At 45.4% G+C, this 144,179-nt stretch overlaps 3 protein-coding genes across 8 annotated transcripts; 2 read left to right on the forward strand and 1 right to left on the reverse strand.

Moving 5' to 3' along the window:
• The first annotated feature begins 18,546 nt into the window (after positions 1-18,546).
• PCF11 (PCF11 cleavage and polyadenylation factor subunit) lies at positions 18,547-54,993 on the forward strand. The gene is made up of 16 exons (XM_030558445.1): positions 18,547-19,016; positions 23,633-23,758; positions 26,268-26,456; positions 26,928-27,122; positions 28,094-29,202; positions 29,490-29,679; positions 35,728-36,367; positions 36,446-38,031; positions 40,092-40,194; positions 47,308-47,430; positions 48,081-48,195; positions 49,061-49,244; positions 49,795-49,950; positions 50,848-50,940; positions 52,913-52,948; positions 53,874-54,993. The coding sequence occupies exons 1-16, from the start codon at positions 18,828-18,830 to the stop codon at positions 54,087-54,089; spliced, it is 5,250 nt and encodes a 1,749-aa protein (XP_030414305.1). The 5' UTR covers positions 18,547-18,827; the 3' UTR covers positions 54,090-54,993.
• Positions 54,994-79,408: 24,415 nt separating this feature from the next.
• On the forward strand, positions 79,409-119,688 carry ANKRD42 (ankyrin repeat domain 42). 5 transcript variants are annotated; one of them, XM_030558449.1, is made up of 12 exons: positions 79,409-79,719; positions 85,506-85,669; positions 89,573-89,680; positions 90,667-90,786; positions 91,496-91,631; positions 94,563-94,763; positions 95,828-95,953; positions 104,660-104,765; positions 105,686-105,855; positions 106,447-106,573; positions 111,797-111,959; positions 116,638-119,688. In XM_030558449.1, exons 2-12 carry the CDS (start codon positions 85,580-85,582, stop codon positions 116,731-116,733), a joined length of 1,443 nt encoding a protein of 480 aa, XP_030414309.1. In that variant the 5' UTR covers positions 79,409-79,719; positions 85,506-85,579; the 3' UTR covers positions 116,734-119,688. The 5 variants fall into 5 exon arrangements, with proteins under 5 accessions (XP_030414309.1, XP_030414310.1, XP_030414307.1 ...); XM_030558447.1 differs by lacking the exon at positions 79,409-79,719 and adding an exon at positions 82,478-82,610; XM_030558448.1 differs by lacking the exon at positions 79,409-79,719 and adding an exon at positions 82,478-82,610 and having other exon boundaries at positions 85,506-85,582.
• Positions 119,689-120,221: 533 nt separating this feature from the next.
• Positions 120,222-137,540, reverse strand: CCDC90B (coiled-coil domain containing 90B). Of its 2 annotated transcripts, none has more exons than XM_030558452.1 (9): positions 137,421-137,540; positions 131,265-131,384; positions 129,427-129,530; positions 126,760-126,861; positions 125,957-125,998; positions 125,799-125,870; positions 125,649-125,702; positions 123,488-123,602; positions 120,222-121,611 (listed from the first exon to the last, which is right to left on the reverse strand). In XM_030558452.1, the coding sequence occupies exons 1-9, from the start codon at positions 137,503-137,505 to the stop codon at positions 121,556-121,558; spliced, it is 750 nt and encodes a 249-aa protein (XP_030414312.1). In that variant the 5' UTR covers positions 137,506-137,540; the 3' UTR covers positions 120,222-121,555. The 2 variants fall into 2 exon arrangements, with proteins under 2 accessions (XP_030414312.1, XP_030414313.1); XM_030558453.1 differs by lacking the exon at positions 137,421-137,540 and adding an exon at positions 137,147-137,380.
• Positions 137,541-144,179: the final 6,639 nt, after the last annotated feature.

Consider the following 144,179-nt stretch of genomic DNA (forward strand, 5'->3'; position numbering starts at 1 on the left):
GATTGAAAAAAGGAAAAGCTATCAATTCAGAAAATGTATGTGTGATCAAGGAAAAAGAAGAATATTGGCAACAAATATTAGAGCATCTTATTTCTTTAGTGAGAGTTCTTGGTGGGCAAAATTTAGTATTCTGCGGCCGCTGTAGAAATGAAAAATTATATACTCCAGGTAATGGAAACTTTTTAAAATTTGTTGAATACGTCGCTTTGTTTGATCCAGTCATGAAAGAGCATCTATGTAAAATAATTGACGATGAAACACGGGTTCATTGCTTAGGAAAAAATATGCAGAATGAACTGATTCAAATTCTAGCAAATGCCATTAAAATGAAAATTGTAGAAGCTGCCCATCTGCAAAATACTTTTCAATAATAATGGACTGAACACCAGATATGGAGTTATGTTGAACAAATGACGATCATTTCTTTTGTGGATATGAAAAGTTTGCAGACAAAGATAATGTTGAAGTGCTCATAAAGGAACATTTTTTGGGTTTTGTACAACTGAAGGAGCATTTATGACTGAAACTATTTACAAGAGCTTGAAACAATGTCATTATATTTTGAAAACGTACATGGCCAAGGCTATGATAACAGGAGTAATATGAAGGATAAAGACAATGATGTGCAAGGACCTTTTTCGTTCCTTGCAGAGTGCATTCTCTGAATTTGGTTGTCAATGATGCTGCTAGATGCTGTTTGGAGGCAAGCAGTTTCTTTGACCTGGTGCAACATTTTTATGTGTTTTTCTCAGGCTCAACATGCTTTTGGGAGATTCTGATTCATCATGTGAATTCTCTAATTGTGAAACCACTTAGTCAGACAAGATGGGAGAGTTGCATTGATGCTTTGAAGCCTTTTCGCTATGAACTTGGAAACATTTATGATGCCTTAATTGAAATTTCTGATGATACTACCTTTACTGGATCATCTGGTAATACAGCACGTTCAGATGCAGAAGCTCTTGCAAATGGCCTTTCCAAGTTCAAATCTGTGACTTCACTCATTTTGTGGTATAATATCCATTTTGAGATTAACCTCACTAGTAAGCAGCTTCAGGAAAAGAACTTGAACATACATTCTGCTATTCAAAAACTGCAGCAAACTAAAAATATTCTGGACGAATTCCGAAGTGATGAAGGGTTCAAAAGAACACTGGTACATTCTCTTGGGCTTGCTGAAGAAATAGACTTTCCGACAGAATTTGAACCAGAGCCAGTTTGCATTCGGCAAAAGAAACATTAGTTTTCATATGAAAGATGAGAGACACTCATTCAGAACCCAAAACAAAGGTTCAGGGTGAAGTTCTACTTCACGATCCTTGATACTGCTATTCACTTGGTTGACAAAAGATTTCAACATAGGTTGAAGCTAGAGTCAGTATTTGGCTTTCTATATGATATCCATAGCTTGCAAAAGAAAACAGCAAAACAGATAAGATAATTTTGTATAAAACTGGAGTCAGCATTGACTCATGAAAATTCAAAAGACTTGAGGCTACAGATATGTGAAGTGAGCTTCAGGCTTTTTCAAGATGACTTAGGAAACATTCCACTCCTAAAGAAGTGCTGAAGTTTGTTTGTGAAAATAAACACAGATTTCCAAACATTTTTATATCTCTATGCATTCTTTTAACTTTGCCAGTTTCCGTAGCTAGTGGGGAATGTAGCTTCTCAAAGTTAAAATTGATAAAAACATCTGCATTCAACAATGGTGCAAGGGAGGCTTGTTGGACTTGCCACAATGTCATGAAAAGCTGGAAAATGGGATCTAAAAGAACTAGGGACTGAATTTTCAAAATTTAAAGCAAGAAAAGTCATGTTTTAAGAGCACAGAGTGTTTTGTATTCAGAGTGTTTTGTAAATACAGGTTAAAGTTCATTGAAGAGTTTTCTTATTTCTTTCTAAATGTGGTGGTAATGGCAGTTAAAGCAGTATAGCATAATGGATGATTTTGGATTTGTAATAAAAAAATTAAAATGTTAATGCATTTTTATTTGAAATCGGACTAAAATATCATCTAGCGGTCGTGTACAAACCTATTCTGAAAATTTTGTGTCTGTTTTATCTGATCTCAGAAACATTGGTTGAAGAGATAGATGGACGGACAAAGCAAATAATTAAGCCTCTGTTTAAACAAAAATGCTTAAAAAACATTAAAAGGAAAAAAGGGGCAAAATGTTTCCCAGTTTACCAAAAACCTCAGGCTAGATCTATCCTTGGCGTTTGGGGGTGGGGGGCGCTGATTGCATGGTTTGCCTCAGGCGCCAGTTGCTGGCAGCTAGTCTAGGGCCGCCCCTGGTATTTACCAATGTATTTGTACCTCACTTGTGCCTGTTCCACATAGTGTGGGTGGACCAAATATCTACAGTTGCTTACCTCTGTATGGCAGCATCAAAATAGAAACAGGTGAAAATAAAAAGTATAAAAAGGAGAATCAAGAGTTTCTGTAAACCAAAAGGAAGAGCCAGCTATAGACAACATGAAGGGATTAAATTTTAACAGTATAGTAATGTGACTGCTTTGCCGATGTGTTCCACTGCAGTTCCTGTTCTGCAACACAAGAAAACATTTTTTAAAGCACCAGAAATCCTCCAAAAGCTCTCCAGTAGCAATGTGCACGTGGTATCAATGGGGCCGGGGTAGATTTTGCTCCATGGACTGCTCCTAGTAAGTTTCACAGCACTGAAGTGGTACACTAGAGACTGGATGGAATTCCCATTTCATCCTTTACTCAAGTACATTAAAAGTTATCCCAAACTACCCAGATAAAATATGGTCAAGTATAAACCCTACCGACTCAAAGTAACAAATAGTCAGGATCCGGCTAGCAATGTATCTGGATCCCATCTCATTTAGAATGTATCCATACTATGATTATAATAATGTATTCAGATTTATCCACTGAGACTCATGTAATTAAAGCAATTCTATAATTCATCATACTAGGGATTATTAACAGTCAGGTGCATACTTCATAGCTTCTGCAGGCTGCTGAATTTACTGAAAACGCCCAGGGCTACTTGCATTCCTCCATTCCACCCCACCAGCTCCCTGTGTGCAATGTTCCCATTGCCCTCTATTTCAGAGGCTCCCTGGAACGCTCCTCAAGCTCCACTCCCTACCAGGGGTTCTGTATGCCCCCAATCTCCACTTCCAGGGTCCTCAGTTCCCACCACCACCAGAGGTGCCTCACATGCCTCTCTTTCATAGACTCATAGACTCTAGGACTGGAAGGGACCTCGAGAGGTCATCGAGTCCAGTCCCCTGCCCTCATGGCAGGACCAAATACTGTCTAGACCATCCCTGATAGACATTTATCTAACCTACTCTTAAATATCTCCAGCGATGGAGATTCCACAACTTCCCTAGGCAATCTATTCCAGTGTTTAACTACCCTGACAGTTAGGAACTTTTTCCTAATGTCCAACCTAAATCTCCCTTGCTGCAGTTTAAGCCCATTGCTTCTTGTTCTATCATTGGAGGCTAAGGTGAACAAGTTTTCTCCCTCCCCTGATGACACCCTTTTAGATACCTGAAAACTGCTATCATGTCCCCTCTCAGTCTTCTCTTTTCCAAACTAAACAAACCCAATTCCTTCAGCCTTCCTTCATAGGTCATGTTCTCAAGACCTTTAATCATTCTTGTTGCCCTTCTCTGGACCCTCTCCAATTTCTCCACATCTTTCTTGAAATGCAGTGCCCAGAACTGGACACAATACTCCAGTTGAGGCCTAACCAGCGCAGAGTAAAGCGGAAGAATGACTTCTCGTGTCTTGTTTACAACACACCTGTTAATGCATCCCAGAATCATGTTTGCTTTTTTTGCAACAGTATCACACTGTTGACTCATATTAAGCTTGTGGTCCACTATGACCCCTAGATCTCTTTCTGGCATACTCCTTCCTAGACAGTCTCTTCCCATTCTGTATGTGTGAAACTGATTGCTCCTTCCTAAGTGGAGCACTTTGCATTTATCTTTACTGAACTTCATCCTGTTTACCTCAGACCATTTCTCCAACTTGTCCAGATCATTTTGAATTTTGACCCTGTCCTCCAAAGCAGTTGCAATCCCTCCCAGTTTGGTATCGTCCGCAAACTTAATAAGCGTACTTTCTATGCCAATATCTAAATCGTTGATGAAGATATTGAACAGAACCGGTCCCAAAACAGACCCCTGCGGAACCCCACTTGTTATACCTTTCCAGCAGGATTGGGAGCCATTAACAACTACTCTCTGAGTACGGTTATCCAGCCAGTTATGCACCCACCTTATAGTAGCCCCATCTAAATTGTACTTTCGTAGTTTATCTATAAGAATATCATGCGAGACTGTGTCAAATGCCTTACTAAAGTCTAGGTATATCACATCCACCGCTTCTCCCTTATCCACAAGGCTCGTTATCCTATCAAAGAACGCTATCAGATTAGTTTGACACGATTTGTTCTTTACAAATCCATGCTGGCTATTCCCTATCACCTTACCACCTTCCAAGTGTTTGCAGATGATTTCTTTGATTACCTGCTCCATTATCTTCCCTGGCACAGAAGTTAAACTAACTGGTCTGTAGTTTCCTGGGTTGTTTTTATTTCCCTTTTTATAGATGGGCACTATATATGCCCCCTTCCAGTCTTCTGGAATCTCCCCCATCTCCCATGATTTCCCAAAGATAATAGCTAGAGGCTCAGATACCTCTTCCATTAACTCCTTGAGTATTCTAGGATGCATTTCATCAGGCCCTGGTGACTTGCAGGCATCTAACTTTTCTAAGTGATTTTTTACTTGCTCTTTCCTTATTTTCTCTTCTAAACCTACCCTCTTCCCGTAAGCATTCACTATACTAGACATTCCTTCAGACTTCTCAGTGAAGACCAAAACAAAGTCATTAAGCATCTCTGCCATTTCCAAGTCTCCCGTTACTGTTACCCCCTCCTCATTGAGCAGCGGGCCTACCCTGTCCTTAGTCTTCCTCTTGCTTCTAATGTATTGATAAAAAGTCTTCTTGTTTCCCTTTATTCCCATAGCTAGTTTGAGTTCATTTTGTGCCTTTGCTTTTCTAATCTTGCCTCTGCATTCCTGTGTTATTTGCCTATATTCATCCATCGTGATCTGACCTAGTTTCCATTTTTTATATGACGCCTTTTTATTTTGTAGGTCACGCAAGATCTCAAGGGTAAGCCAAGGTGGTCTTTTGCCACATTTTCTATTTTTCCTAACCATCGGAATAACTTGCTTTTGGGCCCTTAATAGCGTCCCTTTGAAAAAGTGCCAACTTTCCTCAGTTGTTTTTCCCCCTCAGTCTTAATTCCCATGGGACCTTGCCTATCAGCTCTCTGAGCTTACCAAAATCCGCCTTCCTGAAATCCATTGTCTCTGTTCTGCTGTACTCCCTTCTACCTTTCCTTAGAATTGCAAATTCTATGATTTCATGATCACTTTCACCCAAGCTTCCTTCTACTTTCAAATTCTCAACAAGTTCCTCCCTATTGGTTAAAATCAAGTCTAGAACAGCTTCCCCCCTAGTAGCTTTTTCAACTTTCTGAAATAAAAAGTTGTCTGCAATGCAGTCCAGGAACTTATTGGATAGTCTGTGCCCCGCGGTGTTATTTTCCCAACATATATCTGGATAGTTGAAGTCCCCCATCACCACCAAATCTTGGGCTTCGGATGATTTTGTTAGTTGTTTGAAAAAAGCCTCATCCACCTCTTCCGCCTGATTAGGTGGCCTGTAGTAGACTCCCAGCACGACATCACCTGTGTTTTTTACCCCTTTTAGCCTAACCGAGAGACTCTCCACCCTTCCGTCTCCTATGTCCATCTCCACCTCAGTCCAAGTGTGTACATTTTTAATATATAAGGCAACACCTCCTCCCTTTTTCCCCTGTCTATCCTTCCTGAGCAAACTATACCCATCCACACCAACATTCCAGTCGTGTGTATTATCCCACCAAGTTTCAGTAATGCCAATAATGTCATAGTTGTATTTATTTATTAGCACTTCCAGTTCTTCCTGCTTATTACCCATACTTCTTGCATTTGTATAAAGGCATCTAAGATACTGGTTTGATCTTGCCTCCCAGCTTTGCCCTGACCCTCCTTCCTCTCTGCCATTATAGCACGTGCTCCCTCCTGTTTCCAACCCATCTCCCAGGTCTTGTTCCCCACTTACCTGTGGGCTTTGCTCACCTGTGCCCGTCGAACCTAGTTTAAAGCCCTCCTTACTAGGTTAGCCAGTCTGTGCGCAAATAAGGCCTTTCCCCGCTTCGAAAGGTGAACGCCATCTGTTCCTAGCAGTCCTTCCTCAAATGGCATCCCGTGGTCGAGGAAGCCAAAGCCCTCCTGGCGACACCATCTTCGCAGCCAGGCATTCACCTCCACGATGCATCTGTTTCTGCCCGGACCCCTACCTTCAACAGGAAGGATCGAAGAGTATACCACCTGCGCTCCAAACTCCTTAACCCGTACTCCCAGAGCCCTGTAGTCACTCTTGATCTGCTCAGCGTCACACCTCGCAGTATCATTTGTGCCCACATGGATGAGTAGCATGGGATAGTAGTCAGAAGGCCGGATAATCCTCGACAAAGCCTCTGTAACATCTCGGATACGGGCCCTTGGCAGGCAGCATACCTCCCGGGATGAACGGTCAGGGCGACAGATGGGTGTCTCCGTCCCCCTCAGCAGAGAGTCTCCAACCACCACTACCCTACGTTTCTTATCAGTGGTGGCAGCAGACCTCCCAGCCTTAGGGATACGAGGCTTCACCCCCTTAACTGTTGGGAGTGATTTCTTCTCTCCTGTATCAAGAAGAGCATAATGGTTATCTTTTACCACAACAGGAGGGTTCGCAGCAGCGGTGGAGCACTGCCTGCTGCTAGAAGTAACCAGCTGGCTGTGTCCACCCTGAGCCTCCTCCTCCACTGGAGTGTCAGTAGTCCTGTCAACTGGGAACAGGCACCGTCAGCTGTCTCCACATGGATACTGTCCAGGAATTGCTCATGGACATTGATGTTCCTCAGCCTGGCCACCTCCTCCTGTAGCTCTCCCACCTGCTGCCTGAGAGATTCCACCAGTAGGCACCTTTCACATTGGATGCCACCCCCAGCCTGGATATCAGTAGTGGAAATTGCAAATTACAGTCTTTGCAAGCCCACACCAGAATCTGGGTAAAAGCATCCATGCTTTGGTGCTCTGTCTGGCTACAGGCGCAGGTGGAGGAGACAGAAGCATTGCTGGCACATGTGTTGCGGGTCCTCCTCACCATTGTAAGCCTCCCTCTGTCAAACTCTCTCAAATTCCCGTCTACAGCTCCCTGTCCGCTCCTCTCTGCTGTAAACAGAAAGGTTTTCGATGTGGCTCAGGTTATGGGTTCAGGGGACCAATGGGTCACAGATGAGACCGACAAGGGACCCCCCCTCCCTTCCTACTCCCCTTCCAAACTCCCTTGCAAAACTCCGTTAGCAGCTCCTGTTCGCTAAGCTCCCTGGTCGCTTGTGCGCAGCTTTATAAAGCCCTGGCCTGAGTGAATGCCCCACCCACTGGTTAAGGTTCAGCCAATTACCAGAGGCTTCTAGCTTTCAAACCTTCCTAGTAGCTCCACCTCCAACTGCCAGCTACAGCACATGGAGCTTCAAACAAACAAACAAACCAACCAGACAGACTGACAAACACAAGCTCAGCACACAGCAAGTAACCCCCAAACACACACACAAACCCAAACACTGCAGACAGTCACTTACCCCACAGATGCTGTCGTGCTCCTCCTTCACCTGGAGAACTCCCTTGCAAAACTCCCTATTAGCAGCTCCTGTTCGCTAAGTCCCCTTGTGACGTTATTGATCTAAACTGGACCATATAGAACATGGGTTGCAACCAGGTCCTGTAGTGGCACCAGATCTTATGTAAAGGGGGTCATATAAGGAGTCCAAGACCAGGTTACGGGTTACTGATTATAATTATGCTGTCTGTATGTCTGTATAATTTTGTAGTCGAAGTTATAAGTATTGTTGTATACTGTCTATATTTCAAACTTATGCTGTGTTACTGGGAAAAATCCCAGACAAGTGAGTGTTTAGCTCTGCTTAACCTGCTTGATGGCCCATTAAGGACCATCAGCTACACAACTGACCCATTAAGAGGAGGCAGATACGCCTTGTGACTCAGCAGGGTGTGCAGAAACTGGCCCATGTGACTGCAGACTCCATTTGCTGTAATTTTCCACAGTAAGAAACAAAGAAGTGTTCTTACACCTGAAAGTGCCTATATAAGGCTGATGCCTCATCTCCATCTTGTCTGCTTCTTACCTCTGGAGGTACTTTGATACAAACTAAAGATCTACACAAGGACTGATGACCCGTCGCAGCGGGGAATGTTCTCCAGAGACTTGATTTGAACCTGCAGTTTACCTCCATCACTGCTACAAGCCTGAACTAAGAACTTTGGCCATTACTGTATGTATTGATTCCATTTAACCAATTATAGCTCTCATTTCTACCTTTTCCCCTTTACGAATAAACCTTTAGATTTTAGATTCTAAAGGATTGGCAACAGCGTAATTTGTGGGTAAGATCTGATGTGTATATTGACCTGGGTCTGGGGGTTGGTCCTTTGGGATTGAGAGAACCTTTTTATTTTATTGGGATGTTGTTTTCATAACCATTCACCCCAGGACGAGTGGAACTGGTGGTGATACTAGGAGACTGGAGTGTCTAAGAAAATTGCTTGTTTGACTTGTGGTTAGCCAGTGGGGTAAAACCGAAGTCATTTTTGTCTGGCTGGTTCGGTTTGCCTTAGAGGTGGAAAAACCCCAGCCTAGGGCTGTAACTGCCCTGTTTAAGCAATTGGTCCTGAATTGGCACTCTCAGTTGGGTCCCGCCAGAACCGCATCGTCACACCCCTATACTAGGGTCCCTCAACCCACACTGCCAGTTTTAGATGCCCTTCTCCCTGCATGTCAGGATCCTATTTTCTACTCATCATGCCAAGGGCTCTGTTCCTCACACTTCCCTCCTCTCTTTACAGCAGGGTCCCCCATTCTCCATGTCATGCCAGAGGCATTGTTCCTCTCACATTTTTCTCTTCCCCACACATTAGTGTCCCCAGTTCCCCACGGCATGCCAAAGGTGGTGTACATTCTTCCTCCACCCTCCACCAAAACACTTTTCTTCTCCCCACATTGGAAAGGATGGGTGGCTGGTGCACTCTCTTCCCCAGTTAGAGCAGGCTTTAAGAAAACAGGATGTTAGGAAAGAAGAAGCAATACATGAAGCTTCTCTCTATTCTCCCTCCGGCTGCTCCTGCTAGTAATTGCTCCAAGGCTTCCATTAGGGAGAGCAATTATTTTTCTTGGGTCATTCAGAGTGTCAACCTGTTACATTCTATTGGGAGGATGAGCAGGGGTATTGTTATGCTGCAAGGTGTGAATGGGTGCCATCAACAGATGATAGTGGCTCCAGGTGGCTCCCCATTTTACCTCTGTCAATGTTCCAACTGTCTCCCAAAATCAATAGGGTTCTGGCCATTGGTGCCTACAACATTCCCTGAAATTTTGGAACAGCAAGGAAAAGTTATTGCATTACACACAGACAGACAGACAGACAGACAGACAGAAATGCCATTGAATTGAGGGTAAGCCCTTGTAAGCTTGGCCAGTTATCATTACTTGATGTTTCTACTTTCTGTGATTCTATGAAGACTAAGGCCATGTCTACACTTACAGTTTTGCAGCGCTGGTAGTTACAGCTGTGTTCATACAGCTGTGTAGGGCCAGCGCTGCAGTGTGGCCACACTGACAGCTACCAGCGCTGCAGTGTGGCCACATTTGCAGCACTTGCAGCGCTGTTGGGAGTGGTGCATTGTGGGCAGCTATCCCAGCATTCAAGTGGCTGCAACGTGCTTTTCAAAAGAGGGGGGTGGGGTGCAATGTGACAGGGAGCGTGGAGGAGACAGACAGAATGGATTTTTGGAGTTGACACTGTTCTCAGCTCCCTGCCTTGCAAGTTCTAAGGACTGGAAGACACACAGTGCCTACCTTCAATCATTTTAAAAGTTCTAACTCCCTTCCCCCACTGCTCTCTCATTCACTAAATGCAAATTATGTACTTTTAAATACCCGTCAGACCAGATAAGCAACTGCTCAACATGGACTTCCCCCTCCCCCTCTGCTGTGTGAGCGTGCTGTTTCTCTCTTCAAGCAAACAGCTGTGAACATTCCAAAGTAATTCCCCTGCCTGCCTCAGCTCGCTCAGCAAACAGGAGCTGTGTTGTTTTTTAAATAGCAGTTTGGCTGAACTCCGAGCTCTCTCTTTCTTCTGGTTTGTTGTGAACAGGAATTCTGGGATACCTCCTTATACCCCGGAGGTCAATAAAAGCGCTGGTGGGCGTCCACACTTGCTGACCAGCGCTGGATCACCAGCGCTGGAATCCCTACACCCGAGGCTCGACCGGGTGTACAGCCAGCGCTGCAACCAGGGAGTTGCAGCGCTGGCCGTGCTTTGCAAGTGTGGCCACATCCTAAGTTGCAGCGCTGTAACCCCCTCACCAGCGCTGCAACTCTCTAGTGTAGCCATGGCTTTAGTTATACACCACAAGCCTATTAGTAAAAAGGTCACAGATTATTTCACCATTTCAGGTAAAGTCCAGCTCCTTTCTCTTTGACTTTTTAAATCTTCTTAAAAGATCCAAAATAGACTTGAGTGAAAAATGTTTTTTAGTATAGTGATTTTTTTGTAATATGCCGTGTGTCAACCAGGACCTGGACTAAGACCATTGGTTCCATGAAACATTTCCTGTTTCATCTGGAAAAAATATGTCTCTGCATCCATGATAGCTGATTGCAATCATAGCAATAGGAAGAGTTAAACTGTGCTTAAATCCTTCAGCACAGGCAGTGTAACAGGAAAATCTTGTTTTGAAGAATGAGTAAGTAAATATCCCATCCTGGAAAACAAGGGGAGGGACAGCACAGAGAAATTCTGCCTTCAGTTACACCTGTGCCTTTAGTAGGGTGACCCACATGTAAATAACAGCAGAATTTGGATCATCATGAGTCTTGTCAGAGAAGTAGGCTCAATAAGGGATCAGGTTTCTTAGAAGCTGTCACACTACTGAGATAATAAACAGTTTGCTTAATGCCTATACAGACACAGGCTTCTACAAAAATAACCGTGTTTCAACAGTGTCATAACCCATGGTTATGGCCCAAGCATGTGTTTTTCTTGTCTGTGTGGACAGGAGAGAAGGCGTGTTATAACCATGTGAGGTAAATGAGAGTTAAAATACAGTCCTCTACCATGCTTACAACAGATTCTGTTCTAACAGGGTTAAAAGTTCTTAGAATATAGCACACTCACAAACGTGTTTCACCATCTCTTATAGATATGGTTATTTCAGTGGTGTAGACTGGACCCTGAAATTAGCTCTCCCAGGAGTACATGCACTGAGGGGAAGAATGTCTAACCAAGAGCCATAGTGTACTTCTCACAGAAATGTCCATGCGGGAATATCAGGTTCTCCTCATAGTTCCATTCAAAACTAACAGTTCAGCATATTCATAAATGAACTGAGAAAGAGGGTTAACAGTGAGGTGGCAAAATTTGCAGACAATACAAAGATACCCAAAATAGTGAAGTCCAAAGCTGACTGCAAAGATTTACAAAGAGATCTTACAAAACTGGGTGAGTGGGCCACAAAATGGCAGATGAATATCAATGCTGATAAGTGCAAAGTAATGCACATTGGAAAAAAATAATCTCAACTACACATACAGAATGATGGGGTCTAAATTAATTCTTACGATTCAAGAAGGAGATTTGGGAGACATCATAGACAGGTTTCTGAAAACATCCACTCAATGTGCAGGGACAATCAAAAAAGCTAACAGACTTTTAGGAACCATTCAGAAAGGGACAGATAATAAAACAGAAAATATCATAATGCCACTATATAAATCCATAGTATGCCCATGCCTGGAATAATAGATGCAGTTCTGGTTGCCACATCTCAAAAAAGATACATTAGAATTGGAAAAGGTGTGGAGAAAGGCAACAGAAATGATATGGGGTAGGGAACAGCTTCCATATGAGGAGAAATTAAAAAGAATGGGACTTCTTCAGCTTAGAAAAGAGATGACTAAGGGGCTATATGATAGAGGTCTATACAATCATGAATATTATGGAGAAAGTAAAGTGAATAGGGAAGTGTTATTTACCCTTTCACATAACCAGCGATCACCTGATTAAATTAATAGGCATACCTTAAAGGGCTAGCCAGCCTATGATAGATAGAAATAAGAAAAAGGTAATGACTAGAGAGATGATCAGAAAATGGAATTTCTGTTCCATGGGAAAGTTGAAATGTCAAAATTTCTAATTAAAGATTTTGTTCAGTGTCAAAATCTTTTCATTTCAATAATGTAAAAATATTATGTTCATTAATGTTGAAATGTTGCAATGTAAAATATTACATATAATGTATTATATAAAATAAGCATAATGTATTTAATATATTTTAATATGGTGTAAAAGTAGAAATGAAAATGATCTAAAAGAATTAAGCTGAAACAACATATTTTACCTTATCCACACTAATGTTTCAACATTATAAAAATGAAACCTTTTGACTATTTCCCTGCAACATTTTTACAAACTTGATGCCTTTCAATTTTGACTCAGTAGCATACTCAACATTCAAAGGTCCCCAAAGCATAAATTCAAAATGGGGTTCCATCCATGTAACTTTTAGACGTTTCCAGTGTGGCCCTTTTTTCAATCCACTCAAATATTTATTCATTCCTAACCCACCGTCACCCTCTCCACTCCTGATGGCCCTTCCTCACATCTTGGAGGACACCTCTTCCCCTTGCAACAGAAATAGCTCATTCAAGGTCCCTGGATTCTTGTGTCCCAAAGCACTGTTTTGAAGTTTGCAGTCTCACAGTTAGAAACTGAACTATAAAAGCATCTTCCATAAATACAGGATAGACTACTGTGTTGCCTATCTGTTCTGTCCTGTGCCCATCTAACCACTGGTGTTTTCCTCTAAGCCTTTAACCCCAATGTGAAGAGAAGAGCTGCCCAGGGAAAATGTGAATTACTTATGCCTTCTTGCTGAAACCATGAGTGGTGTTAGTAGAGCCTCATTTGATCGAATGGATTTGTACAGACAGTTTCTGTAGCAACACAGATTCTTGCCCAGGAAAATGTCAGCTGACTGGTCATAGGTAATGCAGAAAAAGCCAAAAATATTTACATGCCAGCTGGGAGTTCCATAAAGTCCCAAGGGGAAAAGTATGTTGGCTTGACCCCCTCCCCATCCCCTCAGAGCCAAAAAAAATTTATCAAAGATGAATGATGGGCTGCTTTTGATTCAAGAAGGAAGCTATTCAGTGAGATATCACAGAGATCACTCTCAGACCATATTTTATTAAATATTTCTGTTAACAATCTGGATGACAATGCAAATAGCACAGTAATTAAACAAACAGATGGTGCTAAATTGAGAGATATAACTCATAGCAGTGAAGACAGAAATAATAAGATGGAATGTTAAGTGTTCTGAGATTGGAGAAAATAAAATACTGACAATTCTGGACTGACAAGAGCATGGGACAAATGAATCCAAGAGGTCTTTTCCCATCTGGGATTTTGTTAGCCTTCAGCCTTGGGTCATGGTTGTTGGCAATCAGTCTTGTAAAGACAATCATTCATAATCAGAAATCAGCAATTTCTTTGCAGTCTGAAGATTTAGTTTTGGTATCTCTGACGTTCCTACAGAATGTTAATTTCTTTTTAAAAATAAATGTCTATACAGTAGCTGAAAAGCTGAACTTCAGACTGTGAAGGAACCAGTGCAGCACTCTCACAGAACACCCGATTTTGGATCAGTTTGCTACTTCCTAGCGTTGACACACTTGCTTGTCTACACTACATAGGGCAGTCAGGAAAATTAATACAAACTAATTTTTAAATTGATTAGTTAAACTACAGGAAGCTTCTATGTGGATTCTGTTATTCAGAGCCCCTTTAGGCCTTAATTGGATTTAACAATGAATTAAGAGAAATCAAATTAAGGTCACTTTAATTCTGAATAATAGCATTCACACGGGGTTTAATTAGGTTTAATTAATCCACTTTAAATTCACACACACACACACACACACACACACGTGCAGATCCTGCTGTTGAGTACTATAAGGTTTCCTAGGTTATGGCTACACTGGAGTGTTTACAACACCACAGCTGCACTGATGCAAACTCTCCAGTGTAGCCCCTCTAAGCTGATGGGAGAGAGCTCTGCTGGTTGACTTAATTAATCCACCCCCAATGAGTGCAGTAGCTATGTTGGCAGGAGAAGCTGAATAGTGCTGTACACACAGCGCTTAGGTCAGTGTACCTTATTTCACTCAGAGGATGGCTTATTTACACCTCTGAGCAACTTAAGTTATACCGACATAAGTGGTAAAACAGATATAGCCTCAGGTGAACTTTAATGTAATACTGTCCTGGTCAACACTAGAAAATTAGGTTGGTTTAACTATGTTGCCCGGTGAAAAATCCATAGAAAAATCCCACCCCTGAGCGCTGTAGTTAAGATAACCTATTCATGTAGAATTCTTCCAATGACCTAGCTACCACCTCTTGAGGAGGTGCATTACCTATGCCAATGAGAGAAACCCTCCCCTCACCGTAGGTAGTGTCTACACAGTACTTAAGCACTACAGCCAAGGGTGGCAAGCCTGCCCAAAAATGTGTGGGGTGGCAGACCCCCTCACCCCTCCTCTTCTGCCCAAGGCCCCGCCCCCGGCCAAGTCAGAAGCCAGAGCAGGCTGGGAGCCATGGTCCCTCCACCTGCTTGGGCTGTGGGGTCAAGAGCAGCCCCTGGCCTGTGTTCCCACCCCCCGCAGTCCCCCTGCCCATGGCATGTGGAGGGTCCACGACTCCTCACAGCTACCTGCATGCCTTACTATGGCCGGTTGTGGCCCCCTAACTGGAGCTGGGTCCAGGTAAGAGCCATGTGTGGCACGTGGTGTGTGGGCAGCTGTGGGGAGCCGCAGACTCCCATGCCCTGGCTGGGGGGAAGGGCCCCTGGGCCGGGAGCTGCTCTTGATCCCTGCACCCCAGGCAAGTGGAGGGTCCACGGCAAGTGCCCCACAGCTGCCCGGACTCCCCAGTCAGGCTACAGCTGCCAGCCTGGCTGGGGGAAGTGGGGTCTTGGGGGAAAGAAGAAGGGGGGGCACGGCCCCTGCTGAAAATTGGATAGGTCAGGCCCGTTCACTTTCAAAAAGTGGGAGGGCCATGGTTCCTTGGCCCCTCTATTCCGGTGCCACTGACTGGCACTGCTTTAGCGATTTAAGTGTAACAAGCCCATTGTTTCAAACAGCACAGCGGCATGGCTACTACAAGGACAAATTAATGTACAACACATTAGTGTATTTTCGAAAACACCCCCCCTTAGAGCGCATTACCCCCCCGTGTAGATAAGCCCTTTCATTAATTCAGGTTAATTTTCCTTAGTGTCCCAGGTACTTGTTTACAATTATATATTGGTTGAGCTTCCACTGATCTATCAAAATTAGTAAGGGTTTGCACTGATGTAATTAAATTGATTTAAAACAGTTCTGGAGACAAGTCCTTACTAACTTTGCAGACAATCGGAGGGTGTGAACTACCTTATCCATCTCAATGAACATCCTATTCATTATGTCAATTAAATGTCTTTTATATAAAAGTAAACATTCAGCTAATGGATGGTCTATTCACAGTGGATGTTCCATTCACTTGAAAGGCCATTGCACTAAAATAAGACTGCAAATTACAAAAAGTGTAGACCTGTCACGGAGCTGGGGTCAGTGTTTATATGGGATCTTCCAGCTACTAAAACCTCAGGTCTCAGGAGAAGCCCACAAATCAAACTCCACTCAAAATGCTGGAACACTAGTATTCACCCACAAATTCACAAGCACTTCTACCAAAAAGCTCCTATATTCCCCAGAACATGCCTCCCACCCACACTAATCTTGCCTCCAAAGTTACATTTCCTCAGCAGTCCTGGAAAACTGGATGGGATTCCCCTCAGCTCTGCTTTTCACTTGGCTACAAGTTACTTCAAAGGACCATAAGATACTTTTCCCTCAAAACTGATTAGATTGCCTCACAGTGCTCCTAGGTCCTGGTGACCTGATGGAGTCACAGACCAGGTCAAGAAGCAAAACCCATGTTTCTTGCTTAGCAGTGCAAGGCACTAACTATAGTGCCGTGCACCGTACCATTAGTCAGGCTTTTGAGTATTGAAATAACTTACATTGTCAACTCCAAATACAAACAGCTGTGATTATGAAAACAATATTTACTCACTGCATACTCACTGTATGAATTTCATCCAGATTAAATCAGGCGCCTAGATCTAGAAGTAAGATAAATTAGTTATACGAGTTTGTTGTTGCTTTTATTTAATGTAATCAGTTTCAAACATATAGGGCCAGGTCAAGGGTCATCAGAGGCAGTGCTTTGAAGTGCAAGTGTGGTCGCAGCGCCAGCATTGGGAGAGAGCTCTGCCAGCACTGCAGGTGCTCCACCTCCCCGTGGGGATTAGCTGGGGCACTGTTTACACTGGCACTTTACAGCGCTGTAACTTGCTGCGCTCAGGGGTATATTTTTTCACACCCCTGAGCGAGAAAGTTGCAGCTCTGTAAAGCGCCAGTGTAGCCAAGGCCTCAATGTGAAGGAAGATGCAAAGTGGCCTTGCAGACAGGGGATATAGTCAGGCCACTAAGGAATGTGAGGCTTCAATAGAGTCTTGATATGAGTTTAAAGCTTCCCTCCTCTTGGTAGGAACTGCAAGGGAAAGCAGTGGGGGAAACACTATCTGCCTCTCTCAGGGAAAATTCCACTCCAGAGCCGGGGGCTTAACTGGCATAGGGAGAGAGGTAATGAGCACCTCTCTGAACCATTTTTAAAAAAATCTAGTCCATGCAGTAAAGTTTTGTTACTTCTACATCACACTTCTTCAAATATGTCAAACCATTATTTATCATCAATAATGTTTTAACACTTAACCAGTTAAGAGTTACCTGACTGAAAAACAAGAACAGGATTATTTCTGAATGCATACGGATCACCATTTATTCATTTGCCTATGTCCAAAACAGACCAAAATAATTTTGCTAAACGTTCCAAGAAAATTAAACTCAGGCATAAAAGGTGAGAAATTTCAACTACAGTATGTAAACATTCAGAAGCATCTAAGGGCAGTCTACATGACAGCCAGGATCACACTCTGAGGTTGATCCACCGGCGGTTGATTTAGCAGTCTAGTGAACACCTGCCAATCGAAAGCAGATCGCTCTCCAGTTGACCCCTGTACTCTACCCTTGACAAGAAGAGTAAGGTAAGTCAAAGGGAGAGTTTCTCCCATCAACCCCCCACAGTGTAGACCCCACGGTAACTCGACCTAAGGTACATCGACTATGTGAATAATGTAGCTGGAGTTGCGTAGCATAGGTCGACTTACCGCGGCAGTGTAGGTGTAGCCTAAGATCAGGGACTTCTCCTCCATAAGCATAGTAGTATTGCATGTGTGGTGCTGTAACACCTGTACCACCCATCAACACTTCTTTAGCTATTCAAGTTTTGGTGTATTCTCTGACCTGGTATACACTGCAAAGCTAGGTTGACATAAACGGTATTCCATTGTCCTAGGTATACATGTGTTTATACTTAAATTTGTTTCCCACCAACGCACGCACCCTGTTGTATGAGAATTAATTCCCTTATGGGCTGTTCTCGCAGTTTCTTTACAATCATTTACAGTGCTGTTATTACGGTAAAAGGCGATCTGGAAAAGAGAGATTGTTCGACTGAAACAGGGACAATTGCAGGGTGTGTGCAGCACCTCTGGCCAGCCTGAGGCGCTGTTGGGATGGAGTTGTGATTAGTGCCCCATGGAAGCAGTGTAGGCGCTATTCCAACCTGCTTGGGCTATGAAAGAACAATAGGACAGAGCAGGCTGTATAGTCTGTGTCTCCCTCATCCCTGGTGACTGACACCACACAGGAGGTTGTTAGGATAACAGCACATCTAACACACACTTGGCTGTCTTTATTGGTGTTGTGTGCAGGCCACCAGCTTGAGGGTGGTTAAACAGGCCTCAGACCACCCGAGTTGCTATGCCAACAGCTGAGCGAATGGACAAGGCCAATAAGAAACTAGGACTCGGATCGTACACAGCGCTTGACGAGGCAGTTGAAAGAAACTAGGGTGTAGGCGGTGGAGTTACCGTGGGAAGGAGGGCAATCATAATTTAGAACTTCGGTGAAAGGCGGGCTTACAAAGGAGAGCCAATCAAAAGAAAACCAGTAAAGAGAGGCGGGGTTAAAAACCTCAACGATCGAAAGGGGACCGGGTTTTACTGCGAGGACCATCAGGAGAAGGAAAAGCCAATAACAAACAGAAAGGCGATTAGGGAACCAATCAGAAAAAGCGAGGACTAAGAGTGAGCCAACCAGAACACAGTAAGGGAACAAAAGGGGCTTCCCAAGCGCCCGCCCCCCCTCCCCTTAGAACAATTTCACATGACGCAACGGTTGGAGGAAGAAGAAGTCCGGGACTCGGAGCCGCCGCCATTTTGTGTGTGTGAGACTGAGACGGCGGCGGCTGGGGAGGCGGCAGCAGTACCAGCGGCGGCGGCACCACCAGCAGCGGGAGCCCCGGCCCGGAGGATGCGGTAGAAGATCTCGAAAGCATCGAGGAGGGGCGGCGGCAGCAGCGGCGGTGAATCGCGGGAGGGGGCTTTCGGTCGGTGGGTCGGGTCCTGGCGCGGGCCCCGGTCCGAGGAGCATGTCGGGCCCGGAGAGCAGCGCTGGCGGCGCCGAGGCCCGGGAGGACGCCTGCCGCGATTACCAGTCTTCGCTGGAGGACCTGACGTTCAACAGCAAGCCGCACATCAACATGCTGACCATCCTGGCCGAGGAGAACGTGCCCTTCGCCAAGGACATCGTCTCCCTGATCGAGGCGCAAATCGCCAAGGTTTTTATATTCCACCGACTACTACTCCTACCTATACTGCTGGGGGGACAGGCCGGGCAGGGGCGAGCCGGCTGGGGGTAGCGTGTGTGTGCGTGCGTGGAGGGGAGACAGGGAGACCCGGGGCGGGGGCTGGGGGAGGCGGGGATAGCAGGAGTGGGGGGTGGGGGCGACAGACAGGTGAGTGCCCCTGGGGGGGGTGGGGGGGCAGGACAGGACAGGAGGGGGACCGGGGATGTGAGGAAGGGACGGATCGAGCAAACAGGAGTGCAGGAGGGGCGTGGGGCGGGCGGCTTCGGGGAGTCCGGGCAGGGGGTTCCGGGGCCAGCAGCAGGGGAGTTCGGGGCCGCAGACGGGGAGCCGCAGTGCCAAACGCGGACAGGGAGCGAGGCTCATTCTCACACCGGAGGCCCTTCCAGGCAGGCGGAGCAGCAGGGGGGTGATTGTGACAGGGAGTCTGATGTCCGGGAGGGGTTGGGAATCGTCCCCCGCAGCCGCTCCGAGCAGAGCCTGGATGTTGGGAATGAAGGTCCGTGTAAATCCGAGACACAACATGGCGGCCCGGCAGCGACTGGGCGGTAGGACCACCTCGCCCTGCAGCCGGCGTCCCCTGGCCCTGGGGATGATCCTCAGTGTCTCTGGTTTTGACGCTTAAACCCATCAGTTCAGTCATTTGTAGTGTAATTATAACGACGTCCTGGGGCGGGTGGACCGGGGGGACAAAAAATGTAGCTTTTTTTCTGGGTAATTTAATAAAAATAGATCGGAACTGAGATTTCCAGTTTCTTAGATACTAAATGCAGCTCCCTCGTACTTTTAAACACAGGGCGATTCCCCCTTTTTCTTTTTGAGGCATCCGGGTGGGGGAGGGAATCTGCCCTAAGGTAGGGAAGTTTATTTAGGCAGAGCAAGGGGCGAACATCTGGTCTGGTTAGAGAAGCGTGTGGGGGGGTGATGGGGTTGTTTCCTTAGAGAAGTTTATTTGGTATGGGGAGGCTGTTTAGGCTATACACTCTCTGCTCTGACTAAAGCTTAGTGTGGTGGGGGTGTGTATCTAACTTGGTTAGAGAAGCTTATTGGTCAGGGCAGGGGACAAGAAGTGCAGCTCGTAGGATCCTAACATGGCGCCTGAGAGCACATGACACATGGAGTAGAAGGGATGCTCTCTCAAAGCCCAACCCAGGCAGTTGCTGACATCAGTCACCATGGGCACATGGGGGTTTTCATTTTTTTTAGCAGAGGATTTTAACTAGCCCTGAATTTAATTCCAGTAAAATAGCTCCTTTTCATCCCCACCCGAATCAACACAACACCCTCTTTCTCCCCTGTTCCTTCCACTGTTAGGTGGTCTAGGGCTTTTGTATTTAGCTTTAAATTGAGGTTTATCATAGAGAAAATTGTACAATTTATATGGAGGAGGGAAAGGTTTCTAAAGTTATTTATGTTTAATCTGTCTTTCAGTCAGAGCAGGATGGCTTCCTTCAGTGGGTTCTCCAGATCCTTGTCCAGACTAGTTCTAAATGTCTTCAGGGGCTGGGCTTTGCCTTTTCTTTGGGGAGGTGATTTCACAATCTAATGGATTTCATCATTATATCTAATGCGGGGCAATGGATGTGCATATTAAATAATTTGTCATAAATACCAATGCTGTGAATTTTTTCATTTTTGGGTGGTTTTAGAGCCTCCCTGTTTTTTTAAAGATGTTTTAAATCCTGTATCTTTTTGGTTAGTTTTGCCTAGTTACTGTTAGTGACTCTGGTTATATAAGGCAAGTTTTTAGTTCTTCTTGGGAAATTGACCTCCTTTACTAAGCCACTTTAAAAAAAAAAAAAAAGTGTTGCCTGGAGACAGTTTCTGTTCAGTGTAAAACTGAGTGGTTTGCTTTATATTTTAATAAATGGTTTTGAACTGTGTGACTGGTATTATAAAATTTGTAAATAAAATGTATGAAATATGTATTTGTCTTTTTATTTACCATTGTTTAGTGCAGAATCTGTTTCCAAAATCATTATTATTTACATGGTATTTGTTAAGTGTTTAAAAGTGACGTCTGGGGTTCAGATATCAAAATGAGTTTAAGGTTCATATCCTTCAGAAAACTAATTCCCCCTCTCCTCCCTTCCCCCCATGCACATCTTCAGCAACAAATTTCATACATAAATTGAAAGAGAACAGCAAGCATTCTGTAATGAAGGCCAAACTCCTCTATGCATACTTAGTATCCTTCAATATTCTCCTTATTATGCTGAGCTCCCTGGGCTTTTGGATAGTGTCTTGTGGTATCATTCAGCTATAGAGTTCTGTGCTGTATTCTAACTGTATTGGCATCTGAAAACCAAAGTACATTCCAAACTAGGATTCACTTTTGTGGTTAATGGAGTACTTGATAGCTGTATTGACCTAATAAACACTTCCGGAAATGAAGACTTAAAAATTCCAGACTTATCTAAGCACTGGTTTTTAAAATGTAATACCTGAATGACTGAAGTATTCAGCGTTGGGTTTGCTATATAACTCCTCTAAATTACATGAGTCAATGCTAAAACAGGCTGACTTCCTTACCAGATTGAAGTACTTCCACATGCGATTACTTCACAACCTGGTGTGTAATGCAAGTGATCGTTATAACACTTTTTAAAATGACTTTACTACTAGTTTAAATGGATCCAGAAGATCTCAGACTTAAGCGTAGCTGAGTATATTGAGCCTGTGTGCAAACACACTCACCGATGAAATGGAAAAATATATAGCTCCTGCTGTATAAGTAGCTCTTGGGGAATAAGGGCTGGTCAGACAGCTGTGTGTGTTTCACTGAAATCTGACTTCGATTAAATCTTCCTGTTTTCTTTTTAAACAAGGCATTCAGAATTAAAAACTTTTTTAATAAGCTACCTTAAGAAGAAACCAAAACCATCCCATCCATTTGAATATCAAGCAGCATTGGACACTTAGTCTTGGCTTACTAAGGCCAGAGGTGTATCTGTTTCACACAATATTGTATTAGCTCATATTTAAAGTTCAGATAGTGTTAAAGTGTGCACACTTTCAATACCCTGATTAGAGAGTGTACTGATGATGTAAGCCATATTGTGCATTTACCACAGTTTTTATGTTTTAACTGCACCTTCCTAATACATATTAAGACATGCCATCTACTAATTTAATTTTTCACTATGTATACAAGTTAGCATAGGCCGCTACCATATTGAATATTTACCTATGTTTAATATGAAATTACCCCTTATTGCCTCTTCGAGCACGCTTCAGGTCATGGTAGTGGAATGGTTTGAAAATGTAAATAAAAATACATTTAAGAGTAAAAACACAACATATTTTGGCTCTGATTTGCCCATATACAAGACTTGTAGACTCAAAATGACTATTAATTTTGTCTGCAGTTTTTTTAAGCCACTCTAACGGGAAAGGTACTAAATATAAAACTGTAAAGCAAGAGCACTTCCACATGCTTGTCTGGACAATGGGTTTTGTGAAGCGAGGTGTCATTAATGATTTATGGACCCATTGGACAACCCAGTCTAAACTTAAATATGAGTAAATATACTGACTTTTATACCTGGACTTGTGGGATGGCAGATGGGAAAAGTTTTGTCAATGGATGTTCCTGTGGAAGAGGAGCACAGTTAACACAACATGTGTCTTTACGTTGTCCTTTCAACAAGTCTGTGTACCTGCTGATGCTTTCTGGAAGTTGCTGTGCCTTCTGCTTGTGAAAGCCAATGGGAGACATTTAAAATTAATTTTTGGGGGTTAGGCCAACAAGGCTTCATTTGCTTTGGAAGCTGCTGTACCAATCTCACCACCACCACACTAGTCCTAGTGCACAAAGTCCGTACCAATCTTGTGTATGAACTTAAAAATAAAATTTGTGCTCTTTTGACAATGGAGAGTCCAGAGTTTGAAGACTACCTTCCGTGAAAATCTTGGTTTCCAGAGAAGCTCGTCCGTACTCCCATGACCAACCTCATAGCTGAATTTTGTTTGGGTTTAGAACTTTTGCATACATCTCGAAAAGCCGACTGAATAACTACAACTGCTGTAGGAGGCTGAGACTCCTCACGTTCGTTTGGATTGCAGTGGAGTAACTTTAGTCTATTCCAAATGTAGGTTACAAAAAGACTGTCGTATTCAACATATAATCTACATCTACGGAGTTAAATTTTGGGGGCCTTTCTGCTAGAAATCTGAATTCTGTTAATGTGAAATCTAGATAAACAGCTTTAAGTTGATACAAGTCACAATTATTAGAAGTTCCAGCACTAGCTAATAGTGGTTTCATGTTAATTTATAAACTATCAAATGTACCTGAAACAGTTACATTCAAAACACTTAATAGTAACACTCGTGTGCTAATTTTTTTTGCCCAAGTCATTTCATACACAAAGTTAAATAACTGAATGGTTTGGGTTTTTGTTTGGTAGACACACAGCATGGTACTTGATGATGATAAACTTTCCAAGTTCAGTGTGTACAAAATAATCCGTTGATTTGTAGTGTCAGCCAAAAATAGAGACCTGTATTTTTGGGATTGGTTATCCTTTAATCTTAAAAATGTTCAAATGTGTTATACTAAACTTCTCAGTTTCTTCTTATTACTTCAGGCTCCTTCTACAGAGAAGCTCCCTGTTATGTACCTTATGGATTCCATTGTCAAGAACGTTGGAAGAGAGTATCTTACTGCATTTACTAAAAACCTAGTTGCAACATTTATTTGTGTATTTGAAAAGGTACATATGCTTTCAGAAAAGTTCTGTAGTCTAATCAAAGTTGTCTCCTGTATAAATAAATATTTGCCTTTCAGTGTTGGGTTTTCTTGCATGGTGAGGTATAACAATGAATGTTTTTTTAATTTGTCTTTTACTACACTGTTATGTATCAAAAAAAGAAAAGCTGTTAGAAGTACCTAGATAGAGGTTATCAACTCATGGTAATTATCAAGTGAAGTTTTGCTAAATTAACATACTTTGGGGGTGAAAACCTTTAAGTCATCTCACTAGAGAAGTTCATATTAGCATTTTTTAATGTCATGTAATATAACACTTATCTGGTAAGATCTATTGCTGTAGTACAAGTTAATCTATCTTAAATGGTGGTTTTGTTTTTTTTTAAAGCTAGTGAATGCCCTTTCTGCAAAGAAAGTACTTGGATGTTCTCAATTTTTTTTTAATAAGAGGGCAATTATTTTTGCCTTTTGTAGCTGAAGTTGACTTTATTGTTCATTTTAACATTTTTGCACCTGAGTCGCAAAAATGAATGCTTAACTATGAGGCATGCAAGTCGTTGACACATTCACATTCTTGTAGTGGCCTATGGTGAAAGGCTTTCTAAGAAAGTAAAGCTACTATGTTACAAATGAGGGTTTTGTTACAGTCAGCGTTGTACCCAAGTTATGGGTTCAGTGCTGCAAACTTTGTTCATGTTTGTCATCCTTAATCACAAGAAATAATTGGGATTATGCTCCCAAGGAAGAAAGGCAAACCTGAGTAAAGTTTTTGAAGAACTGAGTCTTAATGGATATAAATCAAACTGGAAATTAGGTGGTTATCTTATGTAATTTTTGGCATATCAAGATAAAATAGCATCCCATGAATTTAGCAGATAAAATTAAATAAACATTTTGGTGGATATTTAGCATTTTCTGTTCAGGTTTTACATCCCATTGAGGATCTCAGTGTTTCTTTTAACTCTTCAATTCATATGTATTTTTTAAGTGTTAATTTTTACTTTGTGTGTGAATAGTTGAATAGATTGCATTGGTGAATGTAGACTATTTAAAGGAACATTTCCAAGTTCTGTAAAGTCTTGTGAGTTAAACCATGATGATATGTCACCAGTAAAAGCTCTGTCTATGCTTTTCCAGTGCAACAGAACCTAGATCTGTGGATTATAATTGACATTTCTGAGTTTCATAGGTTTATCATCCCTTACTTTGAACCACTCCCAATTATATTATGTTTTAATGCTTATTTAATACCTACATACTAAATGGATATCTCATTTAATAGTTAAATTGGCATTAAAATGGATAGAAGCCAGTTGATAACTGTCTTGGAGTCCAGTGTTAACATTGTTATAAATCTTGCTTATTAGTAAGATGGTCACTAGCAAGAGAAGTCAGATGTTCAGTTCTGTCCTTGCAGCTATTTTTGCTGTGAATTTCAAACTACTGTATTGAAGGAAAAAATAGATCTTTCCTTTAAGGATTACAGAGTACACTATTGATGGGAATTCTTTGGAATGCTTCAATTTAGTTTGAAACTTAAAACAACCTTCCAAATTATAGTATGTCTTGTATTAATTTTTCTTGAAAAATTTAGCACCGCACTAAAAATTGTCTAAAAAGCAAAAATATATTGGCTTAAATAACGGGGACAGCTTTTGAGGTACATTGAGTTAAGGGTCTTCATATTATAAAAATGTATTAATTAAGCAAATAATTTACTAGTTGAATATTTTTAATACAAATTTCTAATTCACCTCGTAGGATATTTGAAACTATTGAAAGAGCTTATAAAAATATAGATACACTAGAGATTTATCACTCTATAGATCCATGTCCTTATACAATTAAACAAAAACTTTAATTGACTTCTAGGTAATTTTTATTTTTGCTACATTTATTCAAAAATAGTTTCCCAATGATATGTTGTTGAGCAAAAACAGTGTCAAAACATTGTGATAGAAGCCCAATGTCTAAATAATGACTTGAAAGCTCAGTAAATCAGAATATTTAGAAAGCTGTTCTCTGATTTGCTAGCAGTTTCCACTTTGTAAATATCTTTAGATTTATATATTGTATAGTTTTTTTGGCTGTCAGTATTTAAAATTTTTTTTTTTACAGAAATTGGGCAAAATTAAGAAATTTTAGCACCTTGATATACAAAATGAAAAGCCTGTTAAGGAGGATGGTGATATGCTATGAAACCCTCAAATGCCTTTCAAGCAGCAAATCCACATACACATTTTTGCTACTTTAAGGTTTTCATAGAATAATTGACATATGCTCTTCAGTTAAAACCTACCTTGGACAGGTGCTGTTGGTATATTTGTATGTTTCTTAGAAAAATTGCTTAGTTCTAAATAGTCAGCTGTGTTCATTAAAGATTTAACGAAAGGATAAAGTTTCCAGGCTAGTGCAGGTACAGAATAAACTCTGAAATTATAATTTTTTTATACGTGTGCTAAAGTTGTTTTATATTAACTTAACAAGCCATAGAATTGTTCTGTTGTTTTTAGGTGGATGAAAATACTAGGAAAAGTTTATTTAAATTACGCTCCACATGGGATGAAATTTTCCCTTTGAAGAAACTGTATGCCCTTGATGTCAGAGTCAACTCATTAGATCCTGCTTGGCCAATTAAACCTCTACCCCCAAATGTGAATACTTCTAGCATCCATGTGAATCCTAAGTTTTTAAATAAATCGGTAAGTTTTAATAGGATTTCTGCATGAGCAGATGTGGTGCACAGTTTTATTATTTACGTGTCCCATTTTGCTGACACTTTAAGCCATTATTAAAGAATTTTGAAGTAGATGCTCTATATAGGCAGACAGGTAAGACAAAGTTCTCAATTATTTAAAGATTAATTGGGTTTATCTTTCATGTGTCAAAATTGGAGTTTAACTAAAACGCTGAATATTCATTGCCTATAAATTGTATTAAATTATATTTTTTAAGCAATCACTTTGAAAATTTGAATTGCGCAATATTTTTAAATGTTCTAATTAATTTTTTCATGAAATTTAAAAACTAATTTATAGTTGGTAAATTGTAATACAAATGAAATAAAGTATCCATTCAGCAGTTAAATGCAATTCGGTTACAATTTTGAATCTCTCCCACTTGTTTCTCCCTCCAAGAGTTGTAATGCCCTTAAAATTATTTTTTCTTTGTAGCCTGAGGAACCTCCTGCACCTATTTGTACAGTCAGTTCATCTGGTACCTCAACTCCTCCAGCTGTTCCTGAAATACAAAAGAATTTGACCCAAGAGCAAATAATAAGACAACAACTGCTAGCAAAGCAAAAACAATTGTTGGAACTTCAACAGAAAAAACTAGAGCTGGAGCTAGAGCAGACTAAAGCACAGTTGGTGAGTAGGGAGTTACAGAGTTTTGCCATACATGGAGGATTTTATTTTGAACAAGACAAATGGATTTTTTTTTGTTTTTTTGAATTATTTATAAAACAGTATCTTGGCTGCACTGTTCGCTATATATGTAGTGGAACATGGCAGTTTTCTCCCTTTTGGGAAAGTCAACTTGTCTCAGAATAAGGCCCTGCTCCTGCAGTGGTATTTTCCAAAGAGGAGCTAACTGTAAAATTAGGGGCTTTAGGATTCAATATGTATTACTTCAAAATATCTTAGTGTGTTTTTATTCAAAACTAGAGTGATGGAAGGCTCTTTAATGCAACTTTACTTTTTATTACAATTTTCAACTTCTGTTGTTTTTGCTTTCCCAAAGTGATGTATATCTGGCAACACAGCGCTAACCCTCTCATCTTTTGTAGTAGTCACTGTGCTATATATATGCTAAAAGCACATAAACCATGCATTTTCAGCAATCTTTATTCCAGTCATTCTTTGAAAACAAAACATTTGTTTCTAACCTAGTGAGACTGGAGCAGGAAGCCTATATAAATACTTTTAAGTCAAGTCAGGTTTGTCTCCCAAAACCCAAATGTGTCAGTCTCACTATGCCTATCATGTGTTCGTATCCTGAATTTCTGCTTTTTCTTGATTTCTTGGGATCAGATGGAAAAACCCTGAAATACAATAATGAAAATCTTCATGTTTTGAAAGATTATAATAGTTTTTTTTTAACTAGTCTTTTATATAGCATGGATATTGCATTGTTTTTCCACTTGATCTTCATTTCTGTTTTCTGTAATGCTACTGCATTTCAGAACAAGTGCTTAGAGGACTGGTCCTGTGAATTCAAAATAATCGTTAACTTTCAAAGCTTTTTCTTCTGTAGTTGATTTTCAGGATGCAGTGCAGCTGAGTAACACTGGTGTAGAGCTTATATTTTACATGCTAACTCTTTTCCCTTCCCATTTTAGGCAGTTTCTCTTAGTGTTCAACAAGGGGCAACCACCATGGGTTCAGTTCAAGCACCTTCATCCAAACAACATGTTTCACAGACTCCTCATATGACAGTCAAAGCTCCTCACCAAGCTTCCGTGCAAACTGAAAAAAACAGACCATCTCCATCTTCTCAGTTTCATGATGTCAAAGTAGTAAACAGAGATCCTCGTCTTAATAGGATGGCTCAACATTCTTCTCATGCTAAAGATCAAAGTCATAGGAAAGAATTTCTATCTTCCACAAGTCTATCTGATATCAAGGCAAACAAAACAGTGCAGGCTGAAAAACAAAATTTGTCAAAGCAAGAAAAGTTAAAATCAAGTGAGAAAACACAGAAGAAAGAACTTGATCAATTAGATGCAAAATCTAAATCACCATCCCCTTTGAAAAGCAAGTTATCCCATACTAAAGATGCTAAAAGCCAAGAATGTGAAAGTATGAAACTATCTGAAATTAGTAAAAGAGATCCAAGATTAAAAAAGCATCTTCAGGAGAAGCCAGATGGTAAAGATGATGATACAAAAGAAAAGAGAAAAAGTATGGAGAGAAAAGAAAAAGAGGAACATAAGACATCTGATCACAGACCTGTTGGCAGCAGAAATAAAGTAATTAATGGCATTGTTCAAAAACAGGACTGTATTACAGAAGAGTCAGAAAAACAAAGTGGAAAACTTGGGAGGTCAAGTAATAGGAAAAGGTCCCGATCACGCTCTCCTAAGTCTCGATCTCCATCTACCCATTCACCAAAGAGAAGAGAGAGAAGATCACCCAAAAGAAGACTGAGGAGTTTGTCTCCTACTTCCTCAACTCCTAAAATTGGAAAGCTCCGTCAGTCAGGGCCTAAGCAATCTCATGTTGAAGAGTTTACACTAACTACAAGGGAAGAAAGAAATTCTAATAAGAGGAACCTTAAACAGGATGCACGAGATCCAAGGAGATTGAAAAAAACTCAAGAAGACAGACCACAGGAAACTGCCAGTCAGCATTCTATAAAGTCCACTTCAGAACCAAAGGAGAATGTGGAAAATTGGCAAGGTTCCAAATCAAGCAAAAGATGGAAATCTGGTTGGGAGGAAAGTAAAAAGTAAGTTACTGATTTTGAGCTTGATCCTGCTGATGAAATCAGTGGGAGTTTTGCTATTGACTGTAGTAGGAGCAGATTTGGTGTGCAGTATTCAGATATCAAAGCAGCGGGATTGTCCTTTAAACGTTTTGACTGGCAATATAGTGTAATCATTGATGCTCAGTTTCCATTGTGGCTGCAGCACATCAGATCTAAATGGAATCAGTTCTAATGTGAATGTAGTAAATAATGTTTCTTGTATAAAGAAACAATGTATATTATAACTAACTTGATTTTATTATTTTCAGTCCACAACAGAATGACGAACATCAAGGACCTAGTAAATCTCCTCATCAGAGGCACAGGGAGATCTGGGCGGCCAGTAAAGGAATTTTGTCACCTCGAGCCCCAAAGCAACAGCATCGATTAAGTGTGGATGCCAATTTGCAGATTCCCAAAGAACTGACTTCTGCAAGCAAACGAGAGCTACTTAAAAGGGTATTATTATAATTAGTATCATATATAGGGCTAGAAGGACTGTAACAGGTTAAGTCCAGCCCTCCAGGCTGAGACAGGACCAAGTAAACTTACAACATTTGTCCAATCAGTTCTTAAAAACCTCCAATGATGGGGATTCCATAACCTCCCTTGGAAGCTTATTCTAGAGCTTAACTAACCTTAGTGAGATTTTTTTTCTAATATCTAATTTTCATTGCCGCAGTTCTCCATGTGAACATGGAGAACAATTGATCCTTGTACTCTTTGTGACAGTTTTTTGAAGACTGTTTTCATGTTCCTCCTTGGTCATCTTTTCTCAGGACTAAATTTTCTCTATTTTTTAACATTTTCCTAATAGGTCAGGCTTTCTAAACCTTTTATCATTTTTGTTATTCTCCTATGGACTCTTTCCAGTTTGTTCATATCTTTCTTAAAATGCAGTGCCCAAAACTGGATTTAGTAATTCAGCTGAGGCCTCACCAGTGCTAGATAAAGGGGGAGCAATTACTTCCCTTGTCTTTCATATAACACTCCTATTCATACATTCCAGATGTTAGCCTTTTTTTGGAACTACATCACATTGTTACTCCTGTTCAATTAGTGATCCATTATAATCCCCAAATCCTTTTCTTCAGTACTATAAGATACTTATTCCCCCTTCTGTAGTTTTGCATTTGATTTTTTTCCTTTGCTAAGTGTTGTACTTTGCATTTGTCTTTATTGAATTTCAATTTGTTGATTTCAGAAAAATTCTCCAATTTGTCAAGGTTATTTTGAATTCTAATCCTGTCCTCCAGAGTGCTTGCAACCCCCTCCCAGTGTGTTATCATCTGCACATTTTATGAGTATCCTCTCCACTCCATAATCCAAGCTATTAATGAAAATATTAAATAGTACCGGATCTAGGACTTATCCCTGTGCAACCCCACTTTATATACCCTCCCAGGTTGCCAGCGAGCCGTTGATAACTACTTTTGGAGTATTGTCATTCAAATAGTTGTACACCCACTTTATAGTAATTTCATTTGTCACATGTCCCCAGTTGGTTTATGAGAATGTCATGTGGGACAGTTAAAAAAGGCCTTACTAAAATAAAGATATAGCACATCTGCTGTTTCCGCCCCCATCCACTAACTAGGCCATTAGACCTGTCAGAGAAGGAAATTAGGCTGGTTTGGAATGATTTGTTCTTGACAAAGCAATGCTGGCTTTTCTTTATAACCCTATTATCCTCTAGGTCAGGCCTGCACAATGTACTGCCCATGGGAGCGGGGTATGTGAGAGTAGGCAAGCGGTGGATGAGGGAGGGGGGCTGAGGAGGCTGGCGGGCACTGGCAGGGGGCAGGTAAACTGGCGGCGGTGGAGGGGCCTGAGGAAGCAAGTTGGGGGGGGGGGGGCAGGTGAGCCGGCAGCTGGTGCCCTCTCCCCTCCTCTCCGCCCCCTCCCCTGAATGCTCCACCCAGCTTCTCCCCCTCCCCTCCGCTTCCCCCAAATCAGCTGTTTGTGCAAGCCTGGAAGGGCAGAGAAGCAGTGCCGCATCTTCGTGCTCAGGCCCAGGGAGGCAGAGACGGAGTGAAGGTGAGCTGGGGTGGGGGGACGCGAAGAGGGCTGCCTGCGCCGCAGCAGGTAACCTGGGGGGGAAGGGGAGAGCCGCAGGGGAACCGCTCCCTGCCCCAGCTCGTCTCCACTTCCCTGGGCCTGAGCGCTTCTCAGCCCTCCCAGGCTTCCCGCATAAACAGCTGATTCATGGGAAGCAGGGAGGCTGCGAGCTCGGCCTAACACAGTGCTCCAAGCGTTGCGCGGCGGCGGTGCGGCCCGACTCCAGCCGAGCGGTGCGGCTGTAGCGCTTCCAGGCAGCGCGGTAAGGGGGCAGGGAGCAGGGTTGGAGGGTTGTTTAGGGGGCAGGGGAGTTCGGGGAGTTGTGGATAGGGGTCGGGGCAGTCAGAGGGCAGGGAACGGGGGTTAAATGGGGGTAAGGGTCCTGAGGGGACCATCAGGAAGGAGGGGGAGGTTGGACAGGGTGGCAGGCAGCAGTCTGTGGCAGGGGTTCCAGGGGCGCTCAGGGGACAGGGAGAAGGGGTGGTTGGATGGGGCAGGGGTCCGTGGGGCCATCAGGAATGAGAGGAGAGGTGGTAGGGGGCAGTCAGGGGACAGGGAAGGGGGTTGGATGGGGCAGGAGTCCTGGGGGGCAAGGGCAGGTGAGAACCCCCTTGTGGGGTTAGGAGGGAACTGGCTATTAAGATTTTGGCAGCTCATCCCTTGCCGGGGGGGGTGGGAGGCTGAGGAGGCGAGGTGGCAGGGGGTGAATATGCGAGCCGTGGAGGAGGGAGCTGAGAAGGCGATTGGGGGGACAGGTGAGCTGGGGGAGTAGGGGTCTGAGGAGGCAAGCAAGTGGGCAGTGGTGGTGGGGCAGGTGAGCTGCAGGGAGTGGGGGGCTAAGGCGAGCGAGGAGACAAGCTATGAGTTGGTGGCTGACCTGTTCTACTGATCTGGTCTGGTTCCCATTCTGCAAGGGATGCAGCTGTCTGGAGGTGCCTGCCTTCCACGCCTTCCTCAGTCACACCTCATTCATTCAACAGGGCCATTGATTGCAAAGTGGGGGGAAGATCTTATTCTTCTTTTAGCAAGAAGACATTTTTCTTTTACCTTAATTATGCTACCTTAGGGGCTCGCTATAACGTACTACCAAGGTTCAATATTGCTGTTTTAGCAGGGCGGCACTGGAGAAGGAGGGTTTGTTTCCGTGGGGTGGGTGGCGTTTTGGGAGGAGGGGAGGCTGGGCGGCGCTTGGAGAGGTTGTTTTCGCAGGGCGGGTGGTGCTGCGGGAGGTGTTTCGGCAGCGCTGGGGTGGAGGGGGGGGTTCGGCCCTCAGCTGTTTTCTTTGGCGTAATATGGCCCTCGCTGCTGTACGAGTTGTGCAGGCCTGCTCTAGGTGCTTACAAATTGATTGATTAATACTTTGTTTTGGTATTTTTCTAAGTATCTAAGTCAGGCTGACTGGTCTATAATTCCCAGGGTCTTGTCTGTTCCCCTTTTTGAAGATAGATGCTATGTTTGCCTTTCTCTGGTGATTGGGACCTCAACCATCTTCCATGAATTCTTGAAGATAATAGCTAACATTTCTGAGATTGTTTCAACTAGTTCTTTAAGTACCCCAGGATGAATTCCATCAGGCTGTGCTGACTTGAACACATCTAACTTATCTAAAATTCTTTAACTTGTTCTTTCCCTATTTTGGCTTGTGTTCCTTCTCTCTTGTTAATATTAATTGTGTTGAGTATCTGGTCACCATTAACCTTTTCAGGGAACACTGAAGCAAAATAGGCATTAAACATCTCAGCCTTCTTGATGTCACCAGTTATTAGCTTTCCTTCCCCGCTAAGTAGAGGACCCACACATTCCTTCGTCTTTCTCTTTCTTCTAATATATTTTAGGAACCTCTTAAAAACGGCCATACTGAGTCAGACCAAAGCTCCATCTAGCCCAGTATCCTGTCTTCCAACAGTGGCCAATGCCAGTTACAGAACAGGTAATCATCAAGTGATCCATCCTCAGTTGCCCATTCCCAATCTTCTTTTTTTCCCCCCTGCTTCTTTGGGTTATGTTTCTAGCTCTTCTGCACGGCAGCAAACACAGAATCTGTATCTACAGTAGCACAAACCTCTGAATAAATAGTATTGGTGGGTTTTTTCATTACACTTTTCTCCGTGGTTTGACTTATTTGCATTATTCATCATAATCATTATGCATATGTTATGTTTTATATGCAAACAAAGGTTTGGGACACCATCCCTGTCCATCCAGGCTAGTAGCCATTGCTGGACCTACCCTCCAGGAACTTACCTTTTTTTTTTTTTTGGGAACCTTGTAATAGTCTTGGCCTTCACAACAGCCTCTGGCAAGGAGTTCCACAGGTTGACTGTGTTGTGTGAAGAAATACTTCCTTTTGTTTGTTTTAAACCTGCTGCTTATTAATTTCATTGGGTGACCCCTGGTTCTTATATTATGAATAGGGGTAAATAACACTTCCGTATTTACTTTCTCCACACCAGTCATGATTTTATAGACCTCTATCATATCCCCCCTTAGTTGTCATCTTTTCCAAACTGAACACTCCCAGTCTTACTAATCTCTCCCCATATGGAAGCTGTTCCATACCCCAATTATTTTTGTTGCCCTTTTCTGTACCTTTTCAATGCCAGTATATCTTTTTGAGATGGGACAACCACATCTGTGTGCAGTATTCAAGATGTGGGCATACCATGACTTTATACAGAAGCAATTTGATATTTTCTGTCTTATTATCTAATGACTCCCAACTTTCTGTTACCTTTTTTGACCGCTGCTGCGCATTGAGTGGATGTTTTCAGAGAACTATCCATAATGACTCCAAGATCTCTTTTTTGAGTGATAACCGCTAATTTAGACCCCATCGTTTTATATGTATAATTGGGATTATGTTTTCCAGTGTGTATTACTTTGTTTTTATCAAAATTGAATTTCATCTGCCGTTTTGTTGCCATCACCCAGTTTTGGAGGTCACTTTGTAACTCTTCACAGTCTGCTTTGGACTTAACTATATTGAATACTTTTGTATCATCTGCAAATATTGCCACTTCCCTGTTAACCCCTTTTTCCAGATGATTTATGAATATGTTGATTAGTACTGGTTCCAGTACAGACCCCTGGGGGACACCACTATTTACATATCTCCATTCTGAAAACACCGTTTATTCCTATCATTTGTTTCCTCTCTTTTAACGAGTTACTGATCCATGAGATACTTTCCCTCTTATCCCATGACTGCTTACTTTGCTTTAGAGCCTTTGGTGAGAAACCTTGTCAGAGGTCCTCTTCTTATTGGTTTTTTTTGTCCCTTGCTAGATGTGACTCATTTTGTGACTTAGGGCTGGTCTACACTATCGCAATAAATCGATCTAAGTTACACCATTTCAATTACGTGAATAATAAAACTGAAGTCAGTGTAGCTAGAGCCACTTACCGCGGTGTCTACACTGTGCTGTGTTGATGGGGATGCTCTCCTGCCAACTTCCCTTGTGCTTCTCAGGGAGGTGGAGTACACAAATTGATAGGAGAGTGCTCTCCCATCGATTTAGCATGTCTTCATCATACCCACTTAATCGACACAACTGCATTGATTGCAGCCGTGCTGATTTAGCCAGTAGTTGTAGACATGGCCTTAGCCTTTCTGTTTTTGTCCTTACATGCGTGTGCTATTCTTTTGTATTCCTCCTTAGCAATTTGTCCACATGTCCACGTTTTGTAGGATTCCTTTTGATTTTTAGGTCATTAAAGAGCTCCAGATGGAGCCATATTGGCTCCTTAATATTCTTCCTATCTTTTCTGTCTTCTCATTGGGATAGTTTGTTGTTGCCCCTGTATTGTCTCTTTAAGAAACTGCCAGCTCTCCTGAACAACTTTTTCCCTTAGATTTTCTTCCCTTGGGACCTTATCTACCAGTTCTCTGAGTTTGTTAAAGTTTGATTTTTTTAAAGTCCATTGTCCATTTTCTGCTGCTCTCATGCCTTGTTTCCTCTGGATCTGTTATTTTGTGATCACCTTCACACACATTGCCTGCCACCTTAATATTCATATTCTGTTGGTCAGTATTAAGTCTAAAATGGCTGTCCCCTTGGGTTACTTGCCTTACTTTCTGAAATTAATTCCAAGAACTTACAGGAAATTTTGTTTCTCATATTTCTTTTCCAGCAGATGTCTGGGTATTACCACATGTTGAGAGTTGGATATCTGTTTGTTCTAGAAATGCTTCATCCACCTCCTCTTCTTACAGTGATGGTTTATAGTAGACTGCTTCCATGACACCATCGCTAATTTTTCTTCCTTTTATTTTTACACAGAGACCTTCAGCTGTCTACCGCTCACCTCCTTCTGTACCTCAGAACAAATTTTTATATTCTTGATGTATAATGCAACACCATTTCCTTTGTTAGACCTGTCTTTTTGTGTAGTTACATTAAAAAAAGGTGTTTTTAAATCTAAAATTTGTTTACATTTTTTTGTACATAGGCAAATGAACGTCTGACATCTGGGGAAATAACACAAGATGAGTTTCTTGTTGTGGCTCATCAGATTCGTCAACTGTTCCAATATCAGGAAGGAAAGCACAGATGCAATGTGTGGGATAGTCCTACAGAGGAAAAATGTGGTATGAAGAAGAAACCCCTTCTGTCTGATGCTGAATTAACGTATTATGAACATAAAGCTAAACTGAAAAGAACACAAGTTCAGCATTCATTTCCAAGACTTGATCTGTTAGATCCTGAAGATATTTTAGGATATGATTTGACTAATGCATTGCTTTCTGGAATAGAATGTGAGCAAACAAAAGGTAAACGTGGAGGACAATTTGACAGAAAAGAGCAATTTGGAGAAAGGTCAAGACGGCATTCTCCTATAAGTGGCAGTAGACCGTATGCTGATGATCTTTCACCACTCGAGAGCCGGCGAAGACATGATGAGCAAAATTCTTCCAAAGGAACAAGAAGTTCTAAAAACTTCGATCCTTATGATAGCTGGGGAGAATCAGATGAATTTAGAGATGCACTCAGGCAACAAGGGAAAAGTATACCGGAGTTTCAAAAAATTGATGGAGATGGATTCTGCAAATTTGATAATCGTGAAGAAAGACAGATGGTTGGACAAAGTGGTACATATTTTATTTTTAAATTCTTGAGGTTAGGTATCTTGCAGAATTTCAGTAAGTAACTATTTTTTTTAATTTTAGGTGTTCGAGAAGAACCGAGATCCCCATTCAGTGAACGTTTCAAGAGACCTAGATATGAAGATCCAGAGAAAACATCATTTATAGAGAGTCCAGGATCAAGATTTGGGGGCATTGACATAAAGCAGAGATTAGGTGCACTCATGGAAGACAGACCACTATTTGATGGTTCACCTAGACAGCCTGCTGCAAGGGGAGGGGGAGATGGACAAGCTGGTCATTTTGTTGATGGGCCTTCTAATAATTCAAGCCCTAGAATTGAAGGGCCACCTGTACAGGCTCCTATGAGGTTTGAGGGGCCCCTTGGTCAGGTGGGAGGAGGAGCTGCCTCACAGTTTGATGGGCCACTAGGACAGGCAGGGGGGAGTGGTGCCCTAAGATTTGATGGGCCACCAGGGCAGATAGGCACCCTCAGGTTTGAGGGGCCTCTTGGGCAAGTGGGTACAGGGGGTGCACTAAGGTTTGAAAGCCCTCTGGGGCAAGTAGGGAGTACTTTAAGGTTTGAGGGGCCTGTGGGTGGTCGCAGGTTAGAGGGGCCTGCAGGCCAGACTATGGTTGGTCTCAGATTTGAGGGGCCTCATGGTCAGCCATCGGGTGGTCTCAGGTTTGATGGACCCCATAGTCAACCTATGGGGCCTCATGGCCAACCAGGGGGTGGACTCAGATTTGAGGGACCCCATGGTCAACCTATGGGGCCTCGTGGTCAACCAGGGAGTGGTCTTAGGTTTGAGGGGCCACATATCCAGCCAATGGGGCCCCATGGTCAACCAGGGAGTGGTCTCCGTTTTGAGGGGCCACATGGTCAGCCTGTAGGGCCACATGGTCAGCCAGGAGGAGGTCTGCGTTTTGAGGGGCCCCATGGTCAGTCTGTAGGGCCACATGTCCAGGGAGGAGGTGGTCTCAGATTTGAAGGTCCACATGTCCAGCCAGGGCTTGGTCCTAGGTTTGAGGGTCCATCGGTCCAGACGGGAGGTGGACTTAGATTTGAAGGGCCTTTGGGTCAGACTGGTCCAAGATTTGATGGCTGTCATTCGTCCAGATTTGATAGTCAGCCTGGTCAGCTATCACTTTTGCAAAGATTTGATGGATTACATGGACAACCTGGCCCAAGATTTGAAAGGGCACCTGGTCAACAGACACCTCCTCGGTTTGATGGACCACCTGGTCAGCAGCCACGATTTGATACACCAGTACCTCAAAGGTTTGATGGTCCTCAACACCAGCCAGGTTCAAGGTTTGCAATGCCCCTTGGTCTTCAAGGTCCAAGGTTTGAAAATGTAGCTAACGCTCCTGCCTCAAGACTGGAAACAATATCTTACGGGCAAACTGGTCCATACAGTGAACATCCCAATCAGACTTACAATGGACCGTCCCATGGTATGCAGTTCCAGAGACCTGAAATGTTTGATGCCTCTCAGGGACCAAATTTTAATGGGCCACCTGGCCCTGGGGCACAGAACTTTCCCAATCCACTTAACAGAGCATCTGGACATTATTTTGATGACAAGAATCTTCAGGGTCCTCAATATGGAAACTTCAATACCATGCCTAATTCTATGTCAGTAGGAAATACTCAGCAACCACAGCAGGTAAGATTGTTTAATATTAAACTTGCCTACATCTGTATAGCAAAATTTTATGACTTTGAGGGCTTGGGACACAGCACCCCTACAGATGGTTTCAAATTTAAAAAGTCTTAATTTGAATATTCCATAATTGTCTGCAATCATAATTTTAAAATGACATAGTCTGATAATTTTGGTTCCAAATTGAAGCTTTTTTAGAGAAACATCCTAATCTATTAGGAAAAAATTTTAATTTTTTTTTTTAATAGGTTCAGGTATTTCCAAGCATGTTTTAGAAGTTCCCCTGCAGTGTGTACACCTGAAAGTGTAACCTGATCAAAACAGTAATGAAATTGGTCTATTTCCACTACGCCCTTGAATGCAAAAATAGCTGGGATTGGAGTTATAAATCGTGCAGTATTTTAACTACCCTTTGCACAAAATGAATTCCATGGAAAATGTTAAACTTAGGTGCATATAAACACTCCTGATATTTCTGCAAAAGAAGTAAAGGCCAAATGCTACCTAACAAGTGTAGATAAGTAGGACAAAGCTGGTGTGGATATGTGTAGGGTATGTAGTGCACACAGGGTTTATTTCAGCTAGCCCTATTAGAACTGTAGAATTTAGTACCCTCATGAGGGAGGAAGATTGTTAGGAAATAGGGGATTTTGGCACACTCCAACTAGTTGGGGGACAAAAAGTGCCTGTTTTAGCAGACATCTTTCATCCATGGGTGAGGTCACTTGGCTTCAGTATTGATTGTCTTGCAAAAATCCTCTTCAGTAGGAGGAGTTGGTGTTAAACATCTTTAACAAAGCCAGTTGATTAGAAAATTTGAATTCTACAAGCATTCTTCATTCTGAGGGTATAAGTTGAATGTGATATGAAGAATTACTAATTAAATGAATACAAATAGTTAGGTGTTCTCATACCACTTATAGTGGTAAAATTTTAAAGAACACCAAAGCCAACAGGCATGAATCCAGAAATATATGCTGAAGGAACTTACTAATCAACTGCCTTCTGCAAAACTGTAGCAGAAGTAATTATAAAAAACTACTTTTCCCCTCTGAAATTCACTAGCATTTATTTATTTTTTGGAGACATCCAGGATTTCATTATTTTTTGGTATAACTGGTACCATTTACATTTTCAGCTAAAAAACTGAATATATTTACTTCATGTTGGAGTTTACTTTACTTAAAAATGAGTCCAATTTGGGTGAAAAGGAACAATTTAAAAGAAGCAATGATGAGTCACTATTGGAAAATGAATTTAAAATGTGCAGGCCTGGTGGCTAAAAGAAACAAATATCCCTTATTAAATAAGTAAGCATGGAAGGACTTGTGCATTTCATTAGGTCTCTCCCACCTACCCACCCACCCAGTGCTTGGCAATAAAAATATAGTTTGAAATACTGTGGTGTCCGTTTATAAGGAGCCTTCAAAAACGTACGGCAGCATTACCCCTTCATGGATATAAATAGGTAAATGCGTAATGCAGAGGATCCCAAACTGTGGAGCAGAATGTTCAGGGGGGCACAGCTGGGGCCTGGGCCAGCCCCCCATGGTGTGCGGGGAGGGAGTGCCACTCAGCTCCGCTCCTGGCCCCGGCTACCGGCCCTAGCCCCCTTACCCCTGTCTGTGTCCCCCCGTCCTGGAGCCATGGTCTCGCTCCTGCGCCCAGCTTGGGGGAAAGGGAGGTAAACCAGAGGTAGGAGGGGGGCGTGAGGTAAAAAGTTTGGGGACCACTGGCATAATGGGCTTAAATTGTAGCAAAGGAGATTTAAGTTGAACATAATGAAAAAATTCCAGATTATTAGGGTAGTGTGGGAAGGTTGTGGAATCTGTCACTGGATGTTTTTAAAAACAGATTAGACAAACACCTGTCAGGGATGGTCTAGATAATACTTAGTCCTTCCTGGGGCAGGGAACTGGACTAGATGACCTCTTGAGGTCCTTTTCAGTCCTACATTTCTATGGTTCCGTACTGGCGACACTTTCGGAATTAATAGTAAAATGTAAGAACATTTTGTAATTCAAATAGCTATGAGAAAAGTACATAACTTTTTACTTTTACAGGTTCCTGGTCTATCTGTATCTTCTCAACCTGGACCTTACAGTCAAGGACAAACATATTTACCAGTGCTTGCACAAAATCCTGGAAACTTTCAGAATCAAGCAGGTATATACACAGTTTGTACTGGCTATTTTAAACTAGTGTTCAAACTTTATTAATCAGAAACCACAGATTCTTCTTCGAGTGATTGCTCATATCCATTCCAGGTAGGTGTATGCGCCGCGCGTGCACGTCTGCCGGAAACTTTTTACCCTAGCAACTCCAGTGGGCCGGCAGGTCGCCCCCTAGAGTGGCGCCAGTATGGCACCAGATATATACCCCTGCCGGCCCGCCCGCTCCTCAGTGTCGGTTGCTGCAACTGTGGAGTGCGGCTTGCTGACCTCCACGTCCCTAGCTCTCCTGTTCCTGTTCGTCGTTTGGCTTGTAAATAATTCTTAGTTAAGTAATAGATAGTCTTTTAGTATAGAAATAGTTAGTTAGAATCTTGTAAATAGTTATTGAACGTTGCCTGCGGGTGGGCCGTTGCCCTCCCCGGCACCCGGCACCGGGCCCATGCCTGGCTCGCCGGGTTTCAAGCAGTGCTCGGTGTGCAAGAAGCCGATGCCCACGAGCGATCCCCACGACGCGTGCCTTAAGTGCCTAGGGGAATCGCAAATTAGCGACAAGTGCCTCATTTGCAAGGCTTTTAAGCCTCGCACTAAAAAGGAGAGAGACCAAAGACTCCGCGCTCTCCTTATGGAAGCGGCTCTGTCTCCGGCACCGGCGGCGCAGTCAGCCAGTTCTACTCCGGCACCGAACCGCGCCGGCACCGGCAAGACTCCCCGGCACCGACCGTCTCCGGCACCGGGAGCAGATCTACATCCCTCAGCGTCTGCGACACCATCAAGGCAGGCCCGAGTGGACCGCCCGACACCTACCTTAGCCGCGGCACCGCCTGCAGGACTGCTGTCGACTCCGGGCCCGAAAGGTCCGTCAAGTCCAGCCCCACCTAGCTCCTCCATAAGATCAGGGGTTGAGCTAAGGGTCCCGTCGACGCTGGAGACTTTCGCCTCGGCTCGGGACTTAATTGCTCTGACGGAGCCATCTCAGCCTCAGCCGGCACCCCCGGGACGCATAACTTCCAGGGGTAAGCCGATGCTTCGAGCGCTGTCTCCCGAGTCCTGGCACCGATCACCCCGGAGGCGCGAATGCTCACGCTCGGGGCGCCGCTCGGAGTCCCGGCACCGGTCGCCCAGACGGTACCGGTCGTACTCGCGGCACCGATCACCATCCGCACGGTCCCGGTCGGGCTCATCTCACCACCGGCACCGAGACTCCAGGAGCCGTTCACCTCGGTGTTCGGCCCCACGGTTGACCTCCTGGCACCGAACCGGTGGCAGGTCCCGAACCCGGTCGACCTCCCGGCACCGCGCTGGTGGTAGATCCCAGTATCCGCTGCCGTCCCGGCACCGTGTTCTCAGAAGGTCGTGGTCCCGCTCCCGGCACCGACATCGCTCCCGATCCTGGTCGGGATCTCGACACAGATCATCACACCGTTCTCGGTCCCGATCCCGGAACCGATGTGGGTCGCGGCACCGAGCCTTGGCACCGAGGGGAGCGTCAGTCACGGCGCATAGAGCTGCATACCAGCCAAGCTCAGCGCCCCCCTGGCTTCTAGGGAGCCGTCAATCTCCTCCCACACTGACAGTGCCTATGCCATGGCACAGGACAGACACGCGGCCCTGTTCCAAGACCCTCCACCACAAGAACGAGGGCCTCCACAGTCGGGGTTTTGGACCCCATGGGCATACTCTCAGGCCCAGGGTCCGCAACACATTACCCCCCGCCCTGTGGCGGAGCGCAGACCACCGGAGGCGACGGTGTCTAGACCCCCTCACTCCCCGGAAACAGACGGTACTCACTGGGACCCAGAGCTCCCTCCAGAAACGGAGGTGCAGCCCCTCACGGAACCCCCCGTGGACACTTTGTTGCCGGGGGTCTCCTCGTCCTTGTCTCTGGATGAGACAGTGGCGGGTACCTCGTCCTCCAGTCCCCCCCCCACTGGATTTGAGGGCACACCAAGACCTCCTCCGCCGAGTGGCACAGAACCTGAACTTGCAGGCGGAGGAGGTGTCGGAAATTGAGGACCCGGTGGTGAGCATCCTTTCAGCCAATGCACCCACCAGAGTGGCCCTACCCTTCATAAAAACGATACAGACTAATGCCACTAACATCTGGCAGTCACCGGCCTCCATCCCTCCGACCGCTCGAGGGGTGGAGCGAAAGTACATGGCCCCCTCAAAGGGCTATGAATACTTATATGTTCACCCGACCCCCTGCTCGTTGGTGGTCCAGTCAGTGAACAGTAGGGAGCGCCACGGGCAAGAGGCCCCAGCGCCCAAGTCGAAGGAGGCGAGGCGGATGGACCTCCTGGGCCGCAAGGTCTATTCGGCGGGGGCGCTGCAGCTCCGGGTATCGAACCAATAGGCCCTCCTCAGCCGCTACTCCTTCAATTCCTGGGTAGCGGCGGGGAAGTTTGCGGAGCTCTTGCCCCAGGATGCACGCCAGGAATTTTCCACCATCCTGGACGAGGGCAAGAAAGTAGCAAGAACATAGCTACAGGCCTCCCTTGATGCTGCCAACTCGGCCGGTCGGACCCTAGCTTCGGGGCTCACGATGCGCCGGATCTCTTGGCTGCAGGTCTCTGGCCTTCCGCCGGAGCTTCAGCACACAATCCAGGACCTCCACTTCGAAGGCCAGGGCCTGTTTTCGGATAAAACAGACCCTAGACTGAAAGATCTTAAAGATAACAGGGTCATAATAAGGTCGCTGGGCATGCATACGCCGCGACACAACGCAGGCCATTCAGGCAGCAAAACCAGCAGCAGCAGCGGCGGCCATACCCTCAGTTCCGCCCGCGGCAGGACCCTTCGAGGCGCCGAGGCAGAAACAACCGCCGCAGGCAGTCTGGTGGGCAAACGGGACAGAACCAATGCTCCACCAAGGCCCCTCCAGGGCCTAAGCCTTCATTTTGAAGGTGCGCCCGAGGTCGCAGTACCAGTTTCCCCTCCGGATCCTTCCCCGCAGTTTTCCAACCGCCTTTTTCCTCCCGACGTGGACCCAAATAATGTCGGACCGTTGGGTCTTGCGTACGGTGCAGGCCGGTTATCACCTGCAGTTTTCTTCGCTCCCACCCTCCCACCCACCATCCCCGTCCCTCTTCAGGGACCCCTCTCACGAGCAATTCCTCCGTCAGGAAGTGCACGCGCTCCTTGCCAAGGGAGCCATAGAGGCGGTTCCGGAAAACGAGAAGGGCAAGGGGTTTTATTCCCGTTACTTTCTAATCCCCAAATCCAAGGGCGGCCTCAGGCCCATCCTCGACCTGCAGGAACTCAACAAGTATATCGTGAAGTTGAAGTTCCGCATGGTATCCCTTGGAACCATCATCCTATCCCTGGATCCCAGAGACTGGTACGCCGCCCTCGATATGCAGGACGCCTACTTTCACATCTCTATTGCCCCCCAACACAGGCGTTTCCTCCGCTTTGTGGCCGACTGCCAACATTACCAATTTGCGGTCCTTCCGTTTGGCCTCTCTACGGCCCCGAGAGTGTTTACAAAATGCATGGCAGTCGTCGTCGCACACCTTCGACGCTGCCGCATCCACGTCTTCCCCTACTTGGACGACTGGCTGATCCGAGGCACGTCGGAACTGCAGGTCCGCGACCATGTCGCCAGGATCAGCACCCTCTTTGCAGCCTTGGGCCTCGTAATCAATGTGGACAAGTCTACTCTACTCCCCACTCAGCGGATAGAGTTTATCGGGGCCGTTCTGGACTCTGCCCTGGCCAGGGCCTTGTTACCCTTGCCCAGGTTCCAGTCGTTGTCGGATATCATTCTACGGTTGCGAGCGGCCCTGCTGACCTCAATACGAACATGTCTGGCCCTCCTAGACCACATGGCAGCCTGCACGTTTGTAATGGCATATGCCCGACTCCGCATGAGACCTCTTCAATCATGGCTCATTGGGCAGTATCGGCCTGCCAGACAGTCGTTGGACACGGTCGTCACCGTCCCTCAGAGGGTGCTGGACTCTCTTCGCTGGTGGCTGGACCAATCCGTAGTCTGTGCGGGGCTCCCATTCCATCCGCCCCAACCTTCGGCATCCCTGACCACGGACACCACAAGAGATCAACCTCCATATCAACGTACAAGAGTTGAGAGCGGTCCGCCTTGCTTGTCAAGCGTTTGTCCATCTCCTTCAAGGTCGTTGTGTCGCGGTGTTCACCGACAACACGACGACCATGTTTTACATCAACAAGCAGGGCGGCACCAGGTCCTCTCCCCTCTGTCTCGAGGCAATATGTCTCTGGGAGTTTTGCATAGCCCATTCGATTCACCTTTCCGCCTCCTATCTCCCGGGAGTGCGGAACACCCTAGCGGATCGGGTGAGCAGATCCTTCCGTTCGCACGACTGGTCCTTCCGTCCGGACGTCGCCCTCTCACTCTTCCAGAGGTGGGGTCATCCCCGGATGGACCTCTTCGCGTCCAGGGTGAACAGGAAGTGTCGAACATTCTGCTCCTTCCAGGGTCGGGAGCCAGGGTCTATAGCGGATGCATTCCTGATCCCATGGACAGCCCACCTGTGTTATGCTTTCCCACCCATTCCGCTGATTCACAGAGTTCTCATCAAGGTGCGCAGAGACAGAGCCCAGGTGATTCTCATAGCTCCAGCATGGGCCAGACAGCACTGGTACCCCATGTTGCTGGACCTCTCAGTAGCCTACCCAGTTACCCTGCCCCTTCATCGGGACCTGATCACTCAGGACCACGGCAGGCTCTGTCACCCGGACCTTCCGTCTCTACACCTTACGGCATGGCTCCTGCGTGGTTGACAGACTCTGAGTTGCGATGTTCCACCCCGGTTCGCGAGGTTCTCATGGGCAGCAGAAAGCCTTCCACCAGAGCGACTTACACAGCTAAGTGGAAGCGTTTCTCCTGCTGGTGTTCAGAGAAAGCTCTTCGCCCTATGGAGACTCCCGTCACCACTCTTTTGGACTACATCTGGTCCCTTAAGACCCAGGGTCTGGCATTGTCGTCCCTCCGAGTCCACCTAGCCGCCATCTCCGTGTTTCATCCTGGAGTGGACGGATGTTCTGTCTTCTCACACCCTATGTTGGCGAGATTCCTGAAGGGGCTGGAGCGGCTTTATCCACAAATTCGCCCTCCGGCCCCTTCATGGGTCCTGGCTCGGCTCATGGGCCCTCCATTCGAGCCATTAGCTACTTGCTCCCTGCTCTACCTCTTGTGGAAGACCGCCTTCCTTGTGGCCATTATCTCAGCTAGACGAGTGTCAGAGCTGAAGGCCCTCAGGGTGGACCCACCATATACCGTCTTCCATAGAGACAAGGTACAGCTGAGGCCTCACCCTGCCTTTCTTCCCAAGGTGGTCTCAGCTTTCCATGTGAACCAAGAGATTTTCCTCCCAGTCTTCTTCCCCAAGCCCCATTCGTCCCGCAGGGAGCAGCAGCTCCACTCGCTAGATGTCCGATGGGCACTAGCATTTTATGTGGACAGGACCAAACCCTTCCGCAAGTCCCCTCAGTTATTTGTGGCAGTAGCGGACCGGGTCAAGGGGCTGCCGATTTCCTCCCAAAGGTTATCTTCATGGGTTACCTCCTGCATCAGGGCCTGCTACGACCTGGCCCAAGTTCCGACGGGCCATGTGACTGCTCACTCCACCAGAGCACAGGCATCATCGCTGGCTTTCCTCACCCACGTGCCAATACAAGAGATCCGTAGGGCGGCGACCTGGTCATCGGTCCATACATTCGCTTCCCATTACGCCCTGGTCCAGCAGTCCAGAGATGAGGCGGCCTTTGGTTCTGCAGTGCTCCAGGCCGCGACTTCTCACTCCGACCCCACCGCCTAGGTAAGGCTTGGGAATCACCTACCTGGAATGGATATGAGCAATCACTCGAAGAAGAAAAGACGGTTACTCACCTTTGTAACTGTTGTTCTTCGAGATGTGTTGCTCATATCCATTCCACACCCGCCCTCCTTCCCCACTGTCGGAGTAGCCGGCAAGAAGGAACTGAGGAGCGGGCGGGCCGGCAGGGGTATATATCTGGTGCCATACTGGCGCCACTCTAGGGGGCGACCTGCCGGCCCACTGGAGTTGCTAGGGTAAAAAGTTTCCGGCAGACGTGCACGCGCGGCGCGTACACCTACCTGGAATGGATATGAGCAACACATCTCGAAGAACAACAGTTACAAAGGTGAGTAACCGTCTTATTTAGCTACTCAGGTAATCCACATCTCATCTAAAGGACAGCATAGTACTTTCAACAGCATGTTGCCACTTAGCACTATTCTGGGGTCCTGGTTCATTTCTAACTAAAGAAAGAGTGCCATTTAATTGTTAATAAATACAATTTCTTTAATACTTGAATTTCTTTTGTGGAGGTCTCCCATTCAAGTATCAATGATTAGTTTATGTAACCACATGTTTTTTGGTATGCCATGATGCTGAAAATGGTCTGCTTTTGTGTGGGTATGAGAAGACAAATGGGGACACAGTAGGGCTGATTTGCATATGCCAAGTTATGCAATTCACCCCTGCACATCAGAGCCCAAAATTAAAGGCTTCCAGAATGTAATAAGTGAACAAAGTCAAATAATTAAGTGTAAATATTTACTAGATTCAGACTAAGAAAATAACACATTCCAAAAACTTGTAGAGCAAGTATGGCTGGCTGTACCTTGAGTGGCAGACAGATCAGCACTTTGAAATCTTAATACTATGAGGGGACAGAGGGACTGTAAAGGGAAGCTGGCTAACAAAAAAGACCAGGAAGGCACAAAACAAATGGAGAAGAGACAGGGAAACAATTTGGTAAATGAAAAGCTGAAAAATGGGGATAGCAGTGAGGGGAGAGAAAAAGATGAGATAAATAGGATGGCAAAATAGAGGTGCTTCTGTCTGAGGGCTACTCTTTTCTCTCAGCATGTGGCTTGGGTGATAAATATTCTTTGGTGGTATATAGAATGGAATGTAGTTGAGTAAGAAATGAACAACAGAGAACTGTGTTTAGCAACTTCTATTTCTTTAAAGCATTAACTTTTCAAAAAAATTATTTTAAATGAGTATCATTAAAATAAACAAGATGACATATATTAAGGCTTGATTTTCTTGAATGCATCAGAAATATTGTATCATTGCTATTTTTCTTCCCTTAGGGTCCCTTCCACTTTCATATCCTGATAATCACCTTGGCCAGCTTGATGTAAATGAGTTGTTCTCTAAACTGCTTTCAACGGGAATCCTCAAAGTGTCAAAACCTACTGATTCCACTTCAGCACGTATGTATAGCATTTATGCTCTTGCTGTCCGTTTTAACACAAGAGTGCAGTGAAAAACTCCCAGTAAAAATCTTGATATACAAGTACTCTAATTTTCTATGTAATATGCATTTTAATGATTTTCTTATGGCAAATAAAACCAAGAACTTGCCTTTGTTTTTATATGATGTCCCATAATTTGGAAGTGACCATTTTGGTTCACATAAGTGAACTGTGCTTGGTAACTTCCTTTTAAAACTTCCACTGTTGAATAGTTTACTTTGTAGATTTTAACTGACTAATATAGCCAGTCTTGCAAATAAATCAGTCTGTCTGTCTTTGGTACCATCCCCCAGTTGTTTGTTTTAATCAAAACAATTTTTTAAAAATGTGTCTGTGTTTGAAATTGCTTTAGCTTGTGTCTTTCATAGATTGCTTTCCAAATCAAGAGTATGGATGAGTTAGAGAAGTCACTTGAAAACCACTTGCCCAAATTCAAATTGTTGACTAGTTATTAATTTGTATACCTTTGATTTAAGCTGTTGCGGCACTGGATTGAATTGGTTAATGCTGTGTTTGGCGTTATCATGTTCATTTTATTGTTTGAATAAGTGGAACTGTTTCAGAAGGGCATCTTGGGAAACTGACAGTTTTCCATCTGTGCTTTCTAGAAGTGAATGAAACTTCTACCCAACCAGCTCCTGAGGAGGAGGAGGATGACCAAGAGCAGAGTGAGGATCAAGACATCCCAGACCTCACTAACTTTACAGTTGAAGAACTAAAACAGTACGTGTTCTAATGTGGGCTCAGTGTGCGCTATGGGTAATCATGACGCTAATATATAGTTGGTTTAATTGTCTTTGTTTCAAGACAACTTGAGAACTTAATTGTAGAAGATTGTGAGACATCACAATAGAGTAAGGAGGGAGAAGGGATACAACTGTCATTTTCATCATTGGATTCATTAATGTCATATCATTTGCATAAAAGCCTTTCCGAGTGAAATAATTATAAACATTTAATTCTTAGGCAAGATGCTTATTTTTTTAATTGGATCTAATATTTTTAAACGCATGTCAAAGTCAGTGGAACTGTTCATGTGCACAAAAGTTTGCAGAATTGGGCCCAGTATGTTTAGGATTCACATCAATTTGCTTTTAGCTCATTGGAGCCAGTAGGTCTGAATTGGCTAACATTATGTGCCAGTATGCTTGTCATAGAATCATAGAATATCAGGGTTGGAAGGGACCTCAGGAGGTCATCTAGTCTGACACCCTGCTCAAAGCAGGACCAATTCCCAACTTAAATCATCCCAGCCAGAGCTTTGTCAAGCCTGACCTTAAAACCCTCTAACTAAGGAGATTCCACCAGCTCCTTAGGTAACCCATTCCAGTGCTTCACCACCCTCCTAGTGAAAAAGTTTTTCCGAATATCCAACCTTTCAATCCATTTTAGGTCTGTCACAAACTTGAAAGCGATGGAAACCTACACTCTACCGGACACCTGTTTTAGTTATATAATGGCTTCACTCCTTTCTGTGTTGGCAATGAGAATCCAGCATACTTTATTGGAATGTTTTCTCACCCTTTAAAAAAAAAATTAATCACTTTTCTGGTAAATGTTAAGCCTTTACAATTTTTTTCTCTTGTAGCCGTTATGATAGTGTTATAAATCGACTGTACACTGGTATTCAGTGTTACTCCTGTGGAATGAGGTTTACAACTTCACAGACTGATGTATATGCAGATCACTTGGATTGGCATTACCGACAAAATCGCACTGAAAAGGACATTAGCAGAAAAGTTACTCACAGGAGGTGGTACTACAGTTTAACAGTAAGTAATGCAATAATATCTTTCTCTGTATGTGCCTGAATGAATAGAAGGTAAAATTATTCCCTGTGCAGTTGCACTGAATTCAGTTGTTTGCATGGAATGTAAATCAGCACAGAATTCGACCTTTGGTAATTAATCCTCTCAGATTTCTCCCTCCTCTTTTTTCTGACAGTGGCTATAAAAGTATAAAAGAAAGGTATGGGGGAACTAATATAGTCTAAGACCGTTGACGCCTCTTTTGATAATCTCAGTAGAGAGCAATGATAAGAATGGGGATGGATGTTAAACTACATTGTTGCTCCAAAGAGCGGTCCCTTTAGAACAGGCTTGAAGCACAATGGAGCAGTGTTGGGAAACTTGCACTGCTACTTGTTATGCTGTATCTGTAATGAGAGAGCTTCAGTTTCCAGTCCAGTCAAACTGACATCTTTTATTAAAAATGCTCACATACCTTCTCAAATATAAAATTTGGGGAACTGTATTTTTAAATGTGTAAAAGTTATGATTAATGAAAAGATGGCTTGAATGTTATTTTTGTTAACTTCCTTAGGACTGGATAGAATTTGAAGAAATAGCTGATCTAGAGGAACGTGCAAAGAGCCAGTTCTTTGAAAAAGTACATGAAGAAGTTGTATTGAAGACACAAGAAGCTGCTAAAGAAAAAGAGTTTCAAAGTGTTCCTGCTGGACCAGCTGGAGTGGATGAGGTAAATTTGCATATTTAATTAGTCTTTGATTAGCCCACGTAGGGGGAAAGGTCTATTTTCTGAGCAGTCTTACGGCTTTTTTTTAAATCCCTAAGTATTTTATGTAAACTGTAAAGTTTCATCCTTATATCTAACAAATACAGGCTAGAATGTACCTATGTGGAAGCTGAAGCTTGTATTTAGCAGACTTGCAGTAGGAGAGATGACAGAGGCAAACAAACTGAAAAAATTCTCAGTCAGCCAAATCACAAGCCTTACTAAGAGAAATTCCCATTGAGGCCAATAGAAATTGGCCTTATTAAAGGCAGAGTAAGAACTAAGTACCTAAGCGTTTAACCAAATAGCAACAAAATCATGACACACATCTCTGAATTCTATTTAGGAAGGGAAGTTATGTAATCAAATATGAGCTGTTTTAATTGGCAAAATAGCAAGATGGACAAAAGTTTGTTACCTGGATTAGCTGATACTTTTGAATTTCGTAACAGTTGGCTACTGGCTACATACAGGATTTGCAGAAAACTATTGTGATGGCTATCCCTTCCCTGAATGAAAGCTTCTCTAAACTTGGAGATTTCGTTTTTTAATTTAGAAAACATAGTAACTTCATGTGATGCTAACAGTTTATTGAGAATGTGGAATCTAGTTGTCAGTTACAATTAGTCCATAGTTTGCAAATTGCAATGAAATAAGTAATTTGTGTCCATTTATGTTACCCTTTTAACTGTACAGTGCATACATAGGAATGCAGTGTATTCCAGTATATTTATCTTGATTGTCAAAAAGTCCCCCTTTCTTACTAAACTGTAGTTAGCTGCTTCTCTAGAAACTGGTAGGCACAAAAGTATTATATAAATGTTTATAAATTTACATAGCTGTGTCTTTTCCATCTTTCAGAGCTGTGAAATTTGCCAAGAGCAATTTGAACAATATTGGGATGAGGAAGAGGAAGAGTGGCATCTAAAGAATGCTATTAGAGTAGAGGAAAAGGTATTGTGAGCATATTACTTTTGTATGTGTGACATTTGGGGTTACTAATTGCCAGGGTAGATGAAGAAATAGCATGAAAATGCAAATAGGCATGTGGTGGAGGGCAGCCCAGTCTGTCTTCACTCTTGAAGAGTTTACTCTGCTGCTTTTTAGGTTCTGTGGTGCACCAAAACATCAGCACTATGGGGGGGTACCCTTAAAGGGCTGATCTATTAGCTCAGATATACTTGGCTTCAGCACAGCATGCAGCAGCACCATAAATAAAATACATGTAGATATAAGTTTAGTAACTTGTACATAAATTTTTTTACCCAATTTACAATAATCACTAACGTAGTTCAGCCCTTTATATAATTTTTCCTTAACATTATGAAAAAAATCCATAGTCAACATTTATATTTTGACACCATACCTCACTTAGACCAGGATATAAATCCATGTCCAGTACTGTTCAACATATTCATGAATGATCTGGGAAAAGGGGGTAAACAGTGAGGTGGCAAAATTTGCGGAGGATACAAAACTATTCAAGATAGTTAAGTCCAAAGCAGACTGCAGAGAGTTACAAAGGGACTTCACAGAACTGAGTGACTGGGCAACAAAATGGCAGATGAAATTCAGTGTAGATAAATGTAAAGTAATGCACATTGGAAAACATAATCCCAACTATTCATATCAAATGATGGGGTCTAAATTAGCTGATACCACTCAAGAAAGAGATCTTGAGATCATTGTGTGTGGATAGTTCTCTGAAAACATCCACTCAGTATGGAGAGGCAGTCAAAAAAGCTAACAGAATGTTGGGAATCGTTAGGAAGGAGATAAGACAGAACATCATATTACCTCTGTATAAATCCATGGTATGCCCACATCTTTAATATGAGTGCAGATCTGCTTGCCCCATCTCAAAAAATATATATTTGGAATAGGAACAGAAAAGGACAATAAAAATGATTGGAGGTATGGAACAGCTTCCATGTGAGAAGAGATTAATAAGATTGGGAGTTTTCAGCTTGGAATAGAGATGACGAATAAGAGTATATGATAGAGGTTTATAAAATCCTGACTGGTGTGGAGAAAGTAAATAATGAAGTGTTATTGACTCATAACACGAGAAATATAGGGGTCTCCAAATGAAATTAATAGGCCGCAGGTTTAAAACAAACAAAAGGAAGTATTTCTTCACACAGTGCACAGTCAGCCTGTGGAACTCTTTGTCAGAGGATGTTGTGAAGGCCAAGACTATAATGGTTCAAAAAAGAACTAGATAAGTTCCTGGAGGATAGGTCTATCAATGGCTATTAGCCAGGATGGGCAGGGATGATGTCCTGAGCCTCTGTTTGCCGGAGACTGGGAATGGGTGACAGTGAATCACTTGATGATTAAATATTCGGTTCATTTCCTCTGAAGCACCTGGCATTGGCCACTGTTGGAAGACAGGATTCTGGGCTAGATGGACCTTTAGTGTGACCCAGTATAGCCGTTCTTAAGTTATATTTATAAGTAGTTAGTACATATGAAAGTCACACCAACGCTATATCAATCATTCTAACTATCTGAGTCTCTGGATGGGGGAAGGGAGATAATTGAGGCAGACAAGGGGTGCGAATAAGTGGATTTGGGATCTTGACTGCAGTTTAACTGCTTAAACTGCATTCCTTGCTCTTTATGCCTTGTGTTGGTGGAAAATGTAGTCTGATAACTTTACCATTAAGTTTTGGTTGAGAAATTAGATTTATGGTCAGCATTAAGGACAAGATATATTTTGCTCAGATTACCTTTGGGCATTAGAAGCTAAGCATGGAAGGTTTTAGTTCAAAAGTGAATGTTTAGGGAAGCTAAGGGATGAGACAATGAAGTGCATAATCAAAACTGTTCTGCAAACCTAATTTCATAACCTGTGCAACTGCTGTAAAATATGCATTTGTGTGTTCAAATATGTAGAGAAGTCACATGGTTTTTCTTTTTTTAGATTTACCATCCATCATGTTATGAAGATTACCAAAAGGCAAGTGCATCTCTATTTTTATTTCTGCTCAAACATTTTATTGTGAGGTTGATTTTTGTGTTGAGAGATTTATAGTTTTGTATTCAGAGCATGCTACCCATTTCTGTCACATGTGACTAGACAAGAAAGTGCAGGAATGATGGTAATGGCAAATTTATAATTCAGAACTAGCTGGGAAGCTTATTGCTTATTTCTGATGTTGTGACATAACATGTCATCTTACATGTCAAACAGCAGTAAATAGAAGCCATTAGTTGAATATATAGGTCAAGTACATGGGGTTAAAGCTTCTAAATCTGAAGAATTTGCTAAATGGAGTAAATTTAATACTGATGTGTTTTTAGTTTCTAACTTCCATTAGCTGTTTACTGTGAATGAATATAGGAATTCAAATTGTTGGGTTGGGATTAGTGAGGAGTGTACTGTGCTTTATGACAATATACTACATCAGTGGCTTTCAACCTTTTTTCGTTTGCAGACCTGTAAAAAATTTTCAAATGGATGTGCGAACCCATTTGGAAATCTTAGATATAGCAGACCCCAGGGGTTCACAGACTTATTACAGGTTGAAAACCACTGTTATATGGTAATGACAACCTTTTTTAGACCCCTTAGACACAGTCTGTGGATCCCTGGTTGAAAACCACTGTACTGCATATTTATCCCTTATTTATTTGACGTAATACATTTAATTTAGGGAGCATTAGGTTTGTTTTTAAGCTATATTTGCTAAGGTAAGAATGTTACAGAACAAACCAGCTCTCTTAAGAATCTTGTTCGAGCGGGGAAACTTACATTTTCAGTAACCAAAGTAACACATCCTGTGAAGCAACATTTATAACGTTTCTCCCTCTCCTTTTGTCACAAAGGAGATAACTGTCTTAGTGATATGTAAAATTATATATTGTTAATTTTCATTTGGCAGACGTCATCATTTGATTGTACACCATCTCCCAGCAAGACCCCTGTGGAAAACCCACTAAATATTATGTTGAACATTGTCAAACAAGAAATACAGGAGCCCTGTAACAGTCCTAAAGTCAAAGAAGAAGCTGTTGACACCCCTGCTACTTGTATGGAAGAGAGCACACCTGCGTCTACAGATATTAAAACAGAAATTGATAAGGTTGAACCAGTTTAACTAAACTGAGAGGTATGATTTTTTTTACAGAACAGAAGAGCTGCTGTGTTGACTCTAGAAGGCAAATACTTTTTATATAAATAAAATGTTCTCATGGGGCAGGGCCCCAGCTATTATTTGGTTAATAAATACATTTTTGTATTTGAATTTCTTATTGCCTGCACAGTTTCAGGTGTCGATTGTGTGAAAGTTCTGTAGATGCGTGCAAATTTATTGGAATGGAATTGTATATGTAAAAAAAATGTACAATTTTCACTTGTGGAAATGTAAATTATAAATAAAAGATATTTTTGCTATATATGGAGTGTAATGTTTATGCACACCATCGAATGAAGAGTTTCTGTACCTTTTTCAGCTTAAGTGGAATTAAACAGAGACCTCAGTTTAAACCTCTAGCTAAGTAGCATTCTGAAATATAAAATAACTGAAGGAAGTTATTTGGATTCATAGGAGGGTTATAAGGAAAACAATGCAGGAACTTTCTCAAACAGCAAACCCTAAATTTCTTTTCTTATTAAACTTAGATGAACAAACGTGCATACATATCCAGATATAAAAATAAAAGTAACCAAAAACACGGTTTTGGATAGAAGGGAAAATTAGTAAAACAACCTGTGAGCTTGATTGTGGTTACAACTGCCAACATACATTTGATTAACAAACCAGTATAATTGCTTGTTAAAGCAGATTTTTAATGCCTTTTTTCAAATAGTCAAACGTAAGAATTTAGTACAGCTGAACAATTTTTTCTTTAAGTTACAGGGAAGAAAATGAATGTGAGAGTGCTCATTTTGAAACATGGTTAACATTTTTCTTTTGTTGGTTATGACTGGATTTAGATGATAAACCGGATACCATGAGATGTTAATATTTCTAACATGTAATAAATAGAAAGAATGAAGCATTTTTGAGTTTGATTCTCTTTCTTTCATGAGGGGCTTTTGGGTAATCATAGAATTATAGGACTGGAACGGACCTTGAGAGGTCATCTAGTCCAGTCCCCTGTGCTTGTGGCAGGACTAAGTATTATCTAGACCATTCCTGAATGTGTTTGTCTAACCTGCTTTTAAAAATCTCCAATGACGAACATTCCACAACCTCCCTGGGTAATTTATTCCAGTGCTTAACCACCCTGACAGGAAGTTTTTCCTAATGTCCAACCTAAACCTCCCTTGCTGCAATTTAAGCCCATTGCTTCTTGTCCTATCAGAGGTTAAGAAAATGTTTTTTCTTCCTCTTCCTTGTAACACCTTTCACATATTTGAGAACTGTTATCATGTCCCCTCTGTCTTCTCTTTTCCAGACTAAATAAACCCAATTTCTTCAAGTGCTTGCTCATGTCCATTCAACTTAGGTGTGCTCATCACATGCACCGGTGCTGGAAGTTTTTCTCTCAGCAGTATTCATAGGGGACCGGCTCCAGCGCCCTTGGAGTGACACACACATGCTACGGTACATAGGGCGGCGCCAGCTCCGCCAACCCTCAGTTCCTTCTTGCAGCCAGTGACAGTGCTGGAACCGTTGCTGTTTCATCTAGTGCTTTGTTGCTCGTTTGTACGAACTAGTTAATTCTTGTATTACAGTGTACATAGTATTCTGTTAGTATTTGTAAATCCCTTAGCTATAGTCAGTCTTTATAGGTCCCGAACGGGGCATGCCTCGATCCTCAGACTTTAAGCCCTGTGATTGCTGCAAGAGGCCCATGTCCATTAGTGATCCACATAGCAGTTGTCTGTTGCTTGGGGAAAGGGTACATCAGTGAAAAGTGCAAAATTTGCAAGTCCTTCAAGCCAAGGACTAAGGAGCATGATACTTTTTCTAGCTCTACTTACGGAGTTGGATCTCACCCTGGCACTGGAGCAATGCTCCAACTAGGTGCCAAGCACCATGACCTCAGTATGCAGTGCCCCACCGGGACCATCACTGGCCAGCACCAGTGCCCATCCGTGGCTCTGACCAAGAAGCCCAAAAAGATGGTGCTAGGTCAGTCTCCAACCTCCCACAAAGGAAATGATAAGACTGGGTGCGAGGGAGGTCTAGGCAACTCTTCACCCTCGTTGGGATCTTGCAACCACTTTATAGTAACTCCATCTAGGTTGCATTTCTCTAGTTTGTTTATGAAAAAGTCATGCGAGACTGTATCAAAACCTTTACTAAAGTCAAGATATACCACATCAACCTAATTTTGACTGAGAGTGGAAATTGAAGTATTTTACATCTTAAGGAATTATTTATTAAGGAACTTACACTGCATGCTTTTAAAACTGTTAAGCTAGGCTTAAACACTAATGGCCAAATTCAGGTTCACTTTGCAAAATCCTATTGAATTTGCCTTTCAAAAAGGATATTTCTGAGACTTGGGGGACATAATTTCCCCCCTCTCCTTCCCATTGAGTGTGGAGTACTAGTACATTCCACTGTGGAGAAATGAAGCTTCTGCTGTTCCAGAACCCAGTGTTGAAGCTGTTAGTCACAATTTCAGCTTAATTTAAAACATTTTGGGGGTGGGGGGGTGGAGGAAGAAGGGAATGTTTTGTTCTTCTTCGAGTGATTGCTCACATCCATTCCAGTTAGGTGTGCGCGCCGCGCGTGCACGTTCGTCGGAAACTTTTTACCCTAGCAACTCCAGTGGGCCGGCAGGTCGCCCCCTGGAGTGGCGCCGCCATGGCGCCCAATATATATCCCTGCCGGCCCGCCCGCTCCTCAGTTCCTTCTTACCGCCGTGTCGGTCGTTGGAACTGTGGAGCGCGGCATAGCTGTCCTCCACGTCCCTAGCTCTCCTAGTTTCTATCGCTTGTTTATCGCTTATCTCTAGTTCTATATAGTTGTTAATTAGTATTGTTAAGTAGATAGTTTAGTAAATAGCTGTTAAGTAGTTTCTTGCCGGGGGCTTAGCCCTTCCCGGCACCGGGCGCCAGGCTCATGCCTGTTTCGCCAGGCTTCAAGCAGTGTGCGGCCTGCAAGAAGCCCATGCCTACCAGCGATCCCCACGAAGCGTGCCTGAAGTGCCTCGGGGAATCGCACAGATCTGACAAGTGCCGCATCTGTAAGGCTTTTAAGCCGAGGACAAAAAAGGAGAGGGATCAGAGGCTCCGAACTCTCCTAATGGAGGCGGCACTTGACCCGTCGACTTCGCAGACCGTGGTTTCGGCACCGGCACCGGATCGCTCCGGCACCGAGAAGACTCCTCGGCACCGACCTTCTCCGGCACCGGAATCAGAGCCTAGGCCGTCGAAGTCTAATACTCCGGCCAGGCAGACCCGGCTTGAACGCCCGGCCTCGACATCGGCCGCGGCGCCGCCGGCACCGTCAGCACCGTTGACTCCGGGCCCGGCGGGTCTGTTGAGTCCGGTGCCGCCGAGCTCCCCCATGAGATCTGGGGTTGAGATAATGGTCCCATCCACACCGGAGACCTTCGCCTCGGCTCGGGACCTTATTGCCCTGACGGAGCCTACTCGGCTGCCACCCCCGGTTTCCTCCGGTGCGGGTCACGTCCAGAGGCAAGCCCATGATGTCGGCACCGCCCACGGACAGTCGTTCGCCATCCAGGCCCCGACGTCTTGGGCGCTCCAGATCCCGACGCCGCTCGCAGTCCCGGCACCGCTCCCCTCAGCGGTACCGGTCGCACTCGCGGCACCGGTCGGCATCGAGACGGTCGCGGTCAGGCTCCAGTCGACACCGGCACCGCGACTCCAGGAGCAGGTCCCGACGCTACTCGCCGCACCGGTCGACCTCCCGGCACCGAGCTGGTGGCAGGTCCCGGTCCCGATCTCGCTCGACCTCCCGGCACCGAGCTGGTGGCAGGTCCCGGTCCCGGTCGATCTCCCGGCACCGAGCTGGTAGTAGGTCCCGGCACCGAAGCGGCGCCCGGCACCGTGACAGATCCCGGTCCCGAAGCGGCGCCCGGCACCGTGACAGATCCCGGTCCCGAAGCAGCGCCCGGCACCGTGACAGATCCCGGTCCCGATCCCGGCACCGTTATGACTCCCGGCACCGGTCCCCGGCACCGAGACGATCCTCCGTGCCGGCCCGCGCAGACCCGTACCATCCAGGGTCGGCCCCGCCGTGGCCCTCCAGGCAGCCGTCCGTGTCCTCCCAGACGGACAGCGGCTATGCGCTGGGCACCGACCGGCAGGCGGCGCTGTTTGCTGATCCGCCGCTGCAGGACCAAGGCCCCCCACAGTGGGGATTCTGGACACCCTGGGCGTACCATCAGGCCCAGGGCCCCCAGCAGCTCCCTGCTAGGCCGGCGACTGCGGAGCGTAGGGCCCCTGAAGCCTCTTTGTCTCGCCCCCCTCCCTCCCCGGAAGGGGACGAAGGGTCCAAACAGCAGGACTCCGCTGCGGCTCCGGAGACAGAGGCGAGGGCTGAGGAAGACCCTCAGTTGGACACTATTGTGCCTGGGGTCTCATCATCCTCCTCCCCGGATGAGGCGGTGGCGGGTACCTCCTCCAACAGTCCCCCCCCGCTGGATCTCAGGGCGCACCAGGACCTCCTCAGGCGATTGGCTCAAAACCTGAGTCTGCAGGCAGAGGAGGTCTCGGAGATAGAGGACCCAATTGTCACCATCCTCTCTTCCGATGCTCCCACCAGGGTCGCCCTGCCGTTTATACGGACCATTCAGGCCAATGCCAATACTATCTGGCAGTCCCCGGCCTCCATCCCTCCGACAGCGAAAGGAGTCGAGAGGAAGTACATGGCCCCTTCTAAGGGGTACGAATATTTACATGTTCACCCGACTCCCGGTTCACTGGTAGTGCAATCGGTGAACGATAGGGAGCGTCACGGCCAGGAGGCTCCGGCCCCCAAATCCAGAGAAGCCAGGCGGATGGACCTCCTTGGCCGTAAGGTGTATTCGGCTGGGGCGCTGCAGCTCAGGGTCTCTAACCAACAGGCCCTGCTGAGCAGATACGCCTTTAACTCCTGGGTGGCAGTGGACAAATTTAAGGAGCTGCTGCCACAGGATGCTCGCCAAGAGTTCACGGCCATCTTGGACGAAGGCAAGAAGGTCGCGCGCACGGCCTTGCAAGCCTCCTTGGACGCTGCGGACTCGGCTGCCCGTACCCTCGCGTCAGGAGTTACGATGCGTCGCATCTCCTGGCTGCAGGTTTCCGGCCTTCCGCCAGAGCTCCAGCACACGATACAGGACCTTCCTTTCGAAGGCCAGGGCCTGTTTTCCGATAAGACAGACCCCAGACTTAAGAGTTTAAAGGACAACCGGGTCATTGCGCGGTCCCTCGGGATGCACACCCCCGTGACACAGCGTAGACCCTTTAGGCCGCAACAACAGCAGCACCGTCGGCCGTTTTCCCAGTTCCGCCAGCGGCAGGACCCTTACAGGCGCCGCGGCAGGAACGGGAGGCGCAGGCAGTCGGGGAACCAAGGGGGGCAGAACCAAGGCTCCTCAAAACCCCCGCCTGGTCCTAAGCCTTCATTTTGAAGGTGCGCTCGAGGGCGCAGTAACAGTTTCCCCTACGGATCCTTCCCCTCCGTTTTCCAACCGCCTTTCGTTTTTCCTCCCGGCGTGGTCCCAAATAACATCGGACCGCTGGGTCTTGAGCGTGGTGCAGACGGGGTACCGCCTGCAGTTTGTTTCGTTCCCTCCTTCCCGCCCTCCTTCCTCGTCCCTCTTCAGGGACCCCTCTCACGAGCAATTCCTTCGGCAGGAGGTGCGGACGCTCCTCAGCAAAGGAGCTATAGAGGCGGTTCCCAAAAACGAGAAAGGCAAGGGGTTTTATTCCCGCTATTTTCTGATCCCCAAGGCCAAGGGGGGCCTCAGGCCTATCCTCGACCTTCGAGAACTCAACAAATACCTCGTGAAGTTGAAGTTCCGCATGGTATCCCTGGGGACCATTATTCCATCCCTGGATCCGGGAGACTGGTACGCCGCCCTCGACATGCAGGACGCGTATTTCCACGTTGCCATTTGGCCACGCCACAGACGCTTCCTCCGCTTCGTTGTGGGGGCTCGTCATTATCAATTTGCGGTCCTCCCGTTTGGCCTGTCCACGGCCCCGAGGGTGTTTACAAAATGCATGGCAGTTGTCGTGGCGCATCTTCGGCGCAACCGTGTCCACGTGTTCCCTTATCTGGACGATTGGTTGATTCGGGGCACGTCGGAACAGCAGGTGTACAGCTATGTCCGCGTGATCACCGGCATGTTTGCGAGTCTGGGCCTCTTGATAAACACAGACAAGTCCACCCTGAGGCCCACTCAGAAGGTGGAATTTATCGGGGCCGTCCTGGACGCCACTGTGGGCAGGGCCTCGCTGCCTCGGCAGCGGTTCCAGACCATGGCGGCGATCGTTCAACGCTTGCGGTCAGCCCCGTTGACGTCAGTGAGGACATGTCTAACCCTGTTAGGCCACATGGCGGCGTGCACTTTTGTGACCGACTACGCTCGGCTCCGCATGAGGCCTCTCCAGCTGTGGCTTATCAGTCATTACAGACCAAGGCAACCGCTAGACATGTTAATCACAGTCCCCCAGAAGGTCTTAGATTCCCTCGGCTGGTGGGTGGACCAGTCCGTATTGTGTGCGGGTCTTCCCTTTCACCCGTCTCAGCCCTCGGTATCCCTGACAACGGATGCCTCAGATCTAGGCTGGGGGGCCCACCTAGGGACCCTGCGGACGCAGGGCCTATGGTCCCAGGAGGAGGTGGGGCTACATATCAACATGAGGGAGTTGAGAGCGGTCCGCCTTGCTTGCCAAACGTTTTGTCATCAGCTTCAGGGTCGTTGTGTAGCCGTGTTCACGGACAACACGACGACCATGTATTATATCAACAAGCAGGGCGGCACCAGGTCCTCCTCCCTGTGCCTCGAGGCGATACGACTCTGGGACTTTTGCGTAGCCCACTCCATTCACCTCAAGGCTTCCTTCCTTCCCGGAGTACGGAACACGCTGGCGGATCGATTGAGCAGATCCTTCCTGTCACACGAGTGGTCCCTTCGACCGGACGTCGCTCTCTCCATTTTCCGGAGGTGGGGTTATCCCCGGGTGGACCTCTTTGCGTCCAAGGGGAACAGGAAGTGCCAAGCGTTCTGCTCCTTTCAGGGCAGGGAGCCGGGGTCGATAGCGGATGCCTTCCTCATCCAGTGGTCGACCCACCTGTACTATGCGTTTCCTCCGTTCCCTCTGGTTCACAAGGTCCTCCTGAAGGTGCGCAGAGACAGGGCTCGTGTTATCATGGTGGCCCCGGCATGGCCCAGACAGCACTGGTACACCATGCTGCTAGACTTGGCCGTAGCCGACCCAGTTCCCCTGCCCCTTCATCCGGACCTGATTACCCAGGACCACGGGTCCCTCTGTCACCCAGACCTGCAGTCGCTGCACCTAGCGGCGTGGCTCCTGCGTGGCTAACTGGTTCCGAGCTGCGCTGCTCCACGCCTGTGAGAGAGGTGCTCTTGAGCAGCAGGAAACCATCCACAAGAGCCACATATTCGGCAAAATGGAAACGCTTCTCCTGTTGGTGCGTAGAGAGAAATCTCCGCCCTATGGAAGTTTCGGTATCCGAAATCTTAGATTATGTTTGGTCCCTCAAAGAACATGGTCTGGCCTTATCGTCGTTGCGAGTCCATCTGGCAGCTATCTCCACCTTTCACCCGGGTGCGGACGGTCGCTCCGTTTTTTCTCACCCGACGGTGTCGAGATTCCTTAAGGGGCTGGAACGGTTATTCCCTAACGTCCGTCCCCCTGCTCCAACCTGGGATCTTAACCTGGTGTTGTCCCGGCTCATGGGGCCCCCCTTTGAGCCGTTAGCTACTTGCTCCCTGCTTTACCTCTCTTGGAAGGCTGCCTTTCTAGTAGCTATCACCTCAGCTAGACGGGTGTCGGAACTCCGAGCCCTTGTGGTGGACCCCCCATACACGGTCTTCCACAAAGACAAGGTGCAGCTTAGACCACACCCTGCCTTTCTACCCAAGGTGGTCTCAGCCTTCCACGTCAACCAAGAGATTTTCCTCCCGGTTTTTTTCCCAAAACCTCACTCCTCAGGCAGGGAGCAGCAGCTCCACTCGCTGGATGTCCGTAGAGCTCTCGCGTTCTACATAGAGAGGACCAAACCCTTCCGCAAATCCCCCCAGCTTTTCGTGGCGGTAGCGGACCGTATGAAAGGGCTTCCTATCTCCTCCCAGAGGTTATCCTCGTGGGTTACGTCCTGTATCAGGACCTGTTATGACTTGGCCCATGTCCCTACGGGCCGTGTGACTGCGCATTCTACCAGGGCGCAGGCGTCGTCGCTGGCTTTCCTGGCCCGTGTGCCCATCCAGGAAATCTGTCGGGCAGCGACCTGGTCATCGGTCCACACCTTTGCTTCCCACTACGCCCTGGTACAGCAGTCGAGAGAGGATGCGGCCTTCGGAACTGCAGTGCTCCATGCCGCGACTTCTCACTCCGACCCCACCGCCTAGGTATGGCTTGGGAGTCACCTAACTGGAATGGATGTGAGCAATCACTCGAAGAAGAAAAGACGGTTACTCACCTTTGTAACTGTTGTTCTTCGAGATGTGTTGCTCACATCCATTCCACACCCGCCCTCCTTCCCCACTGTCGGAGTAGCCGGCAAGAAGGAACTGAGGAGCGGGCGGGCCGGCAGGGATATATATTGGGCGCCATGGCGGCGCCACTCCAGGGGGCGACCTGCCGGCCCACTGGAGTTGCTAGGGTAAAAAGTTTCCGACGAACGTGCACGCGCGGCGCGCACACCTAACTGGAATGGATGTGAGCAACACATCTCGAAGAACAACAGTTACAAAGGTGAGTAACCGTCTTTTTTTAAGAGGGGGGTAACTCTTTCACAACTTGAGGTCATGATTCTTGCCACAGTTGATTGGCACTTCCCCCTTAATCCCTTTGAGTTTGAGGAGATGTTTTTCATTATTTAAAAGGAACCCTGGACATGAGGCTTTCCTAGCTACATAAAGATGTAAGTGACATCAAAATTGTAGAAGTGCTTGGAATTTTTAAATCTACAAATCACTGTTGGACTTGTGAACATTAAAAAAAAAATTTTCTCCCCCATGGCGACCAGTCTATTCATGGTCACTTGTATTAATCACAAGGGGCAAAAGACACTACCAGCACATTACTAAATCATAATATGAACTGATACAATTTCCCAAGGAAGTTGCAAATTACTAATGGATGGCATCAATTCCAAATCTAGACAACCTTTCTGGACAAAAAAACCTCTCCAACATCTGACATGCCTTTGTTACACAGTGGGTAATTGACCATGGATGTATTTAGGGTGCTTGGGTAATTCGTTTTGGGGTAATTGTCCACCTGAATTCCAGCCCAGGTGTGCACAATCCTCATCCACACAATTGGATTCTTTTGGCCAGAAGTGCCAGTTGGGCCAATGCCAGTGCCCTTGCCCATCCCAACACCCGACCTGAAGGTATAAATGGAGTGGGCCCAATCATTGCTCAGTTCCTTTACCAATACAGAATCCAGATATTACAAGACTGCAGGAGCGTTGAAGGAGGTTGGATTGTGAAATACACGTGGCCAACACGTCTCAAAAAACCAGTTACTGTTGGGTAACTAACTAGTGCCTGTCTACATGTATTCCACTTCTGGTGACTAGAAACAGTGACCTCATAATCAGGAGGTTGGGCCCGTTCAGTGATTGCTCTGCCAAAGCAGCTGTCAGATATGGAGGCTTTGTAGAGGGAATAGTGTTGAGTGAAAGTGTGGACTGATCCCTATATAGTTGTTCTGCAGATCTCTGCAATGGGTATGCCTCTTGCTAGAGAGGCTGCCTGAACCCTGGTGGAGTTGGATCTAACCAGCTTGCGCGAATGCAATCTAGCATGATTTAATGCAACTGGAAACCCATTTAGATAATCTTTGGGTATATACTGCCTGGCCTTTTACTGTATCTGCAAATGCTACTAACAGCATAAGGCAGTTCCCGAAGGACAATATCCTGTCAAGGTAACACAAAAGAGCTGTAACTACCTCAAGGATGTGCAGTTTTTTCTTCGAGTGCTTGCTCATGTGTATTCCACAGTAGGTGTGCGTGCTCACCATGTGCAACAGTGCTGGAAGTTTTTCCCTTGGCAATACCCGTAGGGGAGTAATGCTGCGACCCCTGGAGTGGTGCCGCTATCGCGTGCTATAAGGGGAGCTACACACTCCCCCCACCCTCAGTTTCTTCTTGCTGCCAGTGGCAGTGCATCGGAACTACTCGCTCCAGCTTTGCTGCAGCTCATCTCAAATCTCATTGGTGGTTCAGTAGTACCCGTATCAGTTAGTTAGTAAAAGTTCTAGTTTAGTTATTCTTCGGGTCAGGGCATGCCCCGTGACCCAGAGTTTAAATCGTGCAAGTCTTGCAGGTGTTCAATGCCCAGGAGTGACCCGCACACCGACTGTCTCCGCTGCCTGGGCGAATCCTACATCAGCGACCACTGTAAAATCTGCAGGTCCTTCAAACCCAGGACGAAAAAAGAGAGAAACATTAAACTTCAGGCCCTTCTTATGGAGTCAGCACTGGCTCCTACCCCGGTGAGCCAAGCGGAATTGGCACTGGGTACTTTGTCTTCGGTGCATGGCAATCCCCTGGCACCTTCCAGTGGCCGGCGCCGCTCTTCATCGAAAAAGCAGAGGAAGGCTTTGTCATCTCAGAAGCGTAGAGAGAAGGCACGGGGGGAGGCTAGATCCACGTTGGGCAGCCCCATTCCCCTCCCCAGTCTCTAGAGCTCCGACTCAGGTCAAGCAGAACAGCCCAGTTGTGTCAACTCAGACTTCTCCGGCTGAAGTCCACATGCCACATGCCTGGAGGACTTGCAGGCGGGCAAAGATATTATGACCCTGCAGGTGCCCAGGGCACTGCCGGCTTGTGGACTCTGCTCTAGAGGCAAGCCGCTGCTGGGGTCTCGTCAGCCAATGTCAACCTGTTGCAGATCCTGGTCAGGAGACCGCTCTCGGGACCGCTCGTCACCTAGCGTCCTGGGCTCCCAGTCTCCACTCTCATCACCCTCCAGGTTGTCCGGTAGGGTGCCGTCGGAGCACAGATCTAGGCACTACTCCACGCTGAATACAAAATATCGGCTGGACGGGTGCCAATGCTGTAGATGCTCCTGCTTTCAGCGCAGCTACCAGAGCCGCTCCCAGCATGGATGCTGTTGCTGGTCATGCTCCAGCTCTTGTGCGTTGAGGCACCACGCCCACCACTCCCGGCGGGGATCACCAGCTCCACGTCATCGTGGATCCAGGCGTCGAAAAGTCTCAAGGAGTAGCAGCTCGAGGCGGTACCATCATTGATGTTGGAGTCCCGGTCCCATGGCAGACGCCATGCTCGGTACCACTGCGCATACAGCACCCATAGGTCGGTAACCCAGACCTTGACCCACACGCAGCACTCTGTGCTCCAGCCAGGCCAACCTGTCCAGCTGGTGCCATCGGTGCCATACCAGAGCCAATAGCAGGAACCCCCGTGGCAGAGCCACTGGTGTCAGTGGACCCCCTGGTCTCCCATGCATACCCAGCAAGGCCCTCGGTTGATAGCGGGAGCTTCAGAGGCTCCGTCAGTTGCTCTGTCCAGACCTCCAAGGGACACATCGGCGGATCACGGCTCCTCGGCACCGCATGAGGAGTCCTATCAAGGGATGGACCCTGTGGCACCGGCCGATGTGCAGAGCCTGGTACCGGCCCCCTCCCTGACACCAGATGACAAGATCGCAGCTCTGCCCCTCTCTGTACGTCAGGAGGACTTCAGGGCCCATCAGGAGCTGCTGAAGCGAGTAGCATCCAGTCTCCATCTTCAAGCTGAGGAGATGGAGGGACCTTCAGACTCGCTTTTTAACATGCTTTCATCCTCGGCATCAGGCAGTGGCCCTCCCGCTCCATGAAGGGGTGGCCAACATCTCCAATGCCCTCTAGCAAACACCGGCCACCCTGGCCCCGATATCAAAAAAGGTGGAGCGCAAATACTTCATGCCCACAAAGGGGCATGAATACCTCTATACTCACCTGGCCCCCAACTCGCTACTGGTGGAATCTGTGAACCACAGGGAAAGACAAGGCCAACCAGGACCTGCACCCAAGAATAAAGACTCCAAAAGACTGGACTCATTTGTCAGAGAGCTTTATTGGTCCACCAGCTTCCAGCTCCAGGTAGCCAACCACCAGGCCCTCCTCAGTCAATATGAGTTTAACTTGTGGGGTTCACTGCCAAAATTCGAGCCCTCCCTTCCAAAACGTGAAAGGAAAGAATTCAAGTTGCTGGTGGAGGCAGGCACTGCTGCCACAAAGGCTGCCTTACAGGTGGCATCGGATGCGGCTGACACGACTGCTCAATCCATGGCCTCGGCGGTGTCCATGTGCAGGGCATCGTGGCTACTGCTATCCAGGCTCTCTGTGGAGGCGTAGTCTGCGATGCAGGATCTTCCCTTTGACGGCAAGGACCTGTTCACAGAACAAACAGATGCGAGGCTCCACAGCATGAAGGATTCATGTACCACCCTTCAAACCCTTGGGCTCTACGTCCTGCTCAAGGAAAAGCCTAAGGCACAAGCCTCCATCCCTGCGTCCCAGCCAAGATATGAGCCTGCCTACAAGAGGTCCAAAACTCAGAAGAGGCAACTTCAGAGAGTCTCGCTCTGCCCCGCAGCCTGAGCCCTCCAGGGGCAAACAGCAGGGCAAGAGGCAGTTTTGACGGGTTGCAGGAGGGTACCCCGGTGACCCCTGAAGGGACCCTCCCACCAATAAAGTTAGTTTTTAGCAACCGCTTGTGTCCGTTCCTTGCGGAATGGTCCCAAATAACATTGGACCAATGGGTCCTTAGCACCGTTTCCCAGGGTTTTATGCTACAATTTGCCTCACGCTCGCCCTCCCTCCCCCCTCCCTTGGACGGCATGGGGGACCTATCACATTTACCCCTGCTACAGCAGGAAGTGGGTCGGCTCCTCAGCCTGGGAGCTGTGGAGAAGGTTCCGTGGGAATTCCGGGGGAAAGGGGTTAACTCCTGTTATTTCCTGATCCCCAAGGAGACCCATCCTGGATCTGCGAGGCCTCAGTTGGTTCATGGCAAAATGCTGGTTCTGCATGGTCTCTCTGCCATGTATCATACCCTCTCTGGACCCTGGCGATTGGTATGCGGCCCTGGATCTTCAGGACACATACTTCGATATCCACATATTTGAGGTGCACAGATGCTTCCTCCGCTTCCTAGTAGGACAGGACCACTACCAATGTATGGTCCTCCCCTTTAGCCTGTCCACCGCACCCAGGGTGTTCACGAAGTGTTTGGCAGTAGTGGCGGCCTACCTCAGCTACCGAGGGTACAGGTATTCCCCTACCTAGACAACTGGCTGCTCAAAGGCAGTTCACGGGCCCAGGTGCGCAACCATGTGGACCTGTTCTTGGCTATGTGTGCCAAACTAGGCCTCCTAGTAAACGAGGCCAAGTTGACATTAGTCCCAGTGCAGGGGCTGTAGGGGCTTAACAGCCTCAGTCACGGAGTTCCCATTACTATGGCTAGGGCATGCCTACAGCTCCTGGGCCACATGGCAATGTGCACGTACATGGTCTGCCACACCAGGCTTCATATGAGGTCCCGCCAGCTCTGGTTGGCCTCAGAGATTTCCCAGGCCAGGGACAAACTGGACAAAGTCCTCTCGGTACCAGCGCGGGTGATCCTCACACTACAATGGTGGTCCTGCCTGGCCAATCTGCTCCAGGGAATTCCCTTCTGGGACCCAACTCCGTTGCTGGACCTAGTGTTCAATGCGTCGGACTTGGGCTGGGGGGTACACATAGGGACCTCATGGACCCAAGCTTTGTGGTCCACTGGAGAGCTATCCCTTCACATAAATGTCAGGGAACTCAGGGCGATACATTTAGCCTGCGTGACGTTCAGCTCGCAGCTATGTGCCAAGATGGTCAGAGTACTCATAGACAACACTGCTGCGATGTTTTATATCAACAGGCAAGGCAGGGCGAGGCCCTCTCCCAGGAAGCTCTCAGCCTCTGGGAGTTTTGTATACCCCACAACATCTCCCTGGACCCTGAAGGCTTTCCACTTGCCAGGTGCCAACAATACGCAGGCCAATCACTTGAGCAGGGTTTTCTCCTCCCAACACAAATGGTTGCTTCACCTGGAGGTCACTCGTCAACTCTTCCGAGAGTGGGGCACTCCCCAAGTAAACTTGTTTGTGTAGACCTATTGCCATAGGTTCTGTTCCGGGGGTGGGAAGGAACGTGATCTCCGACGCCTTCCTCCTGTCATGGTCGGGTCAACTCCTTTACACGTTTCCCCCATTTCCCCTCATTGCCAAGGTCCTGGAGAAAGTAAAAACGGACAAGGCAAGCGTCCTTTTTGATCGCCCCAGCATGGTCCCAACAGCATTGGTATGGGACCCTCCTAGGCTTACTCGTTGCTGCTCGCCTGGACCTACTCTCCCAGGACCAGGGCCATCTCCTCCACTCCAATCTGGCCAGCTTCCATCTGACAGCGTGGTTGATCAGTGCCTAGATGCAGAGGAGAGAACATGTTCGGAGGGGGTCAGGCATGTCCTCCTCAAAAGTAGGAGGCCATCTACGTGCCGAGCCTACCTGGCAAAGGGGTCCCGATTCTCCAGGTGGGCGGGTGAGCGGGGTGTCTCCCCAACGTCTTCCCCACTCCAACTTATCCTTGAGTACCTGCTTCACCTTAGAACTCAAGGCCTGGCCCCTTCCTCATCAGGGTGCACTTGGCGGCTATTTCGGCGTTCCATCTGCCGGTCCAGGGCTGCTCAGTTTTCTCCCACGCCATGACCGGGCATTTCCTCAAGGGGCTACATGCCTCTTTGAAAAGGGATCTTACATGTGTACTTGGCAGGCTGAAAGTGAACCAAGAAGTTCCAAAGGAAATGAATGAAGAGTGGTTGTAGCTGAAAAATGATTATAATATCTCTAGGGAATGAATTGTTCCAAAATACAATTTCAGAGTAGGATGACCAATAGGCTAAAGCAACGAGGACTACAGCTTTTTAAAACTTGGGCTGTCTGACCTTTTAATTTAAACCTCAAAAAAGGAGACGAGGCAGAGTGCCCTTCAACTCCGGAAAACAACATAAACTAACTCTAGTGAATGCAATTCAGTAGGTTATTCTAAGTCCTTTGAAGTGACTACATTTCTGATTATTGTGCTTATAAATGATGCATCTAAATGCTAGCATTACAGCCAAAGCTAATCCATGATATGTTCATTTCATTATCAGATCTTCTGATGACTTGACTTACTGGTGAGAACATTCAGCTTCCAGCCTCTTGGAGTCTCAACACGGATTGGCTGAGCTGAGGGCTAAGGTTGCTCTCCTTCTCCTGCAGCAACAGAAACTCCTGTTCCTGGGAGCACTCCTTGCAACTGAGTCCTGATGGCCTTTGGTCAGAGTCAGGTGCTTAATAGACAATCAACTGCCTACAGGGGCTTTTTCCTTTTAAATTAGCTTCCCACAAGCAGCCTGGGCCCTGGCTCCTCTTAAAGGAACCAGCAACCCCATGACATCTCTGCACTGACATTCATTAGTTTACATGGAATACGAGAGCTATTTATCTAGGTTTTTAGTTGGTCCCCATCACCATAGTATTTAAGTGTCATTTTTCCTGTGGGGAGCCAATCTCTCTTCTTAACAGGAGCCTGACTTTTTTTTGTTTTAATTCAACATAAAGGTGCATGAGTGTTGATGAGCAGGGGGCTTGTTTCCAATAGAAAGCTGTACTGCTTGAATTTCACTAGTATTGTTAAAGTGGTACAATCCCCCTAGTATGGACACGGTCATATCAGTGTAAAGGTGCTTTATACCAGTCCAGCTAGTGGAATAATCTATATCGGTGTAAGGAACTTTTGTGAAGATATAACTGTGTCCACACTAGAAGTTGTGCTAGGAGAACTATGTATGTAAAAATAAATTAATGCATCCCTACCCAAAATAGTTATATAAGTGCAAAAAACGCTGTAGGCCTCTAAACATTAGGAAACACCAGAATTAAGGCAGCTTGTACAACTTTAGTGCAGTTCCACTGTGCATACGTATTATGATACAGACTCACAAGTGTGGTCATGAGGTCAATTTCCTCTCCCTCACTGTATCAATTTCCTCCAACCTACAAAAGGAAGTAATGGTTTCTCCATCTCCTAATGTTTTCTAATAAAAACTAAATGCCTTTCTGGAGTGTGCTTTGGTCAAAAACTAGCTCCTGTGCTATATAGGAGGCCTGAGATATGCAGAGAGTCAGATTAGATCAGCTAATGGTCTCCTCTGGCCTTAAAGTCTACAAATCTCTGAAAAACTGAGTGTCACATTGAGAAGCCGCTGATGTTTTCACATGTAGCCTGCTTGTAACAATGAATGAGTGGAGTGATACAGGGAGAGCAGCTCAAACATCTAAAGGGGCTGGACAGGGACAGAACATTAGCCCTGCAGGGCGGGGCGGGTGTGGCAGTGACATCACAAGACCCTTTTGTAGGTCAAAGGAGGTTGGGAGGTGATGACCTCACTGAGAGACCCTGACAACGGCTAGGCAGGACAGGTTACAGCATAGGAGCAATCTCAGAGACCCTCATGGCTTTGCTGCAGTGCATCGCCTTCTCGAGGTCTCTCCTTGAGGACTGAGAGAATTCAGGTTCACGTACATGGGCGCAAGGAAGAGCATCTTCAGAGTTTTCTCCTTTCCCCATGCATATTTTGCTAGAAAACAGATGTCTCTGTTGAGAAGGTAAGAGCCTCAGAGAAGTTTGGTATCTATTCAGCCTGATTCATCTGGTGCCCCTCAAATTCTAGACATGGAAAACACTAAGTGAAAGTGAGAGAATTTTTTTCCCACCTAGATCTTTGTCCCTGGGACATTGGGGTTTGTCTTTTTTGGTTTCCCTTTTCTCTGCTTCCCTCCCTCCAGACCTCATTGTGGGAGGCCCTCAGAAAGAGCCGGGACTGGAAGAGTGCTCTGACCGAGATTCCTCACTGATGACCTTGGCCATCCTTTGGGCCAGCTGGTGAGAACTGTCTGCTTCCTGCCCCTCAGAGTCTCAATGCTGATTGGCTGAGCTGGAGGCTAAAGCTGTGCCCTTTCTACTATATCATTTTACCTGACAGCTTAAAGAGTTTAACAGCTTGTAAGTCTCCTTCTCCTGCAGCTACAGAGAGCTCATGTCCCCAAAAGCACCTCCTTGCAACTTAGTCCTAATGGCCTTTGGTAAGGGCCAGGTGCTTGATAGAGCCCATGTAGGCAGTTGATAGTCTTTCCTTTTAAATTAGCTTCCCACATGTAGCCTGGGCCCTGGCTCCCCTTAAAGGGACCAGCAACCCCATGACACCTCTGCGCTGATATTCCTTAGTCTACATGGAATATGGGAGCGATTTATCTAGGTTTTTCAGTTGGTCCCCATCACCACAGTGTCTGAGGGTGAAGTATCTGAGTGTCATTTTTCCTGTGGGAGGCAATATCTCCTCTCTCTTAAGAGCTTGACATTTTATGTTTTAATTCAACATAAAGGTGCATGAGTGTCGGTGAGCAGGGGCTTGTTCCCACTAGAAAGTTGTGCTGCTTGAGGTCTACTAGTATAGTTAAAGAAGTACAATCCCCCTAGTGTGGACACAGTCATGTCAGTGTAAAGGTGCTTTTACCAGTGTAGCTATTTTAGTACAGGGAGGGGAATAAGCTATATATTGGTGTATGGCACTTTTATAAAGCTATATCTGTGTCCACACTAGAGGTTGTGCTGGGACAACTATTTAGGTTAAAAATAAATACATTAATGCATTCCTACCCAAAACAACTATATACGTACAAAGAACGATGTGTAGATCAGGCCTTTAAATGTTAGGAAACACCAGAATTAGGGTTGCTTGTACAACCTTAGTGCAGTTCTATTGCACATACAGCGTCGTATTATTGCCTAGGCCAACAAGGCCTAGGCTAGGGTGGCAAATTTGCAGGGATGTAAATTTGCTCACACCTCCTCCCCAACTCCACCCCTTCCCCAAATCTCCAGCCTGCCTCCTCCTCCAGGCGGGCCACACTTCCCTTCTTCCACCTCCCTCCCACGCTTGCTGTGTGAAAGCGCTGGGAGGGAGGGAGAAGCGAGTAGCAGTGCACTTGGAGGAGGCGGAGCAGAGGTTAGCTGGGGCTCGTGGGTGCAGGGTGTAACCCGGGGTGGGGGCCGGGAACCGCTCTCCGCCCCAGCTCATCTCTGCTCCACCACTGCCATCCCCCGAGTGGCACAACTCCCCTTCTCCCTGTTCCCTCCCAGGCTTGCTGCGCAAAAGCGCTGGGAGGGAGGGAGAAGTGAGTAGCGACGTGCTCAGGACATAACGGATGTGACTGGGGCCAGTGGACACAGGGAGTAACTCTTCGGGGTAGGAGGGCAGGGAACTGCTCCCTGCCCCACCTCACAATCACTCCACCTACGCCATCCCCTGAGGGCCACAACTCCCCTTCTCCCCCCTCCCTCCCAGGCTTGCCGTGGGGGAGTCGAGGTGAGCTGCCACAGGAATTTTTTGAGGGCCTAGGGGCTGCAAATTTGTTAATCCGCCACTGTGTGTATATATGTATTAAGACTCACAAATGTGGCCTTGAGGTCAATTCTCTTCCCCTCAATGAATCAGTTCCTTAGAAATTGCCAAGGGAAGTGGTGCTTTTACATCTCTTGATGTCTTCCAAAGATGACTAAATGCCTTTCTGGAGTGTGCTTTGGTCAAAAACTAGCTCCTGTGCTATAACAGAGGCCTGTGATATGCAGGGGGTCAGATTAGATGATCTGACGGTCTCTTCTGGTCTTAAAGTGTACAAATCTCTGAAAAAATGAGTGTGGCATATTGAGCAGCTTCTGATGTTTTCTTGTGTACCCTGTTTGATCCCCAGAACTAACAGCGAGTGAGTGGGTTGATGCCGAGGGAGCAGCTCAAACATCCAAAGGGGCTGGCTAGGAGCAACATGTGAGCCCCGCAGGGCAGGGTGGGTGTGGCAGTGACATCACAAGTGCCTTTTGTAGGACCTCAGCTTATTGATCAAAATAGTATGGGAGGTGGTGACCTCACAGAGAGACCCTAACAATGGCCAGGCAGGACAGGCTGCAGGGAAGGGGCAATCTCAGAGAGCCCCATGGCTTTGCTGCAGCATGTCTCCTTCTCAAGGTCTCTCCTTGAGGACTGAGAGAGAATTCAGGTGCACATACGTGAGCGCGAGGAGGCGCCCCTTTGGAGTTTTTCCCTTTCCCACTACTAATTTTGCTAGAAAACAGACATCCCTGTTGAGAAGGTAAGAGCCTCAAAGAAGTCTGCTAGCTATTCAACCTGATCCATCTGGTCCTGGCCAGCATGGAAAACACCAGGGGAAGATGGGAGAATTTTTTTGCCCACATAGGCCATTGTCCTTTAGAATCACTGGGAACACTGGGGTTTGTCTTTTTTTGGTTTCCCTTTTCCTTTCTTCCTTCCTGCCACTGGCGAGGAGGGGGTTGCTCTCCAGCCCTCATTGTGGGAGGCCCTCAGAAAGAGCCAGGACTGAAAGAGTGCTCTGACCGTGATTCCCCATGGTGACCTTGGCCATCCTTTGGGCCAGCTGGTGAGAACCTTCAGCCTCCTGCCCCTCAGAATCGCAACAGTGATTGGCTGAACTAGGGGTCTAGTGACGGGAGGAGACTCAGGACTTGGTTGTTCTCTTTTAAGATCAAGGAAATAAGTCATAATCAATCAGATGCTTGATGAGTTTTGCTGCTTCTCTCCATTAATTGTCTCTGAGCAGTTCATGATTCTCTTTAATACTCTAGTTCCTCTAAAATACTTGCTGAATAATAACTGTGAACAGGTATTGGTCTGAATCTCATTTGAGATCACTTTATTCTGTTCATCCAGTATATGAAATTCAAGACTGATGGTTAGTTTCAAAGTCAGGACTACTGGGTCCTATTCCCAACTCTGTCACTGGCAGTGTGACATAAGACAAGTCCTTTCACTTTTCTCAGCTTTAGTTTCTCCCTCTGTCAATTAGGGATAACAATCCTCCTATACCTACCTCATGGTGAGTGGAGGCTGGGAAGCTGTGAAAATCTATTTGAGAGTGTCACTAGTAGCAGTGTCTAATATGAGATGTCTTATATTGAGTCATGGCAGATTATGACGTAATGCCGTAGAATCCCATTTATCCAACCCTCCATTATCCAGCTTTACATATTAACTGAATAACCAGAACACACAGGTCCAGAATTAGGCGATTTCTCCTGTGGCCACTAGATGGCGCCAAAGTCTCACATCTTCCCATTCTGCAGCTTATTTGAATTTTTGATTATATGATCCGGCCCCAGTTCCAATTAGATTCAATAAACGGGGTTCTGCTGTATAATAGCAGAAATATTATATTTTATTTATATTTTATTATTTTAAATCATTAAGAGGAGCAACTTCTTAGCCCATCTCATCTAGTTTTTTTAGATCCAAGTGTCTCCGCTTTGTGTGCAATGAGATAATTTAACAGTATGTGACAAATAGGAGATGTTTTTGTTTTGCAAAAAAAAATTTTGCAAAGAAATTTCATCCAAATTGATTTATGATTAAAAAAACATATTTATTTAATCTTAATGGATTTTTCAACAGAAAATTGTTTCGATGAAAAATTTCCCACCATCTCAATTCCTCGGCTTTATCCCTGCCTCTGCAGGGTTTGTTATCTGTTGGTTAGAGCAAGAGTGAGAACAGTTGAATTTTCTCTCTGGCTGTGCCATCGCCTTGCTGTGCAGGTCATCTCCCTTCTCTGTGTACCTCAGGGTCCCAATCTGTCCAATGGGAAGAAGGACACTTCTCTAACTCCTGGCAGTAGTGAGTCTGGGTGAGATAATGGGCATAAAGCATTTTGTGGAGGAGAAAGGGTTGTTTCAAGGTATTGAGCACCAAGGCATTCTAAAATTTGCTAAAATATCTTGTCTAGAGAAACAAGAAATGGTCGGGGACAAATTTTAACCATTGGTTCCTGGCTCAGCATTTGTTGCCTTAACAAACCAAGTGCTATACAGCAGTTCTCTTCTGAGATCCTAGAAAAAGAATATCTCCACATCCATTAACAAGATAGTATCTATGTTTAAAAAGGGGAACAAAGGAGAACAAAGAGGAGCTGGGGACATTCAGACTAGTCAGCCTCACTTCGATACCTGGCAAGATACTGGAACAAATTATTAAACAATCAGTTTGTAAGCACATAGGGCTATAAGGACTAGTAGGCATGGATTTGCCAAGACAAAATCATTCCAAACCAACCCCATTTCCTTCTTTCTCAGGGTAACTGGCCTAGTGAATGTGGGGAAGCAATAGACATGATATATCTTGGTGTTAATAAGACTTTTGACACAGTCGTTATGTGACAGTCTCGTAAGCAAACTGGGCAAATGTGGCCTAGATGAAATGACTATAATATGAGTGCACAACAGGTTGAAAGACCATACTCCAAGAGTAGGTACCAATGTTTGGCTGTCAAAATGAAAGAGCGTATCTAGTGGGATTCTGCAGGGGTCAGTCTGGGTCCAGCACTATTTGATATTTTCATAAATGATTTAGATAATGGAGTGGAGAGTATGCTTATAAAATTTGTAGCTGACACCAAGCACTTTGGAGCACAGGATTAGAATTCAAAATGCCCTTGACAAATAGGAGAATTGATCTGAAATCAACAAGATTCATTGATTGTAGAACTTTAGAAGGGGATTGTTGCACGGAGGACAATGCTTGTATCCTGCAAGTCACAACTTGTCATTGTATCTCTGTAATGAAAGATTTTTGCTCTGAATGTTCTGAAATACCTCACAGCACCTTAATAAAGGCTCACAGAAAAACCTTAGAAGGGGTTTAAATATTGCAAAAATTCACTCCATTAACATAATTAAGGTGGTGACAGTATCAGAACACTTTGGTTTGCATAAAATAGTAAGTAGTTTTAAGATTGGGGCTTTAATTAAGTAGAAATTAATGATAGTTTAAATTTAGAAAATCAAACATGGCTGACCAAAATGGTGGCAACAAGGATGACGAAGTCTAAATTTATGTCGTAGAAAATTCTAGAATCCAAGATTGGGAGAGACTTTCCTACCTAAAAATAAGGAGGATGACATGAGGGAAGAGCACTGCCTAGGAGTGACATATGCTAATAAACTGGAAAAAATCTAGAAATATGCTAATTTCTGAAAGCTGATTGGCTGATCTTCAGAGAGCAACCAGTATATCAGGCTAACAGCCAGCAGGCTGAACTTGTAGGGGTTTGGGGTTTTGCAGAGAACAGAAACCACAAGATACCTGCAGGGCCGTCCTTAAGATTTATGGTGCCCTAGGTGGGATTATTAAATTGGTGCCCCTGTGCCTGTCTTGCTCTTAGCAACACAAACATAGGCTTACACTACTGGAAAACTTGCCACATGCATGTTATTAAAACCAGTTTAACTTAATGAAGCACTGTAATACTGATGGACTAGCACTAAAGAAGTAGTGCTACAGAAAAAATCCTGATTTGACAGAATGATGCAAATAATATAATTTTTCTAATTTGTCAACATTTTATTGGAAATTTCTATGAAGAGGTATTGAAACAAGGATTTGTTTTTAATTAAAAGCAATCGTTCTGGCTTTTTTGGCTGCAAAATCAGTCATAATGTCATCGTATGACAAAGACAAAGTGATGTCTTGTTTGATTGCAAGAATAGCAAGACCAGTCAAGTGTTCCTGACTCATTGTAGAGTGGAGATAGTTTTTAATGAGCTTTAGTTTTGAGAAACTCCGTTCTCCTGATGCTACTGTTACAGGAATTGTCAGCAGAATACGAGTGGCAACGTACACATTAGGATATATATCAACAAGTTTGCTGGTATAAGTAAACTGTACAAAGTCCATCATCAATTTTGCATGTGGCAACACTGATGACAGTGTACTCAATTCTTCATACAGTTCAAGTCCATTTAAATCAAAACGATTGCCGTGCTTCAGGAGGCTCTCTAGGTCAGGGGTCCCCAACGTGGTGCCCGAGGGTGCCATGGCGCCCACAAGGGCCTCTCAGTGCACCTGCGTACTGGCTGGCGGATGAGCATCTGCCAAAATGCCGGCAAAATTCGGTGGCATTTTGGCAGCGACGCCTCTGGATGACACCGCTTGCCACCGATAAGCAGTGTCATTCAGAGGCGTTGCCACTGAAATGCCGCCGAATTTTGGCGGCATTTCAGCGGATGCTTGTCCACTACCACAGTCCTTCGTCCACTGCTCTAGGTTCTTGCACTTTGTCATTAGTAGATCTTGTTTCCTATTTCGTTGAATTTAGTCCTGCTCAGCCCGCTACCAGCTGAGTGAATGGAACCCCAGGCCGACAGCAGGTTGAGTAGCTCAGCCGCGATCTCAGCCACCGGCCTGCTCAGCCCACTGCCAGCCAGGGGTTCCTTGGGGGTCCCCAGATCAGCAGCGGGTGCTGAGTGGGGCTGGCGGCTGGGACGCTGGGTGGCAATGGGGCAGCAGCCGGAACCCCAGAGCAGCGGTGGGCTAAGCCGCTCAGTCCACCGCCGCATGCCATCAAAAATCAGTTCGCGTGCCACCTTTGGCACGTGTGCTGTAGGTTGCTGACCCCTGCTCTATACACTATTAAGGAGATGAGCATATTACAGTTGTTGGAGGGCTCTATTTAGCAGTAACGGGGCTATAGGAAAGTCAGTCAACATTTTTTGTTTCTCTGATGAAAACTGGCCCACTCCCTTCCCCATACCAAACTTGTCACAAATAATTGTCAACAACTTAATTTTCTGTTTTTTCTGTTTTTTTTTAAAATATTGAAATTGAATTCAGGATTGTTAGCAAGCATTTCTGGCGAACAAATTTGCTTCCATGCTTGGCTCACCCCCCAGCCTGCTGGACCAAGAGCTGCAGTAGAGAATGAGATAGGTGGAAAACTGCAGGATCCCAAAATCCACCTCTTGGGGTGCAGAGTGGCAACAGCAGCAGCAAACCTTCAGCTCCGATCACACGTCAGTGGGCACCACCGCCAGCCCAATGGACCACAGTGAAGTTAGCACAGCATCTGATCTCAGGGACGGGGCATCCATGGAGCCACAGCAGCTCATCCTGCCCTGTGCAGCTCCCCTCGGATGAGATGGATCACTGCCAGCTCGGGGGACAGATGTAGAACCAATGTGAATGAAATTGTTTTTAGTTAGTCACTGTACCATTGTAACTTCTGTTCACCATTTCATTACACTTGCCATTTTGCCTACATTGTAACATTGTAACTTCTGTACAATATTGTAACTCAAAACCCATTTTAAAATGCTGACTCCATTTTGTAGAAGGCTTGTGCTGCAGCCCCCATTTTTGCAAGCCATACTGTAATTTTATTAGTCTAGTTGAGATGTGTGAATGAGGTATGCATAGGTGATAGAATCAACCTCCAGCACCAGCCCGTCCTGATGAGATAAAGTTCAAATACCAACGGCTGAAGAACTAGACAACAGCCCTAACTCAAGCAAGAAGCATCCACCCTAAAAAGAAACAACAGAAGGAAGATCAAAGCCAGGTCCCAGACTGACAGTCACGCCTGCAATTGACGGGTGATCAAGCAAACCCAGAGGCGGCGTGACACAGCGAGACCTAGGAACTTTGAATCCAAACTAAACTCCTATAAAAAGGGAAGGGTGAGATGAGAGACTTTGGGTAATGTTCTGCTACCAACGTCAAGGAGCATCGGTGCGCGCCCGACAGAGACCCGGCTCCTCCTCGTGCTCAGCTTTCCTGGCCAGTTAGCTGCCACGAGCTCCGATCCCAAGCTGCGAACTCAAACTGCAATCAGGACTGGTAACTATCCAGCAGCTGCAGAACATTTTGGTGTGTGTGTGTGTGTGAGTGTATGTGTATAAGCATTAGGGTATTTGCTAATAGTTACGAATTAATAATAAATGTGGCATCTTTGTCTTACCCCTAAAACGATCCTGTGTAAGTTTGTGGGACAACACAGACACGCTCCCCAGCTAGGGTGACCAGATCCAGATGTCCTGATTTTATAGGGCCAGTTCCGATATTTGGGGCTTTGTCTTATGTAGGTACCAATTAACCCCGCCTAGGGTGACCAGACAGCAAGTGTGAAAAATTGGGATGGGGTGGGGGGGGAATAGGAGCCTGTATAAGAAAAAGATCCAAAAATCAGGACTGTCCCTATAAAATCGGGACATCTGGTCACCCTACAGGTGAGTTCCTTCCCCCACCCCTTTCCAGAGACCCCAGCAGCCAATCCTCCACCTCAGACTGTGTTGCATTCAGCTCTTTCTAGGACCCAGCAGCCCTTCTCTTACATGCTCCACTGCTTCCTGTCTGTGCCCTCAGACCTAGTGGTGCCCTAGGTGGCTGCCTGTTCTGCCATGGCTAAGGACAGCCCTGGATACCTGCAAGAAGAAGCAGCTACCTGGAAAAGCAGCAGGAGCAGCAGCAGAATTTGAAGGTTGCCGTAGCAATGATCAACTGCCTTCCAGCAAGCTACTTTAGCAGCAGCAATGAACAAGCAGTTAACCAACTTAGATCTGGGAGATAACGGCTGCAGAATCCGCAACCCCCTGGGACAACATTGACACCAGCTTTCCTGTGACAGAGCAGAAGTATACCTTTCTATAGAGGAATCTGAGGGATTGTGAAGAGAGTGTAAGTCTAATTTTCCATCTCTTATTAAGAAATGCTTGGTGTGTCTGTCAATAAAGCTGGATGCCTGTGTCTTGAGTGAAATCTCTCCTACCCATCCTGTGACTGGCCGATCATTCACAGGATGTTAAATGTTAAATATTAGTGTTAAGTAAATGTTTTAACTGGTGAACACAGTGATGATTTCTTATGTGTCTATGGAGGCCACGTATTGTACATTGGCCAAACTGGACAGTCTCTACGTAAAAGAATAAATGGACACAAATGAGATATCAGGAATGATAATATCCAAAAGCCATCAGGAGAACACTTCAATCTCCCCGGACATTCCATAACAGATTTAAAAGTAGCCATCCTTCAACCTACACCCTTCACAGACACCCTGACACTGCCCTACTCCCCTGCTCACAGACCCTGGATACCTACATCCCTCACAGACACACTGACACTGCCCTCCCTGGCTCACAGACCCTGGATACCTACATCCCTCACAGACACACTGACACTGCCCTCCCTGGCTCACAGACCATGGATACCTACAGCCCTCACAAACACAATGACACTGCCCTCCCCGGCTCACAGACCCTGGGTACCTACACCCCTCACAGACACCCTGACACTGCCCTCCTCCCTCACTCACAGACTCCAGGTACCTACACCCTTCACAGACACCATGACACTGCCCTATTCCCCTGCTCACAGACCCTGGATACCTACATCCCTCACAGACACACTGACACTGCCCTCCCTGGCTCACAGACCCTGGATACCTACACCCCTCACAAACATGCTGACACTGCCCTCCCCGGCTCACAGACCCTGGGTACCTACAGCCCTCACAGACACAATGACACTGCCCTCCCCAGCTCACAGACCCTGGGTACCTACACCCCTCACAGACACCCGGACACTGCCCTATTCCCCTGCTCACAGTCCCTGGGTACCTACATCCTTCACAGACACCCTGACACTGCCCTCCCTGGCTCACAGACCCCGGATACCTACACCCCTCACAGACACAATGATACTGCCCTCCCTGGCTCACAGACCCTGGGTACCTACACCCCTCACAGACACCGTGACACTGCCCTATTCCCCTGCTCACAGTCCCTGGGTACCTACATCCTTCACAGACACCCTGACACTGCCCTATTCCCCTGCTCACAGTCCCTTGGTACCTACATTCTTCACAGACACCCTGACACTGCCCTCCCTGGCTCACAGACCCTGGGTACCTACACCCCTCACAGACACCCTGACACTGCCCTCCCTGGCTCACAGACCCCGGGTACCTACACCCCTCACAGACACCCTGATGCTGCCCTACTCTGCTCACAGATCCCGGGTACCTACACCCCTCACAGACACCCTGATGCTGCCCTCCTCTGCTCACAGACCCTGGGTACCTACACCCCTCACAGACACGACACTGCCCTCCCCGGCTCACAGACCCCGGGTACCTACACCCCTCACAGACACGACACTGCCCTCCTCTGCTCACAGACCCAGGGTACCTACACCCCTCACAGACACCCTGACACTGCCCTATTCCCCTGCTCACAGTCCCTGGGTACCTACACCCCTCACAGACACCGTGACACTGCCCTATTCCCCTGCTCACAGTCCCTGGGTACCTACATCCTTCACAGACACCCTGACACTGCCCTCCCTGGCTCACAGACCCCGGGTACCTACACCCCTCACAGACACAATGACACTGCCCTCCCTGGCTCACAGACCCTGGGTACCTACATCCTTCACAGACACCCTGACACTGCCCTCCCTGGCTCACAGACCCCGGGTACCTACACCCCTCACAGACACAATGACACTGCCCTCCCCGGCTCACAGACCCCGGGTACCTACACCCCTCACAGACAGGACACTGCCCTATTCCCCTGCTCACAGACCCAGGGTACCTACACCCCTCACAGACACCCTGACACTGCCCTCCCTGGCTCACAGACCCTGGGTACCTACACCCCTCACAGACACGACACTGCCCTCCTCTGCTCACAGACCCAGGGTACCTACACCCCTCACAGACACGCTGACACTGCCCTCCTCTGCTCACAGACCCAGGGTACCTACACCCCTCACAGACACCCTGACACTGCCCTCCCTGGCTCACAGACCCCGGGTACCTACACCCCTCACAGACACAATGACACTGCCCTCCCCGGCTCACAGACCCCGGGTACCTACACCCCTCACAGACAGGACACTGCCCTATTCCCCTGCTCACAGACCCAGGGTACCTACACCCCTCACAGACACCCTGACACTGCCCTCCCTGGCTCACAGACCCTGGGTACCTACACCCCTCACAGACACGACACTGCCCTCCTCTGCTCACAGACCCAGGGTACCTACACCCCTCACAGACACGCTGACACTGCCCTCCTCTGCTCACAGACCCAGGGTACCTACACCCCTCACAGACACCCTGACACTGCCCTATTCCCCTGCTCACAGACCCAGGGTACCTACATCCCTCACAGACACGCTGACACTGCCCTACTCTCTTCCTCACAAACTCCTAATACTCCCCAGAAGACAAGTCTTCCTCCTACTGAGAGACCCCAGACTTGCACCTCGCCTCCCTTCAGCCACGCACAGCCCAGCCCGACATTTCCCTCTCCCGTGTGACATTGGCCCTAGGCCCCCCTCCCCAGCCATGCTGCACAGACACCCAGCCCCCCTGGCCTCAAAGGGAGGAAGTGATCAGCACAGGAAGTGTACACTGTTTCTATAGCAACCCTTCTGCTGCAGCCACCAAGGCAGGCACAGAGACGAGGAGGAGGAGGGGATGAGTGTGGAAAGGCTCCCTCCTGCCTGAGTAACCAACATGCCTACCAACACTGCTGCTGCTGCTGCTGCTGCCACTCCAGCTGGTGAGCCTGGCTCAACTCCTGCCCCTTCCCAGCACATACGATGCTGCTTCAGCAAGGGCTGGAGCCAAAGGGTTAATGACTTTGGGGGGAGGCATGGGAGGGTTCTAATCCTGGCTGTGCCATTGATGACTCACTGATAAATGGGGCTCAGTGAGGTTCCTGATTAAAGTCTGCGAGTGGCTCAGACACAGAGGCTCTGGTTGCTGTTATCATAAGATCTTTCCTTCTGTGCACTCTGAAATACCCCCTTAGAGGTTCAGTGTGTGGCTGATTTTAATTTTTTTTAACGAATTAACAAAAAAATTGAAGTATCAGCATTGTTTCTCCTTCACAGGGCTAGGAATCAGAATAGCAGCCGTGTTAGTCTGTATTCACAAAAAGAAGAGGAGTACTTGTGGCACCTTAGAGACTAACACATTTTTTGAGCACAAGCTTTGGTGGGTTGCATTCGATGAAGTGGGCCGTGGCCCACAAAAGCTTATGCTCAAATAAATGTGTTAGTCTCTAAGGTGCCACAAGTACGCCTGTTCTTTTTAGGATTAGGAATGAAACTATTTTTCATTTTTTGATTTTTGTTTTCTGATTTTTTTTTTACCTCAAGAATGGTATTGAAATTTTCACCAAATTAGTTACTGATTTTTTTGTTTGCTGAAAACTTGGCTTTCTGTTAACGAATAATTTCTATAACCACTTTGATAATGGTTTCAGTAAAAAATTCAATAAAATGTGACAAATTGGGAGGGCAGCTGGGATGTAGTACAGAGGTATTGGGCATCTGGAATGCCTTTACTCTTTCAGGTTGTGGATCTCAGTATATCTGCAGTTTTAGAGGGTCACTGTCCATTCCATAGAAAATGGGGAGTGCAAACCTCTCCCTCTTTACCAATTAGGTGTTTCCATGGAAATGCCACAAGTCAAAATTCACCATGTTTTCCAGCCCTTCTGTGTGTGTTTGTTATGGAAAAGATTATTTAACCCAAACTCATTGCATTAACATTGTCAAAGTGCCTACATGTTCTTCTCAGTGAATAGAGTAAGTCAGATTCTGAACTGATGTAAATCAGTATAGTTCCATTGAGGTCTGTTGGGTTACTGTCCTAATGATACTGCTGACACTGTTTCTGAAAATAAACAAACAAAAACAAATAACCCCTCTCCAAAACAAAACAAATAATCCCCTAAAACCACTAGCCAAAAATAACCCCCCAAGATCTTTGAGGCCTAAGCCATCTTTTTCTTCTGTGCTTGTACAGCACCTAACACAGTGTAGCTCTGGGTTCACAACTGAGACTTCTCAGTGCCACTGCAAAACAAATAATGAAATAGCAATAATATGGGGAGCTAGTGAGAGGAGAACACTTGTTAGAATAGAATATCAGGATTGTAAGGGAACTCAGGAGGTCAACTAGTTCAATCCCCTGCTCAAAGCAGGACCAATCCCCAGACAGATTTTTGCCCCAGACCCCTCAATGGCTTCCTCAAGGATTGAGCTCACAGTCCTAGGTTTAGTAGGCCAATGCTCAAATCACTGAACTATCCCTCCTCCCATGTTAGGGACATTCATGCACTTTTTACATAAATTGCTTGGTGCTTTTCCTAATACTACTTAGCATGTATACTCTTTCGTATCTCAGATTGCTTTACAGTGTAGACTAAGCATTATTATTCCTACTTTGCATAGGGAGAATTTGAGGTACAAATAGGTCAAGGCCCACATTCTGAAACTTGTGTGATCTGTAGTATTAGACCCTGTATCTGTGAGGATCCTTATCACCTTGGCAAACCTAATGAAGTAACACAATAGTGCACTCTGATACCACTGCTGTGGAAGATGGTTCTTTGTTGACATCTTATTAGCCATTTTGAGTTACTTTTAAACTTAGCTGTCTGAAGTTAACTATCTAAAACCATACATGGGCTCAGACCAGGCCATTTATTTAGGTTTGCAAATTTTGCCCCTAAGTGACTTGCCCAAGGTCACACAACTAATTTGTGGAAAAACCCAGAAGAGAACTGATGTTGCCTGATTCCCACTCCAGTGCCAGATTCTCTGGATGATGCTGTTTGTAAATTTACAGCCTGATCCTGCAGCACCAAAGTCATTGAGACTGTTTGCCAGAAGCTGGGAATGGATGACAGAGGATGGATCACTTGATGATTACCTGTTTGGTTCATTTCCTCTGAAGCACCTGGCATTGGCCATTGTTGGAAGACAGGATACTGGGCTAGTTGGACCTTTGGTATGGCCGTTCTTACGTTCTTAGAGTGTTGTCACAGACATCAATGGGAGCAGGATGTCAGGTCATAATAACAAGCTGATGGCTACCTAAGAAATGCCATAGCTATTAATAATAGCGAGCCACACAGGATGATTAATAGAGTAAGTGTAGCCTAATGGATTCTGCACTGAACTGGGTTCTATTCTTGGCTCCCCTGCTGGGTGACCTTGGGCTTGTCTCTGTGTTTCAGCTTCTCCATCTGAAAAATGGGGATAATGATGCTTACCTCCTTTGCAAAGTGTTTGGAGAGCTGCTAATGACAAACACTATGTAAGAGCTAAGCATTATTACTGCACAAAGAATCACTCTCTACAGTAGTCGTCATTCTGGTATAAAAATGTACTAAAGGATAACTTGATGTTTCAGTAGGTTTGACGATGTGATAAAGATTCTCACAGACATAGCGTCCAGTCCTACAGCCCGTATTCTGAAAAAGTTCATATTGGCTACTAGGGATGGGGAGTTCCGTCAGAGTAAAGATCAGGTTCATCATATTGCTGTTAAGCATCTTCAAAACTAATGTACCTTTCCATATCAGCATCTTCTGATTCATTCCATGGTTCATGTCCCCACAATGTATCCACTTGGTTAATGACCTTTTGTTATTCTTCAACAGCTGTCAAGAAGAAGCCAAATTATGCTAATCTACATGAGGCAGTGAAAGCTGGTGATGTACAACAACTTGCATCAATGGTAAAAAGTGGAGCCAGTATTAATGAGGTGGATTTAGTCCATAAATTTACACCTTTGCACTGTGCAGCACACTCTGGAAGCCTGGAGGTACAAAATTTTTTTAGATCTAGGACACAACAAGGTTCCTATGGATCAGTGCTTTCCTTCTCAGGGGACTGAACACAGGTTTGCAAACTCATGCTGATCTGGCTGAATCAATAGTCGCTTTGTCTATTTATTGCTTAGTAAATCCATTCAGCACTAGTAAAGCAGGGACTTATGTTGTACAGACAAAACCACACAGGATCTTTTCAGGGGGCAAGACAAAGATACCACATTTATTATGATAACAATTTGATTTATGACTAATAACTAATATCTTAATTCTTATACACACACACACACACACACACACACACACACACACACACACACACACACACACACACACACACACACACACACACACACACACACACATATCCATCAGATGTTCTGCAGCTGCTGCATAGTTACCAGTCCTGAAGATAGCTTAAGTTCATAGCTTGATTTTGTAGCTTGGGTTCGTAGCTTGTGGCGGCTAACTGGCCAGGAAAGCCGGGTACAAGGACAAGCTGGATCTCTGTTGGGAAGGCACTGATGTCCTTCCATGTTGGCAGCAGAATGTTACCCAGAGTCTCTCATCTCACCCTTCTTTTTTATAGGCTTTTAGTTTGGATTCAAAGTCTATAGGTCTTGCTGTGTCACGCTGCCTCTGGGTTTGGATTGATCACCCACCAACTGCAGGCGTGATTTTCAGCCTTGAACCTGGCTTTGATCTTCCTTCTGTTGTTCTGTTGTCCTTTTCTTTTTAGGGTGGATGCTTCTTACTTTGTTTAGGGCTGTTGTCTAGGTCTCCAGCTGTTGGTATTTGAACTTTATCTCATCAGGACATGCTGGGGCTGGAGGCTGATTCTGTCATCCATACATACCTCATTCACACATCTAAACTAAACTAATAAGATTACAGCAGAGTTTGCAAAAATGAAGGTTGGAGGAAGCTTTTACAAAATGGAGTGAGCGTTTTAAAATGGGGTTTGAATTACAATATGGAACAGAAGTTACAGTGTAGGCAAGTGTAGTGTGGATGGTGAACAGAAGTTACATTAATAAATTAAAAACAATTTCATTTATCAGTTCTACACTTATCATGATGAATACACAATTTATATATGATGCAGGAATTAATATCTTATTTTTCAGTTTTCTAGACTTATTGTGCCTTTTCCATGCCTTAGGCATGTTACATGTATTCAGCGTCGCAGGATTTCCTAGTACATTACAGAACAACCCAGAGGAGACTTTCCCAGTCCTAATATAGGCTCCATTTATAGTCTTCCTTACAGACTCATGCCTTCCTCCATCGCTCAAGCAACCCTGTTCAGTCCATCTCCTTGTCACTTCAGGGAAAGCCCAGGGACATATATAACATTTACAGCAGGTCCTAAAAGTAATCAAATCTGAGCTCTGGCCAACTAGATGAAAAGTGAATTTAAGAGCCATTGATTCCAACTGAGAAGTGTGCCACCAGCCCAGTTCCCTCTGATACCAATGGAATCTTAGGCCATGTCTACATCTAAAATTTTGCAGCGCTGGTTGTTACAGCTGTATTAGTACAGCTGTATAGGGCCAGCGCTGCAGAGTGGCCACACTTACAGCAACCAGCGCTGCAAGTGGTGTTAGATGTGGCCACACTGCAGCGCTGTTGGGCGGCTTCAAGGGGGGTTCCGGGACGAGAGAGCAAACCGGGAAAGGAAACCAGCTTCGCCGCGGTTTGCTCTCTCGGTCCCGGAGCCACCCAGCAAACCGCAGGGAAGGAGACCTGCTTGCTCGGGGTTCCGGGACCGAGAGAGCAAACCGGGAACGCCGCGGTTTGCTCTCTCGGTCCCGGAGCCAGCCAGCAAACCGCAGGGAAGGAGACCTGCTTGCTCGGGGTTCCGGGACCGAGAGAGCAAACCGGGAACGCCGCGGTTTGCTCTCTCGGTCCCGGAGCCAGCCAGCAAACCGCAGGGAAGGAGACTTGCTTGCTCGGGGTTCCGGGACCGAGAGAGCAAACCGGGAACGCCGCGGTTTGCTCTCTCGGTCCCGGAGCCAGCCAGCAAACCGCAGGGAAGGAGACCTGCTTGCTCGGGGTTCCGGGACCGAGAGAGCAAACCGGGAACGCCGCGGTTTGCTCTCTCGGTCCCGGAGCCACCCAGCAAACCGCAGGGAAGGAGACCTGCTTGCTCGGGGTTCCGGGACCGAGAGAGCAAACCGCGGCGAAGCTGGTTTCCTTTCCCGGTTTGCTCTCTCGGTCCCGGAACCCCGAGCAAGCAGGTCTCCTTCCCTGCGGTTTGCTGGGTGGCTCCGGGAACGCGAGAGCAAACCGCGGCGAAGCTGGTCTCCTTTCCCGGTTTGCTCTCTCGGTCCCGGAACCCCGAGCAAGCAGGTCTCCTTCCCTGCGGTTTGCTGGGTGGCTCCGGGACCGAGAGAGCAAACCGGGAAAGGAAACCAGCTTGATTACCAGAGGCTTCCTCCTTCCACGGAGGTCAAGAAAAGCGCTGGTAACTGTCTACATTGGATTACCAGCGCTGGATCACCAGCGCTGGATCCTCTACACCCGAGACAAAACGGGAGTACGGCCAGCGCTGCAAACAGGGAGTTGCAGCGCTGGTGGTGCCCTGCAGATGTGTACACCTTCAAAGTTGCAGCGCTGTAACTCCCTCACCAGCGCTGCAACTTTCTGATGTAGACAAGCCCTTAGTCTGAGTACATCAGGTGACTGAAGAAGGACTTGAGAGTACTGTAACCATTTAGAGTTTACTGGTCAAAATCAACACCTTAACTATTTACCTGTAATTCATTTGACAACCCCTGCACCAGTGTTATGAACTTCCAGAGATTAAAAACCGGGCTGCCACATTCCGAGCAAGCTGCTGTATCATGTTGTAACCTCATGTGGAATGCACTGTAGCAATCTAACCTTGAAGCGACAAATGCATGGGTAAGTATGGTAACAGCCATATGTCAAAGCAAACTTCTTGCTAAATGCAAGTAATAAGAAATACATCGCTGCTTTCCACATGTCCAGAAACCACCAGGGAGCTAACAAGACCCCCTCAGGTTTTGGTCTTTAGAAACAAACTGTGCTCATATCCCATCAGTCTGGGCTGTTCCTATAACTTCTGTGATTTTTCCAATGATTCCCCCACCCTGTAAGTCAGGTTGTGGTCTTGTTTGGGTTGAGTCTCGTCTAGCCAACCTTCACCAATGCCCTAGTTATAGAGACAACAGAGGAACCAGTGATGGAGTCTGGCTTAAACTGCCGCTGGAGAAAATGTGGTATACCTCACAAAGAAAGTTTTATCTGATGCTCTGGAGAGCACCTAGAGCTGCCAGAAGTGACCACTAGAGCACAAAATACCTCTGAAAGTGAGGCTTGGTCGTGGGAGGATGGGAGGAGAGAAAGGGTACCACAAGTCTAGGGAGTCTAAATAGAAAAATGTAGGAAGACAAAGAGTTGATTTTGTTTTCTTTGTTTGCAATAAACACAATTAGAATTGTACAGAAGGATGTTTGTGCCCATTTCTCCAATTTTTAAATATATCCTTCCACTTTCATAGTGGAAAGATACATTACACAAATAGCCCTATAGTTTACATCTTAAATCTTTTAAAATTGAAATGTAAAATGACATAAGCCATACTGTAAGATCAGTAAGGTGTGCTTGGATCTGCTTTAGTAGGCTATTGGTACATTTCTTGGATGGATGAAGGAATGAAGGAAGCTGTAGTTTACTAATGCAGCAACAACTTACTAATACATTCCCTGTTGTGGCTTATTGTAACAATGAAGAATTCCGGTAATGCTTCAAAACGTAAAATCAACTGACAATTTGCAGTAAATTCTCTCTTAGAACTGTATACTGGGTCCATGATAATTACCTATATTTAAAACAAATGTTAATGTCTTTGTCTTTGATTTGATTGGCAGTGTCTTCACTGGCTGCTCTGGCATGGGGCTGATATAACAGCTTTAGCTATAAGAGACTGGACAGCTGCTCACCTTGCTGCTATCAGAGGTCATGATGCTTGTATGCAGGTAAGAGTAAATATTTATATCAAAAGTAAATAGGGCAGATCCTCCCCCATTGTGGAACGCTGACAGTTCACACCAGCTGAGGATTTACTCCAGTGTCCTGAAAAGAAGTTATAACAAGATTCATACTGTACACTATGTTGCGGTTTTCAAAGCTGTATAAGATATTTAGATGCCAACTGGACGTCTGTATCCCTTAGATCAGTGTTTTTCAACCAGGGATCCTCCAAGCAGGGCCAGCATTAGACTCGCTGGGGCTCAGCTCAGAAAGCTGAAGCCCCGCCGCACAGGGCTGAAGCCCGAGGCCTTGAGCCCCACCACCCGGGGCTGAAGCCAAAGCATAAGCAGCTTAGCTTCACGGGGGCCACTGTGGCATGAAGCCCCAGGCAGTTGCCCTGCTTGCTGCCCCCTAATGCCAGCCCTGGCTTTTATATGCAGAAAACCAGCTGTTGTACCACGTTTGGATCATGGAGTTTTTATCGCATTTTTGGGTGGTGGTGATGGTGGGCGGGGGTTGGGGGGAGGTTAAAAAAGAAAAAGGTTGAGAACCCCTGCCTTAGATGGCTTTGGAAACTTCAGCTAGATATTTTCAGAATTAGAAACACGTCTGATTGTAAATAACACACAAGATAGATCTACCTACACATTATTATTATGTTCTTCATTGTTTGCATAGTGACAGTGCCTAGAAGCCCCAGTCAGGGACCAGGACTCCATTATACTAGCTGCTGTAGAAACCTAGAATGCAAAGATGGTCTGTACCTCAAAAAGCTTATGATCTAAATGTAAGGCAAGACACAACAGGCAGATATAAGACAGAAAGCTGGGGCACACAACATACTGCACTCATCGCTATGAGAAAAGACAACATCCATGAACTCCTTCCTACTTCACTCAGAAGTTACCCTGCTGTCAATATAAAGTAATCCTCCCAGGTGACATTTGCTCTTTAATTTTGTAAACTGAATTTCTGCTTTCTATTTATTTAGGCCCTTGTAATGAATGGAGTAAACTTAACAGCTCAAGATGACCGAGGATGCACTCCGTCACACCTAGCTGCAGCCCATGGACAATCCTACACTTTACAAACCATCCTGCGGAGTGGAATGGTGAAGAAATTTTGTCTTCTGAGGGTTTTTTTTTCTTTTTTTGGGGACACAGTACACTTGCATTATATCATCACAACTTCCTACAGTAGGGCCAAATCATGTTATACTTTTGCAAACAAAAACTTCCATTGATTTGATGGGACTTTGTAAGATTTGACATGTAGTTTAGTTATTAGCTGTGTGCTATTGGTGAGAGCAAACTTAGTTTAAATTAATGTTATTTATTATCGGGCACATAAGGAAAATGATAGAAGAATTTAGAGAGAATGAATGTTTTGGAAAAGTAGAACATTTCATTAGCTGATGTGACAGTTAAATAGAGATCAGAAGCTTTTATTATCATGATCTTTTTCAATCTTGATTTTTTTTAGCTTAAAAAAATACAAATGTATATCTAACATATTGTGAGCAGCAACATGGCCAAAGTATGTCAAAAATGTTATATATCTAATGTGTATGTGTTTTAATTTTTGAAATAAAACAAAAAAAACACCGGGGAAAGTATGTATCTATATGCCTATAAATGGGAAACATTTGTTCATAGCATCTTTGTTTAAAGTAACTTAAAAGTTATATAGGTTTTCATAACTCTTTTGGTCACCTGCTATAAATACCTGATTTCTATTTACAGATGTGATCTCTGATGTACATGTTGTTTCCACTGAAACATAAAGGAACTAAACAAATGAACCTGCTTCTTTCATTCTAGGATGCAAATGTTTCAGATAAGAATGACTGGGAGCCAGTTCATTATGCTGCTTTTCATGGCCGCCTGGGTTGTTTGCAGCTTCTTATTAGATGGGGAGCTACTATAAATGACGTGGATAACAATGGAAATCTTCCAGGTACCTTGGGGTCGGGGGGAGTGTACAGCTCTAACTTTTGGCTTTTAGTTGTTCGGTTATGTGAATATTTAGCAAATGACAAGTCATATACACTAGCAATATTTGCTAACAGATTTCACACAGTTGCCACAGTTATCTTCTAAGAATTGGGGGAATTTATATTATCTGTAACACTGATGCCTGGGAACTGTTAGCTAATGCTGACTGTTTGTAATGGTAGCCAGTGATGAGTTTCATCAAACATATTCTATGGCACTTTCCCATTCCTATAACCCAAGTTGCAACTACTGAGTCATATTCTGAACTCGGTGGCACTGGAATAAGTCTGGAGTACCCCAATGACTTCAGTGGAGTTATTTCAGATTTACATTTGACTGAGATCAGATTCCGGCCCATCTGCTTTTTGTCCCAGTTCTGTCTCTTCATCCAAGTCCCATTCTCATCAAGTACGAAGTTTCAGTCTCCATTTCTCAGGTGTCTCATCCTAGCCCCAGTCTCCTTGCCCAGCAGGTCCTAGAACTTGTCCAGATGAACATTTAATGCACAGTATGCTGGGGTGTAAATCTGCTTTGCACTAGCATGTTGCATACTAACTGCCCATATAGACTCTGCTGCTACGCACTAAAAGTTCCCTAGTGCACTATGATCTACTCTGCTTTGAAACAGAAGTAGATCAAAGCACATTAGGAACTTTTTAGTGCGTGGCGGCAGGGCTCACACAGAGAGTTCGTGCATGGCAGGCAAGCGCGAAGTAGATTTATGCTCCATCTTGTCCCACACTATTTGTCTATAAAAGCTCCAAGTCTCACCCCCTCCAAAATACCTGTCCCAGCTTCCCCACAATGTCCAGTCCCCTTGTCCAGCTACTCCCAGTCTTCCATCACCTGGTCTTCCTCTGATCTGTCTCTCTCCCCACCCAAACCTGCACTCACCCACCCCACACACATTCCCACTGGCTCCCTGTTCTTAGCCCCAGTTTCCCTCCCCAGGCACATTATCAAATATCAGTGTCACCCCCTGCCAGCTCCTTTTCCCAGTCTCTTGGCCCAGCCTTTGTCTCCCCTTCCAGGCTCCTTGTCCCAGTCTACTCCTCCTGCCCTTCTGCAGATCTTGTTCTTGTGCCTTCTGCATTTGAATCAGGCAGCTTCCTCACGTACATTGCCTTGGCCCAATGATGGGGAGTCATTGAGAGCACAGGAGAAACAGTCTCCCAGTTCTCAGGTCAGGTATCTGGAGCCAGAATCAGCATGGCCTGCAGCAGCCCAGAGCTGCAACTGCAGGTGCCGGGAAAGTCGTGCTCAGCCCTGGATGGGAGCATGCCCAGTACGGACGGAATCTTCAGGGAATTTAGCTGCTAAAATCTAAGAAGTCTCTACATGTGCAAACTGCGATTTTTCAGAGGCTTGTAATTTGGCCAAATTCAGGGGCGGCGGGGGAAAGGGGAGTGGTTAGAACAAGGCAGGGATGGCAAAAGGCATATCCCTGACACAAAGGCAACCCACCTGCCTAATTTCAAATCCCTGCTCCAAAGTGTGGGAGTGCTAGGCCTTTTCAAAGAAAACCTTAACAGAATTTTTTAAATGGACAAACCAAAATAATTTGGCTGAAATTAAATGACAACAACAAAAATCAGCCTGAGGCAGATTCCCTAACTAACAGGGCACCAGAGTCCAGAGATGGACACAGGGGCGAAGCGGTAGTGGATCACCAGCCTGCAGAGGGCGCTCCGGGCTGGAAAAAGAGCTAATTCCCATGGACGACCAGCAGAAGGCGCCGCAGGGGTGAGTCCCCTCTCTTACAGGCTAGGACAGGGGTGGCCTATACAAGGAGCCACATATTAACTTCTGAAGAGTCGCATGGGCTCTGGAGCCACAGGTTGGCCACCCTTGAGCTAGGATAACAAGGTTAAACTTATACTCTTACAAAAAGTGCTAGGGGATCTTGAACAGCCATAGGTGCTCAGGATTCAGGCTGGTGTTCATCCAAAAGATGGCATCCCTGACAACACATTGTCCCAGTGGCTGAAGTAACCTGTCTGATTGCTCATATGCCCCAGCCCTGTGGGGAGGGAACGATGGCTGGATCATCTCAGCAGTGGATCTTCCATTTCTCTCTGTCCCTAGCCAGCCCCCTTCTGCCTCCTTTACACTGTGGTGCTGAGCTCTGCACTGGGCAAGGTGTGAACATCTCTAGTCCAGCCTCTTGGAGTCCTGCCTCTACATCTCATGCAGTGGTACCTGCCTGGAGAGCCTCCCTAGCTGTGTGTGCGGTGGGAAGGGGGCAGGATTCGGGTCTCGGTGGTATTAGCAAATATATCTGAACCAGAATAATTATGAACTGTGGATGCTGTGTAACTCATGCGAAGCTTTATTGTGGAAATCTACTACTAGTAGTTAAACTGTTCCAAACCTTTGTTCCTTTACTTGTGGGAACTGTCAGAAACAAGATGTATGTTCTTTTAAGGAATGTTACATGTGAATTGCTGCTAGGTACATTAGGACAAACTGTGGCACTATGGTCTGACACTATTTGTACTCTTCGATCGAATAACAGTGTTATTTTTTATGGTTGGGCTTAGATGTTTTTAGAAAAATAGATATGAAATTAGATTAATCTTCTGCTTGTTGTAAATAACTACACTATGTATGTAAAATATAAATAAGGTGAATTAAGCTCACACGTTGGAGCAGGTTTGAAGCTGCTTAGAAGCTGCTCTCTGGACTGGTGAGATATTAATCCTCACATTTTTGTACTGTGCTGTTTTGTCTTTGACTAATAAAACCTGAATAACCCTTGGTTATCTGACATCTAATCAAATCAGACTCTAACAGTAGGCTTTGAACAGTAACAACCACTTGGCAGAGTAGCTCTTTATTTGGTACGTGGCTGTGCTCAGGTTTAATATTGCCATGTTCTTCCTTTGTGCAATAGCTCATCTGGCAGCAATGGAGGGCCACCTGCATTGTTTTAAGTTCTTGGTTAGTAAAATGGCCAGTGTGTCTCACACCTTGAAAGCCAGGAATGACCATGGAGAGACCCCAAAGGACTTGGCACAGAGGTTCTATAAGGATAATATTGTGCAGTACATCGACAGTGTGGAACATGAGAGAAATCATCCAGAAGAACAGGAAAGTGAGTAGGAGCCTGGAAAGCTTCCAAGATACTAGCTTGTAAAACAGAAAATGCCACAACGCAACAATAACTCTGTAGAAATGATTGATACAAATTACCTGAACAGCAGGTGATTCTAATGAACAGCAGGTGGTTCTAACTTTCAAGTGGAGTAGTGTGTATAATCAGTGTGAGAATCAGCTGAAGATTCCAATAGTTGTTACCTTTACTGATATTTAAAGGCCTAGATTTCCGATTGTGATCTTACATATATGTCATGTCTCTGATTTTCTCATAATGAAAACAAAACAGCAACACCATGCTATGCAGTCCTTTTGCTTTATTTATACAAAGCTGCTCATGTTCCTCTTAGAATCTGACACGTATTGCAATGTCCACAAATTTCCAGGCAGTTACATATTTAGGACCAGATTTTGATTCCCTTATTCATGTTGAGTTATACCTTACTCTGGCAATAGTCCCACTGAAATCAATAGGACTTACTATTGATAAGTAAGGTATTATTCAAGAGAAAGGATAGCAGAAGCTGCACCATTATGATTATTCTGAAGGGAAGACTAACTTGATTTTTCAAACATTCATTCCATATCTATTAGTCTTTTCTTATTAATAATCATATCAACTAACAAGAAAAATCAAAGTGCCTCAATGGATAATTTTTCCACCAAGATAAATTGAAATATTGTATATCCTACCTAGGACCATTGACTTGAAAATAAGGAGACAACTTCAGTTTCCAGCATTATTAGTCCATTGAAAGTCAACCAAAGGTCTATTTATTACTACAGAAATATGAAGTGAATCTCCTCTCTGTAGAACTATAAGATGCCTGTAGCCAGTAGCCAAGACATGCTTCGCGAAGCCTGTGATGATAATGCTATGTTCTGCAGCCGTGTTTCAACCAATTAAGGGTGCATTAACCACACTAACAAGTATGACATTTCCATGTTTAAATTATTATTTGGAGAGAGAAACTATGAAAAGTGAGGTGAAAAAATAGCTTGTTTGCCTGCTTGTTGGAATTATCGGCATTTGCTTGGAATCATGTCTGTTTCATTTTTCAGATTTAGCATTTCCAGCCCATGTGGCTGCCTTCAAAGGGGACTTGGTGATGCTTAGAAGATTAGTGGAAAGTGGAGTCATCAATATTAATGAACGGGATGAAAAGGGATCCACTCTCTTGCACAAAGGTCAGTAGTTAGGAACTGAGTTTGCAGCTCATTCTTCTTCGAGTGATTGCTCATGTCTATTCCACAGTAGGTGTGCATGCTTGCCATGTGCACCGGTGTCAGAAGTTTTTCCCTTAGCAGTACCCGTATAGGGGGAGCACTGCTGTGATCCCTGGAGTGGCGCCTCTATACCGCGCTATTAAGGGAGCTGTGCACTCCCCCCCGCCCTCAGTTCCTTCTTGCCGCCAGTGAAGGTAGTCAGAACTTCTGTTCCAGCTTTGCTGCAGCCTTTCTAGTTGACCCTAGTGGTACCATTAGTTTAGTTTGATAATAGTTTCAGTTGTTAAAGTGGGCTCGGGGCATGCCGCCTGCCCCAGGCTTCAAGTCCTGCAACTTCTGTCACCGTTCTATGCCAATAAGTGATCCGCATGCTTAATGTCTCTGCTGTTTGGGAGACACTCACGAGTGATCACTGCAAGGTCTGCAGGTCATTCAAGCCGCGGATTAAGAAGGAGAGAGCCATCAGGCTTTGTGCTCTCTTGATGGAATCGGCGCTGGCCCCAACTCCGGCACCCTGCACCACATCCTTGGTGCGTAGCGAGGTCCCCTCCAGTAGCTGGTACCGCTCCCCTTCCAAGAAGCAGGGGAAGACGTCCACGTCACAGTGGCACTGAGAGAAAGAGAGGGGTGAGGCTGGTCCTGCACCAGGCAGCCCTCGATCCCCCTCCTGGGCCCAAAGTCTCTGACTCGTGTTGAGCGGAGCAGCCCGGTACTGTCCACGGGTGCTTCTCCTGCCGTCAGGATGACATCGACGCCAGAGGCCCTGCAGGCTGCGTGAGACATCATGAGCTTACCAGTACCTAGGGCACTGCTGGCAACAGGCCCCCGGTTCCACGGCAAGCCGCCACTGGGTGCTCATCAGACATCCCCGGAGCGGCACAACACTCACTCTGAGACCCGCTCCTTGCCTCGTTTGGTGCAGTCATCTCACAGCTCGCTTCAACTGTCCACACCTGTCAGGCCAACAGGTTCGCCGCTGGAATGAGAGTCTCGAGGCCCCTCCATGCCGCACAGTGATGGGCGCAGGCACTGGGACAGGCACCATAGACCTTCCTCTTTGCGTTGCAGCTACCGCAGCCGGTCCCACCATCATCGACATCGACGCTCACGTTCGAGTTCCCGCTTGGCTAGACGTCGCACGCGGGGCTCCCCTCACCATTCACCGGCACCGGATCACCATAGCTCCAGATGCTGGGGCAAGTACTGGAGCAGCACGTCCGCAGGGTACTGCTCCTCAGTGTCTAGGTCCCGGTCCCATGGAAGGCATCATAGCAGGCACCGTCGTATTCGCCATTCCTATGGGACTGTGCGCTTGACGGTGACCTCAGCATCGGCACCCAGTCGCCCATCTCCGGGTCATGCGGCTCAGCCAGAACAGCTGCTGCCACAAGGCCCCCAACTTGGTCAGTGGCAGGGGGCACCGTGGCTGGGACAGTGGTGTCAATGGGCATCGTGGCCGCAGATGCCCGCCCAGACAGGAACCCGCTTGGTAGCCGGGGCATCCCAGGCTCCGTCGGCGTCCCCTTCCCGACAGAGGGACAGTTCAGCAGGCCCTGGGTTCGCGGCTCCACGCCCAGACTCTGACCTGGGAGTCAACCCCCTGGTACTGCCCGAGGCCCTCGGCTCTGTGTTGACCCTTTCCCCAGTACTGGACGACACCATAGCGGCACTGCCGCCCGCTATTCCACAGGAGGATTTCAAGGCACATCAAGACCTCCTGAAAAGAGTGGGGTCCAACCTCCAACTCCAAGCTGAGGAGATGGAAGGTCCGTCTGACTCACTTTTTAATGTGCTGTCATTCTCAGCACCGGGCCACATGGCTCTTCCCTTGCACCAGGGAGTGGCCAACATCTCTAATACCTTGTGGCAGACTCCCGCTTCCTTGGCCTCTATTTCCAAAAAGGTGGAGAGGAGGTACTTTGTGCTGGCTAAGGACCATGAATACCTTTATTCCCACCCGGCACCCAACTCACTCGTGGTGGAATCTGTAAACCACCGGGAACGACATGGTCAGCTCACGCCCACCCAAGGATAAGGATGCCAGGAGACTAGACACATTTGGAAAGAAGGTTTATTCTTCGGCAAGCTTCCAGCTCAGGGTGACCAGCCATCAGGCCCTGCTGAGCCAGTGACTTTAACGTATTGGGGTCCCTATCCAAGTATGAACCTCTCCTCCCAGAGCGGGACAAAAAGGACTTCAAGGCTCTGGTAGAGGAAGGGGCAGCGGCGAAGGCAAAAGTGACCCTCCAGGTGGCATCGGATGCTGCAAATACGGCAGCCCATTCAATGGCTTCCACGATTTCCATGTGCAGGGTGTCGTTGCTCCTCCTGTCCGGGCTATCGGCAGAGACCCAGTCCCTTATGTAGGACCTGCCCTTTGACGGGAAAGCGCTGTTTGCCGACCAGACGGATGTCCGTCTGCATGGGATGAAGGATTCTCGTACCTCCCTGCAAACCTAGGGCCTCTGTGTCCCTCCGGCTAAGGACAAGCCCAGGCTGCAAGCTTCGGCTTCGCCTGCGTGAAGCAGATACGAGCCCCCATCTAAGAGACCGAGAGACCAGAGGCATCAGTCTCAATGTCAGTCCCACAGCCCGGGCCCTCCAAGGGCAAGAGGCAGGGAAAGAGGCGGTTTTGACTGTCTGCAGGGGGGCACCCGGCCTGTTGCCAGGGAGAGCCCCCCCGATTAATAAAGTTTGTGTTCTGCAACCAATTGTCTGCCTTCTGAGTAGTGTGGTCCCGGGTAACATCAGACCAGTGGGCCCTCAACACCATTTCAAAGGGCTACATGTCACAGTTCAGTTCACCCCCACCCTCCCATCCCCAGTCCCGGCTGGGCCCAGGGGACCCGGAGCAGGCCGACCTCCTAGGACAGGAGGTGGTGCATCTGATGCACCTGGTGGTGGTCAAAAGAGTACCAGTAGAACTCCAGGGCAGAGGCTTCTAGTCCAGATATTTCCTGATCCCCAAGACGAAGGGCGGTCTCAGGCCCATCCTGGACCTGTGGGCCCTCAACAGGTTTCTGGTCCGCTCCAAGTTCCACATGATGTCCCTAACCTCTATTATTCCTGCTGTGGACCGGGGGGGAGGGGAGGATTGGTATGCGCCCCTGGACCTCCAGGATGTGTTTTTCCACATACATATATTCGAGGGGCACAGAATCTTCCTCCGATTCCTGGTGGGGTTGGACCACTACTAGTTTACGGTCCTCCTGTTTGGCTTTTCCATAGCGCCAAAGGTCTTTACCAAATGTATGGCGGTGGTAACGGGCTACCTCCAAAGGGAAGGTGTGCAGATCTTCCCATACCTGGATGATTGGCTTCTCAAGGGCAACTCTTGGTCCCAGGTACAGGCCCATGTGGAACTGCTCCTGTCCACATGTGCAGATCTCGGCCTAGTGGTAAATGAAAACAAATTAATGTTAGTTCCAATGGAGTGCATAGAATTCATAGGGGTGCTTCTGGATTCCCTAAGGGCCACAGCCTCCCTCCCTCTGGGCAGGTTCGAGACCCTCAAAGGTCTCATCGCCTCAGTCACAGCTTTCCCGGTGACAACGGCAAGAGTGTCCCTTCAGATCTTGGGGCACATGGTGGCATGCACGTACGCGGTCTGCCATGCTAGGCTCCAAATGAGTCCCCTCCAGCTCTGGCTAGCCTCCCAGTTCTCCCAGGCCTGGGACGGGCTGGACAAAGTCCTCACAGTACCGTCCCCGATAGTTGCCTCCCTACAATGGTGGTCACTCCCGAACAACATGCTGCGAGGGTTCCCCTTCCAGGAAGTGTCCCCGTCATTAGACCTGGTGTCTGATGCATCGGACTTGGGCTGGGGAGTCCGCATAAGGAACATGCAAATCCAGAGAAGATGGTCGGTCTCAGATCTGTCCCTCCACATAAATGTCAGAGGGCAAAGGACGATACACTTGGCATACATAGTTTTCAGCACACACCTTCGCAGGAAGGTGGTCAGAGTCTTCACGGACAACACTGCCGCGGTGTACTATATCAACAGGCAAGGCGGGACTCTGCCTGGAAGCTCTGAGCCTATGCGAGTTCTGTATAGCCCAAGATATCTCTCTTCGGGCTTTTCATCTTCCCGACATCCGCAATGTGCAAGCCGATCGCCTCAGCAGGATTTTCTCCCACCAGTATGAGTGGTCACTCCACTCAGAGGTCACTCTCCAGCTCTTCCAAGGCTGGGGAGTTCCCCATGTCGACCTCTTCGCAACCCTGTCAGAACCGGCGTTGTCCCCGGTTTTGCTCCGGGGGGGAGTTAGGGAGGGGGGCAGTCTCGGATGCCTTCCTCCTGCAGTGGTCAGGCCAGCTTTTCTACGCCTTCCTGCCCTTTCCCCTCATCAGCAAGGTCCTGCAAAAAGTAAAAGCAGACAGGACGCGTGTCATCCTCATAGCCCCAGACTGGGCCCGTCAATACTGGTATGGGACCCTCCTGCACCTACTAGTGGCCCCCCCCATGGAGGTTGCTGCTTCGCCCGGACCTCCTCTCCCAGGACACGGGCTGTCTCCTCCGTCTAAACCTAGCAGCACTCCACCAGGTGGCGAGACGAGAAGGAGGGGAGATGTTCAGAGGAAGTCAGACGAGTCCTGCTGGAAAGCAGGAAGCCGTCCACATGAAGGACATACCTGGCTAAGTGGTCCAGGTTCTCTAGGTGGGCGGGGGAGTGGGGAATCTCCCCATTGCCCACAATGCTCCAGCTCGTCCTCAAGTACCTCCTGTCCCTTAGAACCCAAGGGCTGGCTCCCACCTCTGTCAGGATACGTTTGGCTGCCATATTGGCCTTCTACCAGCCGGTGCAGAGCCAATCGGTCTTTTCCCATGCTGTGACCTTCCGCTTTCTGAGAGGTCTGGACCAGTCATTCCCATATGCTAGGCCCCCCGTTCCGCAATGGGACCTAATCCTAGTGTTGTCCTGTCTTATGGAACCTCCCTTCAAGCCCTTGGCCACGTGTTCCTGGTCTCACCTCTTATGGAAGGTAGCATTCCTGGTAGCTATCACGTTGGCCCGAAGTGTCTCGGAGCTCCGGGCCTTGACCTCAGAACCCTTGTATACAGTCTTCCACAAGGATAAGGTCCAGCTTCACCCACATCCAGCATTCTTCCCGAAGGTGGTCTCCACCTTCCATATGGAATAGGATATTTTCCTTCCGGTACTCTGTCCCAAGCCTCATTCCTCCACCAAGGAATGTCGTCTCCGCAAGCTCAATGTGTGTATAGCTCTGGCCTTCTGTCTAGACCAAACCAAGCTGTTCTGGAAATCTGCACAACTGTTTGTTGCCTCAGCCGAGCTTTAAGGGGCAACCAATTTCTACCCAGCGACTTTCTCGCTGGATCACCTCGTGCAAATGCACGTGTTCTGATCTGGCAGGGGTTCCCCCACCACCGATCGTCAGGGCACACTCAATAAGGGCTCAAGCTTTGTCGGCTGCTCATGTAGTCCACGTCCCGATCCAGGATGTTTGTAGGGCTGCCACACGGTCCTCGGTCCACACGTTTTCTTTGCATTATGCGATTGTCTCCCAGGCTAGGGATGATGCTGGGTTCTGTAGGGCGGTACTGTGTCCCGGAAACCCCTAAACCTCTACCCATGTCCATCAGTAATAGCTTTGAGTCACCTACTGTGGAATACACATGTGCAATTACTTGAAGAAGAAGGGACAGTTACCTGTTCCGTAACTGGCATTTTTTGAGTTGTATTGCTCAGGTGTATTCCACATCCCACCCTTCTTCCCCTCTGTTGGAGTTGTCCGGCAAGAAGGAACCGAGCATGGGGGAAGTGCGCAGCTCCCCTTATAGCGCTATAGTGGCACCACTCCAGGGGTCGCAGCAGCACTCCCCTATGGGTACTGCTAAGGGAAAAACTTCTGGCACTGGTGCACGTGGCGAGCACGCACACCTACTGTGGAATACACCTGAGCAACACATCTCGAAGAATGCCAGTTACGGAACAGGTAACTGTCCTTACTGTTTGTTATTAACTTGTTCACTTACTTATTTAAGTGGCTGCTCATCAGTTAAGCTTCATAAATACAGCATCTCATTTTCCTAAGGGCTCCAAAGGGCAGCCAGCAGAGATTATGCAGACAAAAATAAATATTTGGTGGTCATCAACTTTTGTATGCATCACAAGTTAATGACTAGATTGTTCCTGCTGCATCACCGGGGATAGCAAGATGGTGCATTGCACCCTCCAATCTCCTCATCATGCATTTCCTCAATATGTTTGATCATCTTCATCGTTGCCCTGCAGTCAGTTGTGAAGATTGAAGTAAGCCAAATTTCTGCATTGTGGAAGCCACTCTGGCCATTACACCTAGTCCAGGATCTGCATCTCAGGTTGCAAACAGTTGGATGTAAGTGTGATATATCTGGGTACAATCTAGACTATATGAGCAGCTGTGCCACCCTTGCCCTGCAACCTGGGGTGCCTTAAAATGCCTTGATGAAGGAGTTCCCACATGGGCTGCTCACAAAGCCTTCCAGCATGCAAGCCACACCTGAGTGTTTGCGTGTAACTGCAGCCTGCCAGCCACATCTGGCTCTCACCAGCCTGGGTTATACTGCAGGGTGACCCCAACATACTCCCAGTCTTAGATTTCCACCCAGGAAATTTCAACTCTCTCTTGGGCAATACAAGTTTATATAAAGTTTGTTATTTTTTTAAATAAAAATAATATGTATACAACTTACCACCCAAAACAGAGTTTCCCAAACACTTCAATTTAAACACACTAGATTACATGAAATAACAGAACAAATTTATTAACTACAAAGACAGAAATTTTAAGTGAGTACAAGTAATGAGGCCCCCCATTTGAGCCCTGCCTCCCCCAGTGTGCGAGGCTGGCATCACCACTCCGCCACCCCCGACATGTTCCTCTACACACCACCGTTTTTACAAAAGTGGGCATTTGTCCCATTTGCTGCAAGTTGGCAGGAGCAAACGGAACGAATGCCCACTTTTGCCAAAAAAGTCAGGGTGGCTGGGACAGGGTTTAAGAAAAGGACTGTTCTGGCCAAAATGAGACGTATGGTCATCCTAAGCTTAGGTCACAGCTGTCCAGGAGGAGCTGCCTATATACTCGTGAAGCTAGAGGGAAGCACAGAGTGGGTTAAGGCTCTAAAACAGACACCCCAACCAGTATAGTCTACACAAACAAACTTCCATTACACATTTTCCCTTGCAGACCCTGATTCAACAAAGCACTTGGTCTGTTGACTTCCAATGAAACTTCATGTGCTTAAGGATAAACAAGGGTTTAAGTGGTTTGCTGAATCAGGGCCCTACTCTGTGTTTTCCTTTCTGGGGCCCCTAGGATTGGAACAATAGTAGATTTTATTATTATAAATTGTTCTATATCAATCATAAAATCTGTCACTTTCTTTTAAAAATATGTTTAATCTTTTCCAGGAATTATTCTCCAGTTATACAATGTTTAAGTTTGTAACTCCTCAGATTGATGCTATCACTAAGGCAAATGCTTTCCTTCTATTATATACTAAAAAATTACCACGTGCTTGATTCAGATCCATCCCTTTTGCAGCACTGTTTATTATGAGTCAGATTCCCTACTTCTGATAACTGTCAATGCCGTAATTCTCAAAGGGAACCAACAAAGCTTTCCTTCCCCCACCCTGATGCCAACATGTTACTTCATAAACAAGAGCAAGAGAAAGTTGTAAATGGTCAAGTGTTCAGGTCAAGTGTTTATATGAGCTTTAGATGGGTGAAGGAAAGCAATAGAAGGAGCAAACAGCTGGTATCCCATGAATTTGATGGCTAGAAGAACTGTGAAAAGAGAAATATTGTAAGGATACAAAGCTATGGCTGGGGAGGACCAAAAAGAACGGAACTACTTGGCACTTCACACTCTCTCTCCAAAAGCCTGCTACCCAGATAAAATAAAAATGCACGTGGCAGCTGTTTAGTGCTTTCTCAGGGGTTGTATTGGCATTTGTGAAAAGCATTTGCCTAGATCCCAAAAACAATTTTGGTGCCTAACTTATTGAAATTAATGGAAGTTAGGCATCTCACTGCCTTTGAGGATCTGGGCCTAATCATAGATTTTGAGCATTGGCCTGCTAAACCCAGGGTTGTGAATTCAATCCTTGCAGGGGCCATTTAGGGAACTGAGGTAAAAATCTGTCTGGGGATTGGTTCTGCTTTGAGCAGGGGGTTGGACTAGATGACCTCCTGAGGTTCCTTCCAACCCTGATATTCTATTCTATAACCAGGAGGCATAGCACTTCATGCAGCTGAGAACATACTTGAGGACACCAGATAATAAGGACCAAACAGACCAGCCTGTAGTGGATGAGCTTAGATACTGTACCTTCAGGAGGCACCCTGAGATCAGACTCCAGGCTGATAGCTGTAGGGCCAGAACTTTCACCTGACTTCAGTACAGCTGCACCACTTACAGAACTGAGGATCGGCCCATAACATTTATTTTACATAAACGAGGAAATGAAAATAAAAACATGCTTATACTCTGCGGTAGAATTTGACCCATTATAAACTGGTATTTCCATCATAGGTCCCTAGTGACATGTATAAACTATTTCATACTTTAGGGCATGTCACGTCATGTTAGGGAAAAGACATTTTTAAATAAAAGTGTGTATTATTGACTTTAGTACATATTCTTTTTCCTTAGCTGCTGGACAAGGCCACATAAGCTGCTTGCAATGGTTGATTGAAATGGGAGCTGATTGTGACATTACAAATGAAGCTGGAGAGACTCCAAAGGATGTAGCCAAGAGGTAGCAGTTCAGATCTCTGAGCTGTAATTTATTTGTATAGGGACAGATTCTGCACTCACTGCTTTTATACCACTGTAACTCTGTTGACTTCAGGTAGCAGGGGCGGGTCCAGGCACCAGCACACTGAGCATGTGCTTGGGGTGGCAAGCCACTGAGGGCACTCTGCTGGTTTCCGTGAGGGCGGCAGGCAGGCTGCCTTCGGCGACTTGGCTGTGGAGGGTCCGCTGGTCCCGCGACTTGCCTGCGGGTGGTCTGCTGAAGCCGCGGGACCAGCAGATCCTCCGCAGGCAAGCCGCCGAAGGCAGCCTGCCTGTCGTGCTTGGGATGGCAAAATGCCTAGAGCTGCCCCTGTCAGGTAGTGTTACTCCTGATTTGCATTGGTGTAGATGAGAGCAGAATCAAGCCCATGAATTTCAACTTTGTGTTATAACAGCCTTTTGGCTCTATTGCTGTTGCAAAGGGTTTTATTGAGGGTATTTATATACCTATTGTAACTAGAGATGGGTCAAATTCTGTATAAGGCAAGATGAGACCTGTTTAGTTTAGAAAAGAGAAGATTGAGAGGAGACACGATAGAGGTATACAAAAAAATGATACTGGAGGCAGCCAGCTAGGCACTCCTGTTTACCCTTAAATATAACACAAGTGCTTATTTGATTAAATTAAAAGGCAAAATAAATTTAAAATAACAAAAAGGAAATACAATTTTGACCAACGTATTAAACTGTGCACAGGATATTACTGAGGCAGAAGTGTAGCCTTATCAAAATGGTGCAAAAAACATTTTAGAACACAAGGGGGCTGCTGCTATTTGGCATATATTCAAGTGTGTGTGTTCTAATCAGCAGTGGAACTTGGGCTGCTTTTTCAGAGGTGCGTGTGTATTTCACGGGATATGAACTATTGACTGTGTTGTGCAGATTTGCCCAGCTGGCAGCTGTGGAGCTTTTGAGACGGGCAATGGGAGACGATTCTGATGAAGAATTAGATGACAACGATGTGAGGTTTTTTGACAGACATGGCGTGGAAGGGAGCACAGACACCACGGAAGATTTAATTCTGGATGAAGAAAAAAAAAGAGACGCTCGCAGTAAGTTCTCTCTCTCTTTACTGTTTCTTGAACAGGTGGGAAGGAATGAGAATTGTAGGACAAAATATTTTTAGTGGCAGAGTTTCTCCCTACTGCTGCAGAATCTTTTGTCAGTACCAATGAGCTTTAAAATATATTGTGGAAATCAAGAAAAATATTTTAATCATGGAAGTTAGAACAGGAGATAGACTAGATTATCTCTGGAAAGCCAGCACAGGATTGTTCCTTATAGTATTAGAATACCAGGGTTGGAAGGGACCTCAGGAGGTCATCTAGTCCAACTCCCTGCTTGAAGCAGAGCTAATCCCCAGACAGATTTTTGCCCCAGATCCCTAAATAGCCTGCTCAAGGATTGAACTCACAACCTAGGGTTTAGGTAGCCACTATGCTATTCCTCCCTCCCCTAAGCTACCCTCCCCCCCACTTTTTTTTGAGTGATGTGTCAGATACATTTAAAACTATATTTCTGTGAGAGACTGTTCGACAGTCTAATCGATCCCACTGCCAAAAAACATCTCCCAACATTCAGAAAACCCAGCATCTTCACGCACATACTCATGTTAGCTACCCAGAGAACCGTCTGTCTTGCAGTAAGAGCCTACCAAAAGATTGAAGAACTTCGACAACTTCTAGAAATTGCCTACAGCAACTACAAACAGCTGGGAGGAATAACTGTAGAGGAGAGAAAGAAGAAGAAAGAAGAAAGGGAGGCTGAAAAGTAAGATTCAATTAACTCTGTAACGTTTGTAAAATCTGTGGAGATCCATGGATGGAAGGAGCTAGAAGAGTACAATGTATTAAGTGTTACTTATTATTGTATTTATTTATTATGTTTCAAATGCAGCAGCTATGGTTAAAAAAACTTATCAGATGGCTACTAGGTCTAAAAAACCTCAGCAAAGGCATATGTGGGCTTATAGCCACTTCCATAATGTTTACCTAATTCCCCAGTCTCTCCTTACTGTACAGAAATGTTCTGTTAAATGCCCGGAGTTTAAAGAAAGTGCAATACTGTCTTGCTATGATTTTGAAATATTAAATGGCGGTGTCACTTTTTATAGGTTATTTCAACTTACTCCTGGACACCTGGTTACTCACCCAGAGTTTTAAAGGTGGTTACGCATTGCTCCACTCAGTGTCATTGTCAAAAATGACTTAGGCTCTTAGGATCCTATGTCCCAGGTGCGAAGCAGTGCCTAATTATCTTTAAAGTCTGGGCCTGAGTCCCTGCAGAGCTACTCTCTCTCTCTCTTTCTGTTACACTCTGTTGGCATCCCCGAGCCAATGCATCATTAGTCACTGATAAAAGATGTGTGTTTGGAAAGGAACTAACTTACAGCAAGATAGCAGGTGGACAGCAGGGTTGGCAGAGACTCTGTTGCTTTGTGGGGAGCAAAAGATGTCACCAGTGAGATTAGAAATATGACTCAAGAGATTGCTAACAAGATCCCTTTCAGCTCTAAGTCAGTGTTCAATAGTTAGGGTGAAATAGGCAAGCAAAGGAGCCACTGAGGCCATAGTTCATCCTAAAGCTCATAGTTTCCCCTTGTCAGCATATAGACTTGGCAACAATCTGGCTCCTTCTGTTCAACACTTGTCAGCAAGGCACTTGGCATCAGGATACCTGCCCCAGGTCTCCAGCCCCAAATATCACAGTGGCAGAGCAAGTCACTTATGGCCTGATTTTCAGACGTGCTGAGTATCTGCACTTCACTTGATTTCAGTGGGAGCTCTGGATGCTCAGCATACCTGACAGGCAGGCAAACTCTCAGTACTTCCTTCTATAAAATGGGGATAATACTTACTATATTTCTTCCATTTAAATTTACAGAGCCTGTGTGTTTCTAACTTACCCCAGCGTGATTGTGTTGATTCATGGTGGCGTGAGGGAGAACAGACTCAGACACGGACGTTACAGTTTGACATTAGACTGCTGGTCACAATAACGCTAGGATATGAAATGTGAATGTCTAAACTGAAAAAGGGATTGCTGAGTAGCTCTTGCTGCAGCTTCACCAATAGTAAACCACACACACATTGTGGTTCAGCTTTGAATCTCTTTCTTATTTGGGGTTTAGCTTTAGGCTTGGGAACAGTTTAAGGGAACCATCTACTGCTATGCAAGATCTGCCACCTGAGCGCCCATTGTTTAAGGAACCGGTTTGGAAGAACATTCTGCATTTTGTACTAACCCTTGGGTTCTGCAGTTGTTTTTCTTGTCTTGTTAGTTGTGGCCAGGAGCTGAGCGTGCAGCCTGCACATACTTGTAAGGCTCCTAAACCTTTTAGTAAGACAACCCATCAATGGCATTTTGTCTCTTTTGGGGATCCATCATTACCTCTGTTTCCCTCCTACTCCAGCCTAGCCTCCAAGGCCTCTGCTTGGCTTCCCGCAGCCCCACCTGTTCCTGTGGTACCCCTCCCCCTGCAGCTGGGTCGTGATTGTGATTCTTCACTCCCTGGCTCCAGCTGCTTCCTCCCTGCTGTTGCTGCCCAGGGGAAGTGAGAGCAGTGGGATGCAGGCAGCAACTGCGCAGAGGAAGGGGCCAGAGTCAGCAGCCTAGCTCTGCCCTGTGCATGCCTTGGAGGCACTTCCTCCACACTCCTGCTGCTCAGTCCCACTCCCCACGGGAAGTGAGAGCACACAGGGCGAGCAACACTTAGACCAGGGGTGGCCAAACTGTGGCTTGTGAGCCACAGACGGCTCTTTTACTGTTAAAGTGTGGCTCACAGAGCCACCCCACGCACCCCCAACTCTCCACCTACCAGACTGGCAGTGGGAAACTCAAGACCTCTGCCTTGCAGTGGGGAGGTGGGGTAGGGGATTTTGCTGAGCCAAGAGGGAGGGCTCGGGGCTTCTGCCCCATAAGGTGCATGGTCCGGGGCTTGGTACTTCAGCAGGTGCAGGGTTGAAGCCCCAAAACCCTGCAGGCTCTTGAACTTCTGAAGATTGTTGTATGCAGAACAGAGGGTCAGTAAGTTTGGCCCCTCCTGACCTAGACCCCTCCTACAATCTACTGTTTGGGTAACGCTGCTCTACAGGCTGTCAGGTCTGCTCCAGTGTGTGGGACGATGGTGCCCTCTAGTGGTTGGTCTTTGCTGAGTTAGTACTAGCCTACTGCCAGCTAAGGGCTATTGTCTTTCAGCTGGGGCCTGTGATGACAGCCATAGGTTCTGAGTGACTTATCACCCATGAACGTGATTTAGTCTTTACATATGTAACGCTTCTGCCAGGTGGCGTTGTTAGCAACAAGGGCCAGGTTTAACGTCTAGGCATTTCTCCTAACCACAGAAAATAGAACCGGCTTGAGCCCCCACCCAGCAATCTGGAAAACCAACCACAACCCCCAGCTGCCTCTAAGCATTAGTACTTCCCCTCTCACAGGCACAGAGTCTGTGTATAGCAAAGAAAACTTTTAATAAAAAAGGAAAAGGAACCCAGCATTAATTTGAGAGAACCCCACAATCAAAATTCAAAACGCCATGGCCATGGGCAAACACCCACCCCGACTACGTTGGGTGGTGTCCTTTGCCTCAGTCTCTCACCTTGTGGTGTGAAAGTCTGACATCCAAATGTTCCTCTAACATGCCACTCCTGTCTCCCTGCACCCCACCCACAGTTGCTATCCTTGGTCAACAAAGACCCAGAGTTCAGCGGTGTGTTCATGTGAGTTCACCTCCCACCCTGGGGTGGGGTGAGGGGAAGCTATGGAGCAGTGCCTCTGTGCTGACATGGCCACGGTTCACTCTGCTGTCACTGCCTCCTGCTGTTGGCTACTCTCTGTCACCACTGTCAGTCTCTGCCTCTGCTGGCCAACGTCCTGCTGCCACCACTCTCCACTGCCTCATGTTCTGAGGTTCCACCACTCAACCCAGCTCTCCGTGATGGCAGCAGGTAGTGGAGAATCACACTGCTAGAGCAGGCTGTCTTCCACCACACCCATTGTCCCACAGCCCGACTAAGGCTATGTCTATACTATCACTTACGTTGGCAAAACTTACGTCGCTCAAGGGTGTGGGAAAAAACATCCCCGAGCAACATAAGTTTTGCCGACGTAAGTGGTACTGTGCACAGCGCTGTGTTGGTGGGAGAGCTTCTTCTGACGACGCAGCTACAGCCGCTCGTTGGGGGTGGTTTTATTATGTCAACAGGAGAGCTCTTTCCTGTCGACATAGAGTGGCTGCATGAGAGATCCGACAGCAGTGCACCTGTATTGGTTCAGCTGTGACGCTGTAAGGTCTCTAGAGTAGACATAGCCTAAATGATTTCAGCTCCAGTGATCACAGAACAAAACAAGGATTCTCAACTGAGTCAAATCAGATCTATCTTTAAACAGTGGAGAGATGAGAGGAGGGTCAACTGGTGTCTAAAACTCCTGAGGGACAGCCAACATTACCAGGTAGAAACACCCATCCCAACTCTTTCTCTACTTCACTGGGATTTATCATCCCTAACCCCCGCTTAGCGAGTGAGGTTCAATTTAGGGTAACTCCCTCAATCAAGGGCAGGATAAGTACAGTTCTGCTGCCCTTTACTAGTACAATAACATTTCATTACTCCTGCTTTCAATACTTCAGTGCTTTCAATATAAATATATGCTTTCTACATAAATCCATGGTACACTCACATCTTGAATACTATGTGCAGATCTGGTCACCCCATCTCAAAAAAAATATATTGGAATTGGAAAAGGTTCAGGAAAGGGCAACAAAATTGATTAGGTGTACAGAACGGCTGCTATATGAGGAGAGATAAATAAGACTGGGATTTCTTAGCTTGCAAAAGAGATGACTAAGGGAAGATATGATAGAGGTCTATAAAATCATGAGTCATGTGGAGAAAGTGTATTTACCCCTTCACATAACACAAAAAACAGGGGTCATCAAATGAAATTAAGAGGCAGCAGGTTAAAACGAACAAAAGGAAGTATTTTTTCACACAATGCACATTCAATCTGTGGAACTCATTAGAGGATGTTGTGAAGGCCAAGACTATAACAGCATTTAAAAAAAAAAACCCAACCACCCCAACTTAGGTAAGTTCCTGGAGGATAGGTCCATCAATGGCTATTAGCCAGGATGGGCAGAGATGCAAAACCTTGATCTGAAGTGTCCCGAGCCTCTGTTTGCCAGAAGCTGGGAATGGGCAACAGGGGATGGATCACTTGGTGATTCACCTGTTCTGTTCATTCCCTCTGGGCCACCTGGCATTGACCACTGTCGGAAGACAGGATACTGGGCTAGATGGACCTTTGGTCTGACCCAGTATGGCCGTTCTTATGTAAAGTGATTTGTAACACACCGCTAGTTAAAAGTGATCACTTTGCCTTGGCTGCATATCTAGCAGCAGTAGTGCATCTCTGCAAATACGGTCTGTTCCTGAAGTCTTCTCCCCCCAGCTCATCACTAGATGTCAGGGGAGAGTTCATTCAGACCCAGCTTACATCTATGTAGACCTGGCTTCTTACAGCAGCAAAGAGCTTCTCTCTTTCTTCTCCCCATCTAGTGCTGTAGCTGAGTAGGATTCCAACGTAGAGTTCCCCGTACTGCGAGGTCAGGCACTGGCTAATGTGTGTAATGTTTCTCCATAGTCCCAAAGAGGTTTCACACTCAGAGCAGGGAACATGTCTCCCTCAAATTTTTTTATAACACAGAGCATGCTATTGGTGCTTAAATAATCATCTTCGCTGATAAAAGGCCACCAAGGGTTGGACTGTGGCCTTTCTGTATTTATGCTGGTGTTGGCAGCAGATGCTGGGGACCCAGCAGGAAGGGCAGTTTCAGGTGTATCATCCCCAGGCCCCCATAAGCTATCTTGCCCTGAAGCAGCAGGATAGTGCCTGCACCCTCCTTTTGGGCCACCACAGAGTAACAGAGGCAGGAACTGACATAGTTAACAGCAGTTCATCAGACTTGGCTTGCCTGATTTTTGTACTTGGCAGGATGATTAGAGAGCTGGAGGCCCAGCTAGAATACGAGCGAGTCCGTCGAGAGAAGCTGGAGCGTCAGCTGGATGAATACCGAGCAGAGACAAGCCACCTCAAAGAGTGTCTGGAGAAACTGCAGCTCACACCCACCATCTCTGGAGTGAGTGTCTGCCCTCAGGTGACTGCTTTGGGGAATGTGTGAAAACATGAAAAGGTACAAGGTTGATTAGCAACATATAGCTCAGTTGCCTAAAGACACCAGCAGCATCTGTTGTGTCCACCTGGGTCAGCACCTCCGAAGAGCAAAGAGGATGCTCAGACAGAAAGGATTGCTCTTCCTTACAGCCACCATTTGTAGCCGGACAGGTGCACAGCTATCTGCCTTGATGTTAGTATTGGTCATAGGCCTGGACCCAACCCCCTAGATATGAACAACATGGAACTCTGGTACATAATTGCCCCACAGGCTGCTTCAGAAAGTGCGGGGAAAAAAAGCCAACTCCCCTTCTCCTCAACAACAGACAATTATGTGGGAGCCCTGGCATATACCACAGAATCCATCTCCTTGCTACAGAACTCTGGTCAACAATCCCTGCTTTCTTCCCGCTCTTCCCCCTAGTTTCTAGCCCTGCAGGCAAAGAAAATCTTTCCCACAAAAACAGTATAAATCAGGGGTGGGCAAACTTTTTGGCCCGAGGGCCACATCAGGGTTCTGAAACTGTATGGAGGGCTGGGTAGGGAAGGCTGTGCCTCCCTAAACAGCCTGCCCCCCACCCCACATCCCACTCCCCACCCCAACTGCCCCCCTGTTCCTTGTCCCCTGACCACCCCCTCCTGGGACTCCCTGCGTCTAATCACCCCCCTGGGACCCCACCCCCTATCCAATCCCCCCTGCTCCCTGTCCACTGACTTCCCCGACCCCTATCCACACCCCCACCCCTGACAGGCCCCCCCAGACTCCCACACCTGTCCAACTCCCCCATTTCCCATCCCCTGACTGCCTCCCGGAACCCCCTGCCCCTTATTCAACAGCCCTGCTCCTCACCAGAGTGCTGGTGGCACAGTGAGCTGAGGCTGCAGGGGCGGGAGTACAGCAGGGGAGGGACTGCGAGCTCAAGGGCCAGGCAGGACAGTCCTGCGGGTTTGCCCACCTCTGGTATAAATCAATGCAGTGCTGTATTCTGGAGCACGTAGACAGCCTGCTACACTAGCTAAGTCAGGTGTGAACTGCTCCGATGTCTTAACTCTGAAGCCAATTATGGCGATTTAAATCTCACATTAACTATTTCACTAGTGGTTAGTGTAGCAGAAAAAACAAGATCATGTGTTTACTGCACAATCCCAAATCTGCCTTCTCAGGTAGCCAAAGCCCCAGCACTCCCCATTCGGGCAGCTTAAATCCCCAGCTTCCTCCCACCAGCTAAGAGGAGTTATGCATTTTCAATGCAACATTTGGCAAAGCAATGAGAACTGACCACAGCCACATACCCAGCTCCCACCTCTGCTATTTGGCTAAGGCGGAATAAAGTGCTCTCATCCCCGGGGACGGAAGGGCTAAGAACTATTCACTATTGTTTTGTGTGTACATAGCCTTGCCTGAAACTTGCCAGCAGAGTTCCACATATATCAATGAACCCCTGGTTTAATTCTTCCACTGCCATCTTCTGGCCAGAGGCTAATATTACATCACAATTGCAGTTCGGAATGTTCAGTTATTTTCTGTGTCACATTTAATTCATTATGGCTTCTATAGTATTATTTGTATATTATAGCACCTAGGCATCTGACGCATGGATCAGGACCCTGTGGTGCTAGGCACTGCACAGACATAGAACTAAGACAGTCCCTGCCTGAAAGAGCTTATAATCTATCTATGAGAGAGAGACAACAGGTGGATCCAGACAGATGGGGAACACAAGGAAACAATGAGAGAGTTTTTGTCCACATGGTAGTGAGTGGTCTCAACTCACCAGCACCCTAATCTTTGTCAAGCATCAATATGCAATTTCATGCTGGTGCCTGATTAACAGCATCAGAGACCAAGTTCTTCATTTACTCGCAAGGCAGATATTGCACAGACTGCAGCAGCAGCTTTCCCACACTGCTGTATCCCAGGCCTCAGCCCTAACTTTAAGCTGCCCACTGTTTCTCATGGTGAGACATTAACTGAGTCTCCATGGGCCTCTGTTGAGACTGGCAGCAAGACTAGGCAATTAAGAAGGAGTGGGTTTTATGTGGGTACTGTGACAAAGTTCCTCCTCTACTTTGGTGGGTCCTGCGCTTATTGGTGAATTTTCTCACCTCACAGATTCACCATGTGGGTCAGGAAACAGCCTAGAGACCTTCCCCTCTGGTAGAAACCACAGTCCAGGTCAATTCCTTCTGTGTCTGATCAGGAATTGGGAGTTTTGGGAGGAACCCAGGCCTGCCCTCTACTCTGGGTTCCAGCCCAAGGCCTTGTGGATTGCAGCTGTCTATAGTGCCTCCTGTAACAGCTGCATTACAGCTACAACTCCCTGGGTTACTTCACCATGGCCTCCTCCAAACACCTTCTTTATCCTCACTACAGGACCTTCCTCCTGGTGACTGATCATGCTTGTACTCCTCAGTCCTCCAGCAGCACCCTCACATCTCCTTGCACCTCTTGCTCCCAGCTCTGCATGCACACACACCACAAACTGAAGTGAGCTCCTTTTTAAACCCAGGTGCCCTGATTAGCCTGCCTTGATTGATTCTAGCAGCTTCTTGATTGGCTGCAGGTGTTCTAATCAGCCTGTCTGCCTTAATTGTTTCCAGAAAGCCCCCTCATTGTTCTGGAACCTTCCCTGTTACCTTACCCAGGGAAAGGGGACCTACTTAACCCTTGGGCTAATATATCTGCCTTCGATCACTCTCCTGAAGCCATTTGGCCTAACCCTGTCACAGTATACTCTCACCTGGAAATCTCACTCATGCCACAGCCACCAATGGCTATAAAATTGCTCCATGTCTGTGTCCAATTCTATGTCCCCTTCAATCTCACTATGCCACAGGCCCCATTGGTAACTGAATTCACCCCACTGCATCATCTGCATTCATAACTGTCCCATTTCTCGCTAACCGCCATAGTTTCTATCTCAGAGAATCCCACATCTCTTCAACTAGCTTCTCTCAACCCTACTCTCTTCATGACTTCTTCTACTCCCCTCATGCCCTCCCCGTGCCTTCTTCTTCATGGCTGCTTCCCCACTTCTCTCCCTCACCCATGGCTGCTCCCACACACTGCCCCAATCTTTGCATCCCATCTAAGCTCCTCTCCTTGCCTGCTGCCCCCTCCTGCCAGTGCTCCTGAAAAGCCACCACTTTCTGCTTCCATGACACAACCCTGGGGCATGGGCTAGGACACCAGCTCACCAGGGAGTTTTGGGAAACCTGGGGCTACTCTAGCAGCTGTATCAGTCCATTTAACTCAACGCAGCTACATGAGGGGTGTATTTTACTCTCTTATATCAGTTCTCTGAAAGGGCACAATTGAGCTGCAGTTTAACAGGGGTAGCCACTTCAATAGCTTCTCAGACAGGGGAGCGGGAACTACTTCTACTGAAGCAGATAAATTTTTAAATCCACCTCTGTACCAGACCAAGGGGTCCTTTCTGGTTTTACACTGCTATGACTCTGCCTCTAACCCACATCAGAGGTGAGTGATTGAGCTTTCATCTTTGGAATTTCCCATCTCCTCCTGCTTGGCTCCAGAATTAAACCAATGTAGATAGCAACAGAGACAATCCCAAATACAGCAGTAAACCAGGACAGCGTCGTCCGACCCTATAAATCTTGACATGCTGTACCTTGACTAAAGTACCACATTTGTATTATCCATAGCCTCATGAATCAAAATGTCAAAACGCTACCCATGAAATTGATATTCTTGCTAATATTTCATTTTGATATAGACCTGACTCAACTTTCAGGGGTATTTCACGCTCCACTAACTTTGAGGGGCTGGGTGAATGCGCTGGTTTAATAAAGATGGCTTAAGGCCCCAGTTCTATTTCAGTCTCTGGGATACGCAGAGATAATGCAATCTCTGAGCGCCACACAAACGTCCCTGTTGCCCCCACTCAGCAATAGACCTTCTCGCTTAAAGATGAAAAAACAAACAAAAAAAAAAAAGGTAATTTTTGAGGAAATTCCCAAATGCCTATAATATTTTAAGTGCCTCTAATGAAAAGAACAAGCTTGGGTTTGAAACAGACTTGGTTGTTAAGGACAAACACCAAAGTATTAATGATGTTCAGAATGAAGTGTTATATCTGTGGCACTTACAGTATACTCTGCAGCCTTCTTGGTGCCCTGCGGTCAGCACTGAACCATACCATAGCTGAAATAAAAGTTCTGTTCAGTTTGCATAACTACACTTTTTCAAGTCTTCAGCCCTCTCAAAACACATGACAGGAGCAGAAAGCTAATCATCTATGAGCTGTAGGTGCATCTATCCCAGAAAGGGAGTGTTGTCTAATAGGGAGGTGGCACCTCTATCTGCTTCATTCCTCACCTTAGGCAAATAGCAGGGTGCAGGCAGATCAGATAAGCTAGTTAGTGGTGAAGACATTGCTGGCAGGGTGGCTGGAGGGAAAGAAGGAAAGAAAAGTGAGATATAAGAAACGGGTCATTCCAGTGGCTTGTTTTCTAAACGACAGGCAAAATAACCAGGTGTTAGAATAAGCCATGATCCTGGCTATTACTATATCTCTTATCCTGTAAGACAGCATTTTGGGACTGTTCAAAGGAGCTTGTGGTTTAAAATCCTTCCTTGCTAGGGAAGCAGGTGTAGGTGAGTGACTGCAATTTAATGGCTTTTATATTCTTTTTTTTAGGAAGGTGAGGCTGCCTCTGATTTAGGCAAAGAGAAAAAGAAAATGAAGAAAAAGCCACCAGGCAGCCCAGGTGGAGTGTTTGTGAGACGATACTGAGGCGTGAATGGAGCGTTGCTGGTTTTTTTACATCCATCTTGTCAGACTGAGTGTTAGAGAAGGGCGATCGCACAGGAAATGCAGTGCTCTTTAACAGTGACAGGACTGGGACATCTCAGACAATATTGCCATGAGCTAAACTCATGCCAAACAAGGGTTACCTTTTATTCCTGTCCGAAAGTTCTCTATATAAGTCACATTCTGATATTTCACTAGAGGGAGTGGAAATGTTATGTAATAGCACTGGTAGAAGGCAAGCCTCAAGATACTACAGAAGTGTGCATATAGTATATTTGCAGCTTAATGTTGTATACCACGTATGGTTTCTGATCCTTGTAGTTTTAACTAGCTATGTACCGGGTTCTTTGCTTAAAGATAAATCTTAGTGTGGAGACACACTCCGTTTCTGAAATGGTGAATGATTTTTTCCTTTCTGTACTGGCACATGGTAGTGACTGGTTAGCTAGTCATAGAGGGTAAAGTTTTCAAAAGCATTTAAGTTCAGTTTTCAGAAGTGAGCTAGGCTCCTAAGTCCCCTTGACTTTCAATGAAAATTAGGCACTTGAGTGCCTAAATCACTTTTGAAAATTTTACCCATATTTTCATCATATACTCAGAAGATAGAGACTTAAGTACTTTTGCAGAGAGTTGCTCTAACTGAACCTCCAGACCAAGTATTCTTGTTTATCCGAACTCTTCCATGTCCTTCACTAAGACATGGACATTGACATCTTTCATATGTCACTTATATGAAAATAATTCAAATGACAGAAGGAAAAGAGATGGGGCAACTTAAGGACAATATATACATGCTACAAATATCTACTTGTGTAAATAATCAGGCTGTGCCAACTCCTCACATGGTCATCACTTAACAGCAAACTTCCTTATGCTGATTTCACTGCATGAGGAATAAGGTTTCAGTTAAAGGGGAACAAAGGAGTTGACAGTTTTACTATCCAGACCACTCAGAACCAAATTACAGCTATGTAAAAAACACTGATACCAACAAGACCAGATCAGTCTGAGGAAGGAGAATTTGGCCCTTAGTTGTGACTGTGCTGCATTTGCAATACTTTATAACCTAAGTGTCACATAAAGTAGCTATACTTCCAAATAAATCAAAACATTCAGAGAACAATCCTGACTTTTGGCTGGTCTGTACAGAGGTATTAAATAAGCTCAGATTTCACTCTACAAATGAATTAAATTGTAGGAGGAATATGCTCAAAGAGGCTCTTCCTCACGATCTCTTGTGAAAATCCTCCCATCAAACTGAACGGAAGGTTAGGGTGATTTCCCTGCATTCGAGGCAGTTCACTTTTCTGACTGATCACCCGGGGTTGACATTACTTTTCCTGAGGGGTCATCAAAATACTTTCAAAAGAGAATTTTTTTTGCCTTTTGAACATATCATATTACATCAAAGGGCAGGTATTTTCCAAATATTTCCTGCAGCCCTCTAGCAACCCTACAACCTATAGCCCCCTCACCGAAACTTAGTGTCCAGTTTTTGGCTTCTTATACTATTACTAATATACTTAGAATAGTTTTCAGGAATATATAAACCACACACACACAAGCACCCAGCAAATCCATTTAATACTGCAGTGCTACCTCCTCCCATAGTTACAGTTAGGAGAAATCAGCTTTGTTTGAATGGGAAAACAAATGTATAGGCTCCAGTCCCTAATGTCTGAGGATATACTTGCCCTGGATGCAAGGTTCATCACAGCCTAAGGGGAAGTTTTGGGGAGAGGCCCTTGTGGCATGTAGCAGCAGCATGTCAGGAAAATACACCATAAAACATGGGCCCCAAGCATACAACTTGCTGCCCAATGACTCATGTTGGCTTCAACACTTTGCTGGAATGGCCATTTATTTTGCAAAAGTAGGATGAGCAGTGGAAAAAGACCTTTTAAATTTAACTCAAGCCCTCCATATACAAAGATTCTGCAGAATCAAGGAAGAAATAAGCCAAGAAGACAACTCTGAAAGCTCATGGAAGCTGGTGAATAAAATAAAAGTTCTATGACAGAAAACATACAATAATCAGACAAAGTTCCAAACAGCTAATGCTCCCTAGATCCCAATTTACCTCTGCTGCCATTAAGCCCAAGCTTGCCATCAGGCTGTTCTCAAAACTTACATTAGTTTTAATAAGAGTACTGCACATGGAAATGACATATTCCATTCAACAAACCTATACTCCCAGAGTAGGAATATACTCAATTCCATGCCAATAGGGAAGACTAACACATGATTATGAAGGGGGAAAACAAAGAATTAAATAAAAGTGTTGCTTTTCACGTGAGAAACAGTCACGTACGGGGGAGAAACGTTTAAGGAACAGGGGGTGGTGATTGCTCTATTTTGAGGATTCTTTCGGTAATAAAGATTATGGGCCAATTTCAGAGAAGAGTCTAACTTGGAGTAACTTGCCCTTTCTTCCAGATGCCTTAAATTCAGATTCCCTTATGCCCAATTCAGACATGTAACTATTTTTCCTTACAGTGTGTCTGTTTGGCAGATACCAAATCTTAAAGCTGATTAGCCATTACTGAGGAGCAGATAATAGCAGGGGGAAATGCAACTCCTGGGTTCTACCTATTGAGAGCAAATGAATCATGATCTGTGGAAGAGAACCGCAGATGGCATATCTGGTGATCACCACAGCCATTTTTGGTGTCAAATATTTGTGTAGTATTCATCACTGCAAAGAACCCTATATGGATCAGTTAGAGGTGGATGCTGCAAATGGAATGGTTGAGGTACACTGGAAGATGAATACTATCAATAGGGGTCTACCAAATTCACGGCCACGAAAATCAAGTCATGTATCATGAAATCTGGTCTCTGGCTGCACAGTCTTAAGGGAGAGTGGAGAGCAGTGGCTGCTGGCCAGGCACCCAGCTCTGAAGGCAGTGCTGCCACCACCAGCAGCAGCACAGAAGTAAGGCTGGCAATGCCATGTCACCCTTATTTCTCTGCTGCTGCTGGTGAGGGAGCTGCCTTCAGAGCTGGGCACCCAGTCAGCAGCTGCCACTTTCCCGCCGCCCAGCTTGAGGCGGCATAGCTGTGGAGTAAGGGTGGCAGTACCATAAGCCCCCTACAACAGGCTTGCAAGGGCCCCCAGTTTGAGAAACACTGCGGAGAAACCCGCTATATGTTGGTCACAGCATAAACATCTGCGAAATTTGCTATTTATGCCATGAACAACCTGCAAAAAATGTGTGACTGTTCTGTGATTTAAGTAGACCCCCTAACTATAAATATGGTGTTTAGAATAGGCTCAAGTGATTCTCTAAAATCTTTACTTGTAACACATCTAAACCCATCATACAAAGGGGTGAAAAAGTAATTAATTCTCTCAGTACAGAACAAGTACAAGGAAAATACATAAATAAAGTCGCCTAAGCTCTTAGGAGAATAACTATTCTTACTGCAAGAGGTTCTCAGTTTTACAAATTGGTAAATTGTACTCAAAGTTCTTGGACAGCAATGTAACAATTTTATTATGCTACAAGGGACTGTTTAAATCCAGAATTTCATACAGAGAATGTAAAATTCACAGGACACTAGCAAATTCAATTTGTAAACAGTAAGACACAGTCACCTGAACATGCCTCTATACTGTACTATACAAAACCTCTTCCCTCTGTACAGAGACTACTCAGAGTTAAAATCTGCTCAATAGGAACACAGTTACCTGTAATGAACGGAACTAAGCATCGACACTGTTGATTACACTTGTGACGAAAAATAATCTCTTGTGACAAGGACTTAAATAAAATATGATTGGTTGCTTAAACGCTGCAAAAATATCATCCCATCCTGCCATGTCTTGATGTTGAAATTTATTAGCCATTGGCAGAAGGTAAAGAGATCATGATCTGAGTTTGGTTTACGACAGTCAATGGGACCAATTTATTTCCCAAGGATTGAAGTGCTCACCTGCTTTCCAGAGGGACCTGAGGGCAAGAGCATCAGCAATTTCATGCAAGAAATGTAACATTTCCACATTTCAAGGCAGATTCTGCTTTCAGGTAAAGGATATGGACCATATAGGTGAGTTCTGTATCTCCAGCAATGGAAAGGAGTCAAAAAGACCACCTTTGTCTTGCTCAGGGAATTATACACACATTGCCAATGTGACATTTCCCCTTACACAAGGGAATTAAAAAATTGTTTGGTTGTATGAGTGGAGGAAACTGTCAAAAAAGGGGAGGGCATTTTAGTCTTACAGTACTGGTCATTTTTAATCCATACGATTCAGCTTTATGTTGTGAAAGGGATCCTTTTGAAAAGGCTTTATTTTATAAAGATGGACATACCTCAGCCAGCAGGGGAGAGGAGAATCGGGATGGAACACAAACATGCAGCTCCCGTAGTTTAAGATGCACAGACATTTCAGAGTAGGATAGCTCCTTGCATTTGGTCACATCAGATGGTAACCACTTTTCTTTGGCAGGGACGTGAGAACAGAACCTTTCCAAAATTAATCATTGGACATGTTCTTTGGTTCCTATACCAAAAAACTTTCTGATTTTATATAAAACACAGATTCAGTGTTTCTTCTGTATGAGGTTTTTGAAAAAAGGCCACTGAAGAATCCATAAGTTAAGGAAAGGTTCCTATTATTGCCCCTAACTATTATGACCTTTATTATTGAAGAGAATATTTTTAGTATGTATTAAGAATCAATCTAAGAACAAAGGCACTAAGAATACCCGCAGTAGCGAACACAGTATGATCTAATAGATGTTCCATGATGCGGGCAGCCTTTTCTTCCTCTATTTGTAGTGCAGTAGTTCCTCCGGGTCTATTTCCAAAACCTATAAAAACCCAGTGCTATTGCTAGGCAAGTGAAAACAGAAGCTGTAAAAAGAAAGGAAATAATTAATGTAACACTCAATATCGCCTTGTGTTACATGCAAGGAATTCATTTTTGCCACAGACAGAAGAATGCATAGAACTCTACATGATACGAGACATTTTAAAAGTGCGTCTTTCTAAGTTTCAACCCTTTCAGTACAAAAACTATTTTAGGGGTTGGGGCAGTTATGACAAATTTTCATTAAACAATAAAAAAAAGTTTCAAACCAAGAGAGAGAACTCAGTTAATAATACACATAACTGGTACAATGTCGGGGTACCTAAGAGCAGAATGTATGAAATCTCAACAACTCTTTCTATATTAGTTGAACCAGCAGTTTAGCAAAGGTTCAGAGAAGGGCAACTAAAATGAGTAGGGGTTTGGAACGGGTCCCACATGAGGAGAGATTAAAGAGGTTGGGACTTCTCAGCTTAGAAAAGAGGAGACCAAGGGGGGATATGATAGCAGTATATAAAATCATGAGTGATGTGGAGAAAGTGAATAAGGAAAAGTTATTTATTTGTTCCCATAATATAAGAACTAGGGGTCACCAAATGACATTAATAGGCAGCAGGTTTAAAACAAATAAAGGAAGTTCTTCTTCACACAGTGCACAGTCAACTCCTTGCCTGAGGGGATTGTGAAGGCTAGGACTATAACAATGTTTAAAAGAGAACTAGATGAATTCATGGAGGTTAAGTCCATTAATGGCTATTAGCCAGGATGGGTAAGGAATGGTGTCCCTAGCCTCTGTTTTTCAGAGGGTGGAGATGGATGGAAGGAGAAAAATCACTTGATCATTACCTGTTAGGTTCTCTGGGGCACCTGACTTTGGCCACTGTCAGCAGACAGGATACTGGGCTGGATGGACCTTTGGTCTGACTCAGTATGGCCATTCTTATGTTAAGATATTCAGTTCTTATTGTTGGACTTGCTTTCTCACTACCACAATTGTTTGGTTATTTCCCTTTCACCCACCTCCAATTTTGTGTAATTTTCCCTGTCTACAGACAGATTCATTTGCCAATCTCATCTGAGCCCAATTTGTTTTTTTTAAAGCTTACATAAATTACCAAATTGAAAGTATGTTTTTTTGAAAACTTGATTGGGAAGTTTACTGCTGCTGTGGTTAAGGTACGTTGATCGAGGTCAAAATCTCCCTACATATCAGTACGTCCCTGCAATAGAAGTCATAAGTTTTTATGACTTTTTAGAGCAAGCTAACTCAAACTACTACCACATCTGACAATATGGATATGTAAATATACCACTTCATTCCCTATAGGTGAGCTTTAAGACTCAGAACAATTCTTTGGTGGCTGAGGGGGGCCCAGGATGGTTTTCACTGGGGCACCTCTGCAGCAGGAGCTTGCTAACTGTGGCAAGGATGAATGTCCTTGGAAGCAGTTTTTATATCCTGTATTCATGTCCCTCCTATCCCAATTTTGGGCCTAATTGTGATCTCACTGAAGTTGGCGACAAACTCCCTCAAGTGTTCTGCTGACCCATGATTTATGTCAAATAATCCTTTTGTAAATTAAGCTAAACAAGAGATGTTCACCTCTTTTTGCTTCTATCTTTCCCATCATTTACTTGATCCCTTGCCACACCCAAACTGAGACTAAACTCTTCAGCCTAGAGACCATATCTTTAATTTGTCCTCTTGCGAGGTACATCTATGGTCTTATCTTCATAATTATGTATATACACATACTCATTTTGTTTGCTGCGCATGTTTTAATGTGAATGAACTCAGGAACTAAGACCAGGCTACCAAAGGAGCTTTCCAAGAACTGAGCTTCCTAAAACCTGCACTTTGAATCAAATTTACGTTTCTGAAACACACTACAGTATTAATGCCCCTCCCCACCAACGTACCTGCCAAATAACGTATCGTCTCCAGTTTATTCGATTCCATGAGAGTTTTTAAGGAGGCTATTTGTGTATCAATCTTATTACTGATTTCTGCAATAGCACTGTTGGTACTCGAATCCTGAAATACATTACAAGACATGGCATATGTATGGGTCTCATCTCCTGCTCCCTCAACTTAAAAAAACAAAACAAAAAACATACGGCAACGTTGTCAGCTATACTACATAAAGAGAAAAATCCATTTAAATGAGGAATCTCAAAACCCTTGTTGAATTAAGATGTGTAGCCTATAAGTGAACTTACAAGATGAGTATCAGAGGGGTAGCCGTGTTAGTCTGGATCTGTAAAGGCAGCAAAGAGTCCCGTGGCACCTTACAGACTAACGACATTCTGGAGCATGAGCTTTCGTGGGTGAATACCCACTTCATCAGATGCATGTAGTGGAAATTTCCAGAGGCAGGTATATATATGCAAGCCAGAATCAGGCTAGAGATAATGAGGTTAGTTCAATCAGGGAGGATGAGGTCCTCTTCTAGCAGTTAAGGTGTGAAAATCAAGGGAGAAGCTGTTTTTGTAGTTGTCTAGCCATTCACAGTCTTTGTTTAATCCTGAGCTGATGGTGTCAAATTTACAAGATAAGCAGAGCAGTATGTAATGCAACTGAAGAGTGCTTCTGAAAGGGGAATAGCAAAGAAAAAGCTAAAATTGAGTTCAACGTGATGTGCACATCAAATGCCCCAACTAATCTGTCTAGGAGGCACGTTCAACATAGACGTATATTTTGATTAACTTGAAAAAAAAATATTCCCCTCCCCTTCCATGGACTACCTTATGAATTCAGACCCACGCTCCATTTTGTCTGCATCCTGCCCTGACAATGGCCAGTAACATTCTTCAGAGAAAGGTATAAGAAACTCTACAGCAGATAGTTAAGAAATCTGTCCAAAAGAGGAAATTTCTTCCTAACTGCAGTCAGGTCGCAATTGGCTACGTCCAGAAGCTTAAGGGTTTGTATCTTATGTTATACTGTCTACCTAGCAGTGACCTTGATTTAGAACATTACACTTCTTCTAACCTTCATTCAGCAGAGAGACCTGTTTCATCGCTCAAACAGCATATTTAAGACCTTCCACAGAGCAGTTACTGGCTACAAAACATACACAACACATGGCAGGAAGGGAAATAACAGCCATTTATTTTGTCTAGAGAGTTTAATTAATTAAATTCCTGTATATTTTACTGTGGAAACATGGTACAGTAAGTCCTGTATCAGTTTAACTGCAATGCTGACCATGTTTAAGCACCTAATTAAAAGTGGTCTGATTTTCTCTGAAGTGTCAAGTACTCACAAATTCCATGAGAAATATTATGGATGAAGTGGGAAGTTAGACAGTGCTAATGTGCAAGGCAAAAGAGTGAGGAGTCAAAGACCTGAGTGACATGGAGAATGCTACGTTGTTAGCAGTTCCAGAGAACTTAGAGAATGGGGAGGGTTTGAGAGGAAAGGTCAGGAGCAGTTTTGGTTGTGTGGAGTTTGATGATCAGACATCTGGGGAGAAACTAATAAAACAGGATGAAGGACTGAATGAAGGGAGACAAGTCAGGAGTGGAGAGGCAGACCTGTGAACCAACGGTGTACTGATGGGAGATGCAACCACGTGAGTGACTGAAGCATAAAGAGTGAGAAGGATGGTGGCCAAGGACAGAACACGGTAGAGAGCAGGTTTGAAAATTCTGACCAAGCGTGAAGGACCTAGGTTCCTGATGTTTGTTGAGAGTACAAGTCTTCATTAAAATAAATATAAACTGTAGAGAGTTATTTGTGCTAGAAATGTTAATACAGAATACAGCTAAAACACACACATTTACCAGCATTAAAAAGTCGAATAATGTTTTAAAATTTTATGCAAAGAGTTTATTTCAAAGGAAGCAGATTGGATGCATTAGAACATGATCCAGTTTATGATACTCATACTTGTACATGTATATATGAATATTTTAATGTGTGCTTAAGAAACACAGGTTTAAGTCACATGGTATCTTTCATTTCTTGTACAGACAAAATCCTGCTAACTCCAGTCAGAATTGTGGGTACATGAGGAAGGCAGGACTGAGTCCATAATATAAAATTGTCAATTATTATTATAGAACAGCTCTTACTCACTTTTTTATGAAACTCTGTAGTTGCTTCCATTAGATTCTTTTCCTGATCTGTGAACTACAGATTAAGAAGAAGGGAGAAATTACAATCTCAGTAATGGAATATGGCAAATAATTGATAGAGACATCTTTGAAAAACAAACAAACAGCTTACCATATCTGTCACTCTGCTCCTTTCCAGATTTATGTCCAGCTTATTATCAGCTCTGATTTTACTGGTTTCATTCTTCAAAACAAGTAAAGATAAAATAAACTGATTACACACTTCCCTGAATATTAGACTCTATAATATGGTACTTGCTGTTTACTTACCATTAGCTGCTGTTTAACTTGATCCAACTCAATTTTCATTTTCTAGGTACAAAGAAAAAAAAAAAAGACAGTTTTACAGAATTAGTAAATGACTAACCATTTTAGTTGGATAGTCAGATCATTGCTATCACATATTATCTGTTAAACTGACTGAACTAGATCACTGAAAATTATGGTATTTCAGGAAAAAATCTTTTTATGGATGGACCTGTGTCTCAGATTAGACATGCCAATATTAGACAAATTTCTAATAATCAATTATGTCTGATATCTAGATCTATTTGAAATTTGATAAAACCAAGTGGATCAATGTCTATGAATAGTGCACCTAAGCATCTTGTCATTCTGAATGTTGACTCATATGTCCTAAGAATAGTGGAAATACATCCATGAATATACAAAATGCTCTCAGGAAAAGGAAAGTGAAGTAAAAATATCTAAGTCACAAAGTTTTGTTGAATTCTGTGTCTCAAAGACCTACACACTTTTCCAGCATTAAATAATGGTAATAGGCCTTAGATGAAAGTACATCAGACCATTCAAGGATTTAAACTTGGGTTTGTTTTTTTTCTGCGGGAATTATGTGAATCTGTATCCCAAACTCACGTTTATATGAACATAACACATGCCACTTACAAGGCAGAGTCACAGACAGATTGTTAATTTTTAAAGGACAATACAACTAAGCTTTCAGTACTGGTGAAAGTATCAGTGCTTGCTTATATCTAAATAGTTTGTTCCAAAAGAATACTTCTCAACATATTTTGCAATTTATCTGTTCAGTTACAAAGATTCAGTAGTACCTCATTTTCTGCTCTCAGGTTTGCAAATTCACTTTTCTCTAGGATTACCATATCTTTCCGAATAGAGTCCAAATGCGCCATTATTTGCTGCAGAGTTATTTCCTAAGAAATAATACAGTAATCATTCAGAACTGCTAAGAAATGCTAAGACCTTTACAAGCATTGCATTTCAACAGGAAGAAAGAGAGATGCTTAGGTCACAGAAAGCAAAGTGTTGTGCATGAAATCATTAACTGGTGACTGTCGAGCATAAAAAACCAAAAAAATAAAAGTCATACAGTAACAGACAATGAAAAGCTGGAGTTTGTTCAAGGGATTCAGAACCACTACTCTTGCTGTTTTATAGAACAATTCTAAAACTAAGGTAGAAAAGCCACAGGTCCACACAGTTGGTCAATAAAATAGACCAGAATTCCCTGGTTGAACCTTCAGTCACCACTTACTTTTTTGATGCCCATATAAAATGTGCTGATGGTCTCAGTCCAGTTTCTAGTGGACACCATCATATTTAGCACTAATGACTCCTCCTCCTTGCTATAAGGGTTGGGTAAAAGGCCAAGGACTGAATAGTTATGGATACTCAATTACCCTCTCACCCCACTGTGATGAGGCACATTGGCAAGGCATTATGGGAAATCTCACTGACTTAACTATTGTGTGGACAGAGTTCAGCTTCCAGCACTGCTAAGCTGCCACTTTCACAAGCACTACATTCACTTCAACTTAGAATGTTAAAAAATAATAGGAACCCTTAGATTTGAAGTGAGCAAAAAACATAATTGACCCCAGGATCTTATGATACTTAAAGGTCCTAGACAGTTTTATCATACTGTTCCTTTAAATGTTAGTGACATGGAATTATGCAGGAGCCTGCTTTTGAGGCTATTGGGTTTAGTGAGAAGGAAAATGCCCAGCCCCAATTCAGGATTCAAGGGAATTAGTACTCCTCAGTTCCAATTCAAAATTACAGTAGAACCTCAGAGTTATGAACACCAGAGTTACGAACTGACCAGTCAACCACACACCTCATTTGGAACTGGAAGTACACAATCAGGCAGCAGCAGCAGAGAGACAGACACACACACAAAAATGATAATAAAAAAAGAGCAAATACAGTACTGTGCTACATGTAAACTACTAAAAAAAAAGGGAAAGCAGCATTTTTCTTCTGCATAGTACATTTCAAAGCTGTATTAAGTCAACGTTCAGTTGTAAGCTTGTGAAAGAACAACCATAACGTTTTGTTCATAACTCTGAGGTTCTACTGTACCTACAGTTTTGCCTGAGCCCACTCCCATTGAAGCCAATGGAAAAATCAGGTCTGATCCCTACTGTGTTGAATACACACACAGTGTTAGTTTCTTACAATTCCTTACAGTACTTTGGCTGTGCTTATGTTTGGATCTATTATCTCCACATGCCAAGTTAAAAAATTTTTAAATTCTGAGACTGAATACAACATTCACTAAGCTACACCACATTATTACAAGGAAGCTACATTTGGGATCAAGCTGTTAGGCAATGGACATTTATGCTTCTTAGACACAGCAGGGTCTCAAAGCCAGTAGGGTTTCCATATTAAATGAAAAGATTAAAAAAAAAAAACACAACAGGAAAAACACAAGTTCCTGGATTCTCCTCTACTGCCATAATTTAGTTATCATGGTAAAAGTTCTCAAAAATTAAAAAAATAACTAAGGGAAAAAATCTGTTGGCAATAAAACTCCATGGATTAATAATGGAGAAGTAATTTGTGCTTAACTGCATATTCTCACTGAACATTAGTGGTACATAATTCTCAGCCTAGTGTCTCCTTGATTAAACAAACTATTATTTTGTATCAGAGTCTAGTTACACTGGCCCAACTGTCTACTGCGCAAAGAAAGTAAAATTCTTAGATCCTTTCAATTTCACACATTTGTTATGATGAAATTAATTATCCTCCCCTGTACACCCAGACAGACCAGATTATTTTACTGGCTAACTACAATCACATAATTTTACAAAACTAGCTTAAACCTACAAGTGGAAGAAGACAATCAATATGATTCTTTGCATGAAGCATCAGTGTATGTTTGAACTGTATAACAGACCAGTTCCATGAACCAAATATGCAGAAAGAGTCAAGATCATCATGAACCAGTTTTGGTGGTTTTTAATTTAGCAAAAAGAAACCAACCAAGACCAATGCTGTAAATCTATGCTGCTGTTAAATAAAAGACACAGGCTACTTTCCCCTACCTAAAGCATCCAAATCATGATTAACAATCAGGATAATCTTCCTTGAAATTCACTTCCTGTCCTAAACTGTGGTGCAGTGTTGCTGTGTGTTGTTAAACAGTTGCTGTCTCACCCCACAGGCTGCCTTTCAGTAGCAGATGAAGCGATCCCTGCATAGCATTTGTAGATCATTCTTACTTTTGGAAAGGGAGAACTTTTGGTTCCTATGGGATGAAAGGTGCTATAGTAAATGCAAGATATCACTTATCCCTCTCTAATTTAAGCTCAGCTAGGATTTTAGGACAATCTGCCTCAGTAAAGTATCCATTATACTAGTAGTATCACTAAAATGTATAAACTACTATATTTTATAAAGCACCATTTGTGTTTATGATGCTTCACGGACAGATAAAATGACAAGGATACAACAAATCATTGATTTGTTACCTGCTGAGCTTGGGTCACCATATCCTTATAGACTGTGTCTAGGCTAACATTTGACAAAGTTGTTAACGCTGATACAATGGTCTCTGCTTGTTCTTTACCAAAACCTGGAAGACAGTTGAAAGATGACCGGTTAAGATGAAATGAAAAATTGTATGGACAGGCAAGCAAAAGCTACACAATAAGCATAAAGCTCAATACGCAAGTGCAAAGGTAAGTTACAGGTCACACTGCCAGTGACATGGATTCAACCACCAAGCTACCAAAACATTTAAGATCACTAACTTTTCAAAATTCTGAACTTTTGCAGCTTTGAATCTGAAGCGCATCCATTATATTTTGAACATACAAAAACCAATGACCTTTTCGCAGGTGCCACATGCAATAGGAACATAATCTGCAACCTGTTCAACTGCCATGGGCTCTTTAGTTTTTTCTAATGTATAGTATTTTCTCACAAACACTATTTAAAAAAACAAGCTTATCCTTCGCTACAGAGTGTGCATCCTAGAGGGGAAAAAAGAATGAAATTAATAAGGGAATGCTACATAAATTGAAATTGCTCCACATCCTTTGGGGCAAATTCAGACTGGGCATATGCATTAGAAACACTGTTGACTTCAAGAACATTGCACCTGTTTACACCAGATCAAAATTGGGCTGTTAGGACTTCTACTTACCAGTGCTAATACTTTTTGTGTAATCTGGTATGGTTCTAAAGCTTTAGCTTCCCCGGAGTCTCAATTTTTAAAAAAACTAGCTAATTTTTCTAATTACCAGCCCAATCCACACCCAAGCTGCATGGAAGTTCTGAGAAATGTCATGAAATCTATTTGTACTGTAAATACTTTACATTGGAAGGAGGCTGGACTCAATAGGTCTCTTCCCTCCTCTAATGCCGATGACCTCTATGTTACAGCTTGATCACTGTAATATGGTTTTGTCTTACATAAAAAAAACAGACATCAAAGATGAGACAAATGAACTTTACATTTTCTCTCTCATGTTAAGTGTTCAGCTAAATCTTAGAAGACTGCACCCAAGCAGTGCAACACAGGTGATATGCAAGATGAATCACTTTTGAGCTCAGAGGAGGGCTATACGAGATACCAATGTGTAACAGGGCAGGTGCTACAATATATTCAGTCTCCCACCTTTGTCATTCAAACCTTTTAAAGTAACATTGTTTTTACATAACCTAAATTTGGGGCCTTACATGACGTAAGCAAAAGTTAACAAAACCTAAAATCATAATGTTTCTATGACATTTTCTTTTTTTAAAATTCCAATACAACTGTTGTATCACTTGGATTTAAGCATTCCTCTGAAGTGTTTGAATCCCCAACACTGCACTATCATACTAGTGTATTAGAAATGTATTGTTTTTTAAACAAACAAACAAACTGTGTTTCTATGTTGTTTAAGCTGAGTGAAATGAAAAAACGTAAACCAAAAGCAAGTGGGGGAAAAGTCAATGAGATTTTTTAAAAATTTCAATTTTAATAAATTAATTGTTTATTAGTAACTGGTAGAAGGAATCTATATTTTAACACAACTATCATAGTTATTCTTTATATTTTAGTGATACTTTACAGTTACAGAGTGTATTAAGTTTCTCTGATGGAAGGCACTATATATAAGCTTCCACAAACCTACAAGCTAAGTAAATGTTACCTTACTGAGTTTATTTTTATGACCATATAGACAACAATCTACATGGGATGCTTCCATTTACACCGTAGCAGCTACAAACAGACAAGCATGACAAATAAGAACCCCTTAATACTTTTGGGAAAGTAGCAGTTTGATTTCACTTGAGTTACTTAATAGGTATTGCTCACCATGAACTTCCAGCTCTCGTACCAATGCATGGGTATCAAAGGTTAACTTTCTCTGTTCCAGTGGGGTTATTTCAACTCTTCTCATGTCATATGACTTCACAGGGGCTGTGGCAGCAAAACCTGAAAATGGCAAGAAGCCATTAAGAAGCTGTTTACTCATTTGTTTCCTTGTTAATTTTATCCTGGAATCAACAACATTAAAGAGTTTTTGCTGCATAATCTTTCATTGTGGAAAGGAGGACCCCAGCGCACTAATATGTGTACAACAAAGAGCGTTGGTCCTCCTTCAATAGCTTGATTATAAAGCAGAGGGAAGTAGTCTAACCAGCATTTTCTTCTGCCCCTAAATGTTCTAAATCTAATCATTATTCTCACTGTCTCTACAAATATTTGCTCCACCACTAGGACCCAAACAATCCCAAATTCAGGTATCCAAGGTAGAGAGTAACATATTAACTATTAAAAGGAAGGTATTTAAATTATGTTTCTACTTTTAAAAATGTAACTGTTCTAATGTAGCCAACAAGGAAGCGGTTGTACAACCAGCATCGTTCTGAGGGTCCTCTGCCAGAAAACTACACAACCACCAGCTGCATTCTTCACATCAACTTCTTTCCCAGCACCCTATTGGCAAAAGTATTGCATTTTCTAGTGACACACAAAACAGGGGTGCTATGTCAATAAATCACCAGTGATTATGTAGTGCCAGGGCTTGGGAAGAATTTACTGGTTTACCAACTAACCCATTAGGTAACAGACTTTGACACATGATTTTAACACCTAATATAGCAGATTTGTTGAGTTAAAAACTATTGATTTTACTGTGTGAAAGATGACATCCCAGAGGATATAAAGAACTGGGATTTGAAGTTTTAACAGTTGTTGTGATTTACCCATGCCTGCACCTCTAATTTCCTACAAGTTCTTTCACTCCTCTGTGCATCTCCTTCTCCAACCTGTTTCACATAGTCTCCTAATTGCTATCCAGCAAAACCTGTCTTTCACATCTAAATCCCTGCTGAAAACCCATTTTTGGTACAAATCCTTCCTTCCTACCTACCACTAACTCTCTCCCTTCACCAAACTGTTGTCCCAGTCTTGTCACAGCTTTGATTAGGAAAAGAAATAGAGGTCAGATCAGCATTTGACATAGGGTCAACATCCTCCAGCTAAATCAAAGTCAATGTTAATCTGCATCTACACTAGGAAACGAGTTTTGGTTAATTAATCCTGACCTCATTTCCTAATCTATACAAAGCCTATATTAAATTTAAGATGATTGGGATAGAGAAAAGGTATTGTTCTATTTAAGAAATGCATGTGAATTGCATATGTGGCTGTATACAATATTTAAGTTTAATAATTCCCAACTTTCCAATGCTATAAACCATTCATTTCTAAGGCTATCAAGCAATTAAAAAAAATCTCGATTAATCACGCTGTTAAACAATAATAGAATACCATTTATTTAAATATTTTGGATGTTTTCTATATTTTCAAATATATTGATTTCAATTACAATAAAATACATAGTGCACAGTGTTCACTTTATTTTTTATTACAAACATTTACACTGTAAAAAACATTTCAATTCACCTCATTGAAGTAGTGTACTGCAATCTCTTTCTCATGAAAGTTAAACTTACAAATGTAGAAGTATCTAAAAAATAATAACTGCACTTAACAATAAAACAATGTAAAACTTTAGAGCCTACAAGTCCACTCAGTCTGCCTCCTTGTTCAGCCAGTCACTCAGACAAACAAGCATTCAGTGTTGGGGGAGGACAGGAGAGGTGGGAAGTAAGATATCACAGGAGAGCCTGGGAGGACAGAGGGTGACAATAGGGAGGAGAAAGCAATAACTTGCACAGGAGGAAGGTGTCTTGCTGCTGCTTCTGGAAGGGTGGCTTCTGGTACTGGTCTCACCAGGCTCCCCTCCTTTTACTGAGCTAGGTGGGCTCCCTTCAGCTAAGTGAGCCCTTGTTTGCAAGGGAGGATGGATTTTACCTCAGGCACTCATCATACTGCAGGGGAGGAGAGGCTTGAGCTCGCCAGCCCCATGTTCGCTGTGGGGGTACCCAGAGAGAACAGCCGGTTAGGGGCAATGGGGCACTCTGGACCTTAGTGTCCAGAATATGGGTGTTTGCATGAAAACCTCCAAGCTTAGTTACCAGCTTGGACCTGGTAAAGCTGCCACCAGCCAGGAATTATACAGTGCCTAGCTCACTGTGGTCTCCCCAAAACCTTCCCTGGTAGACCCCCAGACTCAGGGCTTGTCTACATCACAAAGTTGCAGCGCTGGTGAGGGGGTTACAGCGCTGCAACTTAGGAGGTGTACACATCTGCAGGGCATCACCAGCACTGCAACTCCCTGTTTGCAGCGCTGTCCGTACTCCCGTTTTGTCTCGGGTGTAGAGGATCCAGCGCCCGCGCTGGTAATCAAGTGTAGACACTTACCAGCGCTTTTCTTGACCTCCGTGGAATAAGCAGGTATCGCAGCATACCTGAGGAAGCCTGTCTGGTAATCAAGCAGGTCTCCTTCCTCGGTTTACTCTCGCGTTCCCCGAAACCCCGAGCAAGCAGGTCTCCTTCCCTGTGGTTTGCAGGGGGGTTCGGGGAACGCGAGAGCAAACCGCGGGGAAGCAGGTCTCCTTCCCCGGTTTGCTCTTGCGTTCCCCGAACCCCCGTGCAAGCAGGTCTCCTTCCCCGGTTTGCTCTCGCGTTCCCCGAACCCCGGTGCAAGCAGGTCTCCTTCCCTGCGGTTTGCAGGGGGGTTCGGGGAACGCGAGAGCAAACCGCGGGGAAGCAGGTCTCCTTCCCCGGTTTGCTCTCGCGTTCCCGGAACTCCCCTTGAAGCCGCCCAACAGCGCTGCAGTGTGGCCACATCTAACACCACTTGCAGCGCTGGTTGCTGTAAGTGTGGCCACTCTGCAGCGCTGGCCCTATACAGCTGTACTAATACAGCTGTAACAACCAGCGCTGCAAAATTTTAGATGTAGACATGGCCCTGGAAACACAAGTACCGAGAGATCTAATCTCTCCCCCTCACCCAGAGGGTATGCAAAGTCAGGCTTAGTAAATCTAACACAAAGAGATTTTCCCCCTAACTTCTTCCTCCCACCAATTCCCTGGTGAGCTGCAGACTCAATTCCCTGGAGTCCCCACTAAAGAAAAACTCCAACAGCTCTTAAAAAGAAAGCTTTATATAAAAAGAAAGAAAAAAGGACATTAAAAATAGGCTCTGTATCAAGTTGACAATATACAGGGTCAATTGCTTAAAAGAAAAAGGAATAAACAGCCTTATCCAAAAAAATATAATTTAACACATTCCAGCAACTACACACATGTAAATACAAAGGAAAACAATATAAACCTATGGTCTTACTATTCTTGTACTTACAACTTGGAAACAGAAGATTAGAAAGCCAGGAGATAGAAAAATCACTCTCATAGCCGAGAGGGCACAGACACAAGACAAAGATCAAAGAACTCATACCCAAAACTTCCCTCCACCCAGATTTGAAAAAGTCTTGTTTTCTGATTGGTCCTCTGGTCAGGTGTTTTAGGTCACTGCTTGTTAACCCTTTTTTAGGTGAAAGAGACATTACCCCTTAGCTATCTGTTTATGACAGGGACTGGTCCTGGGAGTGAGGGGCCGACTAGGAACAATAGGGCCTGGGCTGGCTAGGGTGCTGATACATCCCATTTTGGCCATGACCGTCCCCTTTTTCAGCTCTGTCCTGGCCAGCCCTAATTCTTCGCCAAAACTGGGCATTTGTACCAGCTGCAAGGCAGAGCAGAGAGTGGAGGCTGCTACCTGGGCATCAGCTGAAGGCAGCACTGCCTGCCAGCAGGAAAGTCGAGAAATTTGCTGGCTTCAGAGCTAACCCCCGGGCAGCACAGAGTTGGGGCGGGGCGGGCTGATCAGCCTCAGGCATGGGAGGCATGGAGCTCGGGGAGGGGAAGATCAGCATCAGCTGTGGGCAGCAGCCCCTGCAGCAGGCGGCACAGGGATTGGGGGTCAGCCCTAACCCCAGGCAGCATGGGGGTCAACCCCAGCCCCAGGCAGCATGGGGATGGGGGTCAGCCTATTAATTATACAGGCCTATCTCACTCAGTCCCCTCTGATCTTGCAGTGCTTTTTTTTCTTGACCAGGACTGAACATACAATATTACATGAAAAAAAAACAACAACAACAACCCCTCAAACTATTAAGAGAACGTTAAGGTTGCAAAGTCAAGCACTCAAAAGTTAGGAAATGTCAGAATTAAGGTTGCCTGTGTGCATTATGATAAATAAAGATTGTGTGATCGCATACTATTTTTGCCACAGGACCCCTGCACAAGTCCCCACTCTATCTCCTCGCTTCCCTGCTCCAGCTATATCTTGCTAATTCTTTCTGCACAACAGCTCCAAGATACAGCCTTTCCTATTCACCTACACAGCTAAAAACCTCATCCAGGCTCTCAGTTCACATCACCATTACTGCAACATCCTCTTTGCTGGCCTTGACATTCTTGCCCTGCTTACAGCCATTCAAAATGTTCCTATGAAGATCATTTCCCTAGCTCACCACACTGAGTACTTCACCCCTCTCTCTCTTTGCCTCCCTCCAGTAGCTCCCTCTTCTCTATCATTTCAAATGTAAGCTATTTACTTTCACTTTAAAGGCCTGTCAGGGGAATGCTGTAACCTCCCTTAAAAGCCTATTCCAGAGCTTAATTATCCTTATAGTTGAAAAGGTTTCTTTTCCTAACATCTAACCTGAATCTCTCTTGCTGCAGATCAAGCTGATTACTTCTTGTGGACATAGAGAATAACTGATCATCATCTTCTTTATAACAGTCTCTAACATATTTGAAATCTGTTATTGTTGTGTCTTCCTTTGTCAAAACTAAACATGCTCGTTTTAATCTTTCCTCAAAGCTCTGGTTTCTAAATCTTTCATCATTTCTGTAGCTCTCTTCTGGACTCTCTATTTTGTCCACATTTTTCTTAAAGTGTGGAATACAAAACTGGAGAGAGTACTCCAGCTGAGACCTTCCCTACAACACTCCTGTTAACATGGCCCTTTTTTGCAGCTACATCACATTGTTCGTGCACATTCAATTTGTGATTTTCACTACAACTTGCAGATCCTTTTTGGTGGTACTACTAATTAGCCAGTTATAATCCATTCTGTAGTTGATTTGTCCTTCCTAAGTGTAATACTTTGCATTCATGTTTATGGAACTTCATCTTGTTGAATTCAGATCAATTCCCGAGTTTGTCAAAGTAATTTTGAATTCTAACCCTGTCCTCCAACATGCTTGAACATCACCCCACATGCCACTTATCAATTCTCATACACTACTGACCTCTTGACTCCCACCTCCCAGTCTTCTCGGTTAACCACTTATATTTTCAAATGAGCACTTTCCTGCTTTCTCACTCATTACCCCTCATGTCTACAAGGAAAGTCCCATAAAAATCTGCAAATCCACCTCATTGTCCTCCTTCAAATCCCTTCTTTGCTGTGATGCCACGAAAAAAACCACCACCACCTAGACTGCAGTTTGACACAGGGTGGGCAGGGACTACTGCCAATAATGCTGACCAGTGTTGTCTCAGAGTGTGTCTTCACTACCAATTTTAAAACTCTTTAATGGGGCTGTGTAGTCTCGCACCAGAGAGCTCTCCCATCGTTGTAAAACACCCACCCCACGAGGGGAGTAGCTACCTGGTGCACTGTCTACACTGCCACTTCACAGCGCTGAAACGGGCATCACTCAGGGCGGTGTTTTTTCACACCCCTGAGCGAGAACGTTTCAGTGCTGTAAAGCGGCAGTGTAAAGGCCTCGCTGTGCACCTCCCTCGCCCCCAATCTCCTATTGTCTCTTACCTTAGACTTGGATCCCAAGCTCTCTGGGGGAAGGGCTGGGTTTTTTGTTCTTTGGTACAGCGCCTAGCACCCTGCGGGGGCCCTGGTCCGTGGTGGGGGAGCCCCTTGGCACGGAGATAAACAGTGACACGGGGGGGGTGGCTATCAGCTCAGGGTAATGAACCCCCACCCCCGGGCCGCCCACCGTCCAGAGTGGGGGCGACTCCAACCCCCCTCGGTGGGGCAGATAATGGGGGGGACCCTCACCGCGGGGGCGGGCAGAGGCGCCTCTCACCTCTCCTTAGGGCCGGCAGCGCAGCGCCCGGCCGCGAGCCGCCCCCCGAGGCCAGGAGCCTCCGGCCCAGCCCGCTGCCCCTCATCCGCCGCCTCCGCCGTGGCAGCAGAGCCACAGGCCCTCTCCCGCCGGCGTCGGCGGCCCAGCTCTTCCGGCGGGGGCCCCGGTGCGCTCTGGGAATTGTAGTCCCGTGGTGCCGCCCTGCTCGCTGGGAGCTGCAGCCCGGGGCGCCCTCGTGTGGCCACACGCGCACACTTCCATTCGTTATCACCCGCTTGCTTGCGTGCACGCCACCCACACGTTTTCACACTCATTCACTCGCATGCACAGATCCCCCGTACCTCCACTTATATGCACACCATCTTGCATGCACACACCCACACGAGCACACACTTGCATTCGTAATCACCCCCCTTGCGTGCACCCACCCACACGTTTTCACACTCATTCACTCGCGTGCACACACAACACACACCCCTGCATGCATAGATCCCCCCTACCTCCACTGGTATGCACACCCCCTTGCATGCCCACACTCACACACTTTCCCACTCATTCACTTGTATGCACACACTTGGGCAATACCCAGACTGATGCGCTCACACTCTGGTAGATGCACAGCCACTTGCACACATGTAATTGTTTAGTTATGGTGCTACCTCCCTTGTGAATCTTTACATGGTCTCCCAGACACCGACTTCTGGAGCAGGTAAGAATTTTAAATGGAGTCAAACAGAGCTCGGTACTTGGCATCTACCTAGATACTTATAGGGATGGCTTTGCAGAGAGGGAATCAAATGTAGAGAGGCCCTCCTACAGATCAGGTGAGAAGCTTATCTCTTATTTACGAAATGCTGTGATGTATGGAATTGTTGCCGGCAGATAACTGCCTGAGGCCAAGCAACAGCGGGGGGGGGGGTCCGTGGCCTGGTGTGCCGCGCCAATAAACACACCAGGGTGGAGAAGCAAACCAAGTTTATTTGAGATCTCAAAGCGGTGCAGGGAGATTGACTCAGATCAAGCACATCTAAAACAAGCAGTCTGTTCCTTTATATCCATGAGAACTTTTCTCACTGACTAGCAATCCCCCGTTTCCCCTCCCTCCTCCTCCTTCCTCCCCCTGTAGCAATTACGTAAGCGCAGGTGCATTAAGTAATCTTGGCCCCGGCAGCTCGTTAGTAAGTTTTCCTTCTGCAAGTTATCTTGTCCTTCTGCTAAAGGTGCACAGGCCTCATTATTTCTGCTTTAGACCAGTTAGAACTGTTGCAACTGATAACGGCTGTTACACCTGGCCTTTTAGGTCGATTAAAGTTCAAACATGGAGGGACTCTTGTCTGCTGAGGCCTAAAACCAGGAAGGCGCCATACTCTTGTGGCCTTCCACCCTCTCGAGTTACGTAGGGTTATGCTTAGTGACACCAACAACTCCCTCCTTTGAGAATACTCAACAAACTTTTGGCTGAGTGTTCTCACATTTAAAGGATAACATGTGATTAAGCTCTAGGGAGCTGGAGTGCTTTACAGCAAGCAAGCAAGAGAAGAGTAACAATACACAACACCACACCAGTGAGCAGGAGGTGAACAATGCCTTCCCCTAGTTCTCCCAGGTTGAGTAACCAGCCCCAGAGGGAAACAGAAAGAGTAGGTTTCCTTTCCTGGGCCTTCCACTGTTCAAAAGCCTGTTTGGCTGACAGGATGTGCTTGTTAATATCCTGTGAGCTTTCTGGGACATAAGTACAGCATTCATCCCCTATAAGGGCGCACACCCAGTCCTGGGAAGCCACACTTCCACCCAGGAAGTGTCTAAGTATGTCTCCATGATCACAGATCAGATGGTATTCCTGATGCGTCTGTAAGGGCAGTGGGCCAAGTCTGGTACTCAAGATCACTCGGAATGGCCATCAGCTGGTCATTTAGGAAATCGCGAATTCCTAAACATACTAGATCCCACTGCAATGCCTTCCCAGCCTCAGTTATATTTAATACCATCTTTTCTTGGTGTAGTACTATAATACACCTGTTATTTAACTATTCTCAGGTACTGTCAAAAGGCATTTCCATTAATAGCATACATTATTAGTCACTGGAATGGTTTCAATACGGGTAAAATTTCTAGTAGCAGAACAAACTCTTTGGGTACTTGTTATTTAAAATCCAATTAGAGAGAGATATATATGCTGAAGGATTTATCCAAAACACGGGGCGCAGCCTGTAGAATAAACCCCAAAATCCAATTAATACCACATTCCCAAACATGGGTCCCACAAATGTCCTCCCACCAGTGTATAATTCTTTGTTTCTTCACCAGGGTCAGTTCTTAATGTCCTTTCTAGTCAGGAATTCCTGGACTTTGGCAATTTCAGTAGAGCGAGTGTTCCTTCTTCTTTCCCAAAACAGTCGTGGTGCAGCATCCTTGTACTTTTTCCCTACTGTCCAGAAGGCACAGTGGAGCTAGAAGGTGACATAGGCTAATCATCAGTAGGAGAATTCTCCCGAGGTGGAGGGGTCTTTTTGCAGTGAGAATCTTGGGACCAAGCAGTCAGCCTTTGGCACTTCACAGCGGTGTTGGTAGGTAGCAGGACTTAATAAGGGCCTTTCCAGCATGGAGCCAAGGCAGTCTTTTGTCGGTGGACCTTTGCATCAATCCCGTCTCCTGGTTCCAAGGAGTGGCAGGGCTGCTAGGGTCTTTGGGTAGCCCTTCTTTACCTGTGAGAAAAGAAACTTAACACATTTCATTAGTGCCTGGCAATGTTTTTCAGATCTCATAGCTGTGTGGGCAAATTCAAGCCCTCCTTTTCCTAGTTGTTAGCCAAGTCTTAACTGTGAGCAGTGTCCTTGAATGGAGTCAGTGTCTTATCTATAGCCTGAGCTTGCTAGCTAATTTTTTTTCCCGTTAACTCATTCTGTGCTTTGTTCTTCTTCCTTTCTTGTCTTCTTTTAACCTGCAAAGGAAACTTCCACTTTTTACTTATACACCTTTTTCCCAACAATGAAGACATAAACATTGTCATTATACAGTAATTAGTCTTATTATTTAATATATGCCACACACACCCTTTTACTAAAATAACCTTATTACAGAGCTTTGGAGCAACAAGCCAGGACAAGCACACCCACTTTGAGGAGTTAACTCAATACAACCTCTAGTCCAATAGCCTTCCACCATCCCCAGCCCTCTGGCTAGAAATCTGAGGTAGCCAGAAAGATCCCATGTACAATATGGGGAATGGGTTAACTTTTCATGTCTTTGCTTTCAAAGACTGTTGGTATGCAAATTTTAACAACAATTTTTGCAATTAACAGTTTGGCCAATGAAATTTATTTTTCTTGAGGAAATGCATTAGACTTTAGTATATCACATTCTCCTGATATATCCAAACACTTTGTATTCCAAGTTGAACAAAACAAATATCTGCATTTTAATTTAACCTTTTTGTTTAATTTTAAACTAGACTATTTTATAAAAATATTAAACACAAAAATTCTGGCCACAAGACAAACACCGCAAGACAGAACATAGAACACAAAACATAATTTCTATTGTGCCAGTAAATGCATGGTATGTTGAATGCTTTTCAGCTGGCATCAGTTTTCTCTGATTATCTGAAAGACAAAAAAAACCAAGAGGTCTACCCACCCTTTCTGGGCAGACAATCATCACTTGAAATATACAAATACTCTTGTTGGCTTCAGGCAAAACAGAGGAATTACCCCATAGTTTCTTGTATTTGTTTCATAGGCAGCCCAGGTTTTTAATTACATAACACTGTATACATTCTTCAGCTAATTCAACTAAATTGTTCATAGCCACACCAAATGATTGCAATCCAATAACTTCTTTGCCTGAATTTATTTACAAACATTTCACAGACACCAAAAACTTTTTTTTCTTTAGCATTTTTACAAAGTTCAACTGCCGTTTTCTCCAGCAACTACAGAGTTAACTTCTCACTCTCCCTTAAATCACTTGCTTGTCTCCCAACAGCCACTTTCATCAACTTAAATCACCATTCCAAGTAAGTCCTGGGTATTTGAAATCTCCATGCTTACACTTACTGACTCCTTCCTTCCACTACACCCTTAAAGTTTTCCAACCTGCTTTTCAATCTCTTTCTCTCTCTCTCTGTTGCCTGCCTGCATGGGCCCGATCCTGCTTTTCTTGCTGAACCGTCCCTTCCATGGGCACCAACTTGTTCCACTACCAGTTTAGCTAGGAGGGTGGGCTTCTCATCAAGCCCCCACCCCTCCTGGTCTCTTCCCTTAAACATTCTTACTCACAAGACTCCCCGAGTCCTCCTTCATGAGGCTTGCCACCTGGACAAAAACACATGGCCCATTGGGCAAAGGCCATTTACTTAACATATAATTTAAAGGACTATTTTTAGAGGGTTTACCCAGAGACTCATTCATCTGTTTGACACTTAAACAGAAAAGAGAATTACACAGAGAGCAGAGGGAATTACAGTCTAAGCCAGACTTTCCCACTTCTATACACTGACCGCTACAGGGGACGGGACAGAAGGATCTCCATTCAACCTCACAGCTTCCTCGCACGCATGGCTTCCACTCCAAGGAATTACGAACGAGAGGTTCAGTTCCGCCCACACTCCTAACGTCCAAATGAACAGAGCAGGAAAACAACAGTAACCGGTTAAACAGAACAGAACCAGATAGCTTTTTCTTATCCTATTAGGACTCACTTTTACTCATGCAGTTCTTAACATATAACACCAACAGTACCGAGCAAAGCAAACACAAAATAACAAGGGTAAAACAAATAGATGGTGTAAATTCTGCAGAGCTCCCCCCTTCTTAATTGCTCACCAAACTGTGACAAATTTCTGTTACCAATCTATCCCTCATGTCAGGTGATCAGGCTGACACTACAGGATCGTTGGGGGAAGATAAAGAAAACACACCATATAACTGAATTTTAAAGCTTCATTAATAAAATAATAAAACAACAACGAAGAGTGTTGGGAACGCTCCCTCATCACTCAGGAAAACATTAATGCCCCAAGCCCCTTTCATACCCACATACGTACGTCCAGACTGGCCACTTCTGTGTATAATGTTCAGAGAAGGGGGGAGAGGTGGACTGGAGATTATCCTGTATACAGCTTGTCCAGAATTTCTAACATGCTTCCGCTCTTTGGAGGGCTGTTCTCTTACACCCTGGAATCTTCTGCAGTGTCTCTTTCAGAGATTCCAGTCCAGGTCAGCTGCCTGCGGCTTCTTCAGTGTCACCAAGCCACACCGGCTCCGGGGTCACAAAGGCACACTGTTGGATCTTACTGGACAGTCAAGCTTTGCAAATGTAATCTTAGTTCTGTAACTTGTATTGCCTTTGGTTCGCCTCTATCTATATTTTTTTCCTTCACAGCCAGCTGGGGCCGAAAGCAGTTTTTCTTTGTACTTAGCATAGTCTGCTTTGATTCTGGACCTTGAACGCAGAGCAATCCCCCCCTTCTATCCCTGGGCCAAGATGATTTTTAAATTAACCCGTTCCTTTCCTCAATAGACAAATTTGCTCACCCTGTGTCAGGGCTTTTTGGTGATTAAACGCTCCTCTTAGATGTATGATCTTATCTAGATTGAAGTACCTTCTAGTGGGCATTGTTTAGATGGATTTTCACACGTGTAAATATTCCATTTCTCTAAATACCTGCAGGTTGTTGAACTATAATGTACGTACATGTAATATGCTGGGGTACCCTAGGGGGTGAGGTGGAATGTTTAGACTGCCCCCACCCACCCATTTTCCACTTACACACACAGGGAGGGTGCCCTGTCCGCGCTAGCGGCTCATAAACTAAGGATTTTTCCCTACAGGGTACTCACACAGGAGAGGCTAACGAGGATGGCCACGACCCTCCTACACCTCCCTTCAGCAAAGAGCGTCGGCTAGTCTCTCGGAGACGGCGCCGCTTACTCTGCTTGCATCCAGTGAGATGATCAGACTGTCAGTAGCCCACACGGAAAGGAAAGGGGAAGGGAAGATGGGTACACACACTCCTAGACCCAGGCAGCTTCCTCACCGGACGATGCCAGGCCAAGTCAGCCCACCATGGGTCGGACCTCCTAAAGATCCACTAGTTACCGGGCTTGCGTTAGAGTAGTCCTGGTCACGAGCTTTTGCTTCACAGGGTACTCTGGGCGTCTTCCGGTAACAGTCACTCACACTGGCCCCCAGTACCATTCTGCATCTGATCTTGCTTTTTAGCTACAACAGGGAGAGAGTGCACTAGGACATAGGGTCTCCCTTTTCTAGACAGGTCCCTCCTTTGTCCCTGCACTATCCCTAACCTGCTTTTTGGATCCTTGCACTCTGCCAGACAGAGGGAAGAACTGGAGCTACAGTGGGGTATTTTTACAAGAGCTCTCCATACAAACAGCTTCAGAAGCTACCCATTTACTGACAAAACAGGAGTAATTGGAGGATCATGTTATAATTAAGTGATCCGTCCGGTGGCCACCTTTCTGGTCCTCTAGTTGATATTGAGGCCAGTCTACTATACGGAACTTTTTAGTTTGCTTTTAGTGAGTGGATCTGATCCAAGCACTTCCCAATTCGCTAGAATGCATTCTAAGGGTGTACACCATGTCCTGCCTGTACTCTGTCCCTGCCCCATATCCTAGGGTGACACTGGGCGTCCCCAGGTCATAACAGGCAAAAATCCAGACCACTGGACTGTTCCTACCTTATCCAAGGGACCGGTTCCTCACCGTCGCCCTCAACTGCTTCTCCACTACTCGAGCG

The sequence above is a fragment of the Gopherus evgoodei genome, chromosome 1 (assembly GCF_007399415.2).
Source record: "Gopherus evgoodei ecotype Sinaloan lineage chromosome 1, rGopEvg1_v1.p, whole genome shotgun sequence".
Lineage (NCBI taxonomy): Eukaryota > Metazoa > Chordata > Testudines > Testudinidae > Gopherus > Gopherus evgoodei.

Coding starts and splice junctions, on each gene's coding strand:
- ANKRD42 (XM_030558447.1), top strand. CDS start 82,565: ATGCCTACCAACACTGCTGCTGCTGCTGCTGCTGCCACTCCAGCTG. Junction 90,787..91,495: donor CCATCCTGCGGAGTGGAATG/GTGAAGAAATTT, acceptor CTTTCATTCTAG/GATGCAAATGTTTCAGATAA. Junction 91,632..94,562: donor TAACAATGGAAATCTTCCAG/GTACCTTGGGGT, acceptor TTTGTGCAATAG/CTCATCTGGCAGCAATGGAG.
- CCDC90B (XM_030558452.1), bottom strand. CDS start 137,505: ATGAGGGGCAGCGGGCTGGGCCGGAGGCTCCTGGCCTCGGGGGGCGGC. Junction 131,385..137,420: donor GCTGCCGGCCCTAAGGAGAG/GTGAGAGGCGCC, acceptor TGCCATTTTCAG/GTTTTGCTGCCACAGCCCCT. Junction 121,612..123,487: donor GACGATACGTTATTTGGCAG/GTACGTTGGTGG, acceptor TTCTTTTTACAG/CTTCTGTTTTCACTTGCCTA.
- PCF11 (XM_030558445.1), top strand. CDS start 18,828: ATGTCGGGCCCGGAGAGCAGCGCTGGCGGCGCCGAGGCCCGGGAGGAC. Junction 19,017..23,632: donor TCGAGGCGCAAATCGCCAAG/GTTTTTATATTC, acceptor TTATTACTTCAG/GCTCCTTCTACAGAGAAGCT. Junction 40,195..47,307: donor AAACTTTCAGAATCAAGCAG/GTATATACACAG, acceptor TTCTTCCCTTAG/GGTCCCTTCCACTTTCATAT.